The sequence below is a fragment of the Eublepharis macularius genome, chromosome 5 (genome assembly GCF_028583425.1).
Source record: "Eublepharis macularius isolate TG4126 chromosome 5, MPM_Emac_v1.0, whole genome shotgun sequence".
Classification (NCBI taxonomy): Eukaryota; Metazoa; Chordata; class Lepidosauria; order Squamata; family Eublepharidae; genus Eublepharis; species Eublepharis macularius.
The window spans coordinates 12,526,762-12,670,773 of record NC_072794.1 but is presented as its reverse complement, the minus strand read 5'-3'; the positions used below and the strand labels follow the sequence as shown (position 1 = coordinate 12,670,773).

At 45.8% G+C, this 144,012-nt stretch overlaps 2 protein-coding genes across 3 annotated transcripts; one reads left to right on the top strand and one right to left on the bottom strand.

The window, feature by feature from the left end:
• Nucleotides 1–23,867: 23,867 nt before the first annotated feature.
• On the top strand, nucleotides 23,868–63,470 carry COMP (cartilage oligomeric matrix protein). Its single transcript, XM_054981407.1, has 19 exons — nucleotides 23,868–24,013; nucleotides 27,029–27,114; nucleotides 30,929–30,980; nucleotides 35,446–35,618; nucleotides 36,973–37,110; nucleotides 37,916–37,993; nucleotides 39,525–39,683; nucleotides 42,805–42,909; nucleotides 44,126–44,233; nucleotides 46,226–46,385; nucleotides 50,856–50,974; nucleotides 53,635–53,687; nucleotides 54,680–54,873; nucleotides 55,830–56,008; nucleotides 57,698–57,746; nucleotides 58,223–58,419; nucleotides 61,007–61,179; nucleotides 61,574–61,713; nucleotides 62,251–63,470. Exons 1-19 carry the CDS (start codon nucleotides 23,938–23,940, stop codon nucleotides 62,298–62,300), a joined length of 2,289 nt encoding a protein of 762 aa, XP_054837382.1. The 5' UTR covers nucleotides 23,868–23,937; the 3' UTR covers nucleotides 62,301–63,470.
• An 88-nt stretch (nucleotides 63,471–63,558) lies between these two features.
• On the bottom strand, nucleotides 63,559–141,772 carry CRTC1 (CREB regulated transcription coactivator 1). Of its 2 annotated transcripts, XM_054981408.1 has the most exons (14): nucleotides 141,628–141,772; nucleotides 98,692–98,808; nucleotides 91,698–91,835; nucleotides 90,020–90,081; nucleotides 89,012–89,106; nucleotides 87,971–88,056; nucleotides 87,329–87,372; nucleotides 85,185–85,405; nucleotides 82,573–82,709; nucleotides 81,376–81,633; nucleotides 79,531–79,632; nucleotides 74,996–75,082; nucleotides 73,065–73,245; nucleotides 63,559–72,387 (listed from the first exon to the last, which is right to left on the bottom strand). In XM_054981408.1, the coding sequence occupies exons 1-14, from the start codon at nucleotides 141,754–141,756 to the stop codon at nucleotides 72,176–72,178; spliced, it is 1,869 nt and encodes a 622-aa protein (XP_054837383.1). In that variant the 5' UTR covers nucleotides 141,757–141,772; the 3' UTR covers nucleotides 63,559–72,175. The 2 variants fall into 2 exon arrangements, with proteins under 2 accessions (XP_054837383.1, XP_054837384.1); XM_054981409.1 differs by lacking the exon at nucleotides 79,531–79,632.
• Between the last annotated feature and the right edge of the window lie 2,240 nt (nucleotides 141,773–144,012).

Sequence of the window (144,012 nt, the reverse complement as noted above, 5' to 3'; positions counted from 1 at the left end):
TCCATTTATCATGTATTTTAACTCCTTTTCGGTGTACAATGTATTTTTACATTTATACTGTCCATTTTTCTGTGTCTTTATACATGTGTTACTGGTACATTGAACATTGTTTATAATTTTATGCTTGTCACATTTTTTCATATTGTGGGTTCAGGCTGTGTTTCTAATTTGCGTTCTACAATACACACCAAATTTTGATATATCTTGTCCTTCTGTATTCATTGAGGGCATCTTTTTTTGTTTTCTCTCCTGACAGTAATCAAGATTATTAACTGTACAGGCCTATACAGAGTTACTCCAAGTCTTTTAATTTCATTCGATTTAGATTGGAGTTTAGGATTGCACTCTAGAACATTAAAAATCCTTAAAACATCAAGAAATCCGAACAATATACGAAAAGATCCAAAGTCAATGCCAACACAGCGACAACACAAAAAGACCTTTTACAGGTTCCCTGGAAGGCTGCTAAGAAAGGTGCTCCATGGACTTCAGTGTGCAATCCCATGTCGAGGACTGGCATCAGGGCTTTTTTTCAGGGGGAACGCGGGGGAACGGAGTTCCGGAACCTCTTGAAAATGGTCACATGGTTGGTGGCCCCGCCCCCGGATCTCCAGACAGAGGGGAGTTTAGATTGCCCTCCGCGCTGCTAGTGCAGGGCCACCAGCCATGTGACCATTTTCTCCGAGGGCAACCCACTGAGTTCCACCACCTCTTTTCCCAGAAAAAAAGCCCTGGGCATGATGAAGCACAAGATCTTGCCTAGAAAGTACCTGAGAAATGGAGGAGCCTGTTGGGAGACTCTAAGTTGGCATGGGGGCCAGTCCAGGAAGGAGCAGACCTCAGATCCTGGGTGAGAACCAGCACTGTGCCTTTTGCCTGGAAACACATAGGTAGCCCAAAGACATCCAGATAAAACTCACCTAAGAATAATAAAGTCTGTAGAAGGAATTGAATCCTACCCTTTCATATTTCTCTTGTTCACATTTCTAAGAAAAAGGTCTACAGCGCTTCAGTTGGAGCACACGCCTGTGGCTGGCTGCATCTGTGTTCACCTGAGAAGGCAGTTGGGTGAGAGCAGGATTTGTTGATAATGTCCCTGTCCTGCACTCATCTCTGTTCTTAGTGATATAACAGCATCAAAGTACAAATGCAAGGGAAATGACAGATTTCTCCTCAGCTTATGTACAGTTGTTGACGGGGCAGGGAGACCACAGAAGGGGAGGGGGGAGGGAAAAGCAAAGGAGTTCAGAGGGATTGGAAGCAGTGGAGAATGCCCTCAAGTCATAGCTGACTTATGGCGACCCCTGGTGGGGTTTTCATGGCAAGAGATTAACAGAAGTGGTTTGCCATTGCCTGCCTCTGCCACCCTAGTCTTGGTTTGAGGTCTCACATCCAATTACTAACCAAGGCCAACCCTGCTTAGCTTCTGAGATCTGACGAGATCAGACTCCCCTGGGCTATCCACGTCAGGGCAAAAATGAAACCTTGCCTTCAAGTCGTACCTGACTTATGGCGATTCCTTGCAGGGTTTTTATGGCAAGAGACTATCAAAGATGGTTTGCCATATCCTGGCTCTGCAACCCTAGTCTTTGCTGGAGGTCTCCCATCCAGTTACTAACCAAGGCTGACCCTGCTTAGCTTCTGAGATCTGACAAGATCAGGCTCCCCAGGGCTATCCAATCTTGTGGTCTTAGACATGTCATTGTCTCTCTGAAGCATCAACAGGCTTCTTTCTACCCACCTTCCCCATCTGTGATCCCAAGCTGGGAGTGTTGTGCTGAACTGAAGAAGGAATGTGTGTCAAATGTGCAACTGTTCTTCTTGCTGCATGCCAAGGCTTTTGTGCCGCTGTCCGAGGTTCTGAACTAGTCTGGTAGTGGGTCAGGTTCCCTACCCATTTCCAAGGCAGAGTCCACTTCCTTCCTTTTATAGCTCTGGTAATACTGGGCCACCAATAGTAACAATGACCACTGGTCATAATAGGAATCATGGCCATTGAAGATAATTGCCACTGATTCTGATTGCTGGCATGCTGTGGGGAAAATTAGCTGAAATATGTTGGATAGAAGCTGATTGGTCAACACGTGTTCAACAAAACAACTCTGGTTTATAGCTGATGATGCCCATTGGATTCCAGAAAGACAGTTCACGATATTTGTCCCTGCGGTGCCTTCAGCATCGATGAAACGGCTTTCGGGTCCAGTAACACCTTGAAGACCAAGTGGATTCCCAGGGTACAAGCTTTGGAGAGTCAAAGCTCCTTTCTTCAGATACTTTAAAACAACCTGTTTCAGCTACGCTTGTCAATAGTACGTTTCTGCGGAGAGTCATGAAATATCACACAACCTAGGAAAGCAAATGAAATCATTGTCCTGGATCAAAGAGCTTCTGCCCTAGAAAGGGAGTGTGTTCAGTTCCTGTATTGGATGTATCGCTATTTTCAATGCTCGCAAGACTCAATCTAGGTCACAGGGCATGTGGAGAAGGCAACACACAGTGCAGTCCAAAGCAAAGTTGCACCTTTCTTAGCCATAGCTTTCAACAGACTTAGAAAGGTGATTGCACTGTCAGGCTGAAACATGGTTGCATTTGCCTGTAACTGATGTTCATTGAGTGGTCACCAGTGTAGTCACACATGCGTGCACAGGACTTTGGGAGGAGACACTTGTAGAGCTCTGAGGATGCTGTGGGCGATCCCCCTTTGAGGGCCTAGGAAATCCTCCCATTTTGTGCACTTCTTTAAAAGCACCTTTAAAAGAGACCATTTAACTTGGAAGGATTTCAGCAGCCCCAAGGGACTACAAACCGTAATGCAGAAAGATTTAGCCGACTGCAGCAACGATGAGAAGAATGCTGTCTGAGTGCAGGACGGCCATTCTCTCCGATAAAATTATTATTTCTTCTTTTTAAGGTTGAAAAATTGTTCTGAAAAGTACCTCACTGAGAACGTAGACACTTTGAAGAATGCCGAGGTAAAACACAACGACAAAGAGCTACTATGGTTGTTGTGGGTTTTCCGGGCTGTATAGCCGTGGTCTTGGCATTGTTCCTGACGTTTCGCCAGCAGCTGTGGCTGGCATCTTCAGAGGTGTAGCACCAAAAGACAGAGATCTCTCAGTGTCACAGTGTGGAAAAGATGTTGGCAGGTCATTTGTATCTACTCAGGAGGGGTGGGGTTGAGCCGAGTCCTCCTGTAAGAGTTTCCCAGGGTGTGGAATGCTAATGGCGGGAGGCTTCACTGTGTCCTGAGGAGGTTCTTTTGCATATGGATTGGTGCTTGGTGACCTGCCAACATCTTTTCCACACTGTGACACTGAGAGATCTCTGTCTTTTGGTGCTACACCTCTGAAGATGCCAGCCACAGCTGCTGGCGAAACGTCAGGAACTACAATGCCAAGACCACGGCAATACAGCCCGGAAAACCCACAACAACCATCGTTCTCCGGCCGTGAAAGCCTTCGACAATACAAAGCTACTAGATAAACATCTGCTGTCTGCAGCGGCAGAGAGAAAACCAAAGGAAGGCATTCCTCTCTTTTCTCAGCCCATTGAACAAGGCGGGAAGATCAGGCTTGTAGAGTTCCTCAGAGCTTTAGAAGTTTCTCTCGCAGCAGACCTGTGCATGTGTAGTCCCGGTGTGGGCCATGAATATGAACACAGTATGACAAACCCCTTCATTTTAAACCCAGGCTTCTAGCTTCAACATCAGAGTTAGGACATATCCAAGAGGCATAGTCATGCTTGTTGGTTTTAGCCTTAATTAATTAAATGAGTGCCACAGGCTTGTTGATCAAGTTAGGACACCATGTCAGTTAGAATGCTATTTTGCATTTCTTTCATTTTGTGATACCAAATCTATGTTCGACATTCCCAAGATGACCCAAATTATCTTACAATAATTAAGAGCCATCAAGTCACAGCCGGTTTATAGCCACCCGTCATGGGGTTTTCAAGACAAAAAATGAGCAGAGGTGGTTTGCCATTGCCAGCCTCGGGATAGCAACCCCGGACTTTCTAGGTGGTTTCCCATCTGATTGCTAACCAAGGCTGACCCATCTTAGCTTCCACGTTTTGATGAGATCGGGCTTCTCGTACTCCAGCTATTCAGGCTGCTAAATAAATCTTTTATTTAATTATCACTTGTTTGCCGTAGGTCATTCAGAACCTCAGACATCTACAAAGATCTCCAGGTGCTTGGAAACAGCTACTTTGAGCAAGGTGCCAGTATGAAAAAAAGTGAGTCTATTCTCCTAGAACAGTACTGTAAGAGATAAGAAGTTGGGTCGCTCTTGTTAGTTCTAGTGGTGTAACACAACCATATCCAGGTTTGTAGTTCAAGCTACAAAACAACAGGGGCATTTACATCACTCATTCTTGTGTAGCCATTTAATTAAAAGCTGTGTCAAGTACCCTTGGCTGTTGTCAGCCTCCACAGTAAAGGAAATCCTGAGGATTTTTGTGGCTTTCAAATGCTCAGCTCCCTCTACATTTGTAGTCTGTTCCAATAAAAATATATTATTCACTGTTGTGTGTGCTGGGATGCCTAGCAACAGTCCTTAGCAATCCCACACAGTTTCGGAGACATTTAGTATGGACAGCAGAGGAAGGCCTTGGGTGATGATTTGCTGAGGAAGACACCATTGTCTGTGGTCATAATTTACAATCAGGTGGTTTCCTTCCTCCTGGTACTCCAGCTAAACTCCATTGTTAGGAATATGTTTGCCCCTGCCGATAGCAGAAATATGCTTTATATGATGAAAATCCCAGGCTAAATCCCTAGGCCTCCCCATTGAAGGATCTCAGGTAATTGGTCTTGGCTGGAAAGATCTTTCTGCCAGTTACAGTTCTCTGGCACTGAGGAGGTTGCCGGTAGTATGAGTAGGGGGCTAGAAAATGGTAGAGTGCGTGCTGTGCATGCAAAAGGTCCCGCATTCTCTGTAGCTGGCATCTCCCATCCCAGATGTTGGGAAGGACTTTTCTCTGCCTGTTACCCTTGGTAGAGGATGCTGAGCTACATGAGCAAGATTCTAGTCCAGAAGCACCTTAAAGCCCAGCAAGATTTCAGGAGTCAAAACTTCCTTTATCAGATACTTCGACTGCCGAAAGCTCATAGCCTGGAAACCACCTTGGTCTTTAAGGTGTTACAGGACTTGAATCTTGCAGTTCTACAGCGGGCCAACATGGCTACCCACCTGAAAATGAGCTAGACGAGATGGTGCTCTGACTCTTTTTAAGGCTGCTCTGCCTGCATAGATGGTGACATCGACTCATCTGTCTGAAGCAGGTGTCAGGCTCAGTCCCCGGTATCTCCTATGAGACTGCAGCAGGTGCTGGGAAAGACTTTTCTTTTCCTGAGGTGCTGCAAAACCATTGCCAACCAGACCGGAACAGACAGGGCTAGAGGGACAAGGACAACAAAGTCAAGCTGAAGCTGTAATATGGAGCTATTGGATGCAGAACAGATTTTCCAATTAGCCTAGGAATGACTAGCTCCCAGAAAGCTTTTTTTACAGAAGGTGGAACCTGGGCCCTTGTCCACAAAAAGCACCTAGTAGGATGCAAACCTCTCTGCCTCAGATCTGAGGGCCAAGCTAGAAGTGACGAATTACACTTGAATGGCAAGTGAACAGACTCACGTGTATTCCTCTCTGTTCACTTGCGCTCCACGTAGTGATCGAGTGGAGTGCAAGTGGAGCGCAAGTGAACCGAGAGGAATACACGTGAGTCTGTTCACTTGCCATTCAAGTGTAATTCGTCACTTCTAGCTTGGCTCTGAGAGAGCCCTTGCTGTCAAGAACAGACAGTTCTGGAAGAAACCGACTATGACTGTGATTCAGGATTATGCAAGTTCATAAACTTTTATATGAACACAGCTCTCTGGGAGGAAGAAAAGAGCACAGGAGACAGCTAGAGGTGTCTTTTTACAAAGGTGCCAGTCCCATTTTTGCCACTAGAGGGATGTAAAAGGACGCGTGCTTGTAATCTCGGACAGGATGCAAATGCCAGCTCGGGGTAGGAGCTTCCATTCAAACAAGAGATCTTTAGACCCTTTCCCCCTAGCTCCTGTTTCCTCCCACTGGCAGACATCATGCCAGAAAACAGAGATTGTGACAGAGAGGAAGGAACCGGTTTGTCATCCGCCATGGATTCTTTACTTCAATTATGTATTTACAATTCCAGTCAAACTTGGGCAACAAGAAAGAGTCGTCCCCCCTCCCAAGACAAAACAGCTTTAATCCAAATGCACTGTCACTTCAAGGAAAGAAAGGGTTGTTTTGCCCATACGTTACTGTAGCCCATTGGAATGCTCCACTTTGGGGGAAGGCCCTGGCCTCTCATAACTGGCAGCACTATTATGCAAGCTCTTCCCATGGTAATCAGATGACTCGTCCCCTACAATCTTGTTGTACGACCCCAATGATCATTCTGTGTTGGAAGGCAAGATACTCTGGGGCCATGTCTGTGCCCAAGGAGGGACAGGACTAGTTGTGAATTTCTGGGCATTTAATTGTTCTTTGCAATGACCGCACACAACAGACCTAGTGGCTTTATGAGACAATGATCAGAAAGTTTCCAGACTAAATAACTCCTCAGGGCTGTGTGGGAGAATGAGGAAGAGAGGTAGTGTACTGTAGTGGTTAGATTAATAGTGGAAGACTTACCACTTGGTAATGAGTTGATTCCAACCTTTATCACATACCAAGACAGGGCAGGGGAAAAAGATGCCATGTTTGTGGGAATTCATAAAACCAGGAACCATTCAGTTTTTTAAAAAATAAACAACTTTCCCAGGGGTAAGATGGGGAAAAAATTCATGAACTTGTGGTACTCTCTGATGCAGTATGCCATGAGGACTGCCAGCTTTGATGGCTTTAAAATTCACAGACAGGTCTGTTCACAGTGGTTAATTACAATGAAGCCTCCATGCATGGAGACAGAGGCAGCATGCCACCAGGTGCATTGCCTGGTCTATGTGGGCAGGGCAGCTGGTGCCATAAATGGTTTGATCCTGCAAGATTTTTCATGTGTTCTTATATGCAAGACAATTACTAATAACAGCCATTTATAGACCTATCTAAATTGGTCTTATTCCCATTTAATTGTGTGTCACATGAAGAAGTAAGTCCTTCCGTCTGTCTTAGATATTCTGTTTATCACCTTGGTTAAGTATTTTGAAAGATGCCGGCTTTCTCCATATTTTTCTGCATAAGTATACAAACTTTTATCTTGTTCCTTCCTCCTTAAGCATCTTGCTTCTCAACTTTTAAAAAAAACCCAACTTTTCACTCTTTTCTCTTATGTAAAATCATCGGATCCCTTGATCATTTTGGTTGCCCTTCTCTGCATCTTTTCCAGCTGTAGAATTTCAGTTTTGAGATAGGGTGGCCAGAAATGCAAACAGGATTCTACCACAGATTTATGCAAGTTCCAATCATCGGAGAAGGGAGTCTATTCAAATCCTCTTCCTTTACCCCCCTCCTCAAAAGCAAGACCCTCTGCACTTTTGGTAAGCTCTCTCCTCACACGCCCTGCTCGCTGCCCTGGCCCACTTGACCCACTCTTCTTTCACCTCTGGCTTTTGATCCCTGCATCCTGATTCCATAACTAGCCTACTTCACTCAACAGACAACAGAATAGCACAAGGAGGGGCCGTGGCTCAGTGCGACAGCATCTGCTTGGCATGCAGAAAGTCCCAGGTTCGATCCCACCGTCTCCAGTTAAAAGGACCAGGTAATAGGTGATGCCTGAGACACCCTGGGGAGCCACTGCTAGTCCAAGTAAACAATACTGACCTTGATGGACCAGTGGTCTGATTTGGTAACGACAATTTCATGTGTGTGTTCACAGGTCTTGCACTGCCATCTTGGGTAGTAGCAGGGGAAAGTCTTGCAGCCCAGCAGAGCCAATGCCATGTGGAGCACCTAGCACTGGGCTGAATGAACTGAAGGTGGTAGAAAGCAGGATCAGATGTTCCATTAAAGTCAGACTGCCAATCGAGTCTCTTGTTGTGAATCCATTCCATGGCTGGTGGCCTGGAGTTCTCCTGTTATAATTTCAGTTCTCCTGAAATTATAACTGCTGAGGAAATGGAAGCTTTGGGGGGGTTCAGATCTCTGCTGAGCCTCCTCCAAACTCCAGCAACTTCCCAGTCCCAGAGTTGGCGACCTTTCTGGTGGCTGAGTCTGTCATCCCTGCTTGTCTTACGGCTTTACCCACCATTTCTTTTTTTCCCTTCCTTTTGGACAGGAGGTTCCTGGTTCCGTCTTTTCCTTTAGCTTGGAAAGTCCAAGCAGAAATAGCGAACCTCCTTCTGTAGCAACTTTGTCTTCCCCACTTGGTTTTGTGACATTATTTGTGCAAACTCTGGTCTCAGATCCGCAGTGCAAATGGGCAGGGCATGGTGGGAAAGGGCGGGGGGGCGACCATTCACAGCCAGCTTTGCCATTTTCCCTTGATCTCCAAATCATACCCAGGAACCACGGATATGAGGAGTCAGGAGACATATGGAAATGGAAAGGTAAGCTGGACCACTTCCATCTTGCAGACAGACAGCCTGCTTCATAAAGGGAAGCCTTGTGTGGGATGTCTCGTTCTGAAATTAGAGGCCATCAAAGGAATTTGGCAAAATAAAAAAAATCACAGGAGTCTGGGAATATGCCGAATCCATCCGTCTACCTTTGAAAGTACTGACTTAACAAAGATCGATTTATGATGACCAAAGGAAAGCATTAATTGGCGCTGCAGATAAATCCTGAAGTTGCTTTTGCTCTGGCCTCAGGGCTGAGCATGCCAGTGACTAAATGAGCAAACAGTAATGGGGAGTCCCAACCCAACAAAGAAGCGTTTGCAAAAGAGTGACTCTCACTAAGGCTGTAAATGTATGCTCATGTACTCGGTAGTAAGCTGGTGTGGTTTGACTAGGGGATACCCGGGTTTGAATCCCCACTATCCGATAAAGCCCACTGGTTGACCCCAGGCCAGACACACTCTCCAGGCCAATCTACTCAACAGGGTTATTGTGAGGATAAAATGGGAGACCCAGTTATGCCACTCTAGTCTCCATGGAGGACGGCAGGATGAAAACGTACCCAACTGATATCCTCACTTGGATTTACTTGGATTTAATGTATCACATTCATACTCCACGTTTCTACCAAAGTGCCTACTGGCAGCTGACAAAATTAAATATCAGAAATATAAAATGAATTACATTTAGCAGGAGTCTAAAATAATTAACCTCCATATAAAAATCAACACATGAAAAATCACCAGCAGTAGAATTTTAAAACAACACCCCTAATCCCTCCCCACGGGTACCACAGGTACCGTAGACAGCCAAGTTCTAGATCAAATCAAGCTTGAATTCTCCCTAGAAGATAAAATGACAAACCTGAGGCTATCGTACTTTGGTCACATCATGAGAAGACAAGATTCTCTGGAAAAGTCAATGCTAGGAAAAGTGGAAGGCAGTAGGAGAAGAGGACGACCTAAGACAAGATGGCTTGACTCAATAAAAGAAGCCACGTCCTCCAGTTTGCAGGATCTGAGCAAGTTAATGACAGAATGTTTTGGAAGTCTTTCCTTCATAGGGTTGCCATAGGTCGGAGGCGACTTGACGGCACATAACACACAGTCCCTCCCCAGCATCATTAAAAAGCCTAGCATAAAAAGCACCTCAGCTGGATTCAGCCTGCATCCTAGGCCCTCTGGAAAAAACCATTTCCACCATCCTCTGGAAGGCTGAGAAGGGAGGAGGGGGATGATAAGTAGCTTGGGGTTTCCTAAGCTTAGGGAACGTGGCTGAAAAAGCCTTGCATGTACTGACCCAACCTCACTTCACCTGAGGCTGGCACATAGAAGCAGTGCCAACTGATCTTACGTTCCCTATGGACAAAGCCCCTCTCTCAGATACCCTGGTCCAAGGCTGTACATGGCTTTATAAGTCAACACCAGAATTTTGAACTGGGCCCAGAAACAAACTGGGAGCCAGTAAGAAGATGCAATCCCTCCCCCTCCATTTGCATTCAGGTTGCTGCATTCTGGACCAGAACTTACATGTGCTTACTTCAAAGGAAACCCTATTGAATTCAGTGATTCTTACTCCAAACTGCATAGGATCAAAGCTTTACTGGGTCTGAGCTGTATTGGTCCACCTGGCCTAGTGCCCTCCGCTCTGACTGGCAATGGCTCTTGAGCAAAGTTTTCTCGCTAACTGGCCTGCTGCCTGAAGCCCTTTACAATGGAGCAGCTGGGTCTTGATCCTGGAACCCTTTCCAACCAAAGCACATGCTTGACCACTGAGCTGTGACAAAGCTCCTGAAGTTGCAACACCAGAACCAACAAAGCAGCCTGTCGTAGGCGGCAAGGCGTTTCTCGAGCCAGCAAACCTGGACTGGACAGGGCTCTCTGTTCTGACATTCCTTTGCCCTGCTGGATAAGATTTGTTCCTTGTTCTCTTCCGGTGGCCTGTTTTCCTTTGACCACGGAAAATGCTGGAGGTTGGCTTTTGGCTTCTCTCTTTCAAAATTGCTTGTTGTAATGAGGTTTGCAGACGGCAATGCCGACTCCTGCCAGAACCTGCCTGCCGGACCACCACCCAGCACAGTACATGGCGTAATCCCTCGCTCAGGAGAGCTTTTAAAAGGGTCTGGCAGGAAACATCAGACATAGTTTCCTTCTCTACTCATGTCACTTTCAATTAAAAGACAATAACTTCTTAGAACACTGGATCCAGAGACTCTTAAGCGGCATCAAGCTACTGCTTAAAAGAGGAAGGGGGGGTTGAGAACATTCTGTGGGGCAGGGAGGTGGAAGGGCAAGCAGGCAGAGATGAATTCGTGTATCTACTTGGCCTCAGTAGAAGGAAATGGTCAAGAGAAATAGGGGGTATGGAAGAGGTGGGTTTGGTGGCCAGCTGCCCCCACGCCCTGTTTTTATCCTCTGGCCGAATTCGAGCAGTTGGTAAAAACATACCTTGGCGTCCTCTGCTGGATCCCATCTTTTACCAGAAGTCAGCCTTATGACAATAACATAGCTTTCCACTTCTGGCCGGCTTCTGCCTGAGTCAGTTCTCCCCTTCCACGCCCACCATCCCAAGCTTTCAACACAGACTGGCATTAGGGATGGAGAGGTTTGGAAACATCAGGACCCCAAGGCATCCCAAGGGACAAGAATTGCAAGGCCAAGGCCATTGCAACAAGTGGCTTCGCCCACGTCCTTCGAGGCATATCCTGGGATCAGAAACAGGACTGGCACAATGATCAGGCCACAAGCAAATCGGCTCTAATGTTCCTTGTAGGGAAGCCAGAAGGAGGGCAGTGGGAGGCACAGTTGTCGCCCTGAGTTCCCATGTGGCTCTTCTGCCCTGCCTACCTCAGAGGCATCCCAGCATGGTGGAGATTGCTGACCTTGGTATGTGGCTTCCTAATCTTGGACTTCATATCCATGCCCACCTTGTCCTTTCCCAGTCTGTCAACTTTTCGTGCTGTTCCCTTCCAGACTGGTTACTGCTCCAAAGGGACAGCAGCTGTTCTGGCTGCTTGTGAAAACCCTGATCCTACCCCCACCATAGGCGTTTTTCGCAGTGCTCCCCCAAATCTTCATTTTTCCATTGAAAAAGTTGCAAAATCTTTGAATACCTATGGGCCTCCCTCCCTATGCTCCTCCATGGCAGTTTTGCTCTTCCAAACTGGGGCCGTTTCCACATGGCTTACCTGAAGCCGCGCCATGCTGCAACGTTGCGGATCGTGCTGGGGGAAATGCAAAATATCGTGTTTTCTCATGCAAGTTTTGTGCGATGTTGCACAAAACTCGCGTGAGAAAACACGATATTTTGCATTTTCCCCGGCACGATCCGCAACGTTGCAGCATGGCGCGGCTTCAGGTAAGCCATGTGGAAACGGCCTGAGTCTCCTGCAGGTGCCACCCTGCACATGGGCGAAATCAACAGCAGCCCATACATGGACTTGCTCTATGGTGGCCCCTACCCTGTGGAACAGCCTGCCTCAGGAGGTCAGGAGAGTCCTCACTTTCCTGGCTTTCCGCAAACAATGTAAAACTGAATTATTCAAAAAGGCTTTTTACTCAGAAAGGAGGGCTGTATTGTAGAAAGGGGGTCTCAGGTGCTCCGCTAATGAGTTAGGAACCATAGACTTCACCACTATGTTTGGATTCCTGCTAATGCTACATCTTGGGGAACTTGTATCTATAGTATTTACCCTATGGAATTGTTTGTGGAAATATTCCTGATATTGACTGTACTAATCTGACACTGTGTAATCCGCCTTGAGTCTCAGTGAGAAAGGCGGACTATAAATGACATGAATAAAATAAATAAATAAAATAATAAAAATGTCCCATCACCACCACATTTTTTTCTGGATCTTTACAACTCTGGTAAGGGGCATCTCGCTGATGCAAGGAGCCTTCCCCTGACAAATGAAGCTGGCAGATATGTTCCTAAATCTCTTTTCCTTTTCAAAACAGTTGTTTTTTTACATTGGTCGTAGAAATCTGACTTTCCTTTCTTAAATTTGATGTGTCAACGAACTGCACCTCCCATTCTTTGCTCCATACTTCTAGCTACAGGATCTTAGATTTTCTTTGGAGCATAAATACTGCAGAAGATTGTATTGGTGTGGCACACACTGCACCCAATACATCAGTAAAACAAGATTTCATTGTTCTCTCCAGATAAAACAGCAAATAACTCAAAGACCACTAATAGAAGCATTAAAACAATCTTCCTAACAGGACAGAATAGATTAAAACTGTAGCTAAGACACATGCATGCATGCATATATTCAACAAAAGAGGTTTCTTGGCAAGAAATGGGAAACCCAATGCTATCAAAATCAACAAGTAGGATTGTTAACTAACAATGTTTTCTGTGTATTGTCGAAGGCTTTCACGGCCGGAGAACGATGGTTGTTGGGGGTTTTCCGGGCTGTATTGCCGTGGTCTTGGCATTGTAGTTCCTGACGTTTCGCCAGCAGCTGTAGCTGGCATCTTCAGAGGTGTAGCACCAAAAGACAGAGATCTCTCAGTGTCACAGTGTGGAAAAGATGTAGGTCATTTGTATCTACTCAGGAGGGGTGGGGTTGAGCTGAGTCATTCTGTCAGAGTTTCCCAGGGTGTGGAATGCTAATGGCGGGAGGCTTCACTGAGTCATTCTGTAAGAGTTTCCCAGGGTGTGGAATGCTAATGGCGGGAGGCTTCACTGTCTCCTGAGGAGGTTCTTTTGCATATGGATTGGTGCTTGATGTGCTAATCTTCTCTGCAGGGCTATTGTCGGGTGTGGAGTGTTTTGTTGGCCTGGTGTTTTTCAGAACTGGAGCCCATGCTCTGTTCATTCTTAAGGTTTCTTCTTTCCTGTTGAAGTTTTGCTTATGCTTGTGAATTTCAATGGCTTCCCTGTGCAGTCTGACAAAGTAGTTGGAAGTGTTGTCCAGTATTTTGGTGTCCTGGAATAAGATACTGTGCCCTGTTTGAGTTAGGCTATGTTCAGCCACTGCTGATTTTTCAGGCTGTCCAAGTCTGCAGTGTCTTTCATGTTCTTTTATTCTTGTCTGGATGCTACGCTTTGTGGTCCCGATGTAAACTTGTCCACAGCTGCAGGGTATACGGTATACTCCTGCAGAGGTGAGGGGGTCTCTGCTGTCTTTTGCTGATCGTAGCATCTGTTGTATTTTTCGGGTGGGTCTGAATACTGCTTGAAGGTTATGCTTTTTCATAAGCTTTCCCATCTGATCAGTAATTCCTTTGATATATGGCAAAAACACTTTTCCTGTAGGTGACTGTTTTTCCTTGGTTGTTTGATTCATCCTGGGTTTGATTGCTCTTCGGATTTCATTTCTGGAGTAGCCATTTGCTACTCTATTTCATTTCTGGAGTAGTCATTCCAATCACCACCCCCGACAGAAAAGAGGCATAATGAAAACATTAGTGGATCGTGCAAGACGGATATGTGAGCCGCGCTTTCTCAATGAGGAAATTAATCATCTAAACCACGCACTTCAGGCAAATGGCTACTCCAGAAATGAAATCCGAAGAGCAATCAAACCCAGGATGAATCAAACAACCAAGGAAAAACAGTCACCTACAGGAAAAGTGTTTTTGCCATATATCAAAGGAATTACTGATCAGATGGGAAAGCTTATGAAAAAGCATAACCTTCAAGCAGTATTCAGACCCACCCGAAAAATACAACAGATGCTACGATCAGCAAAAGACAGCAGAGACCCCCTCACCTCTGCAGGAGTATACCGTATACCCTGCAGCTGTGGACAAGTTTACATCGGGACCACAAAGCGTAGCATCCAGACAAGAATAAAAGAACATGAAAGACACTGCAGACTTGGACAGCCTGAAAAATCAGCAGTGGCTGAACATAGCCTAACTCAAACAGGGCACAGTATCTTATTCCAGGACACCAAAATACTGGACAACACTTCCAACTACTTTGTCAGACTGCACAGGGAAGCCATTGAAATTCACAAGCATAAGCAAAACTTCAACAGGAAAGAAGAAACCTTAAGAATGAACAGAGCATGGGCTCCAGTTCTGAAAAACACCAGGCCAACAAAACACTCCACACCCGACAATAGCCCTGCAGAGAAGATTAGCACATCAAGCACCAATCCATATGTAAAAGAACCTCCTCAGGAGACAGTGAAGCCTCCCGCCATTAGCATTCCACACCCTGGGAAACTCTTACAGAATGACTCAGTGAAGCCTCCCGCCATTAGCATTCCACACCCTGGGAAACTCTTGACAGAATGACTCAGCTCAACCCCACCCCTCCTGAGTAGATACAAATGACCTACATCTTTTCCACACTGTGACACTGAGAGATCTCTGTCTTTTGGTGCTACACCTCTGAAGATGCCAGCCACAGCTGCTGGCGAAACGTCAGGAACTACAATGCCAAGACCACGGCAATACAGCCCGGAAAACCCCCAACAACCAACAATGTTTTCACTTGGTGCTTAAAACTGCCTGATCCAGCGGTCCCCATAGTCATGCCAGCGGGTGCCATGGTGCCTGCTAACACCCTTCCTGGGGCCTGCCAAGTGTTTTTAGAAAGTGGGCATGGCCAGGTGTGTTTTTCTTGCCCCATAGGGCTTGAGTGTCTTTTGGAGATCTGATAGGCTAGGCAGATTTTTTAAAAGTTGCTTTGGCCGCAGCTGCCACAACAGCACAAAGATCTTACCTTCAGTCATATACTGAAGCTATGTGTATGCAAGAAAATATTTTTAAACAACATATCCATTTTAAAAGGTACCTTTTATACAGCGATTCTGCCTGAAATGTCGAAGTGTCACTATTAGAGTTATGTATTACCTCACTCCTTAATGTGTTGTGGTTGGCTCCGCCTCTTGTGGCAGCCTTTTTTTTTTTTGCCCACTACCCTGTGTCAGAATTCCAAGAATTCAGACTAAAAAGGTTGGGGACCCCTGGTCTAATCTATATACATAAAGACAAGCGTCCTAACTGACTCATCAATGCCCAGCCCAAATCCCTGGATCTAGAAACATGACATTTGGGGAGAACGTTCTTTTCATGATGTAATCACCCACTAAGAAGGGATTTTAAGAAATTCGCCCCCTAAGGGAGTAAAAAGGGGTCAAATGTGTTTTCCCAAAGGGATACAGCTTCCTTTTGTGGCTGGCAGGCTGCTGCCTGCTTGCTCCCCCACCCATTGCCAGCTTGACTACTCTTCCCTGATTGGGCCAGCCTTTCAAGGTCATTTGCGTATGCGGCCTGATTGGTCCTCACCCCCAACATTCTAAACAGTCTGCAATTGCTATTGGGAGTCACTGAATGTGTCCTGAGGTAAAATGTACCTCCTAGTCTTCCCCTAAAAGTTCACTAGGGTTGCCAATATCCAGTATTATAACTGGATTCAAAGTAGTTAAATACCGTAGCAAAGCACTGGTATCAAGCGAGTCCCTTATAAACCTACCCAACTACTGCATTTTTTCTTCCAAGGCAATGCTTCAAGTGCCCCTGCCTTCTGAGAATTGTTAGGTGGTAACCCAGGAGAAGGCCTTCTCGATCATGGCACTGAAACCCTGGAACTCCTTCCTCAGGGAGACTCATTTGTCCCCCTCTGTTGCCATCATCCACTAGCATGTGAAGACTTTTTTGTTATGCTTGGCATTCCCTCAGTGATCGTTCCTTCCTGCCCTATGTTTTAATTGTTTTTATGTCTGTATGTTTATTTTAGTTTTGATTTTAATGGCTTTGTTTGTTTGTTTCATTTATAAGATTTTTGCCCCACCTTTCTGCCTTCATAGAGCCACCAAAGCAGATAAATTAAAACAAATTAAAATCTCATCCTAAAAAATCATTAAAATTGGCACATTGATGTATTTATCATTAAAATAATTTAAAACCAGAGCTTAAAATTAATACAAAAGATTTCAAAACAATAATTATAACATTGGGGAGGGAGGTGGGATCACTGTAGGGCTGCCAGTCCCCTTAGTGGGGGCAGGGGATCCCTGCTCTCAGCCTCCCCCCCCCCCCCGCTGCTGCTCAGAGCTTTCCCCTGGGTGGGGGGAAGGTTCGGATTACAGGCCCAGAAGTCAAAAACCTCCTGGACCAGCGTGCAGTGGGCACACTCCGACTGGTTGCGATGACATCACTTCCAGAAGTGATGTCATCATGCTCCCTCCAGGGGTGCGCGTGCACTATACTTGCACATGAGAAGACCTCCAAAGTGAATGCCAGGTACTGTTAACAAGGCAACCTGAGATCACTGAGTGAATGCCATGCAAAACAAAGGAAGGCAGCCAACATAAGGGGACAGTGAAACTCCCTGGGGCAACATAATGGGACAGTGAAACTCCCTGGGGAGAGAGTTCCAGCGTCTTGGTACTATTACTGAGAAGGCCCTCTCCTGGGTTGCCACCCGCCTAGTCTCAGATTGCTGCTCAGAGGGTTTGTTAATTTCCTCTTTGCCTCTGGAAGGCTCTGTCAGTTTCACCTCCCCTTCTAGGAGGCAAAGAGGAAATTAACAAACCCTCTGAGCAGATCTCCCTGGCTCTGCAAAGAGGGGAAATTAACAAAGCCTTCCAATCTCTTTTAAAACTCAGCTTCCTGGCTAACATTGCGACTCCCGCTCCTCCTCGTGTAATTCGTCTCTTGTAACTTGCCTCTCAGAAAGCAGGGGCACCCAAAGCACGGCCTTTCAAGCTAACTGCAGTGGTGTGGGGGGGGTGATGGTTAATATGATTTTTATTATATTTTCCTGTGTGTCATTCGCCCTCCCACAAAATATCTTATTAGCCTGCCAGAGACTGGTAGAGTGAAGAACACAACCACATTAGATCTGCATGTATTATCCTCCCTGCAAGGCTTTGGGGAGGGTAATTTAAAACAAGAAAACAGGTCAGGGAGAAAGAGTTAAATGTCTTTCGCCCAATTGTCTGCCTACAGGTGGCTGCTCTAATGTTTTGTTTTTTTAAAAAAAAGAGCCAGGAGATTCCATGATGGATAAACCATGTCACAGCTCCTTCGACCCTGAGATACTTAGATATTTGACCCTTGTTATCCCCCCCCCATCACATCTCTGTTCCCTTCTGACATCCATTTACTTCTTTCGTCTTACCTACTGAAGGATCTAGCTAATATTTTGGCTGATGAAAACTGGCAGGCTTCCAAACAATATTATTTCTGCAGAATGCATATTTAGTTTAGTGGCTGTCTGAGCTTATGTAAATGCCCTGCATAGAACATGGGTGGAGGCTGAAACCAGCTTCCACTTACTGGCTCTTAAAATGAAAAGCTAAGCATAGCCTACTTGGGCTGAGTTGTGGGGTGCTGGGGCTGACCTTGCCCTTATATTCCCACAACTAAACCAGTCTTGTACAGCATTAGACAGTTCACCCTCTCCACTCGTCAACCAAGATATTCATGAGCATGTTGTGACGTCACAGCAACTCAGCCAATGGCTAGGGTGGGGCAGCTGGGCAGCAGATTATTTTGGCCAGTTTCATAGTAGTACAGATGGAAGGACACACAGCTACAACAGCGGCCAGACACTGGGCTTTGCATTTCTCTCAGAAAATTCCGTTCCTCTGGAGAGACACCGTGAACTGGTGTGGTGGTACCAGCCACACTCGAGAGCCAATGACATTCCTGTCTGCAGAAGGAAAACCAGCAAATGAATGGCCATCTTGGGGTGAAGGCAAGTGTGGTCCCACAGCAACTACAGTATACAGAATACAGCAGAGTTGTGTCAGACCCCTGAGTTGTTTATCCTTCTGTTTTTGTATGCATCAGCTCTGTGTTACAACAGTGGCTTTGGAGACACTTTCAAGTTCCCTGACCCAGCCGAAGAACAGTGCAAGTTCCTTTTCCAAGGAAAATATAGGAAGGGAGTGATCTCACCCTGTTGGGACGGCGTGTGCTCACAAAATGATCCGTAGAGGCCATCTGTTGGCTGCCGGGTCCGGAGGGCTGCCGATACTCCTACCACAGGCGAGAGAGAAAATAACTTCCAGATCCTCCGTGGAGGCAGGAGAAATCGCCTCCTGTTACAAAAAACCTTCTGCAGAGCTTCATCTTGAGATTCTTGTCCATCCTATTTCCTGTCTAAAAAGCTGTGTTGTTCAGGGCTTCACCTGAAGTCAAGATTCTTCCTCCCCTCCTCGTTTTCACAGTGCTGTTTCGCAATTCTCCGTTCCTTTCGCTGAAACTTGTAGAAAAGATGAGTTTCTGGGGGTTCATCGCCTCATGGATCAGATCCATTCTTTGCTTTGCCTCCCCATTTTGAAACTTAGGGGACTGAAACGGTCTTTAAGCACAGGAGGGGGGAATAACAACAAAGCAGATTACATTCCAAACTTACAAAGAATAGAAGAGCCAAACGAACAAAGGCAACAGTATCACAATAAAATACAGACGAAACTGGACAGTGTTTCAGGTCAAAATGAGACTGCATGTCTGTTCGGTCCTATCCAAAACCATTGTGTCCTCCCTCCTGAATTAGTTTCAAAGGAGATCCCATTCCAGTCAAGGGTCATTAAGTGAACAGGAGTTCTGTCATTATACTATCTAGTCAATTGGATGCAGCTGAGGGCAGATGAACTCAGTGGGGTGTTAGTGTGGGCAGTTTAAGTGAGCAAGCAAACAACTTAAGTCATGCTAAAGGAGTTGTCCAGACAAAGGAGGTTAAAAATGGCCTTTTCCACGTGCCCTTAAAGGGATGGCCCACTCACTGAAAGCTGTCAGCTTTCCCCCTTGACTCCAGACGTCTCCGTTTTCAAAACGTTTGCAGGCTGTTTGGCTTCCGTTTTTTCGGTGCCTTTCCTGGGACTGTGGGAAAGTACACTCCCAGAAAAGGCATTGAAAAAACAGAAGCCAAACAGCCTGCAACCGTTTTGAAAACGGAGACAATCGGGAGTCAAGCAGAAAAGCCGCCAGCATTCAGTGAGTGGGCCGCCCCTTTAAGGGCACATGGAAAAGGCCAATGTTTGGAAGAAACAAACCTGGCTTCAACTGAATCAGAGAGAAAATGACACCATTCTGCCAGCCATTTCAGAATGCTCTCTGTACCAAGAATTTGTCTACTTTCCTCAGTGCCGTGAGTGAGCATGCTGTCCTAGGTTATGAATTCTGCAGTGCACAAATGCCATAGAAAAGGTCTTGAGGGTACATCATTTAATGTAAGGATGGTTTTTCACAAAGTAGGCAAATAACCGCCTCTTTGAGTGCCTGAAAGAAGGTGCCCTGAGTTAGTGATTGATTTATGATGGCCACCAGAGGCTCACTGATGTTTGCATGATTTTAGCATCCAGAATGGGCAAGGGTCGAGTGCACAAGTGGTGGACTTCACAGATCCCAGGATCCTGTCAACATTTATCACAGAAACTGGGTCAAAACGGGCCATTAGACCAGATGATGTATTAGGAATTCCTTCTGCCAGAGAAGGAGGCAACCCAATGGCAACGTCATGTGGAAGACCCCCAAATGAACTGCTGCAGTTTGGGAGGCAAAGTGGGGCAAGAGGATGTGTGTGGAAGCAGGCAGTCTGTTCTATTTCTGCAGAGGTACGGAACTGTAGACTTCCACATAGACACCATTTCCACATGTGCCTGCCTTAAGAAAGGAGATTTGAGCAGAGCTGTAAGGGCACCATCTCCCTTTTCGCAAGGCATTTGACATTCGATCGAAGGGAACTCCCCCCCTTTCCAAACGAACATTTAACACCTTGCTTGGCTAGAGAAAAAAATGCTCTTTCCATGCAGCCTCATTTTTATTGGCTTTGGGATGGACATTTCCAGTTGTCAAGACTTCAATTTTTTTTCCTCTTTAATGTTGGGCTTTTGGTTTGGCTGATGCATCTCGCTGGAGGCTCCATTCTCCCAAGGACCAGGCCCGGTTCCTAATGTGAATTCCTGTCGGGATGATCTAACAAGAGAGCCCTGTGTGCTCTTGCGTCTTCATTCCATGGTCATTACGCATTGCCCCTTGTGGGTCATTCCCCCCCAGCCTTAAAAAAAATAGCTTAAAAATAAAATAAGGCTTCTATTGAAGTGATGCGTCTCTCAAGAGATGCTTGCTAGGCAAGAATTAATCAAATGGTACAGTTTTATTCAACAAAAACAGTAGAGTGGTTCAGGAGGACTAGAAAACTGCAGTTTGCCACTCTCTGACCAAGCTTGGGGGATCCCCCGGAACCCATGCTCCCTCCTTCCTCCTCCTTTCCACAATGCACAGTAAAAATGTGGAACTCATTGTCACTGGATGTAGCGATGGTTGATGGCAACTTGCCCAGCAGGGCCATCATAAGCAGATCCAGAGGAGTTAGCTGTGTTAGTCTGTAGTTGCAAAATAGTAGAGTCCAGTAGCACCTTTAAAACTAACCAACTTTATTGTAGCATATGCTTTCGAGAACCAAAGCTCTCCTCGTCAGCATCTGACGAAGAGAGCTGTGGTTCTCGAAAGCTTATGCTACAATAAAGTTGGTTAGCCTTAAAGGTGCTACTGGACTCTTTACTATTATAAGCAGAGTTACACCCTGCTAAACCAATTGGAAGGGCATAAACTTGGCTCAGGATGGCATTGTAGATGGGTTAAATAGGGGATCAGACAAATTCCTGGGGGACAGGTCTTTCAATGGCTATATTGAAACTCTGCATTCAAAGGCAGTCAGCTCTGAGTACCAGTTGCTGGGTTGGGGGAGGGGATTATGAAAAGTATTTTGACCTTGGTGGCCTTTCCAGGGCACCTAGTTGGCTGCTGGGCTCAGGATGCTGAACTAGAGAAACCCAGCAGGGTTCTCTTGCTGCTTCCTCCTCTTCTGGTGCCCAGCTTGTTAATTAGTTATTTCAGCTTCCACTGCAAACCCTTGTTAGCTGTCAGATCCACAAAGGCGAAATGAGGTTTGTGTTTGCGGTTACTGCAGCACACAGTGACAATCATCCTTGTAGCTGTGGTTGCTGCTGCGGTTCATAGTGGTTATCTATTCATTTAAGGAGCTCAGCAGGTTTAAGTTTCTCCTTCCATTTTAACCTCACAACAACCCTAGGATCCTGAGGTGGACTAGGCCGAGAGTGAGCAACGGGATGAATAGGACAATTGGAGGCTTCATTGAGGATGGGGATCTGAAACAGGGTTACCTAACACACAAATCGCTGCAGCATATCCTTCTCTCTTTGCAATGTTCCAGAATGGGGGAGGCCAGAATAACCGGGGAGGGACGTGAGGAGAATGAGGGAGGATGGGGTAACTGGGGAGGGGCCTGAGGCAATTGAGGGAAGCTGGGGTAACTGGGGAGGGGCCTGTGGAGAATGAGGGAGGCAGGGGTAAGTGGGGAGGGGCCTGAGGAGAATGAGGGAGGCTGGGGTAACTAGGCAGAATAAGGGAGGCTGGGGTAAGTGGAGAGGGGCCTGAGGAGAATGAGGGAGGCTGGGGTAAGTGGGGAGGGGCCTGAGGAGAATGAGGGAGGCTGGGGTAACTAGGCAGAATAAGGGAGGCTGGGGTAAGTGGAGAGGGGCCTGAGGAGAATGAGGGAGGCTGGGGTAACTAGGCAGAATAAGGGAGGCTGGGGTAAGTGGAGAGGGGCCTGAGGAGAATGAGGGAGGCTGGGGTAAGTGGGGAGGGGCCTGAGGAGAATGAGGGAGGCTGGGGTAAGTGGGGAGGGGCCTGAGGAGAATGAGGGAGGCTGGGGTAAGTGGGGAGGGGCCTGAGGAGAATGAGGGAGGCTGGGGTAAGTGGGGAGGGGCCTGAGGAGAATGAGGGAGGCTGGGGTAACTAGGCAGAATAAGGGAGGCTGGGGTAAGTGGAGAGGGGCCTGAGGAGAATGAGGGAGGCTGGGGTAACTAGGCAGAATAAGGGAGGCTGGGGTAAGTGGAGAGGGGCCTGAGGAGAATGAGGGAGGCTGGGGTAAGTGGGGAGGGGCCTGAGGAGAATGAGGGAGGCTGGGGTAACTAGGCAGAATAAGGGAGGCTGGGGTAAGTGGGGAGGGGCCTGAGGAGAATGAGGGAGGCTGGGGTAACTAGGCAGAATAAGGGAGGCTGGGGTAAGTGGAGAGGGGCCTGAGGAGAATGAGGGAGGCTGGGGTAAGTGGGGAGGGGCCTGAGGAGAATGAGGGAGGCTGGGGTAACTAGGCAGAATAAGGGAGGCTGGGGTAAGTGGAGAGGGGCCTGAGGAGAATGAGGGAGGCTGGGGTAAGTGGGGAGGGGCCTGAGGAGAATGAGGGAGGCTGGGGTAACTAGGCAGAATAAGGGAGGCTGGGGTAAGTGGAGAGGGGCCTGAGGAGAATGAGGGAGGCTGGGGTAAGTGGGGAGGGGCCTGAGGAGAATGAGGGAGGCTGGGGTAAGTGGGGAGGGGCCTGAGGAGAATGAGGGAGGCTGGGGTAACTAGGCAGAATAAGGGAGGCTGGGGTAAGTGGAGAGGGGCCTGAGGAGAATGAGGGAGGCTGGGGTGACTGGGGAGGGGCCTGAGGAGAATGAGGGAGGCTGGGGTAACTGGGAAGGGGCCTGAGGAGAATGAGGGAGGCTGGGGTAACTGGGAAGGCCTGGGCAGAATGAGGGAGGCTGGGGTAACTGGGGAGGGGCCTGAGGCATTTGAGGAAGGCTGGGGTGACTGGGGAGTGGCGTGAGGTGATTGAGGGAGGCTGGGGTAACTGGGGAGGGGCCTCAGGCGATTGAGGGAGGCTGGGGTAACTGGGGAGGGGCCTCAGGCGATTGAGGGAGGCTGGGGTAACTGGGGAGGGGCCTCGGGCGATTGAGGGAGGCTGGGGTAACTGGGGAGGGGCCTGAGGAGAATGAGGGAGGCTGGGGTAACTGGGGAGGGGCCTGAGGCGTTTGAGGAAGGCTGGGGTAACTGGGGAGTGGTGTGAGGTGATTGAGGGAGGCTGGGGTAAATGGGGAGGGGCCTCAGGCGATTGAGGGAGGCTGGGGTAACTGGGGAGGGGCCTGAAGAGAATAGGGGAGGATGGGGTAACTGGGATATGAGCATGAATAAAATGGAGGATGTTGGAGTAAATGGGATAGGGGCATGCAGAGAATGGGGGAGGACAGGGTAATGGGAGGGCTGCGAGAAGAGACCAGCAGAATATTTGAAGCAAAAGGTGGCTTTTAAAGGAGGGTCTGGGGCAGAATCTGATCAGCAAAGGCAGCAGATTTTCAATTCTGCCCCCCCCCCAAATCTGTGTAAGCAATAACCACACACACACACACACCGTCACTAGCCTCTCCTGATGGCTTTCTCATACTGTTTATTTTTGTAACTTAATTTCTGCCCCCCCCCCCCCGCCCCACGCACTGGGAGCCAGAAATGACGTCCAGCATCTGAGGGAATAAGATCTTGAGAGGCAGGAATGCAGCTTCACAGACAGCAGCTCTCAGGCGCCCAGTAGAGGCAGACCTCGCAGGTGGAAAGGGATAGTCGACAAGGGAAGCGTATCTCCAGCAGCCCCCGAGCATGGCAGCTGCCCCGGGCTGGGTCCTCCTGCTGAGCGTGTGCCACTTTGCAGCGAGCCAGATGCCAGGAGGAAGAGGTAGGTTGGGGGGGGGGGGTTGCTGCCCTTCCAAAACCCTTCAAGACAAGGAAAGGTCAGGGGGCTGTGGCTTCCCCAGCCCCTACTTTCTTCCCCAACCTAGTCTGAGCTTCCATGCTTAGAGGCAGTGTACCCTGGAATGCTTTATTCTGAGGATAAGCAATCTGGGGAGGAGAGAGTGGAATCTGACGGGATGATGTGGATCTGGATTGACCTTTGGTTTGATGCAGCAGAGCCCTCCAGACTTTCTCCTCATATCTAGTGTACTCTAATTACTGCCGTTTGTGGTGACTGCAACCTCTCGCAACCTCTTTGCCCCTCAGTGACATAGGAAATTTTTCTGTGGGGAGTTGGGGACTTCAAAACTTTCCTGTTTTGCTTTGGTTAATCAGAAGACTGGTGACGGGGGCGGTGGGGGGATAGGGAATAGTGGAATAGTGAAAGAAACTGCCAGCTTCTTTTCCACACATGGCTCTTCTGCCTTTAATAGCTGTGTGGGATGCCCAAGCAGAAATTCACTAAGAGAAACACTTAGGCAGAAGCTGGGATAGACTTAACTGCAAAAACCCAACACCTGCAGAATTTCATGAAGACGCAGGATCCTTGCTGGAGCAAAAGTTGGCAACCTTAGGTGGTGGTGATTTAGGAGTCTTCTTATTTTTTCTTTTTGTTCTGGTATATTTTTCTTCTTTCCTATTTTTTCCCTCTTTTACCCCACTTTCTTGGTTTTGGAATTCCTGGTGGGGAGACCTGAAGACTAAATAAGTAATTGTATTGCTGAGGGTTGGAAATACCGTTTTACATAACAAGTTAGGGAAAATTAGGCAGTAGAAGATACTGCCCAGTGAATGGGAGTGGGTCACTTTTTTAAAATGCTTCCCTCTCTGCACACAGAAAACCTCGTCCATATCTTTTCTAAGTGTGCTGAACTCTTTCTCCTGATATGCTAGCTCTCTTCTTACAGGGAAGCATTTTTTTCTTTTCATGGGGGCGAATTCAGAAGTGGTAATCCCCATCCTCTTTAATTCTACTTCATGTGGTGACTGTGGCCAAACAATGCTGAAGTTGTTGCAAGATTCTGGGATTGTAAGACTCCAGTTTGACCATGAGTAATTACAGATCCAAAGAACAGAAGGAGGAGAGAAAAATTGTGTATGCTCAGGACTTTTTAAACAACTGATCAGTGAAGAGGATTTTATTTGTAGTATTCTGCGTTTTATTCATATTCCCCTTACAGCCAATAACTTTACACAAATCAAGACACCAAAGACAGTGATCTTCAAAAGAATATGGGTTTATTACTTTATATTGATAAAACAGATTGGTAAAAATGTGTAAAGACCAGTTCCGTTGGGGGGCTTTTATACCCTTCAGCTCTAATTTCTTTACAGAATAAAAGCGGTTAATACAAATAATTCTTCAGCAGTACATTCCTCCAGGACACATGGCACCCAGCGAGTCTAAGAGACAGGACAAAAAAGATCTTGTAGTATAAACGTATTTAAATATCTGGAGCCATACTTTTGTTATGAGTATAAATCCAGGAGACTGCTTATCCAAGGCAAAAAAGAAAATGAAAACAAAAGAAATGTTGACATTCTCTCCTTACTGTAGGTTCATCACGACCCGCAGCTTTATCTGAGAGAAGGAATTTACCCATCGAGGCAGAAATTGCCTCCTATATGAGAGGGCAGATTCCATAAGAGCTCATATAGGTAAAAAGTTAGAAAAATCCCCTAACAATCAGGAAATGGGAAACATCAATGCCAGTGGCCTGAGGGAAGTATGTGTATCTTCTTTATTTTATCCCCAAGGCGACTTACAGTCTAAGGCCAGCAAGGAATTGCAGGGTCAAGACCAGACTTCAGCTGGCAGCTCCCAGATCTTTCCCACTATACTGCCTTAGAGCCAAGCTACAAGTGACGCCTGACACAGGTTGGACACTTGTCAGCTTCCCTCAAGTTTTGATGGGAAATGTTGGCATCCTGGTCTTGCAGCTGTAATAGAGAGCCAAGCTGTAAAACCAGGATGCCTACATTTCCCATCAAAACTTGAGGGAAGCTGACAAGTGTCCAACCTGTGTCAGGCGTCACTTGTAGCTTGGCTCTAAGGCAGTATAGTTACAACCTGTGTAAGCAAAATCAAAAAGAGTCCAGTAGCACCTTTAAGACTAACCAATTTTATTGTAGCATGAGCTTTCGAGAATCAAGTTCTCTTCATCAGATGCATGGTACAGAAACTGGTCAAATATAGAAGAGGAATGGGGAGGAGGGGAGGAGAGAGAAGATGCAATTAGGGGGAGAGAGAGGGAAGATGCAACCCAAACCTGTGTAAGGCATCACTTGTAGCTTGGCTCTCAGCCCACTGGTCTGCTTTCGGGAGCAGAGGGCTGTGATCCAGAGACAGGAGCAGACTTGTGAAAGATTCTCCCAATATGCCTCTTGGGGTGGGTGGATCAAAGCTGCCCATTGGAGCTAGGATAATATGAGTTACCCAAGCGCAGAGTTAAGCCCACAATTTCAGCCCCATGCATATCGCAGGAGAGCAACTGGTCTCAGGGAGAGGGGCCATCCTGTTATCACACACTTGGAAGAATGCAAATAATCAGTTAAATAGTTAATGTAGGTGATTTGTCGGTAGGGCTTGATGTTCAGAACAAAGCATTTTTGTGGAATATTTTATGATACTGTCACAAGGAACAAGAATGGGCAGATTAAATACAGCTTTCTTTTTGTCTAATGGTGAATCAGCTTCAAAGTTGGCTTGATTTTTTTTAATATTTCATATTTTTAAGGCATTTACTTCTGAAGGCATCTACTTTAAATTTTTGACATGTACTGTACATTGCAGATTTTTCAGTGGAAATCTCAACTTTGTCAGTCTAAAGGCAAAGGGGCATTCTCTGACTTGACAAGAGACGAGGGTACTCTTTGAGACTTTTAAAACGTTTTTTAAAAATCTGCTCAAGTATTTGGGGCCATATCTGCAGAGAGCTCTGACCCTTTGCCATTGCAGGAGGAGATGTTTCACCCCAGATGCTGTCAGAAATGAGAGAAACAAACCAGGTGCTTAGAGAAATCACAGAGCTGCTGAAACAACAGGTAAGTCACTTCTGTAATCCTTTTCACAAGTTCCAAAAACCCTCCAGAAAACCCAAATGGTACAACACAGCAGGCAAGTAACTGTCGAAATCTTCTCTGCAAACCGAGCCTGTTATTTACAAGTTACACAAATACAGGATAAACACTGCATTTACTAAATCCCCACATCTGCAGAAAAATCCGTTGTTTAGTTTGGAGAATTCACCTTCCCAAGGAGAGATTTACGCTTTTTTAATGTGGGATATATCTGGTCCAGGCTAGAGGAACTTCTCAAAAGCAGCTGCTTGCTGTATTTTCCTTCACTTTTCTGCACAACTACCGGGGACTAGAGCCCTGCCCTGGATAGCCCAGGTGAGCCTGATCTCATCAGATCTCAGAAGTTAAGCAGGATCAGACTTGGTTAGTAATTGGATGGGAGACCTCCAAGGAAGACCGGGGTTGCAGAGGCAGGCAATGGCAAAACACCTCTGTTAGTCTCTTGCCATGAAAACCCCACCAGGGGGGTCGCCATAAGTCAGCTATGACTCGATGATACTCTTCACCACCACCATGGGGACTAGAAACTTGCAAAAAAAATGAAAGAGGGAGGGTCTCTCAGAACGGTGGCCAACTGGGGGCTTGCAAGGCAAGGCACTCCTGGGGAATTCTACACATAGTTTCCTCTCTAGTATGTCATAGAAAAGGAAGGCAGGGGTCCCAAGGACCACAGTGTGGAAGATGCAGAAGGATCACAAAGCTGGAAAATGGTGAAGGAGTTCTGGGCTCCTCAACTCCCTGGAAGCTGAAGAGAACCCTCATGTTTGGAGGCACTCTGTCTCTGTATAGCAGATGCTAGGGCCAGACACCAAGGGACATCTCTCCCCTTGGGAGCTTCCCAGAGGAAATGTGCCCGCTGCTATTTGGAAATGGATCTCATGCCCGCTCGTATGCCTTCTGGACCAAGCAGCATGAGAAGGGGGTGTCATTTGGCCTCTTGGTGGAGTTTTGGCCCTGGTTTGTCTGCCTGACTCTCGTACGCAGCCGCATTCGGGTCCTTTCCCCCTGCGCACCCCCCTACCCAGCTGCTGCCTGTCCCTGCCAGCAATCTGGAAAAGCAAACATTTGTGAGCCAGAAGTAGAATGCAGCCCGGGGGGCTTGCAGGGTGCTCTCTGTTCAGCTGTCTTCACCCTCCCACCTCCACCCACAAGTGCCTGCAATGACAGACATGTTCCTCTTGTGGTGGTGGCGGGGCGGGGGAAGGATTCTTGGGTTTCTGCTTCTGTTTGGGCACATCTCCAAGGTGGCAGGCTTTGCCATACCACAACTGGGAACAGAATAACGGGCGAGGTAGACCTTATGGTCTCAGCCAGCCAGGCCCTTTTGTGAAGGGCTAAGCAGAGCCCTGTTCGCTAGCTAAGTCAGTTCAACAGAACCTCCATGTTCTGAAACAGACTACCTGTGTATATTGGTGTCATGTGGTGGTAAGAGTGTTGGACTGGGATCTGGAAGGCTCAGGTTTGAATCCCCACTCTGCCGTGGAAGCTTACCGGTGGCCTTGGGCCAGTTGCCCATTCTTAGCCTAACCTACTTCACAAGGTTGTCGCAAAGGTGACAATGGAGGCGAGGAGAACAATATAAGATGCTTTGGGTCCCAGTTGGGGAGAAAGGGGAGGGGTATAAACAAAGTGCAATAAAATACCTGTGAATGCCAGATGCCAGGGAGACTCACTTGCTTTGCTTGTGGGCTCCCAGAGGCGTCTTGCTGACCAACACTGGCAGTGGAACAAGGGCCAAATCCAGAGGGGGCCATCCTATGCTCCCCTTCCCTTCTTTTAAACAAATAATAAATCCGGTTCCCTCTTTCCTCTTCTTATAACTGTGTTTTCCTTTTTATCCCTTCTGCTGAACGCGAGGGATGAGTTCAGTGTTTGCAAGCAAAGAATTGCCCCTTGTGTCTCTCCAACGCGCACAAAATCTCCTTCCTTTCGTGCTTCTGGCAGCGGAAAGAACACAGCTTCCATCCCTGCCGTGATCTGTTCAGGTCTTAGTAGCAGATCTGGATTTGATTAAAGATCCCAAACACCACGACCGGTCATTGAGTCATGTGCTGGAAAATGCCTGTAACCCCCCACACCGGTATTCTGTTGAATGTCTTTCTCTGGAGTTTTGCCTCCAGAATTATCAAGCCCAGAAAAAGAGCTGGTTGAGCCCAGACTACTCCAGGCTTGTTAGAGCTTGGATTGACCCTGGTCAGTACTTAGATAGGAGCAGGGCTTTTTTTCTGGGGAAAGAGGTGGTGGAACTCAGTGGGTTGCCCTTGGAGAAAATGGTCACATGGCCGGTGGCAATCTCAACTCCCCTCTGTCTGGAGATCAGGGGGCGGGGCCACCAGCTATGTGACCATTTTCAAGAGGTTCCGGAACTCCGTTCCCCCGCGTTCCCCCTGAAAAAAAGCCCTGGATAGGAGACCACCAAGGAAGACTGGGGTTGCTATGCAGAAGAAGGCAATGACAAACCATCTTTAATCATCTCTTGCCTTGAAAACCCCGTGGTCCTGGGTTGTCTTTAGTTGGTTGCAACTTGATAGCACATAATCATCATCATCAATAATAATGATAGTGATAATGATAATGATAATAATAATTTGTAGAAGCAGACACAAGGGATTAAATCCACCGTTCTCTTTTCTCTGGAAATACTGGGAAGAGAAGCTCTGGGGGATGACTAGGAATCTCCAACATATGAGTCTGTTTTCTGCAGAGTCAGACCCCTGGGCTCATCATCTAGTTCAGTCTTGGCAGCAGCTCAGGCAATTAACACCAGAGATCCTTCCTGCGTGGGCTCTCCTGCATGCAAAACAGGGCCATTTTCATACTGCTTACTGGCCACGGAACACCACGCCGAGCTCCCGGAACGACAGTGTCTTCCTGCGCGATTTCACGCGAGAACTGTTGTTCTCGCAGGAAATCATGCCAGGAAGATGCTGTTGTTCCGGGAGCTCGGTGTGATATTCTGTGGCTAGTAAGCAGTGTGAAATTGGCCAAGGTGGTCTGCCGTTAAGATGTGGGTTCTCCCTCTGACTTCGAGCCAAAACACACGTTAAGAAATACCTAGGTTCAGCACGTGTTCTCTTACCTCAAGGTTTGCCGGGATCTGTAGGCGTCCTGGAAGCTTAAAGTTTAGCATTTACAGAGCAGCAGGAAGGGAAATACAGGCGCCTGTATTTCCCTTCCCCTTCCTGCTGCTCTGTAAATGCTAAACTTTAAGCTGCCAAGACACCTACACTTCCCAACAAACCTTGAGGTAAGAGAACAAGTTTAGCATTTACAGAGCAGCAGGAAGGGGAAGGGAAATACAGGCGCCTGTATTTCCCTTCCTGCTGCTCTGTAAATGCTAAACTTTAAGCTTCCAGGACGCCTACAGATCCCGGCAAACTTTGAGGTAAGAGAACACGTGCTGAATCTAGGTATTTCTTCTCGTGTGTTTTGGCTCTAAGTATGATTAATTTTTCCAGCTTTCTTCAGATTAGAGGTCCCTCTCATTATGTTTGACTATTCAGTCATCCCCACTGCAGAGACATAGCAGCAATGCCTGCCCTTATAGAAGGATGCCCGTTGTATCTCTGTATGATCCACTGTTCTGGATTTGGCTCACTCCACTAAGGAGCCACAGCCTGCACAGCGACTAGGGCAGAAACACAGGGGTGGGGGAAGTGGGATCTTCTGAGAGCAGAACCATTTTTATGCCTCCATAAACATTTTTTTTTTCATTGCCTGTTTTTTAAGCCTTGGTTCACAACCACTATGGAATGCGATCTTTTTTACATTTTCCTAGATTAAGGAAATCACATTCTTGAAGAACACTGTGATGGAGTGTGACGCTTGTGGTGAGTTGCCCTTTGTTATGTTTGTGTGGGTTTATTGTTGTTGTTGTTGTTATTAAGGTAAGGAAAGGGAAGCCATGAGGCTGTCTCTGGGAACAGCAACCAGTGAACTTCCCAGCATTTCAGAGATGGATTTTCAGAGACATTGGCCGTTTCCAGGTGGCTTACCTGAAGCCGCTCCATGCCGCAATGTTGTGGATCGTGCCGGGGAAAACGCGAAATATCGCGTTTTCCCTGGCACGATCCACAACATTGCGGCATGGAGCGGCTTCAGGTAAGCCACCTGGAAACGGCCATTGTTAATGCCAGAGAATACCATACCACAGGGGTCAAAAAAAGGTCCAAGACAGCAGTGGCATCTGCATTATGGGAAACTGATCAAAACCGGCATTTGTTGTGTGCGCTCATCCATTAAAACTTCAAGGATCTCTGTCAAAAAGATTTTCTTCCCAGCCACCCTCACTAAACCATAATTCCTTAAATCTTTGGGGCAGTGGAGGGGGGTGGGACAGTCAAAATAGCACAAAACCTGCCATTTGGAGCATAGATAGGTCTGTCTTAGGACAGCACTGACCCCAACAGAGCCTGTGCAGGAGAACTTCCCTGTTCCTACCCCATACTCATAAGTGGGAGTGGGAGTCCAATTATATTCCCCCCTTCAAGTACACAAACATCAATTCTGAGCCAATCCTGGTCTGAAGTTACTGTGGGGGGTGGAGGGGAATCCACATTTTCAAGGGGACCTTAGAAGACTTGGTTCCAGGCTGCAACTGAGCACATGGCTTGTGGGGTTTTTTGCTGCTCTTTCCTAGTTCTTGAACATGATGCGTATTAAAGGCACTTATATGCATCCATGCTGAGGGGTAAGGAAAGGAACACCCTCCAGTATGAACCTCTTTGGAGACTGGGGCCAGCTGGAGAATCCTGCTTCATGTGCCGCATCTGTCAGACATTTGGCTGGCAGTCGTGCTGTGGAGATCTGCTCAGTGGCGCTGCCTTGGCTGTAGGGTTCTCTCCCGTGGGGTGCAAGCCCAGTTTTACATTCTTTTACAAAGTACATTCTCTTTGGTGGGAGGTCTCTGGGTGGGCTTGATCCTCCTTAATCCTCCGGCATTTGGGGCTTTTATTTGCATTTTTAAAAAATGAGTTATTTTTTAAAATGAGTTTTGAAATGCTGGCTGGAGAATCCAGTTGTTTCCTTTGATTTTGGCTTCTTTTAGCAAGCATCTTCTACTGATCTTTGCTTCGCCGTCTGTTGGGGCTGGCTCACTTTTTCACCTGCTGTTTAGGCCTGTCAGTGGCTTTGAACTTTGGTCATTTGGGGTATTATTGTGAGCTGCCTTTGGGAAATCTTTTGGCAGTGGGGGAGGAGAAGGTGGGATAGAATTTTAGGTGGGATAGAATATTAGAAGCAACCCAAATGGCCCTCTCCTGTTCTGTCCTCCATCCCTCCTCCTACAGGAAGAGAAAATAAGTGAAAGGGTGCAAGATGAGCGTGTGCCTGTTTTGTAATGGGACCTGTTCAGATCTGCAAGGCCATGGACAGGTGTATCCAGCCAGCCATAACAGTCTTGAAGCAGCACCGGATAACACCACCCAAGGTGTGGGCTATGATTGCCCAGCCACGCGTGCTTGGGTGTGCCCCTTGTTGCCGCCGGGGTGCAGCATGCAGCCCAACCTGAGCCAGCTCTGCATTTCTTAACCATGTTAAAACTTAGCCCCCTCCTCTTTTTAATTTTTTAATTTTTTTTTTAAAAATCCAAAATTATTACGTATTATAAAAACAGAACAGTTTTGGTAGAGATACATAAGTGCTAATACAAATGTATGGAGACAAGTAGATGATGGGATACAATTTATATAATAGCTTAATAAATAGCGATAATTTTAAGGCTACTTGGAATCCATTTTTTTCATTCCCCCCCCCCCATAAAGTCGAGAAAAGGAAATCACTTTTCAAAGAAATTAGATTGAAAGTTCGGAGTTTCAGATAGAGAGATATGATCCGATATTTTGTCCATAACTAAGTATTCCCATATCTTGTTAATCCAAAATGAAGGATATTCTTTGATTTTCCAGTATTTTGCAATGATAGATTTTGCTTCAATTAGCATGAGCGAGATTAATTCCCTGCATGTCAAGAGTATATCAGTATCTTGCCAGAGGTTGGTTGAAATGATGTATCATACCATGTAATGTTTTTAATCATTTTGAGGAGACGTATCCAATATTTGGTGATCCATGGACATTTCCACCAGCAATATAGATAGGTTCCAATTTGGTTGCAGTGGGGGTTATTTGAAAAATTGATATAGTGTAATTGGAGTGGGGATACATACCATCTGTGTAAAACTTTATTAAATTGCATTCTGATATTTATGGAATTTGTTAAATTGGCTTCAGAAGACCGTATTTTGGACCATTGGTTGTCTGAGACGATAATATTACGTATCTTAATTGGTATGATAATATTGCCATCTTAATTGGTATCTGGATTTTTAAAACTCCTTTTACCTCCCCTAACTCCCCAATCTTGTTCCAGCTGCCTGATGGATGTGTCCAAGCAGCTCCCCGAGGGGGTAGCCATCTCTTGCAAAGTACTGACTGGTGGATTAGGGCCCAGTTTGTCAAGGACATGAAGTGTTCTAGATTACACGTGGGTGAAAGAATGTAAACAGTGAAGGTCATAAAATGCAAGAAGTCCGATAATTACATAATAAATATGACAATAAAAATAGTAAAGGGGGGGGGGGGAGAGCTGAGACTGTGAGATACAAGAGGCCCAGTGTGTGATATTTCTGTGCAAAGCTCAAATGCATACAACATAAGCACAGTGGCCATTCACAACAGCTTCCACCAGTGATAATCAAATCATTCTAGGTTTGTCCAACCAATTTAACGGCTCTAGTAGGTGAAGGGGGGGGAAAGCCTTGACTTGGATGGCTGAATCTTGTCAGGTTGCAGAAGCTAAGGAGGATCTGCCCTGGTTAACACTTGGATTTAATCCAGAGGAGTTAGCAGTGTTAGTCTGTAGTTGCAAAATAATAAAAAAATCCAGTAGCACCTTTAAGACTAACCAACTTTATTGTAGCATAAGCTTTCGAGAACCATAGCTCTCTTCATCAGACGCAACTGATGAAGAGAGCTGTAGTTCTCGAAAGCTTATGCTAAAATAAAGTTGGTTAGTCATAAAGGTGCTACTGGACCTTTTACTTCAATTTGAGACCACTAAAGAAGCACTGGGTTGTTATGCAGATGCAGGCAATGGCAAACAATGTCTGGACACCTTTAGCCTTGAAAACCCTACTGGTTTGCCATCAGTCAGCTGTAACTTGACAGCACTTTCTTTTTAAAAAAATATTTTTTATAAAAGCCCAATAACTTTTTTTTTTTTTAATAAACTTTTTATTAACTTTAAAAAAACAACATACAATGTGTAAACAGGAAAACAAATTACACAATATTAAAGTCAACTATAATACAAGAAAAAACAGATAGCTTATAATATACTACCAGTTTTCAAATATAATATTAACAAAGGAAAAAGAAAATTTGCTTAGAGAATTGCAATATACCTAAGCAGAGAGGGAGGTTCTTTACAGTTTGTATGAAACCAAACAAATTGCTCAGAAACACCATGAGACAAACAATAAGTGAAAAGCCCAATAACTTGACAGCACTTTCCGCAGATGAAAAAACTTTGTTCTCCATTAAGACCTAAGTGAGGGGTCTCCAATCTTTTCTTTAATCACAGCTTCTTTGCAGTGATGGAAACTATTCTGAACTACTAAAACAAATACACACATTAAGTCACTTGACTGATTCTTCCCTGGTCTTTGAGTCTTAGGAGGGTCTTCTATAGGCTGTTAGAGCTACTATACACCAGTCACCAGTACCTCCCCCCCTCGATATAAACAGAATACAAGCAAAATTTGTTGACAAAGTCTATCTCAGTCATTTTATACCTAATAGTAAAAAGTCCAGTAGCACCTTTAAGACTAACCAACTTTACTGAGGCATAAGCTTTTGAGAACCACAGCTCTCTTCCTCAGATCTGATGAAGAGAGCTGTGGTTCTCGAAAGTTTATGCCTCAATAAAGTTGGTTAATCTTAAAGGCGCTACTGGACTCTTTACTATTTTGCAGCTACAGACTAACAGAGCTAACTCCTCTGGATCTAGTCACACCTAATGACTCCCTTTTGTTAGATATAACACCTTGAGGTCAGCCACTGAGCATCCTAGGAGATTAAGAATGGAAATAGAAACATCTAGAAACAAGTGGGGGAAAGATTTCAGATTTGGTTTCATCTGTTTTGGGTAGAGACCTCAGTACTAGGCAGCAGAAGCCACTGTTATCAGATGGCGGCATGTATCACAGCGGAAGGTGAGCAGGCGAATGAAGCTCCACATTATAACCGATTCCTTTATAGAGAAAGAATGGATCAGTTACCCCCCTCTGTCTTTCAGGGATGAACACGGGAGCGACTGGGCCTGGGATAAGCGTGACAGCGTTTAACAGGTGTTACCTGAATCCTTGCTTCCCTGGGGTCACCTGCACGGACACCCCTACTGGCTTCCACTGTGGTTCCTGCCCGCTGGGCTACACAGGCAACGGGACCCATTGCACGGATATCGATGAGGTCGGTGAAAACTCCAAGGGGGCAAACATTGTCTTTTGCTTCTTTGGGGAAGGGGGATAAACTTTGTGATCTTTCTCTTGCGCTCTCTCTCTGTTGGCTTTGTGAAAGAGACTTAGCTCAGAGCTAAGCTACAAGAGACGAATTACACGAGGACAAGCATGTGAAGGGAGTTGCAATGTTAGCCAGGAAGCTGAGTTTTAAAAGAGATCGGAAGGCTTTGTCAATTTCCCCTCTCTCTCCAGAGCCAGGGAGATCTCCCCTCAGAGGGTTTGTTAATTTCCTCTTTGTGTCCTAGAAGAGGAGGTGAAACTGACAGAGCCTTCCAGAGGCGAAGAGGAAATTAACAAACCCTCTGAGCAGAGATCTCTCCGGCTCTGTAGAGAAGGGAAATTGAAAAAAAGCCTTCTCATCTTTTTTAAAACTCAGCATCTTGGCTAACATTGCAACTCCCGTCACGTACTTGTCCTTGTGTAATTCTTCTCTTGGAGCTTAGCTCTCAGTAAAAACTTGTCTGTCGTTTCTGAGGAACCTTTGATACGTTTCCTGGCATTTCCTAGAATTTTCAGTAAGCCTTACCCAGTGCCCCTGTACGATTAGATTCATTCCTGCTTTGCAGCTGAGAATAAGTGAGGATCTCTCTAGACGTGCAGGTTTTTAAAGAGCTGGGTCTGGCTGGGTTCGCCAGAGGCAACGTGTGTTTCCGCAGCCGTATAGCAGTTAAAAAGTAAATAGCTGTTAGAAAATAAAAACGAGCCAAACAGCCTCAGGATGCTTCTGCAGGGGAAGGAGGGGCTTCTGCCTCCCCCCGTCAAGCCGTTCCCCCAGATCAAAATGGGGAGGGGATAGTTTTCCCATCCTGTTTTTACTGGTCCACTTGCACAGAACATTCCATGTGGAACAGAAAAAACAGGAAAAAACCCTCCCTCCCCATCTATTTTGAATGGGGAAACAGCTTGAGGGAGAGGGGGAAGCCCCCCCCCCATGGTGGCATTCGGAGGCCTTTTGGCCTCTCCTTTATTTTTTAACAGCTATTCCCAAAAACTGCTGCATAGCTGTAGGGAACTTGAGTTGTGTTTGAGGAACGCAGACTCAACTCTTTAGAAACCTGCACGTCTAGCTTGGGCCTCAGTCTGTGGCTATACCTGGGACCAAGCAGAGACAAGATTTGAACTGGGGACTTGGGATTCCTGGTTCTGTCCCCACACCCCAGAATAGGACAAGCCTCCCCAGTTCTAACCTGTTCACCTCAAGAACCCATTGGACTAGTAGAGTCTTTAGCACGCAACCTTGGCTGTGTTCCTTAGGAAACTGGAAAATCCGTAAGCGCACAACATAACCATTCTTCTGTTTGCAGTGCGCTGCCAATCCCTGCTTCCCCCGAGTCCAATGCATCAATACAGCTCCTGGTTTCCGCTGTGACCCCTGCCCTCCAGGGTACACTGGACCTGTGCTTGAAGGAATCGGGTTAGCATATGCCAGGGCCAACAAACAGGTAATGACGAGAAGGATTGGCTCTCCGTGGGGCCCCGTGTGTGTGTGTGTGTGTTTGTGTGTGCATGCGAGAAACTCACTGTTGAAAAGCAGGGCCAAGCATAGCATTGCCTTTTTTGCGGGGGAGTGCATCCCTCCCATATTTTCACTACTTTAAGCAGAGTGCTCCTTCCCAGAGAAGTAAGCAAAGCAATCCCTTTCATTGTTTAATACAGTGCACTTCAATGCACCTTGTTGAGGTTCAAGTTAACTCCCCAAAACATCAGAGGGGTGAATATAGTTAGCAGACTGGTTGCCAAGAGCACTGTCAGAGAGTCTAACATTCTCAGAGGAGCCCAGAGGGGTCAAGCTGCCCTGTTTCCCATGATGGGCCAGTCCATTAGTCTGCAGAGCTCCATCTTGCCTATTCTGGCTGGGAGAAGCCCTCCCAGCTTTCCATTGGAGAGGGATTATTCTCTATCCCACCTATTCCAGATCCCGAAGGACTGAGCCAGGCCATTTCTGCTGGCAGAATGTGTGTTCTGCCACAGATCTATGGCTCTGCCGGTGACTGCTGAATGTGGAAATAGACTTTTGCTGGAAAGCAGCGGGAACTTGGAGGCAGCACGAGAGTTTGTTTAACCTGCAAAAGATTCTCCACACATGCAGATCATCAGAGGTTGAACATAAATGTGTGAACCTGCCACAAGAGACCACTGTAAATCCAACCACAAGTGTTGTCCCATTTCTCTCTGCCCGCTGCATTTTTACCAAAGGATTTTGCCAAGGCCCTGTGCTTCCTCTCACACCCTCTCTCTGACAAACAGGTCTGCAATGACATCAACGAATGTGAGATGGGCCTTGCCAGAGCTTGTGTTCCCAACTCCATCTGCATCAACACCCGGGTGAGTATCACCAATGGCTTTGGACGAGGCTGAAGTCACATCTCCATTCCGTCCCGCTCCCCAAAGCGGTGGTGTATGTGTGAACATCCAGAATGTGTAGTCTGTCCAAGTCTATGCAATTTGCTTCCCATCTAGACCAGCAACATTCTCAGTTACTGGATGTGCAAACTCTTGTGCAAGGTAGTGGAAAATGTAAGAACATCCCAGGAGCGGCATCTGCCTTGGGAAGCATATCCAGATAAGCATCCGCTGCCCATCCCACAGTACCTAAAAGTAAGAATATCCAGGACACTGCCAAGTTTCAGAGGCTATCCAAGGCCATGGGAAAAGGAAAAGTCAGTGGAAACAAGGGGGCACGTTTTATTCATCCTTAGATCCTGATGTCCTAGGACCAGTACCCTGACCTGGATAGAGCCTGTGTGGTGTATCTTTGATATACCTGCTTAAATATGCATGCCTCTGTGTGCTTTTCATGATATGTCTGAAGTTTACCAGCATGTTAGGAAAAATACAGGATTTCTCTTATCTTTGACAGGCAATTAAAAGTAGCTGAAGAAAGAGCAGATATATTGCATTTTAATTATGAATAAGGGCTAACTATAACCTTTTAATCTCGCTTTAGCAAGTAACAAGCATTATCAGATGAAAGCCCAGTGTACCTGTGTATGATGTCACAGGTATCACCTGTGTATGCTGTCACCATCATTTTCTGAAAGCCTATCGCTTATCTACAAAACCATCACACAATAAAATGATGATGATTTAGCTAAAGTTGTGACAATTACTTTCCTATAAATGTTGTTATGCAGATAGTTAAGGAATTCTCAGATGAATGTGTGTGCGTGAGGGCTTCCATAACATTTCACAGTATCTGAAAGAGATTGTTAAAACTGGATTCTTTTAAATCACACACACTGAAAAAAAAATCTCATTTTTCTTGCGTGCATAATATAATTATCTACAGGATTAATTTGTCTCTTTTTATATTTATATGAATTTAACTGCTTGCCTAACTGCTTGCCTAAATAAAAGAATTAAGCTTTATTTAATAGCTCTATGAAATAAGTGTATGCTTTCCGGAAAAGGGTTAAACACAGAACTTGTGATATTTTGTCCTAAAAGATAATTTGCTGTCTCAGGGAGTCTTATCTATAACAGATCCTTTTGAGGGCTGTGAAGCTTCTTGCTTAAAAGAATAAACTTTGCAAAATTAAGTGGTTCAGACACTTTAAAAGGATGCCGATTAAATAATTTACTATACCTTGACCTGGATAGCCCAGGCTGTCATTACTTCTTGGAAGCTAAGCAGGTTCAATCCTGGTTAGTACTTGGATAGGAGACTACCAAGGAAATCCAGGGCTGCTACGCAGAGGCAGGGAAGGCAAACCACTTCTGAACATCTTCTGGCTTGAAAACCCCAGCAGAGGTCACCATATATCAGCTGGCGACTTGATGGCAGAAAAAGGGACGTGCCCAAACCCTACTTGGCAGCCCCTGCTAATGTCCACAACCAAATATTTTCTTCCGGCAGGGTTCCTATAAGTGTGGGTCCTGCAAAGCTGGCTTCACGGGGGACCAGACTGTAGGCTGCCGGAGCAAGACCGAGAGACGGTGCCCCAACGGAGAGCTGAGTCCATGCCACGAGAAAGCCGAGTGCGTCATTGAGCGTGGCGGGGTGCTTGGCTGCAAGGTGAGAAGCAGGTCTTTGAAGCTTTGCACTTAGCCCTTTGCTGGTCTCCAAGCCCAGTTTTGGATCAATACTAAGTGGAAATGAACACCGTGTAGGTTTGAAGATTGCTTTCCTTTCCCCAAAATGTGAGTTTGTATTTGAATCTTGGGAATTTCAGATTACAAACCCAGGTCAGAATTAGGGAACACGCCCTAAGAGCTGACCTCCTATCCCAGTATTTGGGAAACGTTTTCTAAACATGTACAATTCCATATCTCAAAAAAGCCCGCTTTGCTTTTACTGTATTCAAAAATGTGCATTCTCTGCTTCTCTAGCGTAAAATTCAGTTTGCCAAAGTATTACTGAACTCCACAAAAAACAAGAAATGCACAATTAAAGAACCATTTAAAGAGGGGCTTTTTTTCTGGGAAAAGAGGTGCTGGAACTCAGTGGGTTGCCAGCACAGGGGGAAACTCCCGGCAGGAGGTGGTGCCCCTGATTCCACATACGCACGCGCAAAGGGTGTGCATGTTCCCGGGACCGCACAGTGATGGCACTTTGGGTCAGTTGGAACAAGGGGGGAGTTTTTTAAAGTTTAAATCGCCACGGCAAAAATGGTCACATGGCTGGTGGCCCTGCCCCTGATCTCCAGACAGAGGGGAGTTTAGATTGCCCTCCACGCCAGTGGCGCGGAGGGCGATCTGAACTCCCCTCTGTCTGGAGATCAGGGGGCGGAGCCACCGGCCATGTGACCATTTTCAAGAGGTGCTTGAACTCCGTTCCACCGTGTTCCAGCTGAAAAAAAGCCCTGCATTTATACAGGTCTCACATGGTGGGGCAGGGGAGCTCCTGAGAGATCACTTCTGGGGAAGAGACAGTCCTTCAGATAATGATGTATGGATGTCAGAATTCATATGACGAAAGGGGAGTGTTCTAATTTAACGCTCCCCCTGTTTGTTTATTCTCCACTTCCTAACATGCATTCATCGCAGGGTTTATGGGTGCTTCTGCCCCCTAGTGGCTAGAAATCACAATATTAGATTCATTCCTCTCAATGACCACTAGGTTTAGAGCTAAACTACACGAGACAAATTACACGAGAGGCTCAAGTGAAAGGAGACACAATGTTAGCTGGGAAACATATTTTGAATTTCATCTCTCTGTACAGAGCCGGTAAAGATCGCTCCTCAGAGGGTTTGTTAATTTCCTCTTTGCCTCCCCAAAGGCTCTGTCAATTATTAACAAACCCTCTGAGAAGCAATGGTTGCTGGCTCTGTAGAGAGAAGTGAAATTCAAACTACCCTTCCTGGCTAACATTGCATCTCCCTACTTGAACATTCTCCTGTAATGCGTCTCATGTAGTTTAGCTCTGAGAGTCTCTCTACACGAGACCTCTTACACAAGGATGCTCAAGTGAAGGGAGATGCAATGTTAGCTGTGAAGCCAAGTTTTAAAAGACATAAGGGAAGCCTTTGTCAATTTCACTTCTCTAGAGCTGGCAGAGATTGCTCCTCAGAGGTTTTATTTCATCTTCGCCCCCATGAAGGCTCTGTCAGTTGAAGGCTCTCTCCCTTTCTGGGAGGTGAAGATGAAATAAACAAACCCTCTAAGGAGCAATCTTTTTTTCAGGCTTTGTAGAGAGGGGAAATTGATAAAGCCTTCTGATCTGTCTTTTAAAGCTCAGCTTCCCGGCTAACATTGCATCTCACTTTACTTAAGCATCCGCATGCAAATCATCTTGTGTAGTTTAGCTCTTAGACCACAACAGAGTCTCTCTACACGAGATGCCTCGGTGCGTGTTGGTCAAATGTAGGGAGACGCAATGTTAGCCAGGTAGCGTAGTTTAAAAAGACAGAGCCCGGCCGAGATCACTCCTCAGAGGGTTTTTTAATTTCACCTTTCCAGTCTAAAACTGTGTGGGATTGCAACCAGAGGGTAGTGAAGAATGAAAATGGGCTGGAGCTGCCTTCCAGAGCTAGGCTTGGACCTGGAAAGGTTATGATGGGTTGAAATTTTCCTTCTGGAAATTCACAGCCTCTTCCCACAGCTCCAGTATATAGCAAAGCCTTTGCCCTGCCGCTGGCTCTGTCTTTTTAAACTACCCTTCCTGGCTAACATTGCCGACACGTGTTCTTCACGTGTCACATGTCTCGTGTAGAGAGACTCTAAGAGCAGCCCTGCTGCTGGGTCGGACCAGTGAGCCATCTGGGAGAGCATCCTGTTTCCCACACAGACTGATCTGATGCTCCCAAGAGGCCCATAAGCAGAGACATGGAGCCTAAAATCTCTCATTGTTGCCCCTGGCAATTGGCATTTGGAGATAGACTGCCTCTGAACATAGAAGTTCCATTAAGACATCATGGCTAGTACATTGACGGCCCTCTCCTCCATGAACTTGTCACGCCACCTTCCCTTTTAAAGCCATCTAAACAAGCCAGACCACATCTCGTGGCAGAGAGCGGCACAAAATTGGATTGCCAACCTCCAAGCGGGGCCCAGATTTCTCACAGAATTACAACTGATCTTCAGAAGTCAGAGATTCAGGAGTCAGAAAATGGCTGCTTTGGAAGGTTTGGATTTTATGGCATTATACCCTGCTGAGGACCCTCCCCTCCCCAAATCCCACCCTCTTAATTACGTATTGTGTGAAGAAGTACTTTCTTTTGTCTGTCTTGGATCTCCTGCCAATTTAATTCCCTGAACCGGCCTTAATGTGGCCAACCTTAAGGGGGCAATAGAATTCCAAGGGGCAGAAGTCCTTCCCCAAATGCTCCCATCTCTCAAAACCCAAGTTTTAAAAACAGCATTTGATTAAAAGTCACGTTCGGAAATTTGCCAAATATTTTGATGTTGACAGTTTTTATTTACTTCTAATCAGCATCTCAAAGACGATAATTTATGTCAACTAAGTATTATTAATTTGGGATTTGCAGAGTGTGTGGAAAAAGGTCTACAATCTAAAATTTGACAAGGAGAGGGGAGGGAGAAATAGGGGAAGAAGGTGAAGTTTATTCCAATTATCTTGGGCACCCCAAGGAGAACCTCCAAAGTCACAAGCTGGTCTGGATAGTACCCTCTGTGGTCTCTGGGGTCAGCAATTTACTACCCCCCATCTCCACAAACCCTTCCATCTCTCTTGTAGTGCATGGTTGGATGGGCTGGAAACGGCTATATTTGCGGAAGAGATACAGACATCGATGGGTTTCCTGATGAGAAGCTACGTTGCAGCGATAAAAAATGCCGCAAGGTAATGTTCCTGTCCTTCTCTTGAACTTTCACACAACCCACAACCTGAGCCAACAGCTGGGGGCCCTGTTTGCACACTGCACATGGTGGACAAGATCATCTTAATTTTCTCCATTGTCTTAAGAAAAGAAAAACCACAAGGCCGAGCAGCAGGAGGAAATGAACATCCCATCCTCCTCAGAGACCTGTCTTGCTGGGAAGCACATTTTTGATCCTTTCCTTAACTCTAAGCTGCACAGGGTGGTGTAAATGGTATGCATTCCCCCATTTTATCCTCACAACAGCCTTTTTAGGTAGGTTAGGCTGAACGAGAGGGACTGGCTCAAGGTCTTCCACTGAGCTTCATGGCTGAACGGGCGTCTGAACCCGAGTCTCCCTAATCCTGATCCTGCAGTCTAACGGCCACACCACACTGGATCTAAGATGGTTTGTTTTACTGAAATTCTATCGGCAAGGCCTTTTTAGTGGTGGTCGCAAATATTTCAGTTGGCTCTTTCTCTGAGAGAGGTTGCCCTGACCTGGATAGCCCAGGAGACCCTGATTTCCTCAGATCTTAGTAGCTAAGCAGGGTCAGTCTTGGTTAGTAATTGGACGGAAGACATCGAAGAAAGACCAGGGTTCCCGAGGCAGGCACTGGCAAAACACCTCTATTAGTCTCTTGCCATGAAAATTCCACCAGGGGTCACCTGGTGTCAGCTATGACTTGAGGGCACTCCCCCCACCATTTAGAGAGGTTAAGATATTTCTAGAAATCTGTGAAGATTTTTAAATTGTTATTTTTATTTTCTAGCGGATGGTTTTTTTTAAAAAAGTACTTTCTGTACAGTCATGGTTATCCACTACGTTTTTATTGCTATTTTTACTTTTCTGCTTATGAACTGTATTGTTAAGTTGCACTGACGGTTTCATAATTCATGTTGATTTTTCCCTCTTTCTGTGGATTCTTTTATTTTTATGGTTGTTCATACACCTGGGTCCTAGTCGTCAAAGAATGAAATACTTTTAAAAATGGGGTTTCAAAATTTCAAAAGGCAATTCCTATATTAATAGTGAACAAATGACCTTGACTGGATGGATGAAAGCAGCAAGGTTGTGAAATTAAACGTCTGCCTTGGCTGGTTATTGCCACGGGATTATCGGCACACTCAAATAATGAGGTTAGAATTGGAGAGGTTGGGGAAGAGAAACTAATATTCTGCCATCGCTTCCCGTTTCAGGACAACTGCGTGATGGTTCCAAACTCAGGGCAGGAGGATGCAGACAGAGACGGCATCGGTGATGCTTGTGATGATGACGCCGACGGGGACGGGATACTCAACACTGAGGTTGGAATGCTGGTTGCTTGAACATACATTTCCCTCAAAACTGATGCCCAGTTTTCTGCTTACACCCCTCGCATGCAGCTGGAGTGAGGAAAAATATAATTCTGATCATCTGCTGCAGTTTTTAGGGTCGTGGTCTCCGAACGTTTGATAAATCATGCACAGTATTTGGGGGGGGGGGATGAAAACTGGAGGCACATTTCACCCCAAAAGAGATTTCCCCCTCTCCCCCCTTAACCAGCAGGCAGTCCTCTCCCCCCCCCCCACAAATGCAGAGAGCCCATTTCATACCCTTGCGATGGGGCTTTCTTTCTGGGTTTCTCCCACCCCTGTCAGCCCCTTGTGTGGCGCTCTATTGCACCTCCGATCACACGTCAGGGAACCTCTGGTTTAGTATCCTTTGGGAGGGCATGGCTGCATTTAGGAACCAGCAACAAATTTAGGGATGACACAGAAGAGTCTGGGGGGTGCGGGCGGTTGGAATTGCATTGTACTGAACTTTTACTGATTAAAATTGTTTAATGGGGTCAGATGTTCAGCAAAGCAGCCTCAGTTGTGAACAGGCACAACAGTTCATGATGATGGGTTAATAACATTTACCAATCTGCCATTTTTCCAGAGGGACCCAGGCCAGCATCAAGGACAACCAACATGCAGGGCTCATACTATGTAGCAGCAGCAATCTCCCTCTCTCTCTCTCTCGGTGGTGTAAGAAGTGGGATTGGGTTTGCCTACTCTGTCTTCCTCTCCTTCTGGCAGATAATCAGAAGGCAGGCAGCAGAGGCTATTTCACACTACTGGCCAATAGCCACTCACCTGCCTGAGCCAGCAATGATACCTGCTAGAAGCAGTAGGTGCCACCACCCAGAGGGAGAAAGCAGGGAAGGATGCAAAGGGGGGCTATCTCTCCCTCAGCTGAAAGGACTACTTTTCACCTGAGAGTGAGAACTAGTAGCCACTAGGAGCAAAACCTGTTGCTGCTGGCTTTCCTGGCTGCTCTATAAATTGCTGTAGTGTAGTGGTTAAGTGGTTGGGCTGGGAATCAGCACTCTGCTGGTTCAAACCCCACTATTGCCATGAGCTCAGCAGGTGGCCTTGGGTGAGCCACTCCTCCAAGCCCCAGCTCCTCAGCTGTATTGTGGGGATAATAACCACACTAACTTTGTTCACCACTCTGAGTGGGGCACTAATCTTTCCAGAAGACCGGTATATAAGTGCAGTTATTGTTATTATCATGGCTAAACCTGGGAGGAGACCCCACTGTTTCCGAGGGACTCCAAAATGTGGAAGTGATCCCAAGAGTGACTCCTCTTACTCCATCTTCTTGGAACACATGGAGGAAGAGATGGACTTTCTTACTAGGAAACAGCAGGGCCGTTTCCACACGGCTTACCTTATTCTGCAAAATAGCGAAATCCTGCAAGAAGACGCTGTTATCGCGCGAGAAGACGCGATAACAGCGTCTTCTCGCGAGATTTTGCGCAAGATTTCGCTATTTTGCAGAATAAGCCGTGTGGAAACGGCCCAAGACAGAACTTTTATATATTTGACCACAAAGAACACTGAGCCAGTGAAGTCAGTGCTGGGAGGGAAAGGAAATATAAGTTTAGGCATTTCTCTTGGGGACCTAACATAAGTTTGAGGTGAAGGAAAAGAAACGAGTGAAGATACCTCCTCCTAATTGTTTCAGTGTATGTTTCCTGCCACGATTTAGACAAAAGCCCTCCGTGACATTATATATTAACTGTTATAAGCTGTGATGGCAAAACCAAGCCTCCATATTCAGCGGCAGTCTACCTCTAAGAAACAGATAGCAGAGGGAAACAGGCAGAGAAGGCTGTCTCCATACTGACTAGCTTGTGAGCGCTTCCCTGAAGCGTTCACTCACCGGGACAGCAGACAAGATGCAGCGTTGGGTCTGCCCTGGCAGGGCAAGTCTCAAGTTCTTAACCCTCCCCTGCACCTCTTTCCTGACCACCACCAATCCCTCTGCAGGACAACTGTGTGTTTGTGCGCAACTCAGACCAGCGCAACACAGACCAAGACAATTATGGAGACGCCTGTGACAACTGCCGCAATGTGAAGAACAACGACCAGCGTGACAGTGACGGAGATGGCCGGGGAGACCTGTGTGATGATGACATGGACGGGGACAGTGAGTGTGCAGGAGTCTCAGGAATATCCCAGGTGCCCCAGAGCCCGTTTGGTGTCGTGGTTAAGAGCGCGGGACTCTTACCTGGAGAACCGGGTTTGATTCCTTGCTCCTCTGCTTGAAGCCAGCTGGGTGACCTTGGGTCAGTCACATCTCTCTCAGAGCTCTCTCAACCCCACCCACCTCACAGGGGGATTGTCGTGAGGATAATAATAACACACTTTGTAAACTGCTCTGAGTGGGTGTTAAGTTGTCCTGAAGGGCGGTATATAAATGGTGTTGGTGTTGAATGGACCAGTAGGTGGGGCTTTTAAGTTACCCCTAAAAACCTCCAAGGGAGGTTCTGAATGTTTCATCCTGAGCCTTGATAAAATGTCCCTCGTGGTGAACTTCATCTAAACTGGAGGGACATTGGAGATGGGATGCCTGATTGCGGGGGCAAGTGCAGCAAACTTTGTCTTCCTGTTGCTTCCATTGCTGACAGCAATGCTCCTCCAAGCGCCCTCTGGCTCAAGCAGGCTTCCTCTCCTCCTGACCTCGGCTCCTTTTTAGTTACTGTTTTAGATACGCCTTTTTAGATACCCCTGGAATCCTGCAGATTACGCCCCCTTTCTGCTCACCTTTGTTGACTTCTGGCTGCCCAGCATGATTCCCAGTTCTGGGCTCAGAGGGCACCAGTTAACTGTTTTAAGGACCTTCCCAAATGAGGTTTTCTCACTCAGGACTTGTAGCTTAATTCAACACCCTTCTTGAATCATGAGCCCATGAGAGATGCTGGGGAACATCAGCAGCCATGTTGGATGAATCTGCCCCTCCTGTGGAGCGTAGTAGCCCAGCAGCAGTGATTCCATACCCACCCTGCCAATACAGGAAGGAGTCCCGTGGCACCTTTAAGACTAACCAACTTTACTGTAGCATAAGCTTTCGAGAACCACAGCTCTCTTCGTCAGATGCACGACGATGCATCTGACGAAGAGAGCTGTGGTTCTCGAAAGCTTATGCTACAATAAAGTTGGTTAGTCTTAAAGGTGCTACTGGACTCTTTACTATTTTGTGACTACAGACTAACATGGCTAACTCTTCTGGATCTATTCCAATACAAGGGCAATGACATGAGTCCTAGGAGAGAAGGTGCACCAGGATTCCCTGATGCTACAGCTGATGAGGAGGAGGGATCCCAGAAGCATGTTGAACGATCCTTGGCTGGCTGAGCAAAGGGTCAAAACTAGGGATGCCAACCTCCCAGTGGGGGCTGCAAATCTCCCAGAATTACAACTGATCTCCAGACTACAGGATCATTTCCCCTGGGGAAAATGGCTCCTTTGGAGGGCAGACTCTAAGGAGTGTTGCCAGGTCCCCCACCAATCAACAGGAGAAGGGTGGCAGGGGTGGTGCCAGTTTCTTTCTTTTTTGTCAGTGATGTCACTTCCAGTGCATTCCAGTGTGACGCCACTGCTTCTGGGTCACAGTGCAAGTGACATCAGAGGCCAGGGATGCAGGTGCATTTATGCACATTTCCCTGGCCTCCTTCCCAGGTTCTCACTGATGGTGGGCAGTCAGTCTTTTGGTGGCCTGCCTTCTCTCGCTGATCGCCAGCAATTGGCGGACAAAGGCTACAGTTGCCAGGAGGCTGTCAACCATCGGTGGGAACCTGGCAATCCTAAATCTATGCCGTTATACCATGCTAAGGCCCCTCCCCTCCTGAGGATCCACTCCCAAATCTCTAGGAATTTCCTGGAATGACTTCCCAAGGAGGAAATATTAATGGGGCTAACCTGTAGTTTTGGAGTTGAGAAAAGTCACATATACCGGAAAGAGGAGTCATAGCATAACGTTTTGCATAGAGGAAGTCCTCAGTTTGGCCTCTGGCATCTCCAGCTGAAGGCTCTCAGGGTGGATGTTGGGAAGGACTCTTCTCTGCCTGAGATCCTGGAGAGCTGCTGCCACTCAGAGCCAAGCTACAAGTGAGGAACGACACTTGCCTGGCAAGTGAACAGACTCACGTGTATTCCTTCCTGTTTGCTTGCCATTCACTTGCGCTCCACTTGTGGGAGGAATACACGTGAGTCTGTTCACTTGCCAGGCAAGTGTCGTTCCTCACTTGTAGCTTGGCTCTCAGATGAGACACTGCTGAGGGCCTAGTGGTGGGTTTGTACTGCTCCATCTGATAGAGATAACTTCATTCGAGTTTACCTCTGCAGGTAGCAGTATTTAGTGGATTAATAAACTAGGGAGTTTCTGCATGCTGAAAAGCAGCCCCATTGGATCAGTCCAGAGGGCAAAGCATCCTTTCCCCCTCAATATCCACGGATGCCCCCACAAACAAGGCTGAAAAGAAGCAGCCCCTGTAGCTGGATGGCCACAGCACCTACTATTCAGGGACAGACTGTCTCTAGGCAAGCAAGCCGTTTGGGGCCCATGTTATTAGCCGAGACAGGACTAGGTCCTCAGCACCAACTTCCACAATTCAGTCCCGATTTCAGTGGATGGATTTCTTGGAAGGTTTATGGCCCTTGCCCCAGTGCCCTCCTCCCACATCAAAAACTAGCCTCTTCCTGCCAAGAATCCTCTCCTGGCATCCTCCTTAGGCCCAGCGACAGGAAGGGAAGTCACACAAGCTTGTCTTTTTTACTGGTTCCTGTCCCGCCAACATCAGAGTTTTCCAAGTTCTGTGCCTAAATGTTGGGTTATTTTTGGCTTGCTTGGCAAAAGGGAAGCTGTAAATTGAGGCCATCAAGGCTGGGGATGGTGGAGAAATGAGACAGAGAAGCATCTCTTTCTGCTAGAGAAACCAACATTCATGCAAGCAAAGAAAGAGCAATCTCATTGGCTGTAGGTAGGGGAGGTTTTTGGTGGCAATGAGTGGGGTTTCCAAGAGGGTGCGAGCAGGATTAACCCTCCCCAAGTGAAGGGTTGCTGTTCTTTCCGATAAGAATACAGAAAATATCGCACCTAAGTGTAACTCCCTGTCACCCCAATGCTAGGAGGCATTGCCACTCAGTCGGAATGAAGAGGCATACACAAGAGTTGGGATACTGAATAAAGACAACATAACTTGTAACCACGGCAAGGGCCTAACTAGCAGTACAGGTCAGGCCAAAGGGTCATTCTTGGGCTTCCGCCCTGACCTGTCTGGGTGAGCCACCCTCTGTCCTGGGAGCGAGCCGTCCATCATATGGCTGTGCCTTGCCTTGGCCTGGCCAGGCAACGTGGTTCCCCCCTTAAAGCTCCACCCCCTGGCTGCAAAGCTAGGAGAGGACTGGCTTGTCCAGGGGTTTCCCACCAGGGTGTCTGTCCTTGTCACTGGGCCGTGAAGCAGCCAGCCGCTCCTCACAGACCCCAATTCCCCACCAATGGGGATATCCCACTGCTCCCCCCCCCCCCGATTTCTAACCTGCCATCGCCAAGGCCAAGCCTCTGCTTAGGCCTTCATGCCCCGCTAGTGGCTTAAAGCCACCCTGAGCCTTTGCCACAGGTCCTCCAGAAATATTTCGTTCCTCTTCACTGACAGCTGAACTCCATCCCCTCAGCAGAGGTCTGCAAATTTGATTTGCAGATGGGGCAGATAAATTCCCAACTCATCTAACAAAGCTTTGAAGAAGTCTGTTGGCCTTTTGCCTAGCCTTCTCTATTGCTGTAGGGTCCAATGCTTCCCGCCAGACACGATGCGGAAGCATTGCAGACCAAATTATCAGGACACTCTGTCACCCCAGTGTTAGGAAGCATTCTCACAAACAAGGAACCATTGTCTGAGATGGACAATTCCTGATAGGTCAGTCTCAAGAGTGGCACATATTTCTATTTCATTATCCTGCTTTTTCTTTCCTTCAAGGTATATTAGTCCACAGACTTTTAAAATACAGAGCACACAAATATTAACATGTAATGGCAAAACCAAACGAGACCCAATAAAACCACAATCTAGAGATAAGGAGCAAAATCAGTAGTGGGAACAAAGCATCAAAAACAGGTTATCTACTTAAAGGAAACGCTTATTGCAAACCTCAATGGACCCCTTCTTTGTCGAGTGATTGAGCCAGACATTTCCATCCCTGTGTGGTATGATGGCCACAAGATTGTGCATAGAAGTGAGAAGAATTGAATGGCGAGCACATCCAGGAACCACCAGAAGTGGTTGCTAGCATATGCCATGCTCAACAGCCTGGCAGATAGAGTTGTCAGCTCCAGGCTGGAAAATCCCTGGGATGTGGTGACATACAGTCCACCCTTTAACGCTGCCATTTTCTCCAGAGGAGCTTATATCTGTAGTCTGGAGATTGTAATTCCAGGAGAACTCTAGACCTCACCTGGAGGTTGGTAACCCTTCTTGCAGGGCTCAGGGACCCTCAGCAGAGTTTTCTCCTTTAGCCAGAGCTTACAGGCTGCATTCTTTCCTAAAGATCCCTCAAGTCGGGAGTTCAAGACCAAGCTCACTTTTGAGTACTGACCATATTTCTCCCCCCCTCCCCCCAGAGATTAAAAACATTATGGACAACTGCGTGAGGATTCCCAATCCTGACCAGAGGGATACTGATGGGGACGGCGTGGGAGATGTCTGCGATAGCTGTCCCACGATCCACAATCCAGACCAGGTAACTTTCAGGCTAGGTTGGGAAGGAGAGGCCAGTGCCAGAGCGGTGGTGGAATGGGCCGTTTACAAAGTGGGAAGCTGTTCTGGCAACTGAATTGGTTGAAAAACCACAGCCGCAAAAGTTGCATGACTCTGAAGAATTGTTTAAAAATGCCAAATCTGAATCCTGCAGTTTAGGTAAATCACATACATTATTAAGTTCAGTTTTATTTCTGACAGCTGTGGGGAAAACAACACAGGTCAATGAAAGCCCTGCCCTTTGACCCGTGGAAGTCTTGTTCACCCACTCCATACATTTTCAGAAACTTCAACAGGCATTAGCCGCACTTCCTCACACAATCAGCAGGTCTAGACTCTTGGGTTTGGGGTTTTTTAAAAGGCAAGATTCTCAGGAAGGAGAATTTCCCATTCAGGTTGCTGCCTTGGACATGAGAGCTGGTAGAAATGGATGACGGTTTATTATTTTTCATAGTTCGGGCTGTTGGTGAGAAGCTGAGCTCAGGGAACATTGCACGTCCAGAAAAGTATATAACACAGCTCATTTATACATGTGCAAATTGCAAATAAACTTTCATCATAGACAGCAACATCTTGGAGGTAGTGCTGTCACCCATATTTTTGAAACTGAAATCCATGAGTGCTAGAGGCATGACGAAGAGGAAATAATCATAACATGCCTGTGGTTGATACTAGGGAGACAAGAATGTAGGTGAGCTTGAATAGGTTTAGATTTTTTTGAGCAAGAAGTCTTGCAATAGAGGGGATGGTGGGACAAGGGGTTTTTTAACACAGTTTCCCCGCATCAGTTCTGGCCCTGTACTGCTTTGATTTATCCCCCAATTTCCACATGCATGCTTTTGCTTTTAGTTTTTACTGTTTTTTTTACCACCCCCTCTTCCCTCTGTTTTTTTTCTGGTTCTTTTGCCATTTTCTGGAAGCCAATTTTGAGACCTTTTTTTGTGCGTAATGTTTCTTCGGGGTTTTTTTTTTTGTCTGGCCTACTCCTGCCGGTCTCCAACCCACTTTATTTTTTAAACAGATAAAACATACAGAAAGAAAAGGGGAAAGGGGAACAAAAATTAAAAAGAGAAAATGGAAGATTGTGTTACAAGGACTGTCAAAATACAATAACCATATAACATTTAAAATAGTTTCCAGATATACAATACAAACAAAACCTCATTAACCAACCAATAATTAGTAAATGATATAGTCAGATTGTCTTAGATGAAAAAAATTAGCATTAGCTAATATTAATTATGAAAGTGTTTAACATTATATATATGTGTGTATGTATTTTTAATTGTCATAAAAATGTTAAGATTGTTATAAGGAAAGAAACTTAAGAGTTAAGATACCTCTTACAAGGACTGTTAAAATACACTACAATACAATAACTGTATAGCTTTTATATATCACATTCAAATTATAATATATCATAAGAAGATTTTATTACTGGCTATAATATATTATAGACTATATTCTATTAATTATATCATATCAAATCAAATAACTTATTTATCTATACACTTTATTTATCTGTTACACTTATCTTACTATTTATATATAGAATGCATAACCTACTGGCTGTAGTAAATTATATTCTAGTAATTATATTCATCAAAGTAGGTACCGTATTTATCTATACACCAACCCACTTTGCGATGATTGTATGTTCATCGTCATCAGACCACTCTTCCCCCCACCCCACTTTTGTTTTCTGTCTTTTTTAAATCATCAGTTCATCGCATTATATTGACCTACCACTGTAACAATATGAGCTGCAGAGTCTCTGAATTCTCAGATATTTTTTAGAAAGTAAGTTGGTAACCCATTCCATTGTGGAGCTATGCATTCTTCCTTACATCTTTGCAAGGGAAGGGGCTAGAGACTTACTTTTTTAAAAAAATGAAAGCTGGGAATTTAGAGAATCTGTTTCATGTATTGTTACAATGGCAGGTTAATATAATGCTATGAAAAGGATGACTTTAAAAAACATTGCAAAAGCACTGGGGACCCAGGGGAGGAGTGGTGCTACCACCCAGTGGTAGCAACTTCTGGTGCCAGAAAAAGCAGCACTGTTTGGAAAGCATATAGCTGCTGCCGCTCCAGGCTCTGTCCCAACAGAGGTTGGCTTGCCCCACCAGTGCCAGGCTCTACCTCCTAGCTGTGCCTCAGTCCAGGTGGGGCTCTTCAGTTTGGACTGCGGGGGGGGGGACAGGTATGGGTGGTGGAGCTGCTTTCCTTTTAGGCTTCCCCCGGCAAAGATTTCCCCAGGCGTTCATTTTCAAACTTTTTAAAAAATTCAGCCCTTATATTAATCTATCTATATAAGTATGCACAAAAACTAAAGAGGGGTGGTATGATGTCACTGACAACACCACCAATGACATCAGCACCCTTCTTTGAAAATCTGATTATTTAACGCACATACAAAACAAAATAAACAAATGCAAAACAAAATAGACAGACTCTCCCACTGTAAAAATGCAAGGGAAGGGTGGACGTGTGGAAGAACTATACCCGAACTTATTCCAATGCTTGGTGATCGACTGCTAAGAAAATCAGGAGTAAGTTGAGTGTGGGGGAAAGTTTAAGCATGCTAAGAATACAGTGAGAATATTCTAAAAATTAAATGTTTTTGGGCTTCCCTCTACTTAGAAAGATACTGACCACGATCTTGTTGGGGACCCCTGCGACACCAATCAGGATAGGTGAGTTACAGAAATATTATCCTCATTCAACCTGCAGGGAATTGTGTGTGGGGTGCTGGATGTATAGTTAAGAGCTACTCCTAGACTTTAAAAAAGTGTATTTTTATCATTTGTAAGGATCAGGGTTTTTTTCCAGTGGGAACATGGTGGAACAGAGTTCCGGCACCTCTTAAAAATGGTCACATGGCCGGTGGCCCCGCCCCCTGATCTCCAGACAGAGGGGAGTTTAGATTGCCCTCCGTGCCGCTAGGCGGCGAGGAGGGCAATCTAAACTCCCCTCTGTCTGGAGATCAGGGGGTGGGGCCACCGGCCATGTGACCATTTTCGCCGAGGGCGATTTAAACTTTAAAAAACTCCCCCCTTGTTCCAGCTGACCCAAAGTGACATCATTGTGCGGTCTTGAGTTCCACCACCTCTTTTCCCAGAAAAAAAGCCCTGGTAAGGAGTATGTTACCATCTGCAGGGAAACCTATCCCCTTTAGTTCTGCATTTCAGAGACTGCCCAGTGAGGAAAGCTGTAAGCCCAGAACAGTGACTCACAATGCAATTCAACAGGCAGCCTCCAATGCAGATCATGAACTGTACTGCATTTTGCATTGGGAGTGAGTGAATGATCCTATCACACCCAGCACAGAGATGCAGCAAAATCGCCCAACCACAGCAAGGGCAGATAGCGAGGTGGCAAGTCCGAAAAAGTGACACACATGCCAGGAATGCAGTGGACAGCCACCTCTGAAGTCAAATAATTCTACAGTCTGTGCATTGGGAGTGATTGTCAGACCCACCAACCTGATTGAGAGGCTCAGTGGAATTACTGGGCTTTAGCAGAAGCTGATTAAAAGGAGAACAGTGACTCATGCAGAGCAACACAAAAAGGGTATGTTCTTTGAACATGGCACACTAACATGTTAGTGTGTCTCGCTGCACACTGTGTAGAAATTGTGCAGGATTTGTATTAAGTTCTGCTCTCTCTTGCTCTCTCTCTCGGCCAGCGATGGGGATGGCCACCAGGACTCCAGGGACAACTGTCCCTCAGTGCCCAACAGCTCCCAACTGGATTCTGACCGGGATGGAATCGGTGATGAGTGTGACGATGACGACGACAATGATGGCATCCCAGATCTGAGGCCCCCAGGACCTGACAACTGCCGCCTGGTCCCCAATCCCGGGCAGGAAGATTCAAACAGTGAGACCTTTCAAAAAGTGGCCAACTGCCAAAAAGCAGCCCACTGCCAGGGGGGGTGGGGGGATGGGGGGAACTGGGGGGGTGGGGGGAACTGGGGGGGTACTGGAGGGGTGGGGGGAAGCTTCAATGGTGACAGGATAGAATGGCCCATACAGGAGACAGAGACTATTGGCATTGGACAGGCCAGTGGGCTGAATTTGTACACCCTTAATAGGCACTAACCCACAATTTTGCAGGTACATCCCAGAATGGACTAAGGATAGATAATAGTGTTTTTTCCCCCTGCAGTGAGAGGATTATGAGAGAGGCAAAACCTGCAATTTGCTAAAAGGAAGCAAAGTGTGAAGGAAAAAAAGATTGTTCTGTGATCTTTGTACGTGCAAATGTGCAGACACACACTCCCTCTTTCTGATGGCGCATTTTATTCTACATTCTAAAAAAAAATGTGTAATTTCTTCTGGCTATGCTAGCCACAGAGAAGGGTGTGGAGGTATTCTGGGCCCTGAAATTTTCCAGTCCCACACCGGCTTCTGAGAGAGTTCAGCTAGTATTGAAAGTGTACGTATGCAACCGTAAAGGTTTTTTTGGAGTGGGTGTGTGTGCGTAAACTGAAGCAGGGAGTCTCAGCTGAATTCTTTACCTCCATGAGTGAATTTGCTTGTAGAATCATGGCCTCAGCGATACTCTGGATGGAGGCAGCATCAGCACAAAGCTCTCTCCCTACTGTCAACTCTGGCCAAAAAGACAAGCTGGGCGTCTCCACCCTGAGCAACGATGCCGCTATCATCTCTTAGGAATATAGAAAATACTGTCCCATGGGCCAGGACAGTGTCCACAGAAGTGTGGATGACTGGGATGTGGGGTTGGCAGCTGTGATTTCTGGGGTCCTCTTCACCCAGTTGAAGATTGGGGAGGAGCTGACCAGAAGGTGACCATCCCTTCTCCCTGTTCCACAGGAGACGGCATCGGGAATGCCTGTGAGGACGATTTCGATAAGGATTTGGTGATTGACCAGATTGACGTCTGTCCTGAGAATGCTGAAGTGACGCTGACTGACTTCCGGGCCTACCAGACGGTAGTGCTGGACCCAGAGGGTGATGCACAGATTGACCCCAACTGGATTGTCCTCAACCAGGTAGGTCTGTGGTGTCAGGGCTTGCCGCGGCTGCCACTGGGTGGGGTGCTGGGAAGTCTGCTCCTGACGTCAAAGGGGGGGCCAGGGATTCTGCGGGACCCTGCTCTGTGGATGGAGGGGCGGTATACATCACCCAGACTCCCTCTCACTCCACTCGCTGGCCCGCTCAACCTGTGCCACTCACTCCCCTTGGTCTCTGCCATCTCCTCCTCCTTCATCCACTCTCCTCCTTGCCTTTGCTCTGCTCCAACTCCGCTCCATTACTCCTACTCAAAACCCACCCCACCCTGTGGGTGTGCTTCCCTTTTATCCCTTCAGCCTAGCCAGGCTCTGCCTGCTAGCTAACCAAGCCCTCCTGCTGCCTTCCACCCAGGGCCCTAGCTGGCCTAGGCAGCTGCACCTGGGCTCGTTTGGCTGGAAGCACTGAGCCGGTCCACCTGTGCCTCGTGGGCTGGCTGTCCAGCCTCCCTGGCTGATCTGATGGCTGAAGGCAGGCACAGCTGAGCCTCCCTGGCCGGCTGTCCATCTCCTCCCACAGAATGCCTCAGGCAGCTCTACCTGAAGCTGCTTAGCTCCTAGCATCCCCTGTGCTAGGTTAATGCTTTCCAGCAGGGCTGCAGGCTGGGGCGTGGCTCTGAGCTGCTGAGGCAGCTTCTCCCTGGCTGGTAAGGCTTCAGCTTGGCCCCCTGCTGGCTCCCAGGACTCCCACTGGAGGGTGGGGCTGGCTGGTCTCCACCTGCCCCTTCTAACCCTCTGAGGCTTGGGTGTCTCTTCCCTTCCCCCTGTGGCTGGCTGGGGCTTGGGCGTCTCTTCCCTTCCCCCTGTGGCTGGCTGGGGCTTGGGCGTCTCTTCCCTTCCCCCTGTGGCTGGCTGGTACTGGGCCTGGCTGCCTGCTGAGGCACCTGGGCTGCTGTCTCCCGGGGGTCTCCCGTCCTTTCCTCCAGGTAAGTCCGAGGGTGGGGCTGTAGACCCCAGACATGTGGAACGAAAACGCTAGTTTTCTGCACAGATGAGGCTCTTCTGGCTTTACTGAGTTGGACAATGCTTCACGGCCTGTTCCTCCACCCTCCTCTGTAGTGGCTGGAGTTAGTACTCATGCAGATTTGGGGGCGGACTGAAAATACGGTCTCCTGCCTGCCTGTTGCTCCTGCTTTAAACTCCTTCACCACTTCTCGTAGTCTTGCTTGCTGGCCCCTCCTATGCATGCACGCACGCATTTCCACTTACTCATTTATATACCAATTTTCTTCTCAGTTGGGAATTCGTGGTATGATTTCAGCCTTTCCTCTGCCCTCCCACAGAGCTCCTGTCTTAAGACAGAGCTTCTGCCCCACGGTTATTTGCTGTTACTCTGCTGCTGTATTTGATCTGTGTTATTTCTCTTGCATTTCTTTTCAACCCTGCAAGCTAGCTTGAACACTTTGCATGAAATGTTCTCCCTAGAACTAAGTCAAAGTAAGACACATGCAAGGAATGGGGAAAATTTGTTAACTTCCCCTACTCCTGAGCTTCTAGGGAGCATGCCCTGTCAATTACAAGCATGATAGAACTATTCACTCCATCAACTTTGCTTTTATTCATGTTTTTATTTATATTGTAAGCCACCCTGCAAGGTAGAAAGGCAGCTAATAAATGTTCTAAACAAACAAACCTGTGCTAATGGACAAAAATGCTCCCAATTCTTTGCAGGGTATGGAAATTGTCCAGACGATGAACAGCGATCCAGGCCTGGCTGTGGGTAAGAGCCATTCTACTCTCCTAAGGGGAAGCCATCCTTCCTTTAGAGAATGAGAGTTGTCCCCAAGTGCCAAAACTGGGGAGGGGTACAGAATCCTGAACGATCTGCTCTCATGTGCAGAACGTGTTCCCCCTTGTTACTTAATTTCTGTCCCCTGCCTAGAAAACGGTGCTGAGTGCAGAACTTGACTTTGTGAAAACCTCCTTCTAAAGCCAGTTTCCAGCCAAGAGAAACAGGACTGCCGTCACAAAAAGCAGCAGTGGAGGGGGTGGGAAGGCAGGCCTGCAGGTCCTCCCCTTAACAACCAGCAAAAGCCGTTTGCCAGCTTACGTGAACAGGCTGCAAATTTGAATAGTCTGGATACAAAGAAGCCCCAACTGTCCCCTCCCTAGTATGATCAAGGAAGGGTACAACCCTGTCCTGTCTCCTGCTTTGGTTTGGGGTGCCATCTGTCCTCTCTCTCCCCCATGGTTGAGGCTACACTGCGTTCAACGGAGTGGACTTTGAGGGCACCTTCCATGTGAACACGGCCACCGATGACGACTATGCCGGCTTCATCTTCGGCTACCAGGACAGTGCCAGCTTCTACGTGGTCATGTGGAAGCAGATGGAACAGACATACTGGCAGGCCAACCCTTTCCGAGCAGTGGCTGAACCTGGTATCCAGCTCAAGGTAACCTGGTAGTCCCAGAGCACTTAGCCCAAAACCGTACAGTGGCTACTATGTAAGTGCAAATTCCCAGAAAAAGAAGGGGAGAAATCCCTGCTCTTCCCCAGCTTCCATAGTTAAGACTCACCTCAATCAGCCCACACCTGCTGTCCCTACATGCCTTTCTTTCATCCAGGAAGCTGATACAAGAAAATAAAATAAAGAGTTCTGTAGTACCCCCAAGACTAACAGGTTTGTTTTGGCATAAACTTACATGGACCAGAGATTCCTTTGAACAAAGTTTAAAGGGGCACAAGATTTTTAGCTTGTTTTGCTTCCACAAACACCTACAGCTATCATTTTGTAACTCACTGCTTATTTAGAACACCACCCCACCTTTCAACTAAAATAGTACCCCGCAGGGCTCATTTGGAGGGGGAATGCGGAACAGCATTTCGGTAGTTCCCCCAACAGTCAGGCGGCCCCACCCACCCAGCTTTGAAAAATTTTGGGCCATTTAGGCCTCGATTGAGGCTGAAAAAGCCCAGATCAGGGATGAAACGGCCTGGATTGGGTCGGTGCTGGCTGGGGGAATGCTCCTCTACCCGGCACCAAACTGATCCTGGCTGTTCAGGCCCCAATCTGGGCCAAAACGGGCCCTAAATGGCCATTTTTGGCCATTTGGGGGCCGTTTTGGCTTGGAGCGGGGCTGAAACTGTCTGGATCAGGTTGGTGCCAGGAGATGAAAGCCTCCCCCGCCCCGCCCGACCCAGTCCAGGCTGTTTTGGCCCCAATTCTGGCCCAAACGTGCCCCAAATTGGCATTTTTTGGCCATTTTCAGCCCGTTTCGGCCAGGATCGGAGCTGAAACCATCTAGATCGGGTTGGTGCCAGGCTGGGGAAGCCTTCCCTACCCAGCACCAACCCAGTCCCAGCTGTTTAGGCCCTGATCTGGGCCGAAATGGGCCCTAAATAGCCATTTTTGGCCATTTGGGGCCCGTTTCGGCCTGGATTGGGGCCGAAACCATCCGGATTGGGTCAGTGCTGGGTGGAGGAAGCCTCCCCCACTTGACAACAACCTGGCCCAGGCCTTTTTGGCCCCAATGGGCCCAAAATGGCCATTTTTGGCCCGTTTCGACCAGGATTGGGGCTGAAACCATCCGGATCAGGTCAGTGCCCGGTGAGGGAAGCCTTCCCCACCCGGCACACCCAGTCCCAGCCATTTACGCCCTGATCCGGGCTGAAACGGGCTCAAAAGGCCATTTTTGGCTGTTTGGGGCCTATTTCGGCCTGGATTGGCAAAACCATCCTGATCCAGTTGGTGCCGGGTGGGGGAAGCCTCCCCCGCCCGGCACCAACCTGGTGCTCTCCATTTCAGCCCCGATCCAGGCCCAAAATGGCCATTTTGGCCCCCTTTTCCACTGGGATCGGGGCGGGAACAGCTGGGATTGAGTCAGTGCCAGGCGGGGGAACCCTCCCCTGCATGGCACTGACTTGGTCTGGGCTGTTTCAGCCCTGATCCAGGCCCAACGGCCCCAAATGGCCATTTTGGGCCCTTTTCGGCTGGGATCAGGGCCAAAACTGCCAGGACTGGGTCGGTGCCTGGTGGGGAACCCCTCCCCTGCCCAGCACCCACCCGATCTGGGCTGTTTGGGGCAGTTTTGAGCCATTTTGGACCCCTTTCAGCCTGGATTAGGGCCAAAACGGCCCTAATGGGGAAGGTGATAGAAATTTTTATTTTCAAGGACTCGAACTGCCACTAATGCAGTGGATAAACTAGTCAGCGCTGTTGCTAATGGCACCTTCTTTCAACTACATCCAGACTGTAAGCTGGCCCTTATTTAGACTCTGCCAGCATAGCCACATTGATCCATGGAACCATGACCTCCAGACTGGACTGCTGTCAAGTGCTGTATGACAACATCTCAGGAGCTTCCATTGGTACTAAATACAGCAGTGAGACTTCTGTCTGGAGTCAGCTGCTTGCAGTGCCCTCTCTTAATGTCGTCGGTCAACAGTCAGGCCACAGGCTCTTTCAATGGTAAATGCTGGTCTCTCTGGACTGGCCTGTTTAAGTAGGGATGGAGGAGGGTACTCTCGCTTCTTGCACTTAGGAAGGCATGCAGGAAGGCTTTATTTCAGAGGGTATGTAGTGGAGGGTGAACTGTTTTGGACCGAGTTGGCTGTGTTTTAAATCTGCACATTTCCACTTTGTTAATAGACTTGCAATGCTTTGCATCCTTGCAATTTGCTGCGTTGTTAACTGTCGAATCCCTGGCAATAAGGAAGGATATAAATATTTGAAATAAATACATGACATTAAAGTCACTCGCTCTCTTATAGATGGGGGAAGGGAGAAGAATCAGACCCACATACGTCATTGTGAGCCCATATGAGGAAGGGTCAGACGTAAACCCTGTTGGAGGCTCAAGTATTGATTAGTCTCTAGGGGTTGAAATGATCTCTTAGGTACACGATCAAACCATTTAGGGCTTGGGAGGTGGAAGCAGGACCCTGAAACACAAGCATAAAGGGCTCGCAACAAGGGATTCCTATTGTGGGATGCTGGTTCTCCCCCTTGATTTCTGATGAGACTTTCCCCCCAAACCCAGGCAGTGAAGTCGAAAACAGGGCCGGGAGAATACCTGAGGAACTCGCTCTGGCACACGGGAGACACAGCCGATCAAGTCAAGCTGCTGTGGAAAGACCCCCGTAACGCTGGCTGGAAAGACAAGACCTCTTACCGCTGGTTCTTGCAGCACCGGCCCCAGGTGGGCTACATCCGGTAAGGAGGAGGAACTAGTTCCCCACATGGCCAGATGATGCTTTTAGGTATCATGCACCAATTCTAGATGGAAGCACTCCCAGCACTGAGTTGTTGCCTTACTGAAAGATATTTAAGACAACCTCAGAATGGTTACAAGAGAAAAGCAACATTTCAAGTAATGCTCCTGAGGGCAAGTTAACTTTTGTATCTTTTCTTTCAAAAAGGAAAATTTAAAAAAAGAATGACACAATTTCAGGATTATCTTTATAGACCGCCAGTTCAGTGATTGCTTTGTAGGAGCATCAAGCTTCGCGGGGATTCTCTGGTTGTTGGCCCAGGGTGCCAAGTTTTCAAGTCCACTGTTCCAGGGTTGGTTCTTGATCTTCCTTTCCTCTTTTGACTGCTTCCTCAGAGCTCGCTTCTACGAGGGCTCCGAGATGGTTGCTGATACAGGAGTTGTCCTTGACACAACAATGCGAGGGGGCCGCCTGGGTGTCTTCTGTTTCTCCCAGGAGAACATCATCTGGTCTAACCTGCGATATCGCTGCAACGGTGAGTGAAACCAACCTTGCCTCATTTGCCACCCTAGAGGTGGGCTACAAAGCCATTTTATCTGGTCCTTAGCATGCCAGAGAGTTGACAATTGTAGCAACATAAAAAAAAAATAACCAGGTCTGAGTTGCTACAGGACTGCACTTGTGGCTTAAGAGTCCACTTTGTGTCTCTTGGGTGTTTTTTCTAAGAGATGCTCTAAACTAATGCTCCTTCATAGCTAGGTACTGCATACCACTGCTGAAGGAATTTGGTTTCTCTCTCACACACACACACACGCTCCTCCAACTTGCTTTCTCCAATTTCCATGTCCCCCTTTAACACGGCAAGAGGCCATTCCTGCTCTACACACTTCAGCAGGTATCTTGGGGGTGGAGGTGTGTGGCTTAACAGTCACATCACAAGATACCCCCCCCACCACACACACAAGAAAATCATCTGGCAGGAAACACGTGCCAACCACTCCCTTTATTGGAAAAATCTATCCTGTCCATTTGTCTCCAGAACGAATTCCAATTCTTACTTTCTCCCATTCAGACACAATTCCTGAAGACTATGATGCGTATCGAAATCAGCAGGAATACTAATGCCACCGCCCCTTCCCCTACCCCGGATTCTCCCGAGAGACTCTTGCTACATTTGCTGCTTCCTTGCGATATATTCAGTCGTGAACTGCCCCACATGAACTGTGCCTTGGTCCATCAGTCCCCCATATGCGCCTCTCAGAAGGCTCCCTGGACTTGCTGGGTTTGGACAGAGACTTGTTGGATCTGCACAGTGTGGAAGAGCAACTGAGCTGCCTACTGGGGGCACACTGGGGCACTGTGAGGGAACAGCTAGCATGCTGCAAAACAGACACGAGTAAGTAATTAAAAACTCCCGCAATCCCCAATTAGCCACCCACAGAAGAGGATGCTGACTGTGCCTCCGCACATGCTTCTTCTCTGGCCTGGCCTCTTTCCAACCAGTCTACACGTACGTAAGTAAAGTGTGCTGTCAAACTGAAACCGACTCATGGCAAACCCAGGAAGTTCTACTTCATTCTGAGTTCAAAGCAAGAAATGAGCAGAGGTGGTTTGCCATGGCTTGCCTCCGCATAGCAGCCCCCGTCTTCCTCAGTGGTCTCCCATCCAAGTACCAGCCTTGCTAAAGCTTCCGAGCCCTGACAAGATCAGACTAGCTGGGCTGCTGACCTACAGGGGTGGCACACGGGTAATTCTGTCCCATGGAGCACCGTCACCTGTGAGGCAGCAGAGCTGTCTGCCACTGGAGCAGACTTCCCATCGTGCTTCTGCAGGAGCCATTGTTCTGGGCTTCCGAAGAGGAGGCACAGCTGATATAGCTCATGCAGAAACACAGCCTTCTCTTTCAGTTGAAGAAAGGTTTAATTCCGGGAATTTGTGTGAACTGTGCCTACGATTCTATTCCCCCCCAAAGGAGCGGCAGCTCAGGTATTAGAATTTTGAGACTTGCCAAGCTAATTCAACTCAGGTGAGGAACCAGGAGTCTCACTTCACCTGCACAGGCCCAGCTGCACCTCATCTTTGCTAGTCCTCCGCCTTGCTGCCCAAATCATGAAACTGGGCCATTCAAAAAGAAGCACTCTGTTTCTTGGGTGCCAGGAGGGAGAAAAAAACAGGGAGCATTTTGGGGGGTGGGAAATCTGACTAATGAAAGAACTGTATATACCAAAGGGACCTTGTACTTTATAACATCTGCTGCTGCCTCGAAGGAAAGTTCTGTAGCACAAGAGAGATTCAGTAAGAAAAGAAGCCCCGCAAAAGATCTTAAATTTAAAGGAGATTCCCCGTCGAAGGATTATACAGAAAAGCAGAGCTGGGCAGCCAGAGAGAAAAACAGTTGAACTTTATTACATTTTTCATTTACAAATAATGCAAAGTTACAAAGACCAAAAGCTTTCACAGAAAAATAAGGAAACAAACGAACAAAAATAAAGAGATTGAAAAAGAATATACACAGAATTGCGCTGTTGTTTTTTTCACATCATTGTCATGTTCTTAAGTTTGCAAAAAGAAGGAAAAAACACACACTCACAAAGCCACCTTCAGGGTTCCGGGTTTGGTTTTGTTTTTTTGCCAAGAGAGAAAGCCACAATTAATTAAGCTTCTATGCTCCAGCGTTCCTGTGCTCCTGCCCCTTCCCCCCCGAAAACCTGTAGCTCAAATGGTAGGATTTGCATATATCAGTAAAGTCATTCCACTAGTTGTCATGATTTGGAAAAAAACCCTAAAGAACAGGATGTTACACAACCCAAAAATACAGAAAAGCAAAACTGTTCCCCCCATTAAAAATGAAGTTGTTTTTTTAGCTGCCTATCCAAAAGAGAAGCTGCTACACACAGCCACAGTTACTTTATTTGGATAAATTCCATTCCCCTCCCTTGCACCCATATTATTTTACACTCACAGATCTGTGCAGAGTTTGTCTTTGACAGAAGTCCCATCAGACATTTGGAAAAATAACTCCATGCTTTAATAGCTACTCCCCCCACGAGCTAGAATTAAGTAAATGATGACTGATTTAATATCAGAGAGTCTCGCTGGCTCTAAGTAATACACCTAAAACAGTATAAAATGTGGATAATTATGATCAAGGTACAGCCACTCGTGCCCGTGTAGAGTGTTTTGCAACTATTAGAGACTAAAATAAAGTTTAAGTATGTCTTATTCCCCTAATCAAGAAGCATTTTGGCTTGCTGAATAAAACTGTTATTTCTGAATGGCAGGCAGTTCCCTCTCCCTATGCCCAAAATATCTTTAAAAGCCCTTTTTTCTCCTGATCGTCTCCGCACAGATCCAAAACAGTGCACCTCCTATGCAGAGGCCACTGCAAGCTAATCCACACTGACTGCTGGAAAGTTTGCTTCCCAAAGTAGGTGGAGTCATTCCATGCCATCCCTGAGAGCTCAGCAGGAAATATTGGGGTCAACCACACAGTGGTTCTTTTCCAAACCAAGATGCGTCAGGAGTGACAGAGCACACAGGGATACCCTTTCCTTTTGGAACAAAGACGTTGAAAGGAAGTACCTAGGCAGTATTTCTACAAGCTGATGAGATTTCCTGATGTGAAATGCCCACTGCCATTGTCAGGAATTTTGTTGCCCCCAAAATGGTGGCTTTCACCAGCCTACTGCAAAAGAACTCAGTGACTGCACTAAGAATTCTCAGGCGCTCTGGTCGTGTCCACCCCCATGTTTCTGACCATCTCCACCCCACTCAATGTTATGAGACAACCCAAAGGAAAACTGCACCTGGAACTTCTCTGGATGACAAAATGGAGAGTGTTCAAACACTCAAGTCAACTAATCCCCCCCCCCTTCTGTTACAGGAAACTATTCTGCGTTCTAAGTGTGCTTGCTTCCACACACATTGGATAATGCACTTTCAATGCTCTTTAATGATCATTTGGAACTGAGTTTTCATGTGTGAAACACAAAATCCACTTCTAAAGGACTGCTGAAGTGCATTGAAAGTGCATTATTCAACGTGTGTGGAAATGGCCTGTGATTTAATTCAGCTTGAGGAATACGGAAAGATGGTGCGCGTGGACACACACTTCTACCAACCCTCCCTTCCCCAAAACAAATGTGGAAGGGGAAGAGAACAAACATTTCACTGTATGTTTGGATCAAGCTTTTAAATTTGTCATCTACAACGCACAGAGGCTGCAAAGAACTTCATAATCATTACTACAGAATTTTCTTACAGTTTGTTCCCACGCTGCTCCTTTCTTTCCTGTGTGTCTTAAAGGAGGACAAAAGCAAAGGCCCTCCCTTAAAACTGGAGCAGAGGAAGACCGGGCATCCCAAGCCAACAGCCTGCTTGGCAGGCAACATCTGAATGTCATGGGACATCCCTCCCCGTCCAGGAATTTCTGCTCATCTGTTGCATGAGAGATCAAAACCAACCTACATGAGAGATCAAAACCAACAGCAATCCACTTTGCGCCATCAGGCACAGGTCCTTTGGACTGCACCTCTCACATGTATGTTGCATGACTTCCACTGCTCAGGACCTCCTCGAGCACCACTTTCTCTCTCACTGTTGCGCCAAGGACCTCCAGACAGCGCACAAGCTCCCTGCGCAATCTTATGCTGCGTCCTAGCCAATGACTAACTGCTGCAGTTACAGAAAACCTCGGGAGAAGAGAAAGTGTTAATCTTTGACATATTGCACCCTGCCTGCTTTTGGGTTCCTCAACCCATCTAAAGAGCATCAGGAAAAACAACCGATGCAAGCAACTGGGTGGGATACAGAATAAAAGCAAGAGAAATGTATCCATTACTTAACATCTGGCCTCCCTATGAACAGCATTGTGCTCCCTGGCCAGGGGCAATGGCACAGCCTCTGCACCATGCATGTGCTTAATACACTGGATGATTGTTATACATCTTGCTTTCTGTATGCCTTCCTTAATTAGTGAAAAATTGGCCATGCGAATGGATTTACAGATGGATAGATTTACAGGCTAGATACCATGGATCTGTTTGGCCAGCAATGATGATTTCCTCCATCATAAGGAGGTGTCCTTATGACAACTGGTGAGACACTTAATATCAGGGGAAGGTGCCACTGCTGGTGGAACAGATTTGTGGGATGCCACCTTACAGGTATATATAAAGCAAATGTACACCACAGTTAAACACAACCCTTCCCTTCCCCAAAGAAGAAAAATAAATAGAACACACAACACAGATCAGCAAATTCCTCGATGTAGTGTTGGATATCCCCCCCCCATCTCTTGCAATATAAAAAATGCCACATAAATGATACTTTTTTAATTAAAAAAGTAGAAATGGTTTTATAATACACCATGTTAATTGGTGGCCATTGTAGGGTAGTGAAATACCAACTCGTGCCCACTTAATTTTTCTACTGTAAATTTTTCTTATTAAAAATGCATACATAAATATTAAATTGCTGTTTCACAACACTGTCACAGTGACAAGGGAAGTTTGAATTCAAGCTCTTTCGGTATTAAGAACTATGGGGTTGGGAGGAGTAACCAGAGTGTTTCCTTCTCCAAACGATGTTTCGTTCTAAAGGGAAGTCTTCAAATCATTAACACTGAACACAATCTCCTCCCTGCGAAATTTCCCATTTTCACCCATATGCCAAGAAAGCCTCATTGATTACAGGGGATTTAGCATGGTAGTGGAAGGAAGGGAAAGGGGCAAGAATTTTAAGGCAAGTCAGTTGTCACACTGGGTTCCCTGGAGCAAAGTTTGAAAACTGCCACCTTAGGGCACCGGGGGTGGGGGTGGGGATAAAAAGAACAGTGGCCACAAGACGACTGTTTTCAAGCAAAGAGTGTGTGCCAGCAACTTCAGGCGCTGAACACTTTAACCACCGAAAGCAAAACAACTTTAAAAAAAGAACACTTCGGTCTCGGCTTGCTGCCTTTTCCTCCAGAAAGCAAAACCATTCAAAAGGAGAACATCCCATCCGCGCACAAGGGAAGGTTTTCAAACAGCCTAGCAAGCGGATTGCTAACATGCAGAAAGCCCGAGCGGTAATAATCACGGTTGATGCTGCCTGCATTTACCTGTGCATGCAGTATTCAGAACTGACCCCTAAGTTTGCCTTTTGAGGGCTGTGCACGTGTGTGATTCCCCCACCCCCAGTGTAGGAAAAGCCCTGTTGGAGAAGACCCAAAGTCCATCCACTAGTCCTGCATCTTGTTTCCAACAGTGGCCAGCCTCTTGGAAGCCCTGTTGCTTCTTTCCAGCATCTAGCATTCAGAGGTAAACTGCCTCTGAGTATAGAGAGTCCGTCTTGGGAACGGTCAATCCAAAACAGAACACAAGACTGAACATGGGTACATATCTATAGGCACAACAGGACACAGTCTAGAATCGGCAGAGCGTCCCCTGTGCCAAGAGCTCAACCTGATGAACCAGACCTTACCAGCTTTTTAGGTCATGTAACCCCCACCCCCCACCCCGCCTGAAAGATGTAGTGCTACCTTTCCTGCCCCCTGAAGGAGGGGAAGCTCCAGCACAGCCAATGGCAGGCCAGCAGTTCCCTACACTTGCCAATGCTGAAGGAAAAGTGCCTTGGTCCTGCCGCCAGAGTCCCCAGCTCAAGACCCTCAACTTCTCTGGCTGCCCAAACTGGGCATCTCACGTCATCCCAGTGGTTCAGGAAAGAAGAACTGCCATAGCTACCACATTGTCAAGGGTAACTGAAAGGCATCTTTTGCTCTGGCCACATACTTGACCCAATAAAACTTGGCTGGGAGGAGGCATTCCACATGACCAGGGTCATATGGACAGAATCATGTCTTTAAGATGGAGAAACAGAGGGAGTGAGAGAGTGTTGAGTATTCGGTAGGAAAAAATGCCAAGTGTTTGGAAAGAGTGCTAACAAGGGACTGGAATTCTACTCTTCATAACTCTAAGTGGCATGTAGCACCTTTCCCCAGATCTCGGAGAGCTTTTTGCAACCAGGATCCGGTGCTGTGCACACTCTCCATTGTTTTTAAAATTTAACTTCTATTCCAGGGCAATCAAAACATGATGCCAAGAAAATTGAGCCCGCCACCTGGGAAACATTATTCCCACTGAATAAACCTGCCACGAATTCTCATGTTCTGTACATTTTTTAAAAAAATATGTTTATTCTTGTGCTAATTTACTTTGAATTTTGGAAGGAAAAAAAAAAGGAACGTGGAATGAGCTGTGTGCTACTAACAACCGGGAATCGTATCCCAGCAGGAGCTGGCTAATACATTCAAGCCTCTCTTCACAGCACAGAACTAGGAACTTGACTAGATCCCCGCCCCCAAAAGAGGAGCTGGTGGGTCTGAAGCTTCTGAGCCTCCCCCTTGCAGCCCCCCAGCACTCCCTGACGGGACCAGCTTGGCCCCCCTCTGGAACAAGTTCCAGTGCAGCTGTGTTCAGAAGGGGAAAGATGGAGCTGTCCCTCATGTCTTCCAATTGTTGGGCACGTGCATAAACATCTGTGAATCTAAGCTTTTATCACCCCGTTTTCTTTTTAAAACCCACACGATTAAAAAGGAATAAATAATAAATTACAACAAAGTGGAAATCACTTCCTTGGTTCTCAATGAATTAAATAAAAGCAGCAATACTGCTCTCAATTGAAGAGAGCATAATAGAGCGAGATGACCCACTCCCCACTAAATCTCCAATTCCTTGTGCTAGCCCCATCTTCTTTCATTTTTATCTCCAGCATCCCCCTCCCCAAATGTAAGCTAAACATTTCTCCAAAGCAATGGTCCCTAAATGCTCATCTGTCACCCTGCAACCCAACAAATTGCATTCAAATAGGGATTTTTTTTTTTAAATATCACCTGTGTGCATGTGTTTAAATTAAGGCCATTTTGTAAAATATTTACTTACAGGATATCAATACACAAAGCTCTCCTATATACAGGTGTAGGTTTGTTTTGTTTAGCAGAAAGAAAGAAAGAGAGAAAGGAAGGAGAAGCAATTTAACATCTCTTCTCCTTTACACAATTATACAGTTTGAGAGCCGCAGATCTTCCAGAACTGGATGCTGTATCCTTTAATTTTAGCTCAACGTTAAAAAAAAGAAGAACTAACAGCTAGGAAGATATTAAAAATGCATGAAGTTCGAGGGAACGAGACAAGCAAAACAAGACAGACAGAGAGCCATGCTGAGGAGCTGGATTCTGTGGCTCGGTTCTGCTAGTGGCAGCATTTTCCAATGAGGCAGAGAGCCTCTTGCGCCAGGGAAAGGCTCTTCACGCCTTAGCAACACAAAGCCACGGAGTCGGTATTGGCAGAGGCCAAAAGAGACGTGACCTCTCAAGACCATGCGGCCAGCGTTTGAACCCTCACGTTTCATTATTGTTTTGTAAATCAAGGCAGCCTTCCTCAAAAGGAAGCCAGAGCAAACTTGAAATAAGGAGACCACTGGGAGTATGCGTTGGAGCTCAGGCTAAAATACTGACAAGTGTTATAAAACAGAGAATTGTTTCTCAGGAATCGAAAGGGGGACAAAAAAAAACTCATCCAAAAGAGTTACACAGAAGAAATTACAAGACTGTACATTTAAAAAACCTCCAAAATGAACAAAAACACAAATTCGTATCACTTTTGTTTCCTTAGTGCAAAAACTGAAAAACCAATGGCACAGACGAAATGTTGAGCAAACGTGCACTCAGAAGGGGAGTGGGGGTCCTTGCAACAAAATGGGTCCTGGGAACACACGGAAATCTAGCTATAACTCACTGGGACAGTCCAAGAACCTGGAGTAAGAGGGTGGCAGGATTTGAACCAACAGCAGCTCCTGAATTTGGTACCCAAAGAACATCCGCAGGAGGTGGACGGTCTGCATGTCCAGCTTGTAGCCAAAAGAGCACACTGTGGGAAAAATCAGCTGCTTCAACCAAGATGGCCTTCTTGTCCCGACAGGCCAGACAAGAATGGGTCAGGTAATACTCCTAAACCTCAATTCTGAAGGCTGCTGCGGTTGAGCATTAAGGACAACTGCAACTCCTGCTACCTACAAGCAACCGTTTCCACCTCATCTTAACCACAGCTCTCCCCCCCACCCCTCCCTCAAACATAGCAAGAACTGCATCAGCACAGAAGAGAGGAGGCGTTTTTCTAGTGAGAGTGTTCCATGCAAATTACAAAAATACATTAATTTTAAAGAGAATTCTACTCCAGGGACAAAACCCAGGGCCTACCTGGTTGAGTATACCCAAGGAGACTTGGGATCGGCACTTCACCAAACAGTCACAGCATGAGAGTGGCTGGCTGTTCAAAGAGGAGCAATTCCGCTAGGAGGCCCCAGACAAAACCACACTGGATTATGGGCCACGGCCTCCAGCTCCTGCACAGCAACAGTCAGCGGGACAAGAAAGGCTTGAGCATAAGGTGCACAGAGGATAGCTGGCACCTGGCTCAGTGCTTTTCCTTCTTAAAACTCAATTTGAAAACAGAAACAAAGAAAATGGAAGGTCTCCCCTGCCAAATTTGTTGGAGACAATTTGCCCCATGTGTTGAACTGTACGTGCTGCAGGAGGGGGAAGGATCCCTCTTCCATCACCGTTTTCCCAAACTCTCTCACCACTGCGTATGACTCAGGTCTCTTTTTGAGAAAATGGTGAAAAGGGCACAACAGCATCGATGGCCTGTGCCCCATCATCCCCAAGGTCTAGGGCAGGGTAGGATCCTCAAGAGCAGCTTGGCATCCTGCCACCCAAACTGCTTGCTGGGTCGGCCTTGCACACCCATCAAGCCCAACTGGATTTAGCTCATTTTATGTACTAGCCAGATACTTCATGCACGATACAAGAGTTTATACCAGACAAGAATTACACCTTCCATGCAAAAGGCTGCATGTCTTAAAGAGATAACAGTTTTTTAAAAAATAATGGTAACAACAACAATAATAAAAACCTCCATGATACTCAACCTGCTTCAGGTTGCGGATTCTCATCCCCTGCATGAAATGAAATTATAGAAGCGGCATGTACCACTGAGAAGGGACTGCCCCGCCCCAGCCAGGCCAATCCAAGCCTTGGACCAAAAAATGTCTTCATGTGCTTGCTGTTCAGAGGGGAAAGTCTGTGGCTCATGCAATCTAGCATGCCCCCCCCCCCACAGGTGAATAGCGTTTTCTCGTAGGTGCCATGGAGAGCACAGACTTGTCCTAGTCAGTGCTTGCAGATGTGGAGAACAGGAAGGAAGCAGACTCAGAAAAAAGGGGGGCAGGAAGGTGCAAGTCATTGTACCCCTTAAAAAACATATACAAGCAGCAGATTTGGGAAGCAATCATGGACAGTCACGGAGCAAAAAGACTCCACTGTTTACCCCCTTTCCCCTTCTACGTGGTGATCAGCAACATTGACAAGAGAGCTTTAGAACCCACAGGGGGTGGTTCATGCCCATTAAGCTGCCCCTCTTCCCTGCGAGCACCCACAATTTCATGCGGAGGTGGCTGTTTCTGTAACAGAAACCAAAGACTTGGTAATTTACATACAGAAATGTAAAAATAATAATATTAATAATAATAATAATTTATCTTCTGGATAACTCAGTCCACCCTGGAAGAAGGGGGAGATCAAACTCCTCTGCCCCTCCCACAAAAAGAACCTTTTAAACCTTTTAGTGCAAAGGGTAAAGAACCAAATGCTGGAACTTTGGTGACAAGCAGGAGGGGGGGGAAAGGGAATGGGGAGGAGTTGGCAAAGCGTTCTCTCCCAACCCTGAGGGGTGTGTGAAGGGTTAAAGACAGCACCAAGGGGAAGGGGTGGGGGGGTGGACAGCATGTCTGTAAGTGTCGGATGAGCTTTGCTAATGGAACACGGTGATGCTGCTGCTGCTCTTAGTCGCTCCCAATCAAGGCAGGCCAGTCCCCCCCCTCCCAGAATGGCACAGACATTCTGGGATACTGCCTGTTTTCTCTTTCTCTCTTTCTTTCTCTGTGCTGGAGGCCTTCCGCCTTTACAGCCGATCCATCCGGAAAGTGTCCTCTGTGGCGGGATCGGCAAGGACCATGTCAGGATCGTTCAGCATGTGCAGCCCATCCAAGGTCAAGGGGTCAATTTTAAGTTCATCGAGTGGGAACTGTGAATCCGAATCGAAGCTGACATCCCCCACCCCAGCCAAAGAGCTGGTCAGGTCCTTGGAAAGACTGGGAGGAGATTCTCCTGTCACTGAGGAAGGCAAAGGAGGGGAGAGAGAGACAGCTTGCGTCAGACAGGCCAACTTAAACAACAGTCACCACGCTGGATCCTCCATGCTCAGCTAAATTGTTGGCTAAAGAGGCCTTTGCCCAGATCTTGGATCCCCTAGAAGGGAGCCAATGGGCAGAGCCAATATGTACCCACGGCTAAACATTTGTTGCCAACCAGGGACGCATTGGCTCTGCTCAGACAATATGTTCTAAACAGTGTGTAACACACACCAAGAATTAAGGACTCCACTCTCCAAGATATAAGGACAGATGGACTCACGTTCTAGCTGTATCTGAAGAAGTGAGCTGTGGCTCATGAAAGCTACCACTAATTTTGTTAGTCTTATAGGTGCTACTGGATTCTTGCTCTTTTCTACTAACACACGCACACACAAGATTTTGGACTGCCTCTCCAAGCTGCAGCTTTACAGTTTCACCCAGGTGATTAACCTGGCCTTACCCTTATCATTTTCAGCAGCCTTCATTGCCTTCAAGTCCATTTGCTGCCTGCCCTCCATATTTCTCTTCTTATCCCCCTCTTGGGCTTCTCTCTGCCCAAACAGCCCCCAAGGTCCAATGAATGGGGACCATACACTTTCTCACACACATAACCCTGCAACAACCTGCAGGGAGCAGACTTTTCCAAAAAAGCCCCACCTGTTAGGATGATGTTCGGGATGTTCCCATGACTGGCATAACTGAGTTGCTGGGAGTCCTGCAGGCTTCCATGGCTCCCCGTGAGCCCCATCATGGCCGCCTGGGAGTAGTTGAGGGTGGAGCACGGGCTGTACAGGCTGTTGGAGCTGATGGCATTCTCGATCATGTTAAACTGCTCGAGCTGTAGAAACAAATGGTTAGCGGCACATGCCACCAGCTCCAGCTGCTCTCTAACTGGTTCTCGTTTCAATCCAACATGGGGCTAGTGCAAGGAAACTTATCCCATGACATCCTTGCTGGGCTGCAGGTATATGGCACTTCCTAAGTGGACTGCCAAGGCAGATGCTTTACGGCTATCCACTGTAAGAGTTCTACCTGAGGATGGCAATTTTGCCATGTGTATGCTTTTTGTTGCCATCTTTAGGTCTGTCCCCACACATCTGGAAAGGGAAGACTGCTTTACCCCTTCCAGCCATTCCCAATGATCTGGCAATGCCCTAGCAGGAACGTTCTCCGACCTGCCAGCAGCAGGACCTGGGCAGGGAAATCTTCCTCCACCCTTTCCTCCCATCCTCTCCTCTCTCTCAGGAACCAGCAGCATTGCTCAGGAGTCCATGGAGCCTTCCTGGGCAACGCTGCTCGTCAGTAGGGCTCCTGTGGCAAACAGAACAGGTATTTCTTTTGCACTGCAGGGGATGGTGCGGTATGGGGTTACCTGGCAAACTCAAAATGGAAGCCCAGGTATCTCCAGATGTTGCACAACATTCATCTTGGGGGAATTTAAACTCCCCAATTATCATCATTTTAACTTCTGAGATTTTTCTGAAAACCTAAGGTTGCTGAAAAATTCATAGAAATGTCTTCAGTTTCTGTACGTGGACCCAATATGCAGATGTTTTGATCCATACGTGGGCCAAGTTTAGAATCAGAGGTAACTCCTGTATAGACATACGTAATGTTTTATCCAGGATACGTTTGTTGTTTACATGTGACAAATTTAGCCCACAATTCATATGCAGGTGTCAACTATACACTATTAAAGAGTTAAATGGTTTCAACGTCCTAAAGTTGAACTCCAAATTCCAAATATGCTGCTAATGCTGTATGAGAGCGTCTGTGCAAATAATGCACTCTATGATAAAACTTGTGCCTTCTATTTTCAACTTTTAGTTTCTCCTACCTCTCAGATGGCAAACTAAAATACATGTGCTAGGGTAGCAAAGGATGCAGCAATTTGCAGCTCTCTCTCCTTTTTTAGTATTGGGCATATTTGCAGTTTTGCTTGTGGAAGTCTGAAGCATTTATACTTCTAAATTCTACAAATACTCCAAATAGTCCAATTTTATTAATGATGCATTTTTGCTGTAAAAGGCAGTAAAATAAATTTAGAGTTGATAAGAAGTAGATCTTGCATATATTTGTTTTCTTCAAGCACCCCCACCCCGGGTAGGTGCTTCAAAGTTTTCAGCAACTTTACATTTCTACTTAAGGAAGGAGACATCATAGAGGCCTTCTAGTAGAGCAAAGGTTCCCTTCTGATGGGGTAGCAACATAAAGCAGGACTTCTCTCTATGATCACAATGCACAGGCAATCTGCACCGTTTAGAAACAGGAGCAGACAGACAGACCTGACTCACCAGCACAGCAGCACAAGGGAATCAAATTTCCTGCATGACATCCACCAGGTTTGCCAACATGGGTAAAAATATACCCACCTTCGTAGTACATGAGACCCCTAAAGCTGCCCATAACCATAGTGAGTAATTCAGAGTCTCCCAGACTTTAAAGCCCCTCCACCCTTTTCCCCACATAAAAGTGAGAGATATAGCTCACTCTTGTTCCTGGAAAAGCTACCGAGTGTGCACGTCTAAGGGAAACATGAGGACTTGTACGTCTGCACAAATCACTGCTTAGGAGATGGCAAGGCTCACCTGATGGGACAAAGCATTCGCCTGCCTGGTTGTCATCTGCTGATCATAACAAGATTCACCGAAAACGCTCCCCAGAATGGACGTTTGCTGTGAAGCCAAAACACAAAGAAAGCCTCAGTGTTTGAGGAAGCCTGATCCACCAAGCATCGAGCAAGGAACAGAACCCGCTTGCTGAGGGGCCATCCCGCAGCACATGCACTGCACTTAGGCGGAAGGCATCATTCCAAAGACTCCCCCCCCCCCCCCCCGGCAACAAATAGCTGAGATCTGCTTCAGAGACGTTGCTAATCAACCGTTGGTTGCAAATGAGGAAAGTCACAAGAGGCTATTCAATGGGCCTTTTAAAAAAAAAATTCTATAGTTGTTTTTCACTTATATAATTTCCCCCCATATTTGTTTATTATTATACAATCTGGACAAAATGGTCATTAATTGTTTTTGTATAATTTTAAGTACATGGGATATTAGATATACTGGTCTCCATTCTTTTCCATTTTTTTCACAACGTAAGTGCACCTGTTGAAATGGATTTTCATAATATACAGAGGGCTGGGTTTAATATTAACCCATTCCATGACTACTTAGAGTATTTTTTCTAAGAAATTGGTTTAAAAAATGTTTTAAGACTTTCAGAACAGAATTATATTACAAACAACTGGAGTATCTTTTTAAATATATTGTTTTCTCTTTTTAACTTTAGGATTTATTCTATGCCTGATCAGGTCTGTTCTGTTCTATATAACAAGCAGATAAATGGTGTGTAGCAGTTTATCAATGACCACTGGAGAAAGCTTTAGATGTAGTCTTGCCGATTACAAATTTTGCTCTGGCCATTTGAAAGTGACTTATTAGATATCGTTATCTTTGTCATCATCCTCTTAAACTTAAGGCGCAGATGCTATATTGAGGTACTATGTATAGCTATTATCAAAAAGAGTCCAGTAGCACCTTTAAGACTAACCAATTTTATTGTAGCGTAAGCTGTGATTCTCGAAAGCTTATGCTACAACAAAATTGGTTAGTCTTAAAGGTGCTACTGGACTCTTTTTGATTTTGCCACTACAGACTAACACGGCTAACTCCTCTGGATCTATATAGCTATTGTTTTTGTTCTTTGATTTTATGGCTTTATATTTCATTAACATTTATGTATTAATTTTAATATTTTGTGGGTTTTGCTTTGGTTTTTCTCAACCTCTTGGTTACCTAATTCCGCATTTAGTCCCATTTCCCAAAGCACAGGGAGAGGACACTCTATGCAATCTAGAGTGTAGGACATGGAAACCCAGGTTCAAATCCCTACTTTACCACGGAAGGCTGGGTGAACTGAGTCCATTCACTCTGTCTCAACTTAACCTACCTCACAGGGCTGTTGTGAGGATAAAACAGAGGTGGGGTGAACTATGTTGCAAAAGCCACTCTGGATCCCCACTCGGAAGAAGAGGGATATAAATATCCAAATAATAAGAGTTTTTCAAAGTGGCAGTTGGGTGGTCCAAAACCAACAACTGAATCTACCAAAAACATCTGCAAAGAAAAGTTTAAAGAACCAGTTAGGCTCCTTGGACCCAGTCAATGCCACAACCTCTTCCAGCAACTGCTAGGAGCTGAAATGTGCTGAGAGAACATTTAAAGACTTCTTGCAGACTCAGGTAAGCAGTAAGCTCCCTCACTCTGTTAATATTGTTGGAAATCCACTAAGAGCCAACAATCCTTCCCTGAAAAATGGAAATGGAGGCCACACCCTTCTGCATCTCTTTCTGAAGGAGATGTACCACCTAACACCTCACTGGTAGGAATGCTGTGGAAGGTGTGCAAGTTACTCTGCATACTGTGAAGAACCCCTCAACCCCCACCTAGCATCAGCACTCTGAAAAGAGCACAACTTCAAATCACACACGCCCACACACATACTTTCCTTTGGGAATCCTAAACGAACTGCTTAAATAGCTTGCTTCGCCAGCAGCTACTCTCTCCAAGAATATTAACAGGGTTTTCACCGCTTCAGCACTCTGAAATCCAGGACTTCTGCCATAACCAAGCATTCTCCTCTAGACATACAGCACTGTCTGCATCAGTTCTGCTGTCTTCCATTAAAGAGAGACCTGGGCAAGCCAGCCAAGGGGATCAAGCCCAACGTTTTATTCTAGAAAGAGCTTGGAGACCATTAGATAAAGTGGCCTAATCTTTAGAGCAAAACCAACTCTGAAGTGGTTCTGGCAGCTTTTTTCAGCAAAAAAAATGGACTCAAAGGGTGGTAAAAAGATGCTGGTGTGCGCATACGCACGTGTGGAGTCATGACTTCAAAGTGTGTTGCCCTCACCCTGACATTCGAATGGCACAAGCTCTGGCATGAGCAACCATATTCCTCTTCCAGCTCCAAGCTTAGGAGAAGGGCGCAACAATCATCTGTGTCACGCTGAGCTTGACAGGTGCTCTCCAGAGAGCACAGCAATGGGGAAGACCCCTCTTCCAGAGCGTGAGGTAGCTCATTCCTCTTCCCACATCCTCCATCTGCTCCGATCTGCAGCCACCACCTGCCTTCACTCCTTCTAAGCTAGTGGCAATGAGTTTCATACGTTATGTGAGGTATGAAGGACTTCCTTTCGTCTTCCTGAATCTACTGCTTATGAATGTCAGCGGGTGACCCAGGAGAGGGGAAAAGAGGTTCTTCCTTCCTTGGTCCTCTCTTTCTAAACTGAAGAGCCCAAAATGTAATCCTAAAGTATACTCACTTTGATGCCTACTCTTCCTGCTGCCCTTCCCTTCAATATCCATTTCACCACAATGGGCTGGGTCACACAAATCCACTCTGCTCACAGTGGCATTTTCTTCAGGCTTAAGGAGCCTTCCTGATACGACAGTCTCATCTGAGGCACCTTTGCTCTGGAAGAAACTGCCACTGCTAGTTGAATGGATCCAACTGAATTTTCTAAATACAGCCACTACTACCATCACCACCCTGTTCAAACAGTAGAGAGTATATCACTACCTGTTGCTCCTCTTGGCGTGTGGGCAGAGGAAGGCCAGAGAGGTGGTACCCTTGCTTTCCACGTATGTATATTAGGAGCAGGTCCTTCCAAAAAGCTTCCCCCCTCAGCGTCACTCCATATGGGCTCTGTGATCATTTGAGGGCCCTAATCATGGATTGAAGACTGGTAATCCAGATAACCCACCTTTGTGGTGGAGCCTAGCTATTTCTGAGTATCTGTATCAGTGTCCATACCAATATCTGTACCTATTTTATACTTCATCATAATTTAGGTTCTTTTCAGACATAAATGCCGCCCTGTTGACTATGCGTGCACGTGACAGTGTATACATATTTACATTCAGGGGTCATTTCGTAGAAAAAGAACTGCTAGAACTCATTAGCATAACTCATTAGCATATGCCACACCCCTTGATCTGGCCAGGATTTGGCTGCTGCCAGACAGGGTAGTGTTCCCCCACCTGGCAGTGGACCAATCAGGGCCGTTTGGGCACGTTTTGGCCTGGATCAGGCCCAAAAGGGCCCGGATTAGGTTGGTGCCAGACATGGGAGGGGTCCCCCACCAGGCACTGACCCAATCCTGGCAGTTTTGGTCCTGATCCTTGCCGAAAAGGACCCCCTATGGCCATTTGGGCCCCGTTTGGGCCTGGACCCATCAGTGCTGGGCAGGGGGGGAGGGTTCCCCCACCTGCCACCGACCAGATCCCAGCAGTTCTGGCCCCGATCCTGGCAGAAAATGGCCCAAATGGCTGAAAGTGGCCATTTTGGGCCTGGATCAGGGCCGAAAAGGAGCAGAACTGGTCAGAGCCAAGCAGGGGAACCCTCCCCTGCCCAGCACTGACCCGGTCCAGGCTGTTTCGGCCCAGATCCTGTCCCCAAAGGGCCCCAAAGTGCCAAAAATGGCCATTTTGGGCCCATTTGAGCCTGAATCGGGGCCTAAAAGGCCAGGACCAGGTTGGTGTTGGGAGGGGGAGGCTTCCCCCACGCAGCCCTGATCTGGGCCGAAATGGACCCAAAATAGCCAAAAATTGCCATTCTGGACTCATTTCAACCATAATCGGAGCCGAAACGGCCGGGACCAAGTTGGTGCCAGGTGGAGGAGGCTTCTCCTGCCCAGCACTGCCCTAATCTGGGCTGTTTGGGCCCCAATCCAGGCTGAAACAGCCCAAAATGGCCATTTTAGGCCCGTTGCGGCCGGGATCAGGGCCAAAACGGCCAGGATTGGGTCGGTACCCGGGCATGGGACGTTTCCCCCACCCAGCACCAACCCGATCCCAGCCGTTTCGGCCCCGATTGTGGCCGTTTTAGCCCCAATCGGGGCCTAAATGGCCCAAAATGTTTTAAAGTCAGGTGGGCAGGGCCACCTGACTTGGGGGAACTACCGGAACAGTGTTCTGGTGCGTTCCCCCTCAAAATGAGCCCTGTTTACATTATAAAAGAAAATAGGGAGCAAAAGACATTCAAAAAGTCAATGGTGGAAAATCAAGCAGAAAAAAGAAGAATGAGCAGCACAGAAGCCAAAGAAAAGTGCACAGTCCCTTACTTGGGGGGAGCTGCCAGGAGAAAAAGCTTGATTGGAGACAGGAGAGGTGGGAGACTGGTTGGCCGGGGAGCCGGCATTGCTGCGGTACTGCTGGAGAGACCCCTACAGAAGGACACAGTGTTAGAGACCATAGGGCAGAGAAGGAAAAGGAGAAAAAAATCACAGGTTTCTTTTATGGACAGCCCTAGCGGGGGGAGGAGAGAGATTGGGAGGGGGAGGAGAAGGAATAGGAAGAGATGTCAGCGATGAACCCAGCACGCTGTCTGCAAAGCTAGTACCGTTAACAATGCCCTGAAAGGTTGTGAACACAAAGGAAATCTAAGAATATAAGGAAATCTAAGTGCCCCACTGGACTGAGAACCAGGGCCCACTAGAATCTAGCATTCTGTATTCCTAAAGCAGCCATCCAGAAAACCACAAACTATAGAGAGGAAGGCGGCAATCCTATCCCCTAAATAACCCCCATTAATTAGACAGGATTTTTAAAAAGCGACCTCATGTGCGAAAAAACAAGTGGCAGATGCTCTGTTGGAAGAGGAACTCTCTCCATTCTCTCTCTCACTACAGGAAGGAATAACGTTTCTGGGGTGGCATCTCCTGTGACCAACAGGGCCAGCAGCAGTTTGCCAGATATCCCCAGCCACTGGAAGGCAGAGATCGGAGTTCTCTTCCCCCTCCCTTCACTTTTAAAGTCTCCTGGTGGGATCTTCCTTTGTTTTCTACCTTATGGGGGCAAGATTGACATCTTCAAGAAGTTGGGCCTTTTTCTGCTGTAGCCCCAGGTTTGTGCAACATCCTTTCCAAGGATGTTCATTTGGCTCCTTCCCTAATATCCTTTGAAAGTCAAGTACAATCTTCTTTCCGTGTGCTTTTGGTGAATGGGTTATTATTCCATTGATGTTTTTGAGTGGTCAGTCGTGGCTCTGGCTTTAATTTTCACAAACAGCTTCATAAATTCTCATTAGACACCAACAAAAATCTTCTTAAACGCCCCCTCCCAAGAATGACTTTTTCCTTCAAACCTAATGTTTTGTTCACTGGCAAACACATGAAGCGTTAGTATCAAGTGACTAGTTACAACGTGCATGGATTTAACCACCTAAGATTTCTGAGACTGACAGCCTCAGGGTTTCTGTCTCAGAAAAGAACACACACACAGCCGCTACTTAAAAACACTATGAAGTACACTTTTGCCAACAAATATTCAAATGTGAAGATGAGCCTCATGACAGGAAGATCTAGCTGCCCTCTCCTTTGCCATTTCAGTGACCTCACAGCATCAAGCTAGAAAGCAGACCCTTCAAGGTCTAGGATGGGGGTGCAGACTAGCTCTCAGGAAGAACCGCCCCTGCACTGGTGTTCCAAAGCTGGGGAACTGCTTGACAAGATACAAGGAGATGCGTGATGGAGGCTGTGGACATCCAGACAAGCTCCTGGGGTATAAAAAGGGAACATTTAAAGGGAAGGGAAGTGCACAGAGCGACCATTTTGGACTCCAGGGAAGTCAATCTGAATGGAATTACAGAATATAGATAGCACCTGTGAGCACTACTCATGTAAGACCCACTTGGTAAGTCAAGCACCCCGGCTAAGTTATCTTGGGAACTGGGATTTGCCCTTAGATAATCCTAGCCCCCTTCACAGAAAACTCAATCAACTCACAGAACTATAATTTCACAGAGTTCACTGAGGAAAGCCACAGCCATTAAAATTTGCTGTTAACCAATTCAGACGATTTTCCACATCCAATACTCTGCTCAAATATTATGTAGGGAGAGCTTGAGGTACCCCAAGAATTGTGGGATAGGAACCGTTCTTGCCAGCTTTCCTTCCTATCAAGCTTACCGAACTGATGTCTATTCCCATTGAAGTCTGGGTCTGGCTGCCTGGAGGAGACTGTGGGATTGTAGAGGGGACGGTGACCGAAAGCGGGGGGAGCTGCACTCCTCTCTGTAAGCCGGAGGTCTGCATCAGAGGGGTGTTTGGCGGGAGAGAGCTTGCCACTTGGGGGGGCTGCTGCTGCTGCTGCTGCGCGCTCGTTTGAGTGAAGAAAGGATATGGCGGAAGCTGCTGTTCCAGGGAGAGAGCATCCATTGCCACGGCCTTGACAGGGAAAAGACAGAGAAAGATTGCATGGGCACAAGCCCATTCTAAGGACAGATGACAGGCATTCTTGGTGCACGAGTTTTATGCTGGCACTTTGACACAGAATCCTATCACACAGCAAGAAGGTCTCCACTGGAGACACACATCCCCATCAACACAGCAGACTGAAACCAAGGCAGGCATCAGCACTTTATTTCTTGCCTCACTGGGACCTGCTGGGAGGAGGCAGAAACATATTATGGAGGGTGCTGGCTGTCATGTTTTGGATGCCCCCGCAATTGCTCACCTGCCAGCCTCTAGAACTCATTCCTTTACCATAGTGCCCTCTCCCCTGATGAGATCATCAGGAGGCATCCTCTTTGAAAGTTTTGAGAAATTGCAAGGCCGTGCAGATTGGACATTTAGCAGGATGTAAGCTGTACTGTTTTCTGTGCAGCATTTTGTTATGAATGGTTTTGTGTTTACAATTGTAATGGAGTAATAGTAAGCTACCCTGAGCTGTAAAGGGAAAGACAGGATCAATGTATTTCCTTAGACATGTATTCATTTATACCCTGCCTTTCTCCCTAGCAGGGACCCAAAGCAACTTACGTTGTTCTCCTCTCCTCCATTATATTCCCATAACCCTTTGAAATTGGTTAGACTGAGTGTGTGTGACTGGCTGAAAGGCACCCAGTGAGCTTCCATGGTAGAGTAGCGGTTCAAACTTCGCTCTCCCAGATTCTAATAAAACATTCTAGCAACTGTACCGCTCAATTGCAGCAACCCAGCTAAGAATCCTCCTGGCTATCATGGGACACAGAGACAATCTTGCACCACAGCCTGCCCCTGAGCTCTCAGATGTACTTTGCTCCCCAGTTCAGATATAACTGCTCACTAAGGGAGGCCAGCAGGTTGTTGCTCTGGGTTTCTACAACCGCTCCATACTGTGCCTACCTGAGTTATTGGCGACAGAGGTGAGAGCGTGGGAGAGACCTGCTGGGATTGGGTCCTCCTGGAGTCTGTGTTCAACGAAAGGGGGCTGACTGCCGGCTGCCGGTGCTGCTGGGAAGAAGCCTGTGTCGTCGTCATGCCTGTCACCAACACAGAAAGAGTTCTTTCAACTCATTGACTGCGATTCTGAAGTTGCTTGTTTGGGTCATGTCTTGTAGGCACTAAATGACAACTCCCACCCAACACCCATCCCCACCCCGTGGCTTTCATCTAAAATCTACATATGAACAGGGCTTTTTTTCTGGGAAAAGAGGTGGTAGAACTCACTGGGTACGATGTGCACGTGCGCACGCTCCCAAGACCACATGATGACATCCCTTCTGGGAAGTGATGTCATTGCGTAGGCCGTGGTCACCCCTGGAGTGCTCCCACACTTCACAAGCAGCCCAATTTGGGGCCAAAACAGCCTGGAACAGGCCACTGCCAGGCAGGGGAACCTTCCCCCACCCAGCAGCAGCCCGATCCTGGCCGTTTCGGGCCTGAATTGGGCTAAAACAGGCCGAAAACTGCTCAGTTTCAAACCCAAACTGGGCCAAAACAGGCCCAAAACTGCCCAAATTGGGCCCGAATTGGCCTGGAACGGGCTGCTGCCAGGCAGGGGAACCCTCCCTCACCTGGCAGCAGCCCGATCCTGGCCATTTTGGGCCTGTTTCGACCATTTTGGGCCAAAATGGGCCTCAAATGGCCAAAACAGCCAAATACCCATCAGTCACATGGGTATTTTTAAGAGGTGCCGGAACACAGTTCCGCTGCGTTCCACCTGAAAAAAAGCCCTTCACGTGACTAAAAACCATTGTGTGGAGTACAACTCCCACAGAAACTTGGCAGTCTCCATTTGCCATTTTTAAAACTTATCAAGTTTCTAGCCCCTCCCTAGCAGCAAAGAATCACAATGGTGATTAGGGAGGATACTTGGCTCAGTGCGCTAAAGGAAAGCAGGCTTAGGGCTGCGGATGTGCATAGACTTACAATTATGTATGCATATTGTGTGACACTTTGCCCCAAGAATAGAAGAGTAGTTTGGATACCCCTTCAAAATAAATACTAGGGGTAGGTTAACAGCACAGCGGGGCGGGACTTGTCATCAAGCAGCAAATCCTGAACTCTGGAATGCAGTAAGAACAGTACCAGGAAAATGTCAAGTCAACATTTGGGATGTATCCAGCAAGCCATTGCTCATGGATGGAGTGGGGAGACCCCATGCAAAACTGAATTCCTCCCCCACCTTTTACAGTCAGTGACATCATCCAAAGGGGAGAACATGCAAAGATTCCTTGTTGCAGCCCAAGCTGTAGCTTCCTAATGCAGGTAAGTCCTAGAAGCACCTCCCCACCCCCCTTGCACAGAAAGCAGCTCCCATCCAAGAGCCCTGATTGTCTGGGCAGAGGGTGGAGAGGGAGGCTGGAATGTTACTGCCTTTGCAAGGAGGATGCTTGCCTGTTCAGCCTGGGTACCATTCAGGCATGAGTCAGGGCATTCTCTTCAGCAAGCTGGCTATACTGGGAATAACCAGCATAGCCAGCTGGGAAACAACCAAGGCACTACTGCACAATTTCTTTATGTCCAGGAGGGAACTCAGTTCGGGCAACATCTGGGACAGAAGTGTTTGTGCTCAAAGGAGGCTGTCTACACTAAGAATAGCCCTTTCCTGCATGCTCTGAGGGCCAGGACAAAGAAGACTGAAAAAGGTGAAAAGGGAGGTTCAAGGCTCTGAGGTCTGGGTGTGTGTACATAAAACCTCTCCTCACTGAGGCACTGCACTACACGTTTGCCTACCAGAATGCATCTATTCCACTTCAGTTTGATTTCTACAATCTCCTCTTCCTGATGCCTGCCACCCGCTGTAGGTGCTTCACTCACAAGGGGAAGGGGCTGTGACTCGGTGGTAGAGCATCTGCTTTGCATGCAGAAGGTCACAGTTTCAATTCCCTGGCATCTCCACTGAAAAGGTCACAGAAGATGTAAGACCCTGGAAAACTGCAACTAGGCAAAGTAGGCAATACTGATTTTAGTAGACCAGGAGCCTGGCTCAGTAGCAGGCAGGTTCATGTGTGTTCAGTTCCTTGAATCTGTCCCAGACAAAGGGGGGGAGAGAAGGCTCCGAACTACTATCAAATTCCACGCTGTCAGCCTGCCTCAGTTTCCCCTGAGCCCGGTTGACGACCACTGACTTCCTGCAAACCTTGCTTCAAAGCTCAGGTAGTAGTTGAAGACTGCAGTCAAGCACAGTTCAATCCATTTCAACTATGAGATAGTTGAAAAGCATCCAACTCCCGACTATCTGCAACGGCCTGCTTCTTGGACTGGAAAATACCGAACTGAGGCCAGTATGGGTACTACGAACTGTTCCCCCCCCCCACCACTCACCCCAAAGAGCACAGGATCTGATGCTTGCTACCCCTGGCCCAATGGAAGCAGTCTATCCAAGAAAGCAATGCCAAAAGCAGGTGGCTGGGACTGGAAGTAATATCCCAGCAGCAACTTGGGGCAAGAAATCACACTGCAACAACCTTCCTGAGGCACCGCTCTGCCATCCAGCCACCCCCGCCCCTTACCCTGATTGGCTGTGTTGATGCCCATGTGCGTTAGGTTGGCTGCAAGGTTCCCGGTGCTGTTGGAGCTGCTCAGGGAGGGGAAGGTCGTCTCTTCTGGGTCCAGCGGCGTCGGGAGGGGAGAAGGGAAGTGGATGTTTGTGAGGTCTGGCAGGGAGCCGCCTGTGTTGTGAGTGGCGGGGATAAGCGTGGTAGTGTTTTCCTGGTCGGCCGATGGAAAGATGCTGTGTTGGAGAGGAAAAGTTGGAAAAGTCACAAGCAGATGGAAAGAAAACTGAAAACATTGCTCTTATGCACACCGCAGCTTCTGGAGAGTTGGAGGCATGTCTACTCCTTTTGCCCAGGACCCATTCTTTTCTGGAAGAGGGCAAGGACTCAGAGCAATCCCTGACATCTCCAGTTAGAAGGGTCTCAGGCAGTATGTGCTGGGAAAGACTTTTCTCTCCCTCAGATCCTAGAGAGCCACTGACTCTCAGCGATAACATTAAACCTCCTCTGGTAATGTCCAGCTTGCTAATTCAGATCCTCCTCAAAAGCACTGTTCTTTTTGCCGCCCCCCCCCAACCCACCTGTAGAGGCAAGGTGGGTGGCAACCACAGACAGGACTTTGCCTGTCAAATGCCCTTCCCCTTGAGCCTTGCCTGGTACCTACCCAACTTAGGCATGAGGTCAAAACATTTCTTTTTACTCATTTTAAGTGAGGAGTTTGATTTTTTTTTTAAATTGTGCTTCAAAGCTGAGGGCTGTTTCATGATAATATTAAGCTGCTAAACATTTTATGCTCCAGCTGGGTTGCTCATAATTTGTTGAAGAGTTTACGCTACTTTATGATTTTTTCTTGTTTTGCTACAGAGGTGGCACATATATTTCCTAAATACATAAATAAGCAAGCAATATAGATAGACCAATAGCCTGACTTGGTATAAATGTAGCTTCCTCTGCCCATGTCTTTATAAAACTCAATTAATTTAAGCAATCACTACCACTATCAGTTCCCAGTATAGGATATCCATTGTTTATACAGCAATCCATGAATGTTGAGAAACCAGGATTTTAAAACAGTTCTCTCTACTAGAGAACTGTGTTTAAAATGGTTTCAAAACAAGTCTACTAGAGGAAAGAAAAAAAAAACTGATTAGGCTTGTTCTTCATCATAGAAGCCACAACTTACATTCACACCAAACTGGGGCCGAGAACCAAAATCATCATTTGAGCTCCCAAGCGTACGACTGGAAGCAGAGCTCCTATTCTGCTTTCCCGGACTAACACACACACACACACACACACACACACACACACACACACACACCCAACACACACATCAAGTATGGAGATGCAGGTACCTCAGGAGGCAAAGCCAAAGCCACCAATCTAGATGGAATGCCAGCGAGAGAGAGAGAGAGAGAGGGGGGAGAGAGAGAGAGGGAGAGAGAGGGAGAGAGAGGGGGGGGGAGAGAGGGAGAGGGAGAGAGAGAGAGGGAGGGAGAGAGAGGGAGGGAGGGAGAGGGAGAGGGGGAAGAGGGGGGAGAGGGGGAGGGGGAGAGGAAGAGAGAGGGGGGGAGAGAGAGAGGGAGAGAGAGAGGGAGAGGGAGAGAGAGGGGGGGGAGAGAGAGGGAGAGAGAGAAAGAGAGAGGGAGAGAGGGGGGGGAGAGAGAGAGGGAGAGGGGGGAGAGGGAGAGAGAGAGAGAGGGAGAGAGAGGGGGGGAGAGGGGGAGGGAGAGAGAGAGAGAGAGAGAGAGAGAGAGAGAGAGAGAGACGCATGCACACACGCACATACAAGCCATGGTTTACAGGCCTGCTTCTAATTCCCATTTGTCAGCCAATTTGGACATGGCACTATACCAGAATTAAGCCATGATTTGGTGGGATGTCTGCACTCAGTATGAGTGTAGAAGAGGTAGTTGCTATCTCTCTTTCTGCCGTTTTTTTTAATATCTTGATGAATGGGACAAGCATTGAGACCTGGGACTTTTTACTCAGGGAATTATCCGCTGAACTGATATTTTTCAACTGCCCATTTCCCCCCCCCCCTTCTTCTCAGGTCTTTGCCCCAGAGACATATTTATATTTACAGAGCAGCAACTGAAGCTGTTTATTTCCTATTTAAGCAAAAAACCCAAAACACGCTCCACTCCCTTTTTACATACTTGATTCCTGGAACTTCACAGGATTTAGGCCTGGAGGATCCCGCCTGAAATACAACAGAGCAGAACAAGCCAACATAAGACACAACAGAGTAGCAAACTCAAAACTAAGGACAAGCCTGGTTTCAACCAAGGTGGTGGTGAGAAGGCTGGCTGCATTTGCTTCTGGCAGGCCTGCAGTACCCAGCTTCTGGCCCTGGCACCTTCAGTTGGAAAAATGAGCCTTTGCTTGAGTCCCTGAGGCATTAACATATCCATTGTCTCTGAATCCCAGATGCAGACCTCAAGTCTCAGGAGAAGTCTCAGCTTCCCCCAGCGCTTACAACTGTGTAGCCAGGGATTTTTTTCAGCAGGAAAGCAGTGGAACGGAGTTCCGGAACCTCCTGATAATGGTCACATGGCCGGTGGCCCCGCCCCCTGATCTCCAGACAGAGGGGAGTTGAGATTGCCCTCCACACCACCGAGCAGCGCGGCGGACAATCTCAACTCCCCTCTGTCTGGAGATCAGGGGGTGGGGCCACCGGCCATGTGACCATTTTCTCCAAGGGCAACCCACTGAGTTCCACCACCTCTGTTCCCCAGAAAAAAAGCCCTGTGTGTAACTATTCATTCCGCAGCAAAGTTTGAGCAAACTGGAGGTTGTACCTTTTTAGCATCCCATCCTTGCTTTGAAAGGTTTTTGTCTGTCTCTGATGTGCTTTCCTCCATGCCGGGGACGGTCAACAGTAAGACTAGGAGACAAAGCCAACACATTTCAGGTATTTTCAGGTTGGGTAGACGTGCCGGTCTGCAGTAGATGAGCAAGGCTAAAATCCACTAGCACCTTAAAAACCAACAAGATTTTCTGGAATATGAGCTTTCAGGAGTCAAGCTCCCTTTGTCAGATACAAGTAGGAATGGAGCTCTCCGAGTCTTTATATCCCAGTCAGAAGGTAGGAGGAGTGTTGCAAAAGAATAAAGAAATGTAATTACATTTTACATTGTACCTCTACATCTTATCTTACTTCTTTGCAACCTCCGACCTTCAGAGTGGGATATAAGGACTCGGATCTTCATTCCTACTTGTATTTGACAAAGGGAGCTTGACTTTTAAAAGCTCATCCCTGGAAAATTTTGTTGATCTTTAGGGTGCTACTGGACTCAAATCTTACAATTGTTGAGTTGCCAAGTTACATTTATGTGCAGAGTTTTTAAAACCAGTTTTAGAACTAACAGATCAGACTGGTTGATCCCACACCGGCCTTTTAAAACTTTTACTTCTTAAAACTTTTAACTTTTTAATATGAATACATTTCCTCTCTGATCCTTCCCTTTCAAAAATTACAGTGCAACCCACTTGCAACACCAAGTCTGTTTCAAGTGCTTTTTAAAACAATACTTCATAGCTGTTGCAAAAGCCCCAAAGTCCATAGGCGGCAATACTGCAGGTTTTTCTGCACACTCGGTTTATTCCTGATTTTCTTAGCGGACAATCTACAAGGTAAGAGTAAAAGTGGTGTCGAAACCCCCCGGAAAAAGCAGGAGGAAACCAAAAAGCTTGAAGCAAAAACTAAAGGCAAAAAAATGCGCAGAGAACTCAGGGGATAAATAGAGGCAGTATGAGGTCATGGAACACCTCTGCAGCTTCCTCCTGTCAACTGACAAACTCAGCTCTGAGTTGCGGGTCCCCCCCCCGCCCCCAGTCACCTCTTTTTTGTTGCATGTCCTGTGACCCTCCCGAGAAAGGCTCAGGTTGAGCTGGAGCCATGGTACTCTGGTGCAGGGCAGAATCCGAATTGGTCCTGATAAGAAAGAAGAGAAAAATGTCATATTACTCTATGCAAATAGAAAAAAAAGGCATTCCATTAATAGGAAGGAAAAAAAGAAACAAGCCTTTCTCCTTCTCTGGGACTTCCAACTTTGACCTAGTTACTCACTTCATTTTCATCTCGCCTTTCCGTCCAAATGGGAACTCAAAGCAATGATGCTGATTTGCTTAAGCATGATTTGTGCACATCTGGATTTTTTTCTGAAGCACAAATTTCCCCTACCAAGGCAAAGAGAGCAAAGCTGCCCCCACCTTGTAAGGTGGACTCAGCTGCCTAGAGAAGTGGTGAGCTCCCCTTCACTGGCAGTTTTCAAGAAGAGGCTGGATGAATATTCGTCAGGGGTGCTTTAGGCTCATCCTGCATTGGGCAGGGGGTTGGACTAGAAGGTCTGTATGGCCCCTTCCAACTCTGCGATTCTCCCAGCAACCAGAATTCAGTGGTCCACTTCTGCGGAACATCTAAGTGCTTTGAACAGCAGTTGCTGGTGGTAACAAAAAGGGAGGCCTTTGCCTCTGTACTCTGCTTGTGATCCTTCAGGGCATCCAGCTGCTTAACTAGAGGGACTGTGACTGCTCCAGCACGGATCCTTCTTAACACAAACTGCACCATTAACCAGGGTTAAGTTCCTGCTTAATCTGAAAAACTGGGTTGAAACCGACTCCCGACCCTGAACTAAGCAGGAACTCTAGTTAGATAATATTGTATTAACACGATGGGCAACCATGGTTAAATCCAATAGGGCGAATTTGCTTTCTGAAGTCCTGGGTGACTGGCAGCATAATCCTTAAAGCAGATCACAAACATTTTAAAATCACAAACTGAAACAAAAATGCTTCTAACAAAAAAAAAAAACATTTCTGCAGTAGAAATAAGATGGTGTACAGACCTTCTCCAGCTGGTATCCGAAGGAGGCGACAGATACACAGTGCCGTATGGACAGCTGTCCACGTGAATTAGGAAGTCAAGGGAGAAGAACGTCATATGGATCCTCAGAGAAACCTTCACCAAGAAGTCTTTTCAAAGATTTCTATTACTTAACTGAACTAAAAGCAGAAAAGGCCTACTTATACAGACACTGAAAACCCAGTGGACAACAATGGGGTTAGTGTATTGAGCTCGATTCTGTGGATCTAGTCCACCGGAAGAAGTGCTTTCCTCTGGCTTTCTCCTCTGTAAAAGGCCCACTATTTCCACATGTCCATGCCTTATCAAAACAAACCTCTTAAGCTTTTACTAGGGCGGGGTTCTAAAAATGACAGCTGTTTGGTGTTAAATCACTCTCCCTTCTACAACTCCCGTTTTTAGCTATATTCAGACTTCTGATAAAATGTAACTTGTTGAAACAAGAGGTTTCCACAAACAACTTGGATTAGTTTTCCAGACTCAAGAAACAAATCCCCTAGTGTATATAAGCCACAGTTTGTTTGCTTCTTCTTCTCTCCCTCCGCAACAGGGAAGACGTCCTCCCTCATCTTGCAGTGGCTAGGCGGCTTAAAAAAGTAGGAAACTACTCAAGAAATTGCAGTTTGTGAAATCAGATGCCACGAAGAATTACCACGAGCATTAACTGTACACAAGATGAAACTCTTGGTTTTTTGGACTGTGCCCAGACATCACATGTAACCCAGGTTTGTTCAAACTAAAACACAATCTATCCTGATAGCTGAATGCATCCTTCCTTCTCTTTTCTCTTTTCCTCTGCTTCAAGTTTCTGCAGTTACTGGAAGCACTCCCTTTGGAATAAGTGATCTTTCAGACTGGGGGGTGGAGACAGATCACACCAAATGTTCATCTTTGAGCATTTCTGAAGTAAAAGGAGATCTTTCAGAGACCCCTGTGCTCCCTCCATACCTGCTTTCACTGCACTTTCCCCCCCATTCCTGATGGTAGTTTCTCCTCTGCTGTTCCAACTCATTTTTCTTCCCAATCTGTTCTACTCCTCTGCATTACCATAAATGTTATGCCATGACACCACACAGCCAGATTTGTCAACATGACAACACCATAAGGATAATTCAGAATAAAGAAAATACTTTGAATGGGGGGGCACAGATGCACAAAGTGTTTGTGAAAAAACATCTACCTCCTTCATTGCAGCCTCTCTTGCTGCATTCTCCATAGTTTTAGAAACTTAAAAAAAACTTCCAGGATTAATGGTGCTCTTCTCCCCACTGCGCTGAAGCACCACTGCAGATCAGTAGAAGATGGTATTGCAATGACCAGCTCAGGAGAGATCAGGTGGCAAAAGTGACCAACAGAATTCCAGTTGGACCAATAAATCCAATGAAACTGGCCTGGCAGCTGCTCAGCCTAACCAAGGAATAGTCCAACTGCTCTGATGGCCCATGCCTCCTTACCAGCTCGTGGCCAGCCAGCTTCCCCTTTCAGCTATCTGAGTGCCTCTCCCAGCTCACTATCCCCAATACTTGCAGGAAAACTCTGGATGTTAGCTTTGGTCTTTCCAAACCACCCCCACCCCCGCAACTCCCCAGACAAGCTAGCATCTATGTGTATACCCATTCTTCACTTCCATTCTTTTGCTACAATGTTAAGCCAAAGGATATCTGTCTGCCGTGCTTATCCACAGACAGCGGGCGGCGATGTGGCGAGCCTAGGCGATTCCGGTCACGATATACTCTGTCCACCAACCCATGGTGTCGAGTAGTCCTACTGGTGTCTAATCCTGATGACTGAAACGGAGTCTACAAATTAAAAAAGACAGAGAGGGGGGGGGGGAGAACATCAAAATACAGACATGACCTAAGACAGCTGGGGAAAGGGAGGGAAGGGCAACCAGAGAACCCTAACTGAAGTAATTTCTAAGGCTCAATGGTGACCTCAAGATATTGAGGTAACCCTGAGAGAATTTTACCTTTGCAAAATCAACGGCTACCCAATACATGTGCATTCTCTGAGGGCCACTACCTTATGGAACAGCCTACCTGGTCAGGAAAGTTCCCACTCTCTTGTTTTTCTACAAACTATGCAAAACTGAATTATTCAAGAGGGCTTTTTGCTCAGATAGGAGGACTGTACTGTAAAGCAGTGATCTCAAAGAGATGCATCAGTAAAGAAGGGACTATAGACTTCACTACTATTGATCCTACTAGATAGTTCCTATGTTGTTTAATATGTCACTTAGAATTACTTATGCTCTGTTTCAGCAGTTCTTCAACTCTACATTGGATTCTTGATGGTTTTAAATCTTCGCAAACTTGCACATATGTATCCTATTACATTGTTTATTGAAATGTCTTTGACACTGACAGTACTGACTCACACTATGTAATTCGCCTTGAGTCTCAGTGAGAAAGGCAGACTATAAATAACAGATAAATAAATAAAAAATAAAAATAAAGGCTGATCACTTAGGGAACAGCCGCTGCCTTGACTGGTTAGGCCAAAGATCCAAACTAATGTTTGATTAGGTCAAACATTTGGAAATGTTAATGCCAAATATTAATATTTTGGCATTAACATTTCCAAAACAAGAAAGCCCAGGTGCCTTTGGAAAGTCCACAAAAACATGGAAGACAGGCAACAGCCCTTCCTTTTCTCCAGCATCTGGTGTTCGGGGGCAAACTGCCCTTGAACAAGCAGGAGAGGGGCAGAGAACATGCTTTGCATACAAGTGGGATCGCTGGCACCCAGTGTCAGGCAAGAAGGCATTGGAAAGCCATTGCCAGTCAGGAAAGGCAGCGCTGAGCTACCCAGATCAGGGGAGAAAGGTGCTAGCAGGAACCAAAGAAAATCTGAGCTGAGTTTGTAGTGTTTGCAGATACTCATGGCCAGAGGTACCAGCTGTTTGGCAAGAGCCAAAGGGCCTTGGACACTGACTGTGGCTTGCAGCCTGAAGTTCCAAAGTGAGCTGGGCCAGTAGAGTCAAAACTCACCCAAGATCTGAAGTGTTTGTGTTTGTTTGGTTCCATCTACTCATTTGTAAGCTGCTTTGAGTCCTCACTGGGGAGAACAGCAGAGTAGAATAATAAATAAACGGCCCAGTAGTCAGGGATAGAGCGGGGCACCTTCCGACGTTCAGAGAGACTGACTCAATGTTGGATAGCCCATTCCCGTATTAGTGAAGATTCCAGGTAGCGGGCCATGATGGCCTCATAACTGCCAATTCTAAAGGTCAAAGTTGCGGAAGCATATACCTTCCTACCAAGTATGTCTAGCTTCCTGCCTTCCCTATCAATTGGAGCCAAATGGCCCATGCTTTTTTAGAGTCCTTTCTCTTGGAGGGACTCAGTAATAATGGAACTAGCTGGGGAGGGGGATGAGTAAAGAGAAAGCCTGACCCTTCCTGTTTGGTCTTATACATATTATCCAACTTTTTAATGTCGCTAGAGTCGAAGCTGGTTTTGCCCACGCATCTTTGGTCATATCCAGCATTCCCTGAAGACAGGATGCGAGTAGGTCAGAGTAGAGCAGTTCACCTCAATCTCCAAGGATCCTGCCATTTGAACTAACTGTTCAGTGTACAAGCAGAGATCCCCACTTGGAGAAATGGCAGAATTCACAGTAAGGAATTCTGGTGGAGATGATTCTGATGCAAAATCTGAATCGACATCGGGGTCATCATCAGACTGTGTGGAAGGGTTCACTGGTTCCGTGGCAGTACTTTCTTCTGGAACCGTAGTAGGAACCAATGAAGATTTTGCTTTATTTTGCTCAGTTCCGAGTGCACTGGCATACATGGGTCTCCGTTATGTCCTTTTCCTAGACAGAAGAGGCATTTGTCATGCCCATCTGACTGGGCCATTTTTGTTCCACAACAGGAACATTTCTTGAAGAGACCTTCAACGCCACGGAACTGAAGGCCCTAACTCGTATTCAACATGATGGATCCAAGGAGTGGAGAAAGGAGATGTCCTTCAGCAGCAGCAAAAGAGGAACTGAGGGAGGGAGCCGCTTGCCTCACCTTTTATATCTGCCCCTGGGGGGGGCAGTGCTCAAAAAGGCTAGGCAAGCGCCTCGCACCTCTAGGAGCTTCAGAATTTCCTCAGCCAGAACATGCATTTGCAAATCCTATGTGGGACTACACAGAAGACACAACAATGAAGAGGAGATAGTGCTAGCAAAACACCCAGTGAAGCCTTCATCTGTTACATGTAGCAGTCCCAGCAGCCTGGTCCCCCACCATGCTCTGGCCACAAAAGAGGGCAAGCTGCACCCCAGCATCTGGCACCTAATCCTGAGCAAGAAGTTCTCCTAAGTAAGGCTCGGAGCCGGACAAGGGAAAGCAACGCTGATTCAATAAGCAAAGAGCAGCTGCCTCAAAAGAGTGAAGCGTGTTGGGGAAAGGGATGGTAGCTTTTCCACTATAAGCCAGTGCTATGTGATTCTAAGTAAATACAGGACAAATTGACAACTTGTATCTCATTATAACCAGAAAATTTACCAAGCGCTCAATATTCAAAGCAGAAAGAAGTCCTTTAAATACTCTCTAAAATTTTCTCTTCTACACTGTCTTTTGGTTTGATTTTATTTGGCCTCCAAATAAATAATTGTATTTAGCCCTCTCATAAATGTTTGATTGCTTACTAGAGATGTGTGCTTCAGGATTCGGGTTCGGGTTAGATACTCGAATCGGGCCCGTTTCGGGTAGATTTGGTATTCTCAAATCTGGGAATTTGGTATTCCCAAATCTGGCCCCGTTTCAGAAATACCGAAGCAGAGCAACCCAAAGCGATTTGGGTCGCTTCGGGTCAACCAGGAGCACTCTGCTGCCTGTTTGCACTTGCAAACAGCCAGCAAAGTTTTGCAAAAGCTTCCTGCTCTTTCTTAGCAGAGGGGAGGTGGAGGAGGAGTGAGTGACTCACTACAACCTCCTCCTTCCCCCTCCCATCTGGTAAAAATTGGTGGGAAGCTTGAAAGCAGCACTTTTCTTGCTCTTTTGCAAACTTGAAAACAGCAAGAAAAGTGCTGCTTGCAGAGATTCTCTCCAATTTCACAGGATGGGAGGGGGGAGGAGGAGTGAGTAGTACAAGGGGGTGGAGGGAGGGAGATCAGAGAAGGGAGGGGGGAGTTAGGAGTGTCCAATCCCACTGTTGCTTCCTCTTTCCAGCCAATGGATTCTCTGAAAGGAGATGCAGCAGGGGATTTAAATTGAAGGCTTGTTTTGCAGTTTATTGTTGTTGGGGTTTCAGTTTCCAGTTTCTGGGAGGGGGCTGCTGTTACTGTTTTAAAGTTAATTGTTGTTGAGTTTTCATTTTCCAGTTGTCAGAGAGGAGGCTGTGTGTGCTAGGTGGGCTAGAGGAGGGGCTGCCTGCTTGGGGGTTCTGGTTTCCTTTGCTGAGCTTCAGTGGGTGGGACTGAGTTCTCTAATTTCAATTTAATTTGTGTTTTGCTTCTTTGCCACAGGTTTCTGCTGTGCGTGCATGTGTGTGAGAGGGAGGTACTGGTGGGCTAGAGGGGGCGCTGCTTGCTTGGGGGTTCCGGTTTTCTGTTTTCTTTGCTTGATTTGGGGGCTTTGTTGACAAGTTTTACAGTTGGTGGTTGGCAAATTTAATATAATATGTTTATTGCTTTTCCAGCCGAAGCCATAAGCCATACAAACACCAACAAAATATGAACTGTACACTTGAACATACCCAATTCACACAGACATAACTCGTCATTATCACTTTAAACTATCTAAACTCATGAGAATCTTGTTGCTTTATCACCATGGCTAAAAAGGAAGCCACTATAGCAGAGGTTTGATTGTCAGGAAAGTTATCAGACAATAACACTGAGATTGCCCAAGGAAGGAAGGGAAGCTGTTCTTTTAACATAATAGGAATAATAAATCTCTCTCTTTCCTTACTCCACTTAGGGCATAAAAATATTATATGATCCAAGGTCTCTAACTTTCCTTGTCCACAGTCACAAACTTGTTCAGAATAAGGGAGTCCAGAGAAACGACCAGAAAGCACTTTAGAGGGGAAGGAGTTAAGTCTAGCGTTGGCAAATTTTACAGTTGGTGTTTGGACTTTGGAGTTGGTATTTCTTAGAATAGTTGGTGTTGGTGTTTTACAGTTACAGTTGTTGTTTACTGCTGTTGTTGTTTTGTTGGCTGGGGGTGGTGGGTTATAGCAGTTGTTTAGTGGTTGTTTAGTAATAGCAGTGTTTGGGCAGCATTACTTTGGGTTTCCAAGAACTGTTTAGTTTTAAATAGCGTTTTTATAAGGTAGGCTAGTTGTAGGCCTTTGTCATTCTTTTGCCCTCTAAAGTAAATTGTTAGGAAACCTAGGGTACTTTTCTCCATTTAATAAGCTTTTGTAGGAAAAGATTTAGTGAGAGTTAGGTTAGGGTCTGCTCAAGTTATATTCATAGGAATGGTCTGGGTGGGTGCCAGCTGCTGACAGAGGCTAGATCCCAACATTGCCTCATAGGCAGTGTTCAGCCTGAAGCTGGCATGGGGCGGGGGGGAATCCTTTGCAACTGTGGTCCACGAATGCCATAGTGTTGTGCTTGTGGCTTGGTACTGTCTGGTTCTGCTCTGTGGTGTTTCCCCACTGGCTGAACTCAGAGCCTGGCTGTAGGAAATGACAATGGTTCTGCTGGACTAAGTTGCAAGGGAGTCCCCCGGTTGAATTTGGTTTGGGTGGAATGGATGATGTGATGAAAATCCAATAAATAAATCCAAGAAACTCATTTTTAAGATTTTTTTTTTTTTTTGGTGTTTGATTCTCTGGTGTGGTGTTATTTTTTAATTCAAACTGGACTGTATGCTGTGATTTGAATATGTGATGTAATGTGATGTACTACTGTAACGTAATGTTAATAATGCTGTTATGTGGGGACGGAGGGCAGGAAGTCCAAGAAATAAAATTTTAAAGATTTTTGTTGTGTTTGTGTGATTTTCTGGTATAATGTTGGGGGTTGTTTTAATCTAGGACTGTAAGCTGTGATTTTATATGATTTGAAATGTGATGGTTAATCCTGTTATTGAGAAATGAAATTTTAAAACATTATTTTGTGGGTGTGGGTGTGTGATTCTCTGGTGTGATGGTGGGGGCTGCTGTAATACTGTAAGTTGTGATTTTATAGCGATGATGTGGATTGTGGTGGTTAATGCCATTACTTAGAAATAAAAGTTTTGAAAATTGTTTTTGTTGTGTGCGTGATTCTCTGGTGCTAAGGTAGGGAAGAATGGAGAGTGGCTGGCCAGCTAGCTCTGGGGGTGATGGAGGATTTTGGGGTCTGTGTCTTAGCTTCTGCTTTGCTTTCCCAGGGATGAGCTTGCATCGGGGTGCATGCCTGTGCTGTGTGGCACTCACCCTGTGCAAAAGTGCCCCTGGGAAGAAAAATTTTAAAAGTTCTCATCACAGGGAAGAATGGAGAGTGGCTGGCCAGTCAGCTCTGGGGGTGATAGAGGATTTTGCTTTGGTTGGGCTGTTGGGGGGTAGATTGTGAGTGGGACTGTGGCTGTGGCCACTGGCAGCCACAATCCATGTGTTTCTGCCATGTGGGAGTTTTCCCCACAGCAGAAATGTAGTGTGGGATGTAAACCACCTTTGGGGGGGCATAAAACGCCCCCCCCAAAGAGCAATCTTCCTGAAACTCAGGAGGGTGGGAGGAGAGGCAAGAACAGGTCCCCCGAAAATTGGGTGCATTTTGCCTGCAAAATGCCACTCCAAGCCACCATGAAAGCCTCCTTGTTTTTCCCCATAGGGAATAATGGAGTGGAAAAGGGTGGGGGTACCCAATTGTTCTGAAACTTGGGGGGGGGTCATTAGAGGAGAGTTAGGAGAAGCTCCCCACAAGTTTGGTGTAATTAGGAAAGAAAATGCCACCCCCCAGGCTCTCGGAAACCCAGGAGTATGTTCCCCATCGAAAATAACGGCCAAATCTTTCCTAATCATACCCAAAGTGACCCGAATCGCGATTTCCAACAATTCGGGTAAACTGAATCGGGAAAACCAAATCAACCATGACACTGCACACCCCTATTGCTTACAATTCAAATTTTTGAAACAGTAATTTTTATAGCCCTACAGAAAGTCAACCCAAAATTCAAAGGGTGTTTTCTCCATCAGAGTGGCAGCAGGAGAGCAGGTTGTAGTCAGGTGCTCCTCTCTGAGGAAGGGCACTCTTTGCAGACAGTGAACAGTCAAAGGAGTGTTGGCATATAGGTTCATAAGGGGGGGAGAGTCCTTCAAGTATGTGGGTCCCTAGCTGTGAAAGGCTTTAAAAACAAGTCCTGAATTGAAGCCAGAAACAGAAAGAAAGCCATCTCAACAGTAGCACTGTATGAGAAAGATTATTGCTCCCTATCAAAACGCAAGCAGCTGGATTTTGGACAGCTGCACTTTTTGGATTGTTTTCAAGGGCAGCCCCACATAAATGACATTTACAAGAAGTCCAGCCTAGAGGATACAGAAATTTCCTGCAATTAACAGTGTGTGCCATGGATGACTTCTTGCCCCTCTGCAATGATGCGACACTTTTTTAAAGTGCAATTATGCACAAAAAAAATTAAATACACCTTACTTGAGCTGCATAATTAAATCATTTACAGAAGTCAGAAAAACCAAAAATCTTCTTGGGTAGCAAAAAGCAGGCAAGCCTCACCTGAAAGGGCAGTTCCATAGCGCTGCTCCCAATCTGATTGACATTGGGTAGGGACCCCCCATAGTACTGGCCACGACTCTGCCCCAGCTGTAAATACTGTGTTTTCTGTAGCTGCAGCTAGGAAAGAAAGAGAAGGTGGGAGAAAAAGAATGAATCAAGTTGTACCATTTCTGCCAGGAGGAGAAACAGTATCAGGCATGTCGAAGATTAAATTAGGAGATCTGTCCAGCTGTGTGCACAGGCCAAAAGCGATCAGTCATAGATCAAATGTTTGCCATGTAGAAAACCTCAAGTTAAATCTATAGCATCTCCAGTTAAAAAAGATCTCAAGTAGCAGATTTTAGGAAAGACTTTTTTTTCATCTAAGGCCCTGGAGGGCCCCAACCAGTCAGAGTAATCGTTTGTCAGCTGAGCAGATTTAGGTTCTGACTTGGCATAAAACAGATTGGTATCTACAATCCAGAAGGTAATGAAGGAAATGGTGATCAAGCAAGTCATACACGCCCTTCTAAACAAAAGTCTGAACAAGACTAATTTGAACTGTGGCCTGAAATCATTCAACTTTTTGGAAAACCAGTTATTATTGTTTGTGTCATGGGGCTGTTCGGAACTCTGTAAAATTACATTGTTACTATCACAGGGTAACACCATTCCACTTCACAAGCTCAACCACAAGCTAAAGCAATACTATTTTTTAAGTTATTAAAATTAATATTACTGGTTGTAGTAGCATTTGTGTTGAACACAAAGCATTAAGCAAACACAATCCTGAAAAATACACGTTTTGCTAAGTCTGGAGTTCAAAAGTAGCAGTTTTTCCTAAACATTTCCTAACTTTTCAGATCATTTCAACAACTGAGAAATTTCATTTGTACCTATTTTAAAAAGCAGTATTGATGTGGAGTGGTGCAGGCTAAGTAAATTGCTAACAATTTCCACACTATTTGTTGGGTTTCTGGTCAGCTGACCCTGGGCAAAAAATGCAACATCTGCTCATACTTGCAGCAGTCTTTACTGATCCAGGTTTGCTAGTTTAGGGAAATCAAGGCAGATTTTACAGACTTGTTGAGATGATGGGAACTGAGCATTCTTCATTTAATCTGTTCAACTGAAAGCTGCTCCTCTGACTCTGCCAAGAACAAGCCCCCTCTCTTTGTAGGAAACTTGCGCTTTGGAAAGACTATGGCCTAATCAAACTAATAAATGGGAAGAGCAGCAATGCGTTGGCTCTGACCTCAGGGGAGCTGGACTCTCAAAAGTTCATACCCTGTTAACTCTTTGTTGGTCTTTAAGGTACTACTAGACTTGAACCTTGCTCATCTACTGCAGACCAACATGGCTACCCACCAGAAACTAACATCAAAAACATTGACCACTGGGGTCACTGGGCACCTCTTTGTTTTTTACGCCATCAGACTGCCACATCAATTAAGCAGTCAGAATTATCCGAAGTTACAGCTTTTGCTGTAATCAAGGAGGATATCTGGCTATAATGCTCTCTACCCAGCTCATGGCAGACAAAAAGAGTGCTGCTATAGGCCACCTAGGCACATGGGAAACCAAAGTGACCTTCCCATCAGACCCCCAAATGGATGTGTTGGTCAAGCATGTCCCTGGACACTGCCTTTTGCTATTCTGCAATGATGATGACTGCGTCATTGGCGCCAACACAGCTACATGGGAGCTAGATTGCTGTCCTTCAAAAAATGGTCTCCTCTTTTCCGGAGAACTGCTCTTTTCCAGAAAAAACTCGTCATCTTGACAGCCATACAGACGAGTTGCCATCACTAGACAATTATCATCTTTGCAGGTTAGCAGTGCGACAGCTTCCTCAGCAGTTAAATGTCTGCCTCCTTGCTGCCCAGGATGCAGAAAACTAAATACAACCTTGATCACTGCTGGATAAATATAGAGAGAATAGGAGCACCGTTTCCCTACTTGCTTCAAATAGCAGGTGTGTTATGTAATGTATTTTCTCTCACCCTTCCTCCCAAGAGGTCAGGGCAGCAGCACGTAGTTCTCCGCACCATTGTATCCTCAATGCAACAACCCCACAAGGAAGGTTAGTTTCAGAGAGCGAACCGAGTGAGCTTTCTTGGCAGAGTAGAGATTTGAATCCATGTTACTCTACCTGCCCTTATTCAAACATCATAATAATTACACTCCTGCCTAACATCAAACTAGTAAAGAAAACACCCAACTTGAAACCTGCTCATCCCTGGACTTAGTGAGGGCAGGAGAAGTAAAAGAGAAAAGGAAATGCTCCCTATTGAAGTGTTCACCCACAGTGTTTCTTCTACTGTGCAGATGCTGACTGTTTATGTTCATCATTAGATTTATATCCTGCCCTCCCCGCACACAGGCTCAGGGCAGCTCACAACAGGCAGATAAATACAAAAATTTAAAATTACATATTAAGTAAATAAAAACCAATCAAAGACTACATAAATAAAGCACCAGTTTATATACCAGAGGCTGTGATTAAACCATAAAATGCAGACAGCAGAAGATGCAGCCAGTCAAACTCAGGGCTGCATGGTGGGGGCACTAACCACCAGAGAGGACATCGTCAGGCCTCAACCACAGGCCCAATGGAACATCTCTGTCTTGCAAGCCTTGTGGAACTGTAATAGATCCCACAGGGCTCAAGTTTCTGTTTTCATCACGGGGGCAAAAATGCTTATTATATATTTGCAAAGTGTCCGGCTGAGGCAGGGGTGAAGTGACCCAACATGGAGAGAAAAAAATGGCTTGTCCAAGCTATCCTGGATGAAGTGATAGCATTTACAATTCAGTGACATTCCCTATTTTGCAGTGTTAAGGAACAGCTAATTTGTGGGAATGCCCTAAAATCACATGGCCATCGATTGTTCTAGGGCAAGGCTTAGAGACTGCTGTATGTTTCAGTTACTGCTTGTATTAAAACTGTTTAAAACTATCCCTCATTCTCACTATGTCTGTTAACCCAGAAATCACATATGGTGTCAGAAGTGGAAAACAGAATACACTAGATTAAGCTGAAAGTCATTTCCTTGCTAGAACTGGAACAAAAGGGTGTCTAAGAAGAATGAAACTTTTACGAGAAACACATTTTTACATACATGCAAAAAGTAGATGAAACTATCAGTATGTTAAAGAAGGCTCAGAAAAATGTGGGTTTGGTAACTTGAAAGAATCTCTGATAAGGGTTAGAATTGCCTGTGACATTATAGATAATGTTTGAGGGAGGGAGATTTATCCCTAGCAAAACCTGTGCAGGTGAATGAGGCAGTTATTCCATATAAATTGGACATGAGTGCTCAAGTCAACATTTTCTCAACAGCATTATAAAAAAATGTTGGAAAGGCTGAACAACAAAAATCAAAATTGCCGGTTACACGGAAACAAATCTCTCATCCCTAGAAAGCTGCATTAGAAGAGCCAACTACACAAATGCCGTGCTCATTGTTGTATTAAAGAACAGCACAATCAATCACTTTGGGAAGTCTTGAATGCTACAAGAGCTGCCAACCTAAAACTGAACTGGGAGAAATATATTTTTGGTGTTATAGAACTGACAGTTTCGGAAGACAGTTTCAGGAGACATCATTTGTACTGAATGAATGAAACCAGATAAAAATGCTGCCTACAGACTTGATGCCACGATCAGTCCAAGAATGACATTTAACAGGGTTAGGGGAGAGCGGATTACCTTGGAAAATGTGGGCAAATTAGGGATGCAACAGCAGTGCCTCTGCAGAGACTTCTTGAACAGAAAAACAAATACCACCAGCAGCAAATCAGCAACCACCGGCTTGAAAGGTATATTTATATGACATGGTACTCCAAAGGAAATCTTCCGTGACAATGCACCATGATTTTTCTGTACAGAATTCAGGCAGTTTACCAAACGAGGATTTTCACCACACCATATCTAACCTAAAATTTCCTCAGTCAAATGAACTCACAGAAAGATTTGTCCAGGGTGCCAACAATCTGATTAAGAAATCTTTGGATAGCAATGGTAATTTATTCAAGTAATTGATGACTTACAGGAGCCAACCCTTAGAGAATAGTTGGTGCCCTACACGCTTTTAAATGGAAGGTGCATTAGAGCTAAAAGGATGGTTTACTGGAGTCTAAAAATGGATGTCCCAGGAGGAGGAAGAGAAATCAGAGGCTGAAACAAACACAATGTTTTGACAGGAGAGCCTTCCAAAAACTTAAGTCAGGGGAACACATTTGTATGAGAAGTCGGGTCACAAAGGGACAGCTGTGGAATAATCAAATCTGAGGTTTTACGTAATCCAGAGTGCCAATGAAAACTTACTGTCTCATAATGATAGAGACATCAAAGAGCTACCCCAGGATGTTCACCGGAGGTCTCAGAAGGGTTCCAGTTTCAGTTAATTGACTGATAAGCCAAGAGGAATGTGCCTATCAACAAGAGACATCAATAAATAGCCATGATGGATCATCTTGAGGTGTTTGACTACAAAGACCAGACTTCCAGAACAGAGATAAGTTAACATATGATGAACCAAGTACTGTTTATTGCATTAAATGATAAAGATAATTTTTATAGATATCTTTGTTCTGTGATTTAAATATGCATGATTTGTTTGTATTTTATATATTTTATTTTGTTGCTGTTTAATAAAGGGGAAGATGTAGTAAAAAGAATTTATTATTTAGAGTATCTTAAGGAACTAATAATTTGTGGTCTTGCCCTAAGATCATGTGACCTTAGGTTGCTCCAGAACAAGATTTACAGGTGGAGTCCTAAGCAGAGTTACACCTCTTTAAGCCTATTGACTTCAAAGGACTTAGAAGGTTGCAACTCTGCTTAGGGTTGCACTGTTAGATACAGCTGCATAACATGTTTCTGTTGTTCTTCATATTAAAGCTGTTTTAAGCCAGTCTTCATTCTGGTAGGCTATCAGTAGACCCATGTATATTATTACACTGGATGTTGTAAATGGGCCATCCACTTGCTACTAAGAAAATCTGAACAGGTGGTGAATAAACTCTGAATGAACCCTAGCCCAAATCCAGCTACATCAAGCATCTCTGGCCAAGGCTTCTAAACAAGAAATGCACTGGGGTAATGATTTACCCCGGATGTTAATATGGGCTTGGGGATAAGTTGTTATTACATAAGAAAAACCTAGTCACATCTGGGGTAATACATTGCACTGGCAAGTTCTTTCATCCACAGAGAACAAACTGGTTAAGGTAAATTGACTGTTCACTGGGAACACAGGGCACAGGTTTATCAGTAACTATGTCCTAAGGAGGACACAATTGTAAAGGTGCAACCCTCTGTATTACTGAAAAGATGGACTCTGGGGTTATGCATTATTCCCAAATAAGGTATACTATAGTTACGCATAAGCAAAGTTCACATTTACTGTTTATCTAATAATTTAGTATTCAATGTTGTGTATACACAAAAACATCTTGCTTGTGGAGAAACATCTTGCTGCACTGGATGTGTACAAGTCCCCTAGGCCAGATGGAGTGCACCTAAGTGTGTTTAAAGAACTTTTGAAAGAGCTTGCAGACCCTTTGTCGATCATCTTCCAGGCCTCTTGGAGGACAGATGATGTGCTGGAAGACTGTAAGAGGCAGATGTCATTCCAATCTTCCAGGAAGAGAAAAAAGATGATCCTGGGAACTACAGGCCGGTCAGCCTGACCTCTGTCCCATGGGAGATACTGGAACAGATATTAAAGGCGTCAATTTGCAAGCATCTGACAGACAACATGGTGATACGGGAAAGTCAGTGTGGATTTGTCCCCAACAGGTCCTGCCAGACCAACCTTATCTCCTATGATCAAGTGACAGGCTTACTGGATCACAGGAGTGCTATAAATGTAGTTTATATGGATTTCAGTAAAGCATTTAATAACAAGGTTCCTCATGATGTTCTGATGTAGTCTGGAGGACTACGGACTGGACTCCAGGACAGTTAGATGGATAGGGAATGGGCTGGATAACTGCACCCAAAGAGTAGTTGTCAATGGCATCATGTCTGATTAGAGGGAGGTTTCCAGTGGTATGCCACAGGGCTCGGTCCTGGGCCTAGTATTTTTCAATATTTTCATAAATGATCTGGATGAGGGTGTATAGAGATTACTCATTAAATTTGCAGATGACACCAAACTTGGAGGAGTAGCAAACACCCTTGAAGATAGAGATAGAATTCAATAAGATCTGAACACACTGGAAAAGTGGGCAGATTTGAATAAGATGCCATTTAACATGGATAAGTACCAGGTTCTCCACCTGGGTAACAAAAATGCAAAGCATGCATACTGGATGAGAGATAAACTTCTGGGTAGCAGTATGTATGAACAAGATCTTGGAATACAGGTGGATGGGAAGCTAAATATGAGCAGTCAGTGTGATGCTCCAGCAAAAAAGGCAACTGCAATCTTGGGGTGTATCATCAACCAAGGCATAACATCCAAATCACAGAATTTCATTGTCCCATTATAGACAGCATTGGTCAGGCCCCACCTGGAGTATTGTGTGAAGTTCTGGAGGCCTCATTTAAAAAAGGATGTGGACAAACTGGAACAGTTGCAGAGGAGAGCAACCAGGAGACCAAGCCTTACGAGGAAAGACTGAAGGACCTGAGAATGTTCAGTTTGGAGAAGAGGAGGTTGAAGGGAGACATGATTGCTCTCTTTAAGTATTTAAAAGGCTAGCGCTTAGAGAAGGGAGCTGATGCAGTTGACAATAGAGGATAGGACTCAGAACAATGGATTTAAACTACAGGAGGGAAGGCACTGACTGGTCATTAGGAAAAACTTCACATTAAGAGTAATTCAGCAGTGGAATCAGCTGCCTAGGGATAAGGTAGGTTCCTCCTCATTGGCAGTCTTCAAGGAGTGGCTGGACGAATACTAATCGGGGATGCTTTAGGCTGTTCCTGCATTGAGAGCACGGGGTTGGACTAGATAGTCTGTAGGACCTCTTCCAACTCTAGGGTTCAATGAATCTTGTAAGGTAGGCCACTACTACCCCCACATTGCAAATAGGAGGGCTGAGAGTGGCATGTCCATGGTCACCGAGACAGTTTGCAGTAGAGTCGAGATTCAAAGCGGTGACTTTCTCATTGACAACCACCACAGTATGCTATCACTCCACCTTCTTTTGACAACAAGTCACCTTCTTCTGGGAAAACTTGTTCTATTAATAATATATATCAGGTTAACGTTTCACAACAATTACCCAACCAACCAAACTGTATCCATCACTAGGAGCTATGATTCTGCCCCCTACAGAGATTCTACCTTGAATCAATGATGTAGTCATGGTGGGGGCGGGGCACACATAGCTTTCTTGCCTTTTTGTTACTCTGCCAGCTACTTAAACAATGGCCAGCTGGAATTAGCGCTGGCAACAAGCAAGGGCTGTGGACCTGGATGTTGGGTCCTTGGACCAGACACAGTTGTGGTTGCCAAGATACTGAAATGTGCGTGTATACTACAGCTCTCTCTTATCCATGTGCACAATTCTCCTCAAGCAAACGGATCACTGACTCAGTAAAGAAGGCACTATGGGGCTATGAAGCTGGGAGGTGATCTTAAAAACACCTCCTCAGGATGCAATGTTTTAAAATTCCTCTAACCTGCTTCAGGGTCTTTCAAAGCCCCCCAAACAGTAAGTTTTTAAACAAGACCCTACTCTAAACAAAAAAGAAAGGCTGGGTGAAGGAAGAGAGCTTTCTTTCAAGTTATTCCAGCGTTGGCCTTTTCATTTTTGCAAAATGCAGCCCAACTCTCTCTCAAACCATTGAATAATCCCCATAGCAACTTGGGTGTAAAGATTAAAATTCGATGGGCTGCTTGCCACCCACGCTGTCTCTAAAGTTGTGGGATTTTTGCTAAGCATTTTTGCTTCTGGTGACTGAAAAACCCTGGAGACTTTACAGTACACCTCCCCCCAGCAGCTGATTGGTTGCCAGAAGCTAATTTCTGGGGACAGTGCAATGCAAAGGCAGGCAGACAGCCCCCCCCCCCAGATCCAATTCTTCAGTGCCTATTCAGGTGCACTAACCACCAGATCTAAGATTCATGTGACCTTCCCCTCCAAATCCCCCCCACACATCAGGTAGAAAAGTAGCATCTGTCAAACATGCCCCATGCAATGGGAGAAGCCTGCTGCCACTGTATTAACTATAAGGATAGGCAGAGCTTTTCTAAGTCGTCCGCCTCCCACCAACATATCCACTAGAAACAGTGAAGGAAGTCCTAAGCTTTCAGGGAAAGTGGGCAGTCACTATCCAGTAGTGAGTGAATGGCACTCTAAAAATGCTCAGAGGTACACATAACAAGCATCTCCCCCTTCCCAAACCGATTTGAGGCCACATGCAAGAAAATACATACAAGAAAGAAAGATCAGCTCAGAATACCAAAAACCAGCTGAAAAAGGAAAGAGCATCAGAGAGACAGGCAGATAGTTGCTCAGGCAAGCAAATGGAAGGAAGTCCCAGGGAGAGAAGCTACCACAGACGGTAGTGCTTCCTCCACCAGCCTCATTGAACCTCCCCTACTAACTGCAGTGAATTATGTGCACATGCCTGGATAATGTGCATGCATTCACACTTCACAAGCCCTGGCAGCAGAAATATCAGGTGTTGAGGACAACACAAGTGGTGGCTTAATTTATTACGTGAACACAAGAAACTGTCTTAAGGCATGCCCTTGGGCCACTTAGCCCATTCTGGCTGGCACTGGCTTGCCAGGGTCTCAGACAGAAAAATTACTTTCCTAACACCTGCCTCCCAGAACCTCATAAAGAATTATATTTGTATGGCGCGCCAATTTATGTAACAACAACAACAACAACATTCGATTTATATACCGCCCTTCAGGACAACTTAATGCCCACTCAGAGTGGTTTACAAAGTACATCATTATTATTCCCACAACAAAACACCCTGTGAAGTGGGTGGGGCTGAGAGAGCTCTGAGAGAGCTGTGACTAGCCCAAGGTCACCCAGCTGGCTTCAAGTGGAGGAGCGGGGAATCAAACCCGGCTCTCCAGATTAGAATCCTGCGGGCTTAACCACTACACTACAGAGTGATTTATGCTGTTAGGCCAATTGATTTTATAGCTTTAAATCAACAAACGAGGTTTATGGAAAGGCCAGATATGCCTCATATTTACATATAGGGTGGCCCCACAGCTATGAACACTAGTACAGAAGGCAGATGCATAACAAATGTTTACTTCATGAAAAAGATATAACTGAGCTAACGTAGTGACCGAGGGACAGCATTGTGAAGCAGGAAGCCCATGATTCAAATCTTGCCACAGCTGTGAAAAGCAGGTGATGTTAAGGCAAGCCACTCTCTTTTTCTCCATCAGAGACATGGCGATATTACTGATCTACTTCACAGGGCTGTTGTCAGGATTAGAAGGTAATATACAGAATAATGCTGTGAACGCTTCATAGCATTGTAATATCTTCATTTCCACTATTACTATAAAAGTAGCATAATGATCGGGGTTAAGATACATCTGCAGAAGAGAACAGGAATCCGAAAAATTATAATTGCTCAGTGAAGTACACAAAAGGCACCCAGAAGGAGGAAAATGAAGTAGGCAGTTGGATGTACTCAGCCCTTCAATAGAATCATTTCTCTGTGTGTATGAATTCATTCTTCTGACTCCTTCAGTTCAGAGTTAAGGGCATAGACGTACTCTTGCTACAACTAGTCACTAAGTCTTGGTTCATTTACACAGGAGAGCAAGATGGCAAAGCAGACTGCTGCACTTGAGATTACAGGTGGTGGATTCCAGTTCTGAAACTTCCTTTGTATTAAGAAAACCTCCCTGTAAAACAGAAAACCAGCATAAAGCGTAGAAAGGCTTTGCTTGCCTTCTCTTTGCTAATAGTTCTGTGATGTGGGTTTTCAGCAAAATTTTGAATCAGAACATTTCTTTCAATGCCCTAAATCAAGCGCAACTTCAATTAGCATGTTTATATTGACGTGTTTCATCAGCAACATTCTAAAAGTACCTCTTTTTAATTTTATGTCCCAACAAATACTTGAACTGAAGTACTTGATGGGGAGAAATATTAAGTGTGGTTTAAAGGTTATAGTCAAACAGATGTAAAGCTTTGTGTGGAAATTATTTTAATTAGAATACTACATGTAAAAAATTTAAGAAACCTTCCTTCTTCATAATAGAAAAACTGGTTGGATCCAACACAATCTCTTGCAAGAAAAGGAGGGGTCCCATTTGACCACCAAAAAAAAGGCTATGCTTGGGATCAAGGGTTCTATGATCCATGGAGGATGGGGGCTGTAATAAGGAAGGGAACTGGGTGAGACTTCGTGAATAAGTGGGCTGGATCTAACCTAGCTAAACAAGAAAGGAGAGAGGGGCAGAGGCAAGAACCTCCTAGAACACTGTATCCACATGCAGTACCTCCACAAAGGGAAAACAGACTTCAAGGAAGTAGGTCCCAGAGATGTCTACCATGCAGCGGACAAAAAGGGATGGAGCAGGAAAGGTGTGACTGGTCCCCTTTGGGCATGCATGCTGTCTCTTTATGAAGGGGAGGGATTTTCCTGCCTCTTTGCAGCTCTAGAAGTTTCAAGAATTGGTTTCCGTATCGTGATGCCTGGAGTCCATGAAGCCATTACATCAGCATATCACAAACTCCTGATTTCAGACCGAAAGAAGGGTTCTCAGCAATATGTGCTAATTACATTACCTTTTATTACTACATTTTGTAACCCACCTTCCTCTTAAGGGTCCAAGCATAGTCATGATGCTCTGTGGGAGCCTTCTGATGCCACTGGTAGCAATAGAATTTTGAGTTTATTTATGTTTATGAACGCCTCACAACCAAGTTTGATTTACATGGCAGAGTGTGGTAAGATAAAATAACCAACAGCTTAAAAAAAATAAAACAATGAGTGAGAGTTTTACACAAGATACATAAGCAAGATATATTAAGAGCAAGTCTATAAAATATCCAAGAAGTGGCAAAGCGTATAAGCATCACAGTGCAGCAGAAGGACCAGTCATAGCAGGAAGAAGCAAGGATGCAATACAGCCTTAATACTAATGACCAATGTCAACAATAAAAGGCACAACAGGAGGCTGGGGAAGTGGGGGAAACCACACAGCTAAATGCTAGGGAAAGAGGGGGACATATTTGTCTCAAAATTATTACCCCAAAAATCTGAAGACTGTGCCAGGTAAACAGATGTGGGCAAGACACGCCAAACCAGGGCAGCAGATATCGCCACCAAGGTGACCTCGTCCCTTGCAGCTGCCCATCTTACTTCAGATAACCGCCTTTGAAGATTTTCTCAATTGACAGGCAGATTCATATGGGGAAAGGGAAGCAACAGATGAAAAATCCTAAGTTTTGTTATCTACAGAACTGGGAAAGCTGAATCCAATGAGTGAGGGAAAGAAAGGGCTTTTGGGAACAACAGAAGACCAATCAATGTTTCTGGGGATGCACAACAGAAGTGAAGTTCTACCAGAAAAAGAAAGTTTTCCTCTATATTAAGGAACTGGTCCATATTGAATCAAGTCTGTGGTTGAGAAGGGGAAATTAAGACAACACATGTATAAATTATGCTCATAAGCAAATTCCTATGAGAGGTTGCAATGTCACAGGAGAAACATAGGTGGCATTATTTCACAACAAGGTTATAATGCTTACAAGCAGACACTCCTGTTGTTCTCTGGTATTCAGAGTTAAACTGCCTCTGACTATTAACATTTTGTATGCTCTGACCTGCCAGTGGTGTTTTCCTTGCCTCGCCTTCCTTTCGTGCCATCCTAAGGCTGCCCCCTAACAGCTACCTGACAATGTCTTTAGAGCTCAGCAGAGTGAAGTCCTTCACTAGCACAAAAGATTTCTTCTACTGAAAGCAGGAATGGAGATTGCAGCTACTTCAGGAAAAGCAAAATGATCTTACAGGAGTTTTTGAAAGCACAGAGCAAAAGAAGATATTGAAGGCTAGTTAAGACACCAGCACAGAACAAGTTATGAAGACACTTGGTGCAGTGCTCTGAAATTAACTGCCTTTTCATCTGCACAGGCAGTGGCAGTTTGGGATGAGGATATAGACTTGAAACTGAGCAAAAAGTCCAGCTGACAGTTTATCTTTTCTTCCAAACCACACAATGATAGTCCAGACAATAATATGGCAATTAGCATCTCTACTGGGGGAAATTCCAGAGCGGTGGTCATGTCAGTCTATCACAGGCCCAATTACAAACAGTATTGTGCTCCTAAAAGACTTACTGCTTCAGAAGCCTTTTGTAATCCCACTTTAGTCAGACATGTTGAGCTGGCAAACTAAAACCAGGAAATCAGTAGAACTTTAAAGGATAGTATCATTTATTGCAGCATAAGTTTTCATGAGTCAAAGCTCACTTCATCAGATGCATTAGAATGTAAATCCATCAGGCTGATTTATATATGCGAGAGATGGAGGAGGTATTATATACGGATAGGCCCATCCAAAACAAGATTTAATCTAAAAGGTATTCTGTTGTCTCCTCTTCTGTTCTGCAGCTACAGACTAACCATTCAGTTGGCAGATTACACAGAGAAGTGGGGAGGAGGGAGTATAATGAACGGATGCCAGAAGGTCCACCATTCCAAAACACATTACATTGTATTACATATAAAACAAGATCCAGTCAAAAGAAAAAAAGGATCTGATCAAGAGATTTCTAATCTGAGAAACTGGCAAAGCCAAACTGAACAGTGTAGCAAAATAATGACATCCTGCAGTCAGCTAGCTCCCCATGGTCCTTACCGAGGCCAAACATGATACCATCAAATTAGGATTAGGGGTGTGCAGCCCAAAAAGATTTGGGTTTCCCACTTCGGGAAAAAAATTCGGAAATACCATAATTCCGAAGCGGCAAGCTGCTTCAGAATTATGGTATTTTACTTGCTTCGGTATGCTCCGTAAATATTTGGAGCATACCTAAGTGAGAGGGAGCAACTCCCCCACCCCCCTCCCACCCCCTGGGGCAACCCCTCCACCCCCCCTCACCTGGCTGTCAGGGAGGGTGATCAGCTGGGCGGCGGGCTACTGTCATGCCACCGCCGCTGCAGCGGCAGTGCGAAGTCGGCTGCAAAGGCCTGGAGCCAGCTCTGCCTCCAATGCTTTTCCGCAGCCCCACAGGGTGGCAGGGAGGGCTGGAACCACCTCTTCCGGCCCTTTTTGCCCCTCAAATGGCCACCATGGCGGCCATTTGAGGGGCAGGAACAGCTTTCTCTGCCTCCGCTCCACAGCCCCACAGGGTGGCAGGAAGGGCCAGAGCCACCGCTACCGCCAACTGCAAGGTAAGTGGGGCTGGGGGTGGGTTGATGTTTAAAGGGCCCTGCCGCTGCTTGCAATGCTTCGGAAAGCTTTGATTTGGGATTTCTGAATTCGGATATCCCCAATCTTTACGGATTGGGTCCGATTCAGGTCGAATCGGAAACCTGAATCGCACATCCCTAATTAAGATACAATCCTAACCCAGCACCTTCTTGCTGGAGCTGTCTCCCTCCCATTCCTTTTGGGGGCAGCCTTTCCAGGAAGATTGTAATGCTTCCTCACTAGCTTCTTGGAGAAGATTCTGGTAGAAAATTGGTGTCAGGACAATCCAGCCTTCCTTTGGACAGAGTGACAACTGTTACCCATCAGTACTCTTTCCATCCCTAACTCATTCCCTTTCCCCACTTCCACAGGTTCCAAGAGGCCTCTGCCACACAAGTACTCAAGAGTTGTGCCTCTGCACACAGGATATCTGCAGCTACATGACATGCCAAAGGCAGTGAATCAAAATTAGAAAATAACTTTAAGCAAGTCACGCAGATGCGTATCACCGGCAGCCACGATAAACTACCTTACAGTTATAAGCAGGCTTAGAAATGTTCCAAAAGCTTTTACATTATTAATACAGCTTTTTTTTGGCTGGGAAGAAAAATTAATACCATTTTGTAGAAGCAAGGATAGAGAGGTTCTGAGCCAAAGTATTTTATTAATTAGCTGAAGCTCACTCTGCCAACATGGCTCCTAAATCTAGGTAAAAATGGCATGCTTCCCGCTCCAAAATCAAACAAGAGACTCCAGTCAATCGACTTTCAAGGCATGTCTGTTCTCTGCTGAGTTAAGATTCCAAATGTCCAACTGAAAGGCAACAAATCTTGGTGTGGCAAACCAAGATCCATTAACAGCAAGCAGCCAAACAGATGTCTCTGGGTGCTCACATGAGAGAACATGAAGGTTCCCTGTCACTGGATACTTGGTGGTATTCTGCATCAGATCACAGCATACTTGATGGTATTTTATTGCAGCTTTTGAATTATATTTTTATAGTGCTTTCCTTCCAAGAAGTCCCTGACCCTCTTTATCCTTACAACAGCCTCAGTTACCTACCCCCAACAGCTTTCCAGGAAAAGCACTCTTCATGATTATGAAATTGCAATGGTTTCTGCACCGTTGTGTTATGGTTGACATTCACATGGGGATGAAACTCTAAAAAAAGAGAGGGGCTTTTAGAAAACCCAACACACACACACCAGCAGGAAACCTTGTACCAAAGCACAACTCATTCCTCAAGTATGAATTGCTTGCAGAAAGCAAACACCCCCACGGATAACCAGGAAGAAAACTATATAATAATATCGTCTCTTAATACTTTCAGCGTTCAAACCATTTCACACACATTAACTTGTTACAGTTTTCATAACTGTCCTGCAAGGCAGGCTAGTATTATTATTCCTCTGTTGCAGACAGGCCCCCTTATCCCACACCGGCTCAAAGTGCCAAGGGGGTGGCAACGTATGACTTACCATTCGTGGCTGTCATACAGCTAAGCGTGTTGGGTTGGGGAAAGCAATGGTGAACTACCCTGTAAAAACTTCACTGCGAGACTCTGCAGATCTCCCTCGACGCGCTATAGGACAGAAAGGCCTGGAGGGGGACGATCTATGGAGTAGCTGAGGGTTGGATGCGACTGTGTGGCTTGGATCGGATTGGGTTGCAGACAGGAAGGCAGAGAATGAAGCTGAAAGTGTGAATGGCTGGCCTAAGGAAATCTAGTGAATTTCTGTTGTATGATATTACTACCACTTCACAATTCTGTAATTAATTGTAATCCTCCTTACTCTTCTGGCAAATATTGCAGTGACGGAGCATAGTTTACCTGGGATCATCAAGTAAGCTTGTACCAGAAACAAGAATCAAACAGTGGACTTCCTAATTAAAGAGCAAAAGACATCCCTTGCTAGATCACATAAGTGGCCCATCTAGTCCAGCATTCTGTCTCATACAACCACTGTTTGCCCTGAGGGGGCAACAAATAAGGCACAGGGACCAAGACCCTTCCCCTGATGTTGCCTCCTAGCTATTAGCCATCGTGACTAAAGGGAGACTCCATATTCAGAGGTTTGCAGTATGGAGTCTCCCTTTAGTCACGATGGCTAATAGCCATTAATGGACCAATCCTCCATGACTCTTTCTAATCCCTTTATAAAGACATGTATGTTTAATGGCTATCATCACTGCATACACAGGCAGCAAATTCCGTAATTTAATTACTTGTTCAGTAAAGAAGTATTTCCTTTCATCTGTCCTGAACCAACTGTTCATCAATTTCATTGGGTGCTACCAAATTCTAGTATTACGGGAGAGGGAGGGAGAAAAAAGGTCCCTCTGTCCACTTTCTCCACCCCAAGCATACTTTTATAAGCCTCTACCCTGTCCCTCCTTAGTCATCTTTTTTCTGAAGAGTCATATGAAAGGTGTTCCAATGCCTTGATCATCTTGGCTGCTCTCAGTTTCCTAACCACCAGCTAACAGCAGCTTACATACCCTTTAAACAGGCAGTCTTTTTCTTCTAGAAATGACCAAAACAGGGGCAAAATAAAGATGGTTGAATTGCAGAGTAAGAATAACTTTTATGTTTCAAATTTTATTTTTAGCTGTAGAATGAATATGCAGTTACATAGCCAGGCATGATCTTCATAAACCCAAAAGCAAATAGGGAATGTTTACATTCTTCCAAGTGTAGTGGCTCAGCTGGCAAATAGCTATACACAGGTATAGGTTGTAGGGGCACACCCACTATCTTTCTGTAATCAATTGGCAGCAGACCCTCGCAAAACAAACAAGACAATTCAGCTGCCACGGAGTCTTGTGTGTACTGTGCGTGGAGCAGGAAGCTTCTTTTAACCCTGGTTGGGCTTGCAAAGCTGCCAAATCAAGAAATCCAAGTGTGCAGGGGGGGGGGAATACCCTTCCCTACAAAGAACTGCCGTCATTGGTCCCTTTTCAATTATCTCTTTTCTATATGAAGTTACTTCATACCAAGTCAGAACTTTGGTCCATTTAAGCCCAGTGCTGTATACTTCAGGAGCAGCACATCTCTAAGGTCTTAGGGAGAGTCCTGACATTGCAAGAAATGGTAGCTGAGACCTTCCTGCAGGTAAAGCATACACTCTGTCACTGAGCTATGCCCCCCCTCCCCATCACTAACTTTCTTGAATGCATAAAGAATGATCTGCATTAAGAACACACAAATACGCCACCACAAATTATGAAGACCACCAAGTTAATAATAACAACAGCAGCAATAATAATATTAATATAGTACTTCTGGGCAACAACAACGCTAAAATGCTTCATCCTCTCAGAATCTTTATCAACAGCCTTGTAAACTAGATCAGCCATGCTCAAGTTGTGTTTCCCTCTCCCCCGACCACCCCCCCCCCCACCTCTAGAAAGCCAAACGCAACAAAGCCTTCATCATCATGGCACCTTGAAACAGATTGTTTTATAGTGGATTTATACCAACCATATCATATTCCAATTCTGAGCTTGGCCCTAACATGGATAGAAAAGCCCAGAGAATGGGGCCAGGTACACACTAGACATTTTTTTACAGACCTAAGGGAACCCCCAGGTTTGCAGGAAAATCTCCCCAAAATAAAAACTATAACTGAACTTTCAGTTAAGAGAGGCTTCAGCCACCATTTTAGAGAAGAGAGGAGCAGCTGCCTGTCATCATGTGAACTAAGTATGCAAGGGGAGAGAAACAGGAGCCACCGTTGCCCCCCTTCGGTCACTTCAACAAGGTTAGGGGGCAGGGAGGAGCAAGAACCGCAGCTGCTGCCCCGACTACCAACACTGCAGGCAAGCTGGTGAGGAGTAGAAGCCCCCCCCCCCGCCCGTGAGCCAGTCAGGGAAAGGCAGTGCAAGCAAGCAGGAAGAGGGAGCTCCTGTAGCCACAGCTCCCCCTCCCCTACTGCAGCAGCCAAGCAGGCAGAGGCTGAGCCAAGCAGGCAGAGGCTGTGGTGTTACAGGCAAGAGGGTGGCCAGCCCAGTGACAGAGCGGGATTGTGGTGGATGAGATGCCCCTACCCTGTGGGTTTTGCAGGTCCCCTCATGTTTGTCGGATTGCTATACGCAGTCCAAAGCTGTTGCTGTTTATTTAATACATTTATTATCTGTTGTTCAACTGGAAATATTTCCAAAATGACTTACAAAATGCAAGTATTAACATTAAGTGTTCTTAATTGATTGAGACTATACTGGCAATTTACTGACGTATTTATTTCCATCATTTATAGCCTGCCTTTTTCACAGAGACTCGAGGCAGATTACAAAATACAGGAAACAGTTCAGACAGCACAGGACATCCAGTAAAAATGTAACACAACTAGAAGTACAGAAATTAGGAAGCAAACGCAAACAGAAAATTGCTTAAGGCATGGCATACCACAATGACGACCTGAGTGGAGGCTACTGCTCATGGCCTAGACAGTGGACAAGCAGCGGACACTGCTTCACAGCTCCCAACAGTCTCTCAAGGGCACAGCAACATTAGCCCTTCCCCTTTCCTCTTACAAGGGTCTCTGCTTTGGGGGAAAGTCATTGTAAAAACAGACTGGCATCACTTATGGGTCTTATGCCGGCGACTAGTTATTTGTTGCTCTGACATTCATTTATTCATTTCATGGTTAGTGGCCTCAGGAGTTTAATCAACTGAGACTGCAGGACAAGCTTTTTAAGTAGAAATACAAATTAATCCCCATACAGCTGGGGCAGAGCAGACATGGCTTAAAAACAACGACTGAGATACAGCTTGAATGAAGGACTTCTAGAATTAGCCACTGCAGCTTGGCGAATACCATCAGCCATAGTAACTCAGGACTGGACACCAACTGCGATGGTGATTTGTACCCAGTAATGTTTTCCATGGGGGTGGGGGGACTCTCTGGATGGAAGAAGGTAGATCTGGAGGTACAGTCCCGCTGCCACAGCAGTAACTCCCCTGACAGAATGGCTGTTCCACCAGGGTGGGCGGGAGTACAGATGTATAATTTCTGTAAATTTTGAAGCTGCGGGAACTTTTCCCCCCAGAAAAAAAACTGGGGGGGGGGGGGGAGAGAACTGAAACATGCTGTACTTACTTTCCTATCAAATCTATTTTTTGTTTTAACTACATAAAATGCATCATTTGTAAATTAGCATATAAAATTGTTTTAATTGGCACTGGTATAATTGCCTTAAGTTTTCTCAAGTAAAACAGCAAATACACCAAATATAAAAGCAAGAGAGCACTCCCATTTACAATACTCTAAGCTGTCGTAGACCATTATACTCATTCCCAAAGGGGGGGGGGAGAGATATTTAACAGGAGTTTCTGTTCCCCAAAAATCTCCCAATTTTTCCTATCACAAAAATTGAATGCTATACATTTTGAGTAAGTTAAATCTAGTCTTAAAGCATCTGATTCATTCCAAAAGGGGAAAAAATCACACAATTTCCCCCCACTGATGCTTCTCTGTTTCCCTATTTTTACACTGAAAAAATGAGGGGGGGGGGGGAAGAGTCCTCACATGTTTTCATGCTACACATTTTGAGTGAGCGAAACCTTGACTTAAAAAGCTTTTCATTGATTTCAATGAAAACATACTTCATAGCAGGTGTTTTTAAAATGCTACCTCAGATTTCTCAATATTTTCATCAGAAAAGCTGGAAAATAGATATTCTCATCTTGTGTGTGTGTGTGGGGGGGTGATTCTCTCTTGCAGCAGATTTCGTATTTTCTTCCCACACTTAGACTTTCCAGGGGTAAAGACAGCTGCAATACCAGGGAGGTGGGGTGGCTGCCTCACATTAGTGCAACTCCATTTGTGTTGCTCAGGAGCCAAGCCAAGATGTTTGCTTGTCATTTAGCACCCGCCCTCAGCATTTGCATTTAGGGGACAGGAAGAGTACCTACCACCAAATCAGGTATTTCCCTTCTCCATTATCCCCCAGAAAGTCTTGCATTATGAAGGGTTGGGCATGCACATGAAGGCAGAGACTTGCATACTGTAAGAGTCCTGGCATACTTGCCCCTGACATATTGTGCCCACCACAGGATCCTGTCCTTCCTCCAAGAAGTTCAGAAAAGCTGCATACATGGTTCTCTCCCCCTCTACTTCAGATGCACAACAACCCTGTTAGGGTGATTAAGCTGAGAGAGCACATGACTGCTCTAAAGTCACTCAATCAGTTTGTGACCATGCAGAGAATTGTATCTCCAAGCCTCCGAAGAAGATATTAACATACAGGTGTATTACTTTTCTTCCCAATGGGTACTCAAAGTAGCTTACAACTTTCTCCCTTACATATCTAGTGTGGGCTTTGTGATGAACTCTGCTGAGATTCTTAGCATTTACTTTCCTTGTAGAAACTTGCTTTTTTAACAAAACTAAAGATATATATTGCCCCTTTCATTGAGACTGCCAGTGAAGCCATGATCCATCTTCCATCACAGATAGATAGATTAGAACATGGTGTTTTCAGTAATGGCTCCAATGCTGTGGTACTGACTGACTGATGTTATCGTATTTTGACTGATGTTATCATATTTTGTAATCCGCTTACTGATTGGAAGTTTTTCACATACAGATACGATCATGTCCAAAAGGGATTAGGTGATGGTGGTGAACCTGGGCAGCATGGCCTCATGTTACCAATGAGCAGGCAAAAAATATATCTCTGGCTGTCATAAGCTAAGATGCTCTGACTCTATAGAGTGGGAACAGGTAGGCAGAAGTGCCTAGGCAAGGAAAAGGCAGAGGCCTCAAAGGAAAGCAGATCAATGGAAGGAGGAGGGTCTGGGAGCAGGGGAGAAATCTGGTAGAGAATGCGATTTGGAAAACAAAGAAGAGACTTATGTTCGCATTCTTGTCTGGGATAATTAGTGAAACATCCATTGGTGAGCCACTGGTATTAAATTTACCATGCATTCACATGGAAAAGCCCCCACCAGCAGCAGGACTTTACGTATCAGATTTAACAGGGATGGAAGTGGTCCTATGGAAGCAACACTGAACAAAATCTTCAAGAACGGTTCATAGACTCCCAGATCTTCTCTGAAAAGGCTGAATAAGAAATAACCCAAAGACTGAAAAACAGTCAAAGGGCTCCGTACTCTAAGGGGTTTTTTAATCACTATCTGACTAAAAGAGGCAGGGAGGAGAGACACCATTCCTGTTCAATTTGGAAACTTTGCAAGAGTACAGAGGTGCATTTAGAAATGCAACTTGGCAAGCCAAGTTAGAAAGTCAGCTCTTAGTGTTTACGTTGGTCTGTTCTTCATGACCAAGAAAAAGTCAGGTAGGGCTCCATAAAACAGAAACTCTTTATATGATGTAGGCAATTAACATGCCCAATTGGTGAAATGTACATTCAGTATTCCAAATAAGCAACATATGGCCCAATTAGGACTACTGGTTTAATTCAGTGGGACAGCGTGTTCTCAATGCTCTGAAGGACTGATCCTACAACTTACAAATGCAGCTACTCCTAACTCAGTGCACCAGAACTCCAAGCAACTGAAAGGTTACAGGCTGCAATAATTTTTCAGCATGGGACACAATTTATCAGCTGTGTGAAGTCCAAAGATGCAAGTTGCAAAAATGCAAACTTGCAGAATCCACTCAACATGCCTCAGTTCAACAATGTATTGGGGGTACGGTAGAAGGCACAGAAAGCGAATGGAGATGAATGCCAGGATCTATTCTGCCAGGCTGCAGCACTTGACTTTTGGACGGCTTCATCCCAATTCTCCCAGTCAAGAAGAGAGAACTTCCCCCCCCTAGAAAATGGCAAAATGCTCCTACCATTCTAACTTCACAACATTCATGACTTTTTGCCAATTTAAAGCAGTGCTGCCATGATCATTCAACCTCCATCTTGTGGCCTCAATTTCTCTTCCTCTCTGCTCCATGATCTGTTCACCTGTCCTGCCATCTTAGAAAAAACCTAGTCCACGCTTCTCTAAAGGTGTTTATCAAAAGAATGAGATGAGCCTTCAACAGGAGGGTGTGAATTCAGAACAAAGGAGGTTAGAATAGCTAGGAGAGACGCAGCAGCAGACCATCTCTGCATAATTGAATTTTATAACTCAAATTGAAGCAAGGGAATGCCTTGTGCTGTGGCTGGGTATTGCTTAGTTCAGTTCTGTGCTGTTCCCTGACTGGCTGAACTCAGTGTGTGGTTGCTGTGAATGTCACTGTTTCTGGGGGGATTCCATTCCCTTGCTTCAGTTTGTTTATGTCAGGCTAAGTTGCAACAGTGTCCCTTGCTTCAGTTTGGTTTGGGAGGAATGAATGTGATCTCTGGTGTGATGCTGGTTCCCATGCTTCACTTTGGTTCTGAGGGGATTCCATTCCCGTGCTTCAGTTTGGTTTAGGTGGGCTTTCTCTGAGAAAGCTTGCATTTGGGAATGTGCCTCAGCCATGCCAGTGGAAGTCAGCTTTGACTTTCCCCCCATAGAAGCAATGGAGTGGCTGGAGGGGGGGGGCACCTTGTTCAGTCGGGAGGAGATCCCCTGCAAATTTGGTGGCATTTGCTTGAAAAATGCTACCCTCAGATCCCTGGATAGGCCCCAGAGAGTTTCCCCCACAGAGGCCCATAAAATTGGCCCCTGAGGTCCAATTTTCATGAAACTGGGGGAGGGGTCTTTAGAGGACAGTCATGAGTATGTTCCCTGCAAATCTGAAGTTTGCTTGAAAAATGACTCACCCACCCCCAACCCACCGAATAGCCCCCAGATTGATTTCCCCATAGGAAACAATGGCCAAATTTTACTGAATTTCTCCTATATTGCCAAACCAAACTAGAGAATCAATTCAGTATTCAAGGAATACTGAATTTTTTCACTGGTTCAGTATTCCTAATCTGGATTTACTAAATGTTCTTGTGCACAACCCTGCTTCAGTTTTGAAACTCCCTCCTGAACACACCTCCTCTCCAGCACAAGTCTTCCTCCTTTGAGCCAATCCAGAGGCTTACTTCAGACATCTTCACCTCCCTCCAACCTGGTAAAAATCAAACTGGTCTCTATTATTCTTGATCCTCTATAACTGGAGCTGCCCCTCACCTCCTCTCCATTTACTGATCAGGTTGGCTTCAACTGTGTACCTAGGGTCCTGACTAAATTGTCATTCCTAGTCCTTTACCTTTACTACAATCTCTGACTAGTCCTGGGTTTAGTGGAACTTCCAAAGGTACAGGCTAAGAGACAAAAATACCTTTGGTTCTTGCCCTTTGGCTCACACTTGTGACTACACCCAAGTTTTGCATCTGTACCAGGAAAGGAAATGCTCAATATACATTACAGTGGGCAAAAATGTTACTCCCAATCTTTCCTTCCACAGATCTCTTTGGATTACTACTTAAACAACTGCCTGGATTTCCACATGGCACCCTTACTAGATGACCCCTTATGAAATGCCTAACCTTCAGGTTTGTTTTTGTACACGGTTTACATGGACCTCTGGGCCCTTGCATGCACATAAGCCACCACAGATGACACCTCTAGACAATGACAGGTAATCTCTCTTCTCTCCCCTGCTCTTAGAGATACGCATTGCACAGTATGGATAAATATTGTGCAAGAACTGGGTCCAGTATCCATGGCTTCTTAGAATTTTTGTACTGCAACGTAATTGAATATTATACTGACTGCATGCTTGTACCTTAATTACTCCCATGGATACATTTCTCCCATATAAAATCTTTTAAATGTTTTCCAAATGAAGGGCCACCAGGACAATTATGTAGCACTGAATTACCCAAGGCTATTTACATGTTGTGTAAAACACTACTTTTTATATCTTTTCTGAACATGGGGATGGTTGAAAGTGTTGTCAAATCATAACCAACTTCTGGTGACCATTGTCTTCCTTGGCAGTCTCCCATCCAATTACTAACCAAGGCCAACCCTGCTTAGCTTCCAATATCTGAAGAGATCAGGCTAACCTGGACTATCCAGGTCAGAGTGCTCTGAACCCACTACCAATCACACACACACAAAGTGTCCTGTCTGACTCATCAACACCCAGCCCAAACCCCTGGAACTAGAAACATGAAATTTGGGGAGAATGTTTTTTTTGTGATGTTGAGGCTCACTAAGAAGGGATTTTAAGACATTCGCCCCCTAAGGGGGTAAAAAGGGATAAAATGTGTTTTCCCATAAGGATACAGCTTCCCTTTGTGGCTGGCAGGTCGCAGCATGCTTCCCCCGCCCCTCTCCCAACAGCCAGCTCAGCTACTCTTCCCTGATTGGGCTGGCTTTCAAGGTCATTTGCATATGTGGCCTGATTGGGGCTGAGCCCAACATTCTAAATAGTATGCAGTTGCTAAGGGAGTCATTGAATGTGTCCTGAGGTAAAATGCACCTCCCAGTCGTCCCCTAAAAGTTCACTAGGGTTGCCAATCTCCCTGTGGTGTAGAGTTGCCAGCCTCCAGGTGGTGGCTGGAGATCTCCCAGAATTACAACTGATCTCCAGGTGACAGAGATCAGTTTCCCTGGAGAAAATGGCTGCTTTGGAGAGTGGACTCTATGATATCATACCATTTTGAGGCCCCTCCCCTCCCCAAACCCCACTCTATCCAGGCTCCAACCCCAAAATCTCCAGGAATATCCCAACCTGGATCTAGCAACCCTACTGTGGGACCTACCTGCTTGCACCACCCTCTCTCTGACTGGTCGGCTATGGAACTCTGTGTTCTGAGGTAAAAATCAGGTCAAGGAAACTGCAGACAGTTGAAGAAAGACAGTACAAGACTCCTGAACAGGGACTTCATATAAAAGTCACTAGATGGTACACAACCTTTCTAGGGGCCATTTTGATGTGAGTCTCTCACATGAACCTGCCAAAGTGCCCACCACATACGGTTGCCAGCCTCCAGGTGGTAGCTGGAGATCTCTCAGAATTACAACTGATCTCCAGGCAAGCGAGATCAGTTCCCCTGGAGAAAATGGCTGCTCTGAAGTGTCAGTGGGGCATCATACCCGAGACCCCACCCCTTCCTCAAACCACACCCTCTCCAGTCTCCATCCCCCAAATCGCCAGGAATTTCCCAACTTGGACCTGGCAACCCTACCACCACACCACCTCTCCCTCAGTCCAAAGCCACCTCACACCTCTTGCAGCCATCACACTGTCCCCAAGAAGTCTCCTAGCAGATATTGTGTAAGATATACTGATGTTAAAAGGAGGAAGCAACTTAGAGATGCAGCAAAGAAATATGCACATCATACTCCTGTGGTCCACCGAGCAGCAGTGGCCAAGTACCAGCAAGATCACTCTGAGGTACACAGAGCAGCAGTCTCTCTATGAGCAACACAATACTGGAAGACAAATAGCGAGGCACTCACTTCCATGGAAGGTCAAGGCTCAGTCAGGGATGGCATATGATCCTGATGTGGCTTATGAGGCAGACAGCACTTTATCTCTGCAGTTCCCCCTCAAGGTCTGCTTTGGTATGAAGATCAACAAGTCCCAGGGGAAGACACTGAAGGTGGCAGGAATTGACTTGAGGCAGGACTGCTTCTCACATGTCCTGCTCCAGAGTGAGCTCACCCAGCAGCCTGGTAATCCTAGCACCTGAGGGGAAAACCACCAATGTGGTCTACAAAGAGGATTTTCAGTAGGAAAAAAACCCAGCTGTACATATTTTTCCACTTTATTTATTGCACTATAATCTTTTCCTTTTAAAATCTCTTCAATAAATGTTACATTTTGAAATTCACTTCATTGGTTTTCAGCATCAACACACTTCACTTTATTCAAACACCTTTGTGAAGCTCGGGGACTATGCTATTATACTACAAAACCAACTTTTTAAAAAACCCACAAACCAAAAAATGTTACATACCCATAAATATTATAACTGGATTTAAAGTAGTTAAATACCATAGTGAAGCACAGGCATCAAGCTAGTCATTAATTAATTTTATCATGCCCCCATTCCTTAGTTATCTTTCCAAATTAAAACAACCCCAAATGTTTTAGCCTTTACTCACAGGAGAAGTGTGCCATCTCCTTGGCTTATCTTTGTTGCTCTCTTTTCTGTATCTTTTCCTCTATTTTTTTTTTTAGACAAGACTACCAGAACCATGTTCAAAATGCAACTGCTTCATGAGCTTAAGTGAGGGTATTTATGGTAGTGGCACAAAAGCTAGTAATGACTGCTAATGGGAACGCCAAGTACTGAGGCAATCTACCTGTGCACCAGCCGCCACGAAAGGACTTAACTCATTCTCTCCATCAACCCAGCTTGTGAACCACCAGCTGCAGGGGATGGAAGGTGGGGCAAGACATATCTTGTTCTGATCCAACAAAGCAATTACTTGTTTTTTAAAAAATAAACTAACAAAGAATAGTACCGACCCAGTATCACATGAAATGATCAAATCTGATCTATGTTTCCTGGAATTGTGTTCTGCTGCCTGTTTCATGCACACACAATGGATCTACCTGAATATCATTTTTGACAATCCTAGTTTGAAACTCAAGCCATAGTCTGAGCTACCAAATATATGGCCAACAAGCCAAAGTTCAGAGCTGATTGTCCACTTTAGTTTTCTCTTCTTTCAGTACTCCACTTCAGAACTTGAGCCCTGTCTCCTTGGGACAGCAGCTACCACTGAACTGGCATGCTACAGGCACAACCACCATACTAATTTACACACTTTGCACAAACCATGGGGTTGGATGTCATGAAGAACTTCCACTGATGGAAGAGAGGGCAATTTTCACCAATTTCACCCTTCCGTGGCAGACCTCTGATCTTCCCTTCATGGTATTACAGCGAGTCTTGTGTTGTAGGTCAGTTTTCCATGAGCACACAAGCTACTTCCTTCTCAGTTGGATTCCTTTGTGCAAAAGCCTATCGAAGTAAGATTTAAGGGGCACTTGGGACAGCAGAGGGAGGTGAGAAAATGGTGCTCTGATATTTTTGTCAGGATCCATGCAATGATTTCTGGTTTACCAACCAACTGCAAACTGTCATGCCAAAACTATGGCAAAGATTCCTTCACCTTGATTTGTTGTCTAAATGGAGCCAATGATAAACACACTCAACAATGGTATCCATCACATTTTATCCCACCTTTTATCACCCTACCACATTTTAACCCACCTTTCCTCCACGAAGCTCAAGAGAGTGCTCTCCCCTCCTCCATTTTATCCTAACAAACAACCTAGTGAGATCGGTTAGGCTGAAAGTGCCTGGCCCAAGGTCAGCTTCACTGGTCCACTGAACTTCACGGCAGAGTGGAGATCTGAACCTGGGTCTCCCCACTCTACACCAGGCTAATTGTCTCATGGTGATCACAGCAATCATTACCCTGCAACCCTGACTCTGCACAAGCCGTTGTGTTCCGAGTAGAGTAACGTGCCGGATTAAAAACTGCTGTTTAACTGGAATTATTATCAGCTTCAACATATGAAGCAAGCCTTTTCTAGATATTTGTCAGAGGATGGGTCCATTTATTTCCAACCACAGAGTGCAACAGACTGTTGTAAAGTAAAAAGTTGGTGATTTCAAAATTATCACTCCAAGTTTGAAAACCCTAGATTACTGTATCAGGCTACTGAGGACGAAGTTTTCCTTTAATATTCTTCTTTCTGGATCCATTAATCAACTAACTGGGAGAGAAGCCTACAAGATAAGCTTTTGCGCAGAAGAATACAACTGAGAAGGAAGTAGCTGGTGCGCTCATGGAAAGCTGACCTACGACTTGTTATTTCTGGACTGTTTTCAGAACTCTGCCTGTCAACTCACGTGGCATCGCAGAATCCAGTCACAGTTCGGCATGTCCTTCTGATGCCTATGCACCTTGTAACTTAACTGCACACCCTGTGATAACTTCTACCGTGACTTTATTTGCATACAGTTGAAGTACATTTTGTTCTTCCCTGATGTTACAGACAATTACACTTACACTCACACACCTCTCTGGCAGAGACTCTCCTGCACTTAGCTTCCTATCCACCACTTGCACTAACTGATCCCTCTTTCAAACTATAAGCATCTGAGCTGGAAAGTTTTTAGCCTTCATGAGATCAGACTAAAACTATCTGTTTTTAAAAGTCTTCAAAAGCCATGCATAACAGCAAAGCCCTTGGAAGACTACTGCTTCAGACTGAAAGTGGAGGGCTGCATGTTGGACTGCTGCCCCACTTTGACAATAATACAAAATAAACTTTCCCACACACTGAATACCAGCACATGAGGAAGAAAGCTAACCTGAAGCCATTTCCCATTACATATTAAAAAAATCTCCCCCAATTTAACGACAACACAGCACGTCAGGGAAAGAGCTACAGATGGAATTCCTCTCCCTAATTTGCTAGCCCCCCCTCCCCTTTCCAATTTTGCTTTTAAACTGCTCGATGGAGTAAACTATCTGCAGCAGGAAAAGAATCCAGGAAATCAAGCTTTCCATTGGTACTACCACTGACGGGTTTGGAGAAGTACCACCAGCAGGGAAGGGATGGGCCAAAACGAGGTGTATCAGTTTTTATACTGGATTTTTAGTGACCTGATTCAGATGAGTCTTGCATGCTGAAAGGCTCAAGTTATCGATCTGGCAGCAATTACTTTACACAGTATCTCTTTTCTCTTCTTCCTTCAGCATGCAGATGGAAAGATGAGTTTTTATCCTGGCAAGGACCCAAAGAAATCCACAACTAACTCCTCCAATAGCAAGCTTCTGAAGTGTAAAGGGACTTTCAAAATCACTTTGTAGAATGACAGAGGGATGGGGTGCTGTTCAAAATCTAACTGGTCACACACAACATATCATTTCAGATCCCAACCCAATTAATGATGATGATGATGATATTTGATTTATACATTTCAACAACAGTAAGGCAAAAGATAAAGCTGCAAAAACTTTTATCTACGTAAAGCTGGGAAGAAGGGGCTGGCTCCTCAGGAATTCTTCATTTTTAAAAAGGAATTAAATCTCCTCCTGCTTTAAAAGAGATGCAGGGAACATCCCTACCACAGTAAAGCAGGAAGGCCACTCTCAACTTCCAGTATTCTGACCAATGAATACAGAGGCATTGGAACACTGTTAAATTAAGCTCCTGTTAAATTAAGTGACTGACAATGCAATCTTATGCAATCTTATGCAGTTATTGCAGTCGAAGCCCACTGAATTAAATGGGCTTGAACTGGGGTACCTCTTCATAGGATTATCCTATTAGGCTGTTTTCGCTGTTCAGGACTGACTTACAGTGTTCCCCATCCATGTACACTGAGGTATTTGCATGAATGACTCAAAATAAAGCAAAAGCAGGCCATGCCCTATAAAAAGAGAAAGGCATGAACAGACACAGGGAAGAAAGCCAGCACATTAGCCTTTTTATTTACAACTGAAGTTTAGATGCTGCCATTTAAAAAGAGCCAAAAAAGTTCCCAATATGGTTCACAGACAATGAGATGTTTCCCAGTATTTCAAAGCAAAATGAAAGCTATTTAAGGGCAGTGAGAAAAATTCAGAATAAGTCACAATAATTAAGAAAAAATATATTCAGCTGATATTCACTCTTTAAGGCCTTGTGGAATAAGTAGTTATTAGGGGGAAAATCATTTCAGTTTTGAATTTGGGGTTTTCAAATGAACTCTGTTTCACTATTGGGGGGGGGGTGAGGAGTTCCCAGTTTGGATCTAAGCCCCCTTTTTTCATTATCTTGAGTTTTGGACCTGTTCTTTGCAATGAGGGCTTCAAGACTCTCTGGAGCAGCTGTTTTTGCAGTTAACGGCACCAAAATCAGAAAGAACAGAGTCTTCTCTCTAAACCACTGATGCACCAGGTTTGAATGTACAGATCTACAAGGTTTGGTGTTTACGGATCCCGATGAATGCTTGGGGAAAGGCATCAAGGTGAGTGTGGGGTGGCTGCACATGCACACACTGTTCTTTCAGGGCAGGGTTGGGGAAACAAGCTGACCAACCAGTTCTCCTACTAGGAGAGGGAGCTGGACCTCCTCAAGGAGGAACCCCATAAGTTGGTGGGAGGCCTTGTACAACAACCTTCCTCATTGACACCCAGTCATTGGATAGGCTCCCCACCCACACAGAAAGGTATTATTGATGGGTGGGGTTAATGATTCCTCTAGTCCAGTCCCTGTATGCTGCTGCTGCATGGAAACAAAAACACACTTTTTGAAGGGAGGCTGCCATTATAACTTGGATCCCCAACTGGCTTCACCGTTCTGGATAAGGTCTTAATGAAACAGTGAATTCCAAGTGTGTTCCCAGCTCATTTGTTTTCTTTTGCACATCCCTGGTAGTTATTAAACAGTTCCAAAATGAAGAACATAAGCAAACTTCTAGGGAAGGAACACTCCAGGATTTTGAAGCCACAACTGTGTAGGCCCTGTGCCAAGTGGTAGTTGACCCGAATCTCAAAAGAGACAGCACCTAGAACAGAGCCTCTTCAGCTGATCTTAAAATTCACATGGGAGACAGGATTCCCAACAGAAAAGGCTCCAACTTTCACATTTGCCAATGAGAGATTCCCAGACACTTGCAGTTGAAGTATATCAGGGAACTGGCTTTATGAAAATCTCTCTGTCCGAGACCCTGGAGAGACACTGCCAATCAAAATGGTCAACACTGCCAATATAAACCAGCTTCATCTGTTCATAGGAGACCCAGGTTCAATGCAGGTATCATTCTGGATGGCGTTGGCTGCATTCAGATGTATAACTAACAGGAAGTAGTTTGTTAATGACTAGCATCAACTTGGCTCAGTACTGTGGTTGTGCACTCCTTCACTTTAGAACAAAGCATGGTCGATGGCTCCCTGGTTTTGTAAGTCTTCAGTCAAACTGCAATTTGTTGTGACATCCAAATGCAGCTGTCTGGAGAAACAAATTTGCATCTTCTCCACAAACAAAAATTAAACATGCTTTCTCAACTGCATTCCACATACAGTGGGAAGGAGGGAGTGAAGAGGGTATACAAACATGACAAGCTGGGGGGGGGGGAATGGAGAACTCTGAAAAAGCAGCTGTGCAAACCTATGTACATCATAGTGTAGGCCGTGGACACATGTCTCCCATATTGCACAAATACTGCTGATGGAGCCACAATTTCCATCTGACAGGGTAAGTGTACACATTCACAGCTTGGAAGGGGTGGGGAAGGCCACTCTTGGATTTCCAAGCAGATGTACACAGAACATCCTGGAATCACCATCCCTCTGGAATCATCCTAAAAAATGCCAATAATCCACTCAAGAACAAGACAAAACCACCCACAAATTCCTACAGTTTTGCTAGCTTGCAGAGCACATTTAGGTTCACCCATATGCACAACCCAGCTCTTGTCATTCTATAGTAACAAATTGCTATTCCAAAACATTTGACCTGTTTTTTCTAATGCCACCTCTTAAGCATGCAAGATGAATCAGAGGCATCACAAGAGACAGAAAAGCCAGAAATTATATGATATTATGACCCCAAATCCAGGGCTAGCGGCAGGTGACAAGCTGTGAATTAGTGCGCTACCAGAATGTACATCCCATTGAGAATAATCCAGTACAGACAGACATCCACATCTGGGCACCAATCCTGGAAGACACTCAGTCCCTACTTCTCCCCACCCACCCACCTCCTCTCCAATGCCTAGCTAGTGCAATGTAAAACAAATAAAAGAGAATGAGAAAAAGATGCAGGATAATCACCTGAATCAGTAGAACTATACATGTTGGAAAGAAATCTGGTGGATTACCAGAACAATCTTAGATGTCAATATAGCAAATAAGTCCTTCTAGTGTACATATAAAGGCAGCCAGGTAGCAAACAATCATGTGCAAGAACAACCAGATGAATAATGCCTCTGCCTAAGCAGCTATACTGAAATCCAAAGCCTAGGTTACTGTCGACAAGACCCAGGACACAGTATCCAAAGCTCCCCCTCTCTTAGCCATTGCAATTCCTTCTTTCATCCCTACTTCATGGTAAACCACTTCTCCTAACCATTAAACTACAGTGTCACGAAAGGGAGAGACCTTAATGACCTCCAAAAAGTCCAGTCATTAACAGCCTTCATCAGGTCTTGCAAACTGAAGGCTGTGGCTTCCTTTTCCGGTGGACTACTAGCAAAGGAGTAAGGTTTTCAATCAGTAATGTAATCAATCAGTGCCTGTCATCAGTTAAAATTGTTTTAAACAGCTTCACAAAGAGCAAGAAAGCATTCCATATCTCTGTTTTATTAGGTTACATTCAGATAATGATAAGTTTTAGTATGTTTAAACAGTGATTTGTGAAACCAACCTGGGGTACTCTCCCAAATAAAACCAGCAAATCACGGGGTTGTCTGATCTCTGCCTCATTTCCCTCTCCCAGCAGCCAGGTGGTGCCACTCAATGAATCTTGGTTTGTGAATTAAGTCACAACCACCACAAACTACTCAAACTGGGAGCAGCCAGATACAAACTGTGCTCTGAAATCCCAGTTTGGTGCCAATACAACAGGTTGTTGAATCATCTGCATTCAGATGTCATATCTAACAAATTACTGCGCCATCAGTATGTAACAGATGTATGTGGCATCCAAACGCAGTTTAATTTCCTAACCCTCCCTCAAGGCACCTCACAAAAAAGGCACTTTTAATATGTTGTTATGACCAGTACCACAACTTGGTGTATCTGCCACCTTCTAAGTAAATATTGTCTCCATCATTATGTAGCAAACAGAATCAGCTATGCTCCTACGATGTACTGAAAGCCTCTGAATTTTTTCTGTATGTAAATATACTATTTCCAGATAGGTTTCATAATGCTACTTTACTGCAATAACCTGAGAGAGGGGGTAATAGAGACAGACCCTATGTTTGAATCAGTTACTTATCTTTTTAAAAAAACTAATGCGAGGAGAGGCAGGATAAAAAGGTCCAAAATGAATGTATCCAAAGCAGATGATTTTTCATGAGACAGTTGTCATACAAGAGAGTTGAGAAGATAGGAGATGTCTTTCTCTACAGGGTTAAAACATGTTTGCTCAAATACTAACTGGTGTTTCAGAGAACAGAGAAAGCACTGCTTTCAGAGCCTCCTTTGCAGACTGAAAAATGTAGCAGTTAAAAGATGGTCTAATGAAGATTAGAAGCAAAAAGGCAAAAAGTTAAGATTGGAGACTTAGCGCAGATGACTGAAGCACTACTAATTCCAGAAGGAAGAAAAGCTACGCATGATGACAATAGTGAACCAAACTTAGGAAGATGCAAAAAGGCTGGGAAAGTGAATACTAGACAGCCCACATTTTTAAGAAAAGCAGTGGAAACAACTGTATACTTCCATACTCATTGTGAACAGGTGAAAGGTATGGTTTTAAAATTACAGAGACAAATTTGGGTTAACCCTTCAATAAGAAACAATGCTTTCCAATTAAGAATTGCTTGGCAATGAGATTAGCTATTCAAAAGATGTTTTCACTTCCTCTTCTCTCCACGGAAATGAAGAGGGTTGGATGCTTCAGCTGGCTTGCTTGGCCCCTCTTAGAGAAAGTGGCTCAACTTGGGCTGATTCTACACAGAGGTTCTTCTGCATTTCAGCAACTCCCGTTGCACACTTTGTTTCCATACATCCCTGCATAAATGGTGAAAAGCCCATTTTTTCTGTAAAAGCTCCACTATTTTTTTTAAAGCCTGAAAAAAAATCTTTCCCGGCATAGCGGTGCTGAGATGATCTTTTTCATGTGTCCAGAAGGAAAGGTACGCCTTGTGTTTGGATGAAAGAAAACACCTCCCCGTTCACTCGCTTTGCCAATCTCACCAACAAAATTGAGATTGGGAGGAGGTGGGAGAGTCAAGGCAACAAGAGCTGCTCTCTCTGTTTGCATATGAAATAGTCTTGCTCTCTTCCCTTCTCCCAAGCAGGAGGCAGCCAATTAGTTTTTTCATTGTAGATCACTGCAACAGGAAACCCAGTACCTTCCACCAATTAGCACTGCCAGAGGATTCAAGTATTTCTGTACTCTGCAGCAGCTGCTATGCAAATGCAGTGTTATTAGGGTTTTTTTTTAAAGCGTACTATTATGCTATTCTGGAGCAATGCTACACATGCACCAAAACTTTTTAAAAAGATAGGCAGAGAAATATGACAGCAGCAAGGCAACAATGGGTTGCACATACAATTACATACATAACTAGATAACTTTCCTGATTTTTCAGGCAATCCTCATTTTTATTGGCACCTACAGCAGAAAAAAACCTCTTATTTTTAACTCTCACCCTATTGTTAATTTTTTTAAAAAAAATATTTTATTGTCCATTTTTTGTGGGTTGCACTACAAAACCAGTTGCGGGGCTATTTTCAGATAGGTCCACTGGGTCCTCTGTCTGCCAGCCTTGGCCATCACTGATTTATTAAAATGCTTATATTGCAGATTCTCCCTGAAAACAAGTTCAAGGCAGCTTACAAAAAACAAGATTTAAGAAATCTGGGTACATTCCAACTATAATATTTATTGTTTTAGTTCTTCAGCCTTTTGCATGTTGCACTGGTGAGCAGGTTAAGGTAGAGAGCCCGTTAATGTTGAAAACCACTAACCCATGTGCCATCACTACATGTGTACTGACATACCTACCTCCACTAGAATATTTTTACAAAGAGAGATAACACAGATCCGCAGAAGGCTTTTCTCAGCCCCAACACTGTACTTCCCTTACTCGTGGTACTTGTTTTCCATCTCTCGTGTCTGACCCAAGTAGGAAAATATTTTTGTGAATTTATTTTGCTGTTATTTTGAGTTAACACCACAAACTCCAGAAGAGGGAGCTCAAATACTTTTCTTACCAAGAACTCTTGAAGAATTGAGAGACTAATACTGGGCCAGCCACAGCTAAAATGCAAGCAGCATCTCCAGGTAAAGCAAAACAAAAATGAGAGGCAGGCCCATTTGAATGGGAGTGTTTTCTCCCAGGCAGCTGGGCAGTAGTGATGCCTATCAATGACGGATTAATTCTAGGTACCAGGTCTCGGCCTCACAAATAGAGCCAGTGGCACATTATGAGAATGAGCTCAAAATCCTTGGTTTAATATCAGTTTAGCCATCAAATTGTGATGAGACCTTAGGCAAGCTATTCTCTCACAGACTCCATTTCAACTGTTCTTTCTGTAAGCGATAATACTACTGGACCACCATTTAGGATTACCGAGATAGTGTGTGCGTTGAGAAGAAAGGGGAAATGCTAAGTGTTATCGTGCTTGGCAACACATTCATGGTGAATTAAATACTCCATATACTTTGCTTTGAAAAACCTCGTCTGAAATATTGAAGGTATCCAGGACTGCTTAAATGAACAGGCATTTGGACTGAGAAGCTAATTTTTAGAACTCAGTCACCACTGGCTCACTCCCAAATCAATGGAAAGTAAAGAACATGCATCCTCTTAAAGACCACCCATCTCATCCTCTTAGGAAGTGTTCCCCCTTCAAGTTCAAACATCATTCTGTCCCCCTCCACATGCACTTATTACAGCTAGTCTCACAACCAATTAGAGATGCAAATCCCCCCCCCTTTCAACGCTTCCTTCATACTGCATGGTCCCCATCAGCCATCTGCCTCCCACACTCTACGCCTGGTAATATAGCACAATATCAGAATATGCTCTGCTAACAGTTAGATGCCTCCCTCTCCGCCCCCTCGTTCAAAAGCTCATCCGCTCTTCAAACTGAAATTGTTTTCAGGGGAGGAAAACCTGAAATAAGATTTGAGTTCTTCACACATCACCAGCACAAGACTACATCAAACACTGTAGGTGGAGGGGGGGAGCCCGAGAAAACAAACGAGCACTCAGCATCGCAGTGGGCCGTGCACGCTGTAGTGTAGCGGCAGCTCATGCCATAGCCAACACAAGGCAGTCGAGATGATGATAAACACTGCCTTCTCACCTCCCCCCCCCAAAAGACAGAGAATGAATTGCTAATAACATAAAAAGCTTGGGGGAGGGGAAACTAGTTCGCCTCCACAGAACTGAATAATACTTTTTCTAAAGCAAAGCTGAACAGCATCTAGTTGCCAAGCAAGGCAAAATAAATAAATAAACAGAAACAGAGCAACACGGGAAGATGAAGGTTAACTCCTTCCCCTTCCACACACACAACTAAACACAAGGATGGATTGGGAAGCCATAGCAAAATGGCTACTTTTGCTGTCTATTGAACAGGGCTGTTATTGCCCTAAAACCCTTGGATCCTCTTGCTGTGCGGAAATATTCCCATCCACTGGAGAACCACAGGGTGGGCATCTAATGTAAGGTGCTATGTTTTTTTGTGTTTGATGGCATTTGTGGCCAGGGCTGAGGGATGGGTCACGGAATTCCTTGGGGGAAGGCAGCCTAGTTGTAGATTTCCACACATTGAAATCCTTTGTGCCCTCTACCAAGACATGGTGGATCACACCTGCACCGTGTGTTCATACCTTGAAGACATAAGTGCAACCAACATGACTTATTAGGACCTGGTGTAGTATAACTGCTAAGAGACTGAGACAAAATAGGATGCCTTTGCAATGAATTCCCTTCAGATTGCACCACTTCCATGAACTGAGGCAAGCCACTCTCAGACTCAACCCGTTCTGCTCAAATGAAGATACTATGACTGACCTTACAGTGTTGAGATACTCAATGAAGTATGCGAAATCTAACTCTAAGCTGAAACACACCATCAAGGTGGAGGGTAAAACATATTTCAACCCTATGAAAAACACCCCCCTTAAGTGATTTCTTTGTACCCCATTGTTCACAGGGGTGCAGGTGTCGGAAAGAAAGGGGAGCCGCATCCCTGTTGCCTAGGTAACTGAACCAATTCTCCCTCTGCGGAGCCAATCACACACTATTCACTAGTTGGGGCAGAACATGGATGCCGTGCACATTCGGATACACAGTCAGCTGCCCATTCATATTCTTCCTCAATTAGTCACATGTAACTGCACACAACTAGGGTCAAAGTATTAACACGCAGCAGTCAGCAGGCTACTAAATCCCAAGTGCAGCAAGACAGGGAACACTGGCTGGACAATGGGGAGAGGGTCCCTCTTCCTCACACTGTGCTCAGAGCTGAATGGAGGAGAGGGCTTCCTTTACCTTTAGTGATGTCATTACACAAACAAATCTGACTGGGGGGGGAGGTTATGTTTATATGATTCTTTACTGGGTGACATTACACAGTGAGAAAGGGAGACCTAAAAATGGCATTAAGTCACTCAGCACTATAAAACAGCGGCAAGGAAAACCATGAAAGATTGTTAAAACAGAGGATTTGGAGGTTTTTTCACATGTTCCCAAAGACAATTATTTCACCGAAAACCAAACCTGTGTAGAACATTCAACATAGCGCTACATTGTACGCTAGGATACTGCAGATGATCCCTAATATGTATAGCAACGCTAAGGTCTGACAAGAATAGCATATTAGTTTCTGTTTTGTCTTCAGCATGCCTATGCAATTACTATCTACCCTAAGCCCATGACTTGAGGTGGATGGAAATATATTTATCTTCAGATGGATGATGTATGTATGTGTTATGTGTTAAGTACAGGTCCCTCCACTTCAGTAACTCAAAATCTACAACCAGTGTATTCGCACGTGGGTTATCAGTATAAAGAATTAGCCTTTTCAGCTAAAACAGGGCTTTTCTAGTGGTGGCCCGCAGACGGTGTTATTCCCTTCTCCTGGAAGTATGTGCGTTCGGATCCTCTGATCTGTTGCTGTTGTAACCTGTACTGTGATTTTTACTGGACTGGTGCTTTTATCAACTGTTTCTGTTTATTTTTAACTGCTGTTTCATTGCTGTTTTACAAGCATTTTTAAAGATGTTGCAGGCTTTTTACTTTTGCACTGTTAGCACTGTATTCCGGTTTCAGTGTTTAATTCCACCGTAAACCCTCTCAACTGCCTTTTCAATAGCAAAAAGGAAAAATAAAAATCTTCTAAATCAAACACACACAACTAAAATTTCAAATGTCAATCAGCAGCCACCATTCAGGACAACTAACTGGTCCTTGTGCAAACACATATTCCCCAAAGCTCTGCAGTTCAGCTTCCCAAATATGTCTGCAAAAGAATTCATGAATTAATCCGCTTGTTCAGATCTACTTGTATTGGTCATTTGTGGCATACTGACACCCTAAAAAAGAAAAAAAGAAAAAACAGCAAGTCTTTCAATTTAGAAAAAGGTTCTTTGACTAGTGACCTGAAACAGCTTCTTAGCCACAGCTGACCAAGGCAAATGGCTATTCGCAAACCTCCTTTCACTGTACAAACAAACTAAATTTAAACAACCACAATCTAAAATCTAATAACCACAATCTAAAATCCAGTTAGACATATTCCACATTATGAGACATGTGCAATCACTTCTGCAACTCAGTTCTGACTACAAGGCATTAAGTGAATGCTAAGAATCTCTAACGCTGAGAATAGCAAGAAGGTGTTCCTCCAGTTGCCAATCTAGAGGTGAGGGATGGAGATGGAGAAGTCAGGCAGTCCAGCAGCAAGGCTTGCCACATTGAAGAACAAGGAGGGGTTTGCCCCCCCCCCTCTCTCTGCAGAGTGTATTTTTGGCAAAACTAATTGCTGATCAGGAGGCTTAAGGGGGGGGGGAAGCACTGATGTAAAAAATGGAGCTAATTAAAGAGATGCATTCTAAACAGATTCTTCAAGAGGTACTGCACAGCAGGTTCCAAGATGACAGCAAACCAAAGTTAACCGAAGGGCTAAGCAACTTCAAACCCCCTTCCCAAGACACACAGTGCTACCTCAGCAAGTATCTGAGTCAATCCAGAACCATACTGCAACTTTAAAAAATTCAGCTCATTTTTTTAAAAAAAGAAGTAATCTTTGTTTCCTTATCTTGGTTCTTAAGATCTTGGATCTTAAGAGGAAACTTCCCTTATGAGTTCAGCACTCCTGGCTGACCTGTTATAATATCAAGATGCTACATTTTGTAAGAAGCTTGAATGCTTTGCGCGCGCGCACACACGCACATGTACATGGAAAAGAACAGGTAAGGGAACAGCAGTAAAACTCAAGGTATCATAAAATCTAAACAAGGAAACACATTATATTTATTAAAAAAACATTACTGCCCCTGTTAAGAACTGAGCTGATGTGCAGTTTTAATAATCACACTATAATTTGCAGTTACATGTTTTTGCAAAAACCACAAGAGACTAAAAGGAGCGGGAGGAGGTGCACTTTCCAACCCTGGATACCAATTAAGGTGCAACAGGGATAATATCTGTTTTGCACTTGTCACGGGCACTACAACCTCACATCTGAATTTATCCACCACCAAGGCTTGCTCAGGGACCCTCGCTGCTCACGGGAAACACTTGTAAATTGAACCGTTGACAGAACAGAAGATGCTATGAATTCCAGATACAAAGAGCTCCCTGTGTATTTGCACAGATCTTCAAACAGTTGGCCAACAGGAAGAAGATACATACTCTGTTGTGTTAGCTTCCTTCTATTTTACCCAGGAACCATGGTTGTTAAAAACACAGGCCACCAGATACCTCCTCACCTCTTGGTGCCTTAGTATATTCAGATCTATTCTTCCACAATATCCTGCCCCCAGAATGAAGGTGACAAGAAGTTAAAAAGGACCAGCTTGGGCAACCCCAACCATTAAACAGAACTGCTTTTGGATGCTACTGGAGATACACTATGAAAGAGTCTAGAATCAGAATCTTTTACGATCACATGGAATTTCTCCAGTGGTCTGATGTAACAAAAAGCAGTGGTATGACGAGTGTGCTTGGACTGAACAGAGATGTCTGCTGAAGACATTAAATAGATATTAACCTATGCTGTTATTAAACAGCCTCAAGCAAACCACTTTCCAATCAATAAGGGGGGGACCCAGGTTTCATTGCTATACCTATCACCCTCCAGCCTCCACAAAAGAAAACAAATATCTACTCTGACCTGGATAGCCCAGGTGAGCCTGATCTGGTCAGATCTCAGAAGCTAAGCAGGGTCAGCCTTGGTTAGCACTTGGATGGGAGACCTCCAAGGAAGACCAGGGGTGCAGAGGCAGGCAATGGCAAACCACCTCTGTGAGTCTCTTGCCATGAAAACCCCACCAGGGGTCACCATAAGTCTGCTATGACTTGAGGGCATACTCCACCACCACCACCACCACACCACTAGCTGAATTCTTTCTTCCTTGACCATAAGATATTGCTAGTCAAATTTTCTTCTGATGAAAAATCATCATCATCACCAGCAAAGTATAGCTGACTATTCATTCAATCTATGTGCAGTTGACACAGGGGAAAAATCTAACAGCCCCATTTGCTATCGTTAACTCCAAAAAAGTCCAAAGTAACTCCAAATCCATATACAGTTTTAGGCTGTGGGAAGATATTACAAGGCTACTCTCCCCTAATCAGAGGGAAACTCTTGGATATACTGACAACTCACCCTCCAACAAGAAAAGGGCTGCACCCGCAGGAAAGGTGATCCACTCGTCCAGCCATGGCATCCTGGCAATGCTAATAGACCCTTCTGATATTTTGCATCATGACCTTATAGCAACAAAGCTCTGGCACCTGCATCCACCTTACCCAGGAAATAATAATCACCAGGGCTTTTTTTCTGGGAAAAGAGGTGGTGGAACTCAGTGGATTGCTCTTGGAGAAAATGATCACATGGCCGGTGGCCCTGCCCCCTGATCTCCAGACAGAGGGGAGTTGAGATTGCGGGGCGGAGGACAATCTCAACTCCCCTCTGTCTGGAGATCAGGGGGTGGGGCCACCAGCCATGTGACCATTTTCAAGAGGTGCTGGAACTCCGTTCCATCGCGTTCCAGCTGAAAAAAATTCCTGATAATCACCATTCTGCAACTGAGAGATGTCAGTTGCCCTCTATGTACACTCTATTACAACTCATTGAAGAAACAAGTTGTATTGTAAGAGGGGCAAGTGAGTAAATGGAATAGTAATTACATACCACATACCACAAAATGGGTAAATTCTAATGATTACATTGCCCCCTCTTACAATTTCCCTCCAATACGCAGGTCAACCTCCCTCACTCCACTAGATGGTAAATGCTTCATCTCAAAAAAAGAAAAAGATACCCTTATGTGCAACTATCCCCTCAAAAAAAAGCTGTTTCCCAATTCCATCACAGATGGCTATTGTACATAATTCGTAAGAAGGTACCAACTATTCATTGCCACAAACCTATACAATTGTAATACAAATTGTGCAATGCCTACCTATAGTTGGTATTATCAATAATTATAATCTATAGTAGCCCAAACAACAAACTATCTTGTCTCTGAAGAGAGAGTCTCTTTAAATTGCCTCCCTTTCTCCTGCAACCCATGAAAAGATCACATGTGCAAAACATTCATAACATTGAAGACTTTTTGAAAAAATACCTTTCTGTTTGCCTTACAATTTGACACTTACACAGAAATACCTGGGATAGTAAATAAGCTCCCCCTTTTTTAGAAAAAAAACCTTCCGCATTCTGGAGCAAATGGATATTATGCTGCTCCTTCAATACAAGAGGAGAGATTAATTCCCCCATCCTACCTAATCTCTCAAAACTACTAACAAACATTCTCAATCTCTACTTGCTGTATATTATAATTGGTCATAACAACATACACAAGAAAGAAGACCATCCACTAAGGTCTTCACAACCAGCCCTGCAGACAGTCAGAAACTCACAAACAAAACACAGAAGGACTTTCCTTTTTAACTGACACAGGTTTGATTGAGCAATTATGGCTTTTAAATGTGTAAACGTTTTAATGAACTGTTTCACCTCAAACGCGTGCGTGAGTGCGGCGTGCATGTGTGTGTAAATATATAAAAATAGTGAGGTTCTGAGTCAGCTCCATCCCTTACAATCACCCCACCACAAACACATGTGAGGGATTTATCAATTCCTCTAGGCATTAATGGACAGAGGTTATTAACCACCCCATAAATACATAAAAACTGCAGGAATGCAATAATTCCCCCCCTTACAATTACCCTCCCATATGCACTTATGGGAAAGATTTTCACCACCTGATACACTCATAAAATGGGAACAAGACATTAACCTCTTGGTCACAAATCCCTAACATTCAAGTTAATGAAGAGGCATATGCACACACTTCTTGTCTCACAGTTCCTGACCCCACCCCTACAAAAAAACATAAGAAAAGGGGTTTGTGAATACCTCTTCAAAATATGAAATGAGGCGGGGGTTCCCTCACCAATGAGCATAACATTAGCATGTAGGTAGAATTTGTTTCCTCTCCTACATAAATTGGTGAAGGGGTGGTTATTAACCCTCCTCATACACACATACTCAAACACAATTTCCCAACACACACATAAATGGGAGAAAGGGTCATGAATGGTCCCCACCCCTCACAAGAACACTTTCTATTTCACAGTGAGGGCTATTAGTGTACACATAAAAATGAAGGTGTTTCATTACCCCCATACTGATAAACATCATGGAAAACATATTAATATCCCATCAAACCATCAACTGGGGAAAGAAAGAGCTATTAAGACCTCATTGGCTCCCATTCACACAACAGGGGTGTTATTAACTTCACATGTTTCCCAATATAAACATACAGGTACATTTATTAATTCCCCCTTTCCATACAAACATAGTAAGGGGGCTATCAACCAACCTCATGCCCAAAACACACACCCCACACACACTATATACATATGGGAAGTTTTTTTATGGACACCAGAGAAGACTTAGTAATTTCACCAAACCCCTAAATTAATACGGGGGCATTATTGTTTCTGCCCTCCCTCTCTTAAAACTAGTGTTGTTGTTCACTTTCTCCATATGCATAAAGATTTTATTTCTTCTCCCACACCTATACAGGAGAAGTGTTACCTTCTCTCCACAGAATTCCTTCTGCACTTTCCAAGGGGATCCACCCCAATCTCCTCACCCCCTAGATTCCCTCTCCCGTGCCTATACCCCAGAGGAAGGGGCAGAAATGGTTATTAAGGCCACCTTTGGAGAATCTCCTTCCCTCAGGAGGAGTGCTCCCTCCACTAACAACCCCTCCCCTATATGAGAGGAAGGCTCCCTCCTTTTCACACACACCCTTTTTATGTCCCCTGCCTTACCTACACATTGAGAGCGATTATTGATACTCCCTTCTCTCCGAATCCCCCTTCTCTTCCTGAGAAGGGGATCTATAATGACTCCTCCCTCCCCCGTGTGAAATGCAAAGGGAGGCCGTGAGCTATAATATTCGTCCCCCCTTTTATTCCAGCTCCCTCACTCCTTAGCTGGGAATGGTTTTTAATGCCCCCCTCCACCGAGTAATGGAGGTGGTTATTGACACCCCCTCCCCTCAGAGGCGACTCCACCCCTCCCCTCAGAAACCCACCCCCCTGTCCTGAGGAGGAAAATATCCCACCCCCTCCCTTTCCTCCGACCCATTTGGGATGGCTGTTCCACCCTTCCCGCGGGGGAAGGGACCGCCCCTCCCCCTTCGCTGAGGTGGGGGCTCTGGACGCCCTCGCCCCTTCTGACAGGGGCCCACAGTGAGGCGCCCCCTCCCCTCCTGAGGCGGCTCTCTGGCGCCCCTTCCTCTCCCCCTCACCCGGTGGGCACGCGTCAGGCTGAGGTCCTTCATGACCTCCTCGAAGGCCGCCGTCTCCTCGGCCTGCTTCTGGTTGTGCAGCGCGATCTTCTCGCTGAATTTCCGCGGGTTGTTCGACGAGGCCGCCATCTTTGCCCGTCCGCATCCCTCCCCCCCCTCAGGACTCCCCCCCCTCAGCGCTCGAGACACCGCCGCCAACGACCAGGCGCTGCCAACACGCATGCGCCAGGCCAGGCCTGGCCGCCGGAAAGGGGAGGGGAAGGCAAGCGCGGGGAGCCCAGAGGGGAAGAGCAGCCGACACTGCGCATGCCCCGGGCGATGGAGAGACGAATTGCGCAGGCGTGAGAACAGGCAGAATAGTGGAGAAAGGGGGGAGGGAGGGATGCCCCCCAACCCTGGCCGCACTCCAACGCGCAAGCGCGCGGAGCCGGGCTGCCCAAAGCCGCCTCGGAGACAAGGATGCGTCGTGCGTGTGCAGTGAGCCTGCTCAGATCCCCGCTCGCGGAGGCAGACGCATCAAGCGCTTTGCCTAGCTCTACATTGCGCATGCGCAATAGCCTCCTCTGCTCTTAGAACGGTGGGCTGTGTTGCGCACGCGTAGTGCTCTTCTCCCCGCTTCTGCAGTTGTCTTATCCCAAATCACTTTTTAAATGCCGTCCCCTCCCCCCATTTAATCATCCCACGCCTTTTAGACATCTACATAGACGATGTAATATATTGATGGCATTCAGTTGTGGCTGGATAGAGCTTCCCTCTACAGGTGCAGTCTATCTCTGAATGTCAAACATGGAGGTGTGGGGAGGTGAGAAATTTTTATTGTGACCAACCCAGGACCTTCTGGCCACTGCTGGAAACAGGATGCTAGACTGAAATGAGTTTTGACTTAAGCTAGGGGGGATTCTCTCATAGAAGCTTATCAATGGTAATTGAATTGGCCATGTTAGTTACACCTTCACGTTTGGGATAGTCTAACGTTGTATAACGTTCACTGCTCTGAGTGGGGCACTAACCTGTCTAAAAGAGCAGTATACAAGCATGACTATTATTAATATAACCATATGCTGGTGAACACAGGGATTATCTGTGAGCTGCTGGCCCCTGTTAGAAGCAGAAAACTCGCCTAAGTGGATCCAAGAATATGTGAACTCTATTAATTGGAACTATCTGTAAAAACAACATTTTTAGGAAATGTGTATGCTGCCTCTCCAAAGGAGGTTAACGTGGCTCCTAACTAAAATAAAAATGAACTTCATTGAATAATTTAGGAAAACAAATCACACAATAAAACAAGTAAACACAAAAAACTGACCAGCAGAATCCTACTACATAAAAGGCTAACCGTGTTCCAGACAACTCATTTCCTATCCTGGTGTACCTCCAGAGTGCTGCCGTGGAGGGAACCCCAGGCTGGGATCAGGAGCGTAGTGGTTGGTAATGCATGCCCCCCCCCGACTTCACCCAGCTGGGATCAGGAGTGGAACAGGTGGCAATGCCTGCCCTCGACTTCACCCAGCTGGGATCATGCATGGAGCAGGTGGCAATGCCCACCCCATCTTCACCCAGCTGGGATCAGGAGCACAACAGGTAGCAATGCCCACCCCCTGTGATCACCCAGCCAGGATCAGGCACAGAGCAGGAGGCAATGTCCACTCCCCCCTTTAGTAGCCGGGATCAGATACGGAGCAGGCAGCAATTCCTGCCCCCCTTCACCCGGATGGAATCAGGCACAGAGCAAGAGGCAATGCCCGCTCCCCTTCAGCTGGCCAGGATCAGGCACAGAGCAGGTGGCAATGGCCTCCCCCCACCTTAACCCAGCTGGGATCAGGAGCGAATCAGGTGGCAATGCCCACTCCCCCCTGACTTCATCCAGCTGGGATCAGGCGCGGAGAAGGTGGCAATGCCCACCCCTCTGTCTTCATCCAGCTGGGATCAGGAGTGCAGCAGGTGGCAATGCCCGCCCCCTATGATCACCCAGCCAGGATCATGTGTGGAGCAGGAGGCAATACCCACTCTCCTCTTTACCCAGCCAGGATCATATGTGGAGCAGGCACAATTCCTGCCCTCCTTCACCTGGATGGAATCAGGCACAGAGCAGGAGGCAATGCCCACCCCCCTTCACCTGGCTCAGATCAGGTGCGGAGCAGGTGGCAATGCCCTCCCCCACCTTCATCCAGCTGGGATCAGGCACGGAGCAGGAGGCAATCCCACCCCTTCACTCAGATGGAATCAGGCACAGAGCATGAGACAATGCCTGCCCCACCGTCACCCAGCCTGGATCAGGCACGGAGCAGGTGGCAATGTCCGCCCGCCCTCCCCTTTCTAGAGCTTATTGTGTTTTTCCCCAAAACAGGTGTTGTTACTAATGAATACATTAAAACATATCAA

Excerpts from the sequence above, each read along its gene's own strand:
- COMP (XM_054981407.1), top strand. The coding sequence starts at position 23,938 with ATGGCAGCTGCCCCGGGCTGGGTCCTCCTGCTGAGCGTGTGCCACTTT. Across the intron at positions 50,975-53,634 it reads CGATCCACAATCCAGACCAG|AAAGATACTGACCACGATCT; the intron begins GTAACTTTCAGG and ends CCCTCTACTTAG. Across the intron at positions 61,714-62,250 it reads CCTGCGATATCGCTGCAACG|ACACAATTCCTGAAGACTAT; the intron begins GTGAGTGAAACC and ends TCTCCCATTCAG.
- CRTC1 (XM_054981408.1), bottom strand. The coding sequence starts at position 141,756 with ATGGCGGCCTCGTCGAACAACCCGCGGAAATTCAGCGAGAAGATCGCG. Across the intron at positions 88,057-89,011 it reads GGACATGCAACAAAAAAGAG|TCTTACTGTTGACCGTCCCC; the intron begins GTGACTGGGGGC and ends TTTGTCTCCTAG. Across the intron at positions 85,406-87,328 it reads TGTGAAGTTCCAGGAATCAA|CATCTTTCCATCGGCCGACC; the intron begins GTATGTAAAAAG and ends TCTCCAACACAG.